This window comes from Halichoerus grypus, chromosome 7 (assembly GCF_964656455.1).
Source record: "Halichoerus grypus chromosome 7, mHalGry1.hap1.1, whole genome shotgun sequence".
In the NCBI taxonomy this organism is placed as follows: Eukaryota; Metazoa; Chordata; class Mammalia; order Carnivora; family Phocidae; genus Halichoerus; species Halichoerus grypus.
The window spans coordinates 129727363-129865814 of NC_135718.1; the positions used below are offsets into that span (position 1 = coordinate 129727363).

The following is a 138452-nucleotide window of genomic DNA, read 5'->3' on the forward strand; positions in this document are numbered from 1 at the left end:
TGCTTGGCACAGAGACTTTTCATCAGGTCCACAATCTCTTATCTGAACCCTTGGAACCAGATGTGTTTCAGAATTTTAGAAAGATGGTAAACAAAGATGTGGGGCCCAAACACTGTATTTACCCAACACCGTATGCTCGGTGTGCGGAAGTCCCCTGTAGTTAGATGCGTGAATGTTTCTGCAAGGAAATGCATGAATGCTCATCCTAGAAATAGCTTCACGTTGGCCAGGTTTTGCCACCAAATGAGTTCAGGCCAGATTGTGTTATGCCTCCAAATAAAAGGTGACATTTTTAGGGGCGTCTGGGTGGTTCAGATGGCTAAGCATCTGCCTTCAGCTCAGGTCATGATATCAGGGTCCTGGGATCGAGCCCCGCATCGGGCTCCTGGCTCAGTGGAGAGTCTGCTTCTCCCTCTCCTTCTGCCTCTCCCCCGCTCATGCTCTCTCTCTCTCTGTATCTCTGTGTCTCAAATGAATAAATAAAATAGTTAACAATAACAACAAAAAAAGATGACATTTTTGGTTTTCAGGGCTTTTGTTGTTTGAGAATTCAGAACTTGGCGTGGTGGACCTATCGTGTACTCGTTCCCAATAAAATTTGCTTCGGGAAACCCTGGCAGAAAGAGGGGTTCAATACCACGGAATGGGTATCAGCAAAAATAAAAAACAAAGGTCCAACAATGTTTAAGCAATGAGACACAGTCCAGAAGGGATGTTGGAGTCAGCTGAATGGGGCTCAAACCCTGAATGCATGAGACTGAGAGGACTCCTGACAGAGGCTGGCTACCTCGCTCCCTGTTTGCCCCGTCCCATGTGAGCATTGTAAACCTTCTTTGTTTTTATAACCTCAATTCCTAATCTTAAAATTGTTGATTATATTTTTTGTATCGTTTTAAAGCTCATTTCTTTCTTTTATCCTTTTAATCTGTTGGTCCTCTAGTTCTGTTTTACTTATCTTGATTATTCTTTATCTCTCTTTTGTCCTTTATAATTTGATATTACATTCTTTTAGCTCATCTTCCTGTTTTTATTGTTATCGTGCTATTTTGTAGTGACTGAGAAAAGGCCCTGTAGTTTGGAGGAGAAAGCGGTGAGCGTCTGCCCCCACCCCGCCCTCCGAGCCCGATTGCTCGGTCCTCGGGAGAGTTTCTTTCCCTGAGGAGATTCCTGGGTGGTGGGGGGAGTCCTCAAAATTTAAGCTCAAGCCCTCACCAAGAATTGGTCCTGGGGCTCTTGAAGCCTTGGAAAACACCCAGTCTCAAAGCAGGAGGCTGTTCTAAGTGATGGGGATTTATTTCTGGTTAAATATTTCTTTGTTCTGGGAGACCAGAGCCTCCGTGTCCTTAACCTGGCAGAGATGCCCTTCCCTGTCCCCACCTGCAGGTGGGTACTCCTTATCCTTCTACATCCTCAAGAATGCTCCATGCTGAGGATGCAGTGACGTGTGTTTAAGCTTTCCACCAGCAGCAGAGATTTCTAGAGGGACGGAGAAGGCCTTGTTCCCGTGAGTCAGCGATGAGTGAGGGTGTGGCCCTGTGCTAGTTGTTGCTACGTGGGGCATAGAGAGCTCTCTACCCCCCTTCCCTGGGCGGAGTGGCCTTCCACAGCCACACTGACATCGCCTTAGACCCAGCTGGGGGGAAGGTTGCGCTCTCCTCATGGGATTTCACCAGACGGAAGAACCCCAAGTTTGGGAAACGCACTGAAAGGGGAGAGTGGCTGGTTACACCCTCTACTCAGAGCCAGGCCGAGTCCTAGACTCGCCCTTTTGTCCTAAAGGGGTGCTCATTCGGTCAATTGCCCTAGGAAGGGGCAGACCCCCAGAGAGAAGGGAGACCTGGGAGAAGTAGGCGTGAGAGTGCTTTGGGGCCCTGAGGACCCCCTGGAAGAAGGCTTGGATACCCCCTTCTTTGAGGAAGAGGAAGGCAGGCCTGGGAAGCAGGTGAGAATGGGGCTTTGGGGGACTCAGAGTCTGGAGCTTGTTTAAAGTCCTGTTTTTCCACATCCCAGTGTCCCCCGCCGAGGGTCCCAAGCCTTCCCACAGGTTTTATCTGAACAGTACAAGCCTGCCTCCCGCTGCCGCAACCATAGCACAGAGCCGCAGATGGGGGGCCCGCCTGCCCGGCCAGGCTGGCCTCCCAGGTCGGTGCAGTTGGGACCCCCCCCCACCAGGGGACCAGGGGCTGTGCCCCCGCGACCTCAGCGCTGTGTGGCTGCGGGAGAGCCGTGGGCTGAGCCGGGGCTTATTTTAGTCCCTCTCATCAGTTAGCTGCACACTGCTTTTTATATCATTTTAATTATCTTTTTATTTCTTTTAATTTATCTTTTTTTATGGGCGGCTATATATATTTTTTTCTCTTCCTGTTGCCTATTTCTTCACCTTAATAAACTGGGTGCTGGGGGGCCTGAGCTCAGGGGAGAGTCCGGAGGCAGCCCAAGCAGAAAAGGAGGGACACTGCCCTCTGTGACTGGACCCCCAAGTCCCCTTGCCAGTCGCATCTTGTCCCCAGTGACCCTCAGGACTCTGAGAAACTCCTACGTGTGGAACTCGGGAGCCCCCAGGCCAGAATTCTCCCCCAGGGTCATGATGTATTTACCTATACCGATAACACATTTGAACTAGGGACATGGTGGTAACGCTATTTTCATAATTAGAAAGGTAATACATGCTCATCAGCCAGAAACGCAAATACAGAGGTGCATGACGTAAAACGCATACGTCCCTCACCTCCCCGAAATCCTGCTCCGGACTCAGAGTAGCCTTGTTAACATAACACGTGTGTGGAAATATTATCTGTAGCATACATATCACACAGGCACGTTTAACATTTGGTGGGTAAGGCCAAATTGTCCACCAAAAAATGCTAAGCCAATTTTTATCCCTACCCACAGCTCAGCAGAGGGCCCCTGTCCCCCTTCGCCTACGCCCTCGCCAGCACAGCAGAGGGTCGAAAGCGGACCTTTCCAAAATTCTTCCTGTAACAGCCTGCCCCTGTCCTGCACACCCGCCCCCCCCCCCCGCCCCCGTTCCCGGGCTCTCTGGATTCAGGAAATGGGGTCGATGTGAGTGACCTTTGTCCATTAATCACGAGGAGATGCAACGTCCTTGCTGGACAAAGCTCCGGCTCTGGCTCCACCCCCAGGCCGGCTGGGTACCGTCCCCGCGGAGGTCCAGCTTCGGAAGCCTGTGCCAAGGATCCTCCGCAGAAGCAGCGGGAGACCCGCAGGCACCCTTGACAATGGGCGGGGGCCTCTCTTCCTATTCATGTGCGCAGACACCCACTGAGCACCAAGTGTGAGTCACGCCTGAAGGTCCGTCTGGATTTTTCCCAAATCCTGATCCTCTCCCAGAGGGAGTGGGCAGAGCCTTCCCCTCCACACCCTCCCACCACATCTAATAGCTTCCATCGCTCGGGGGAATCTTCCCAGGATCGTGTGTGCGCCGGGCAAGGGGCTGCGGTTAGGAAGGTGGGTCTCCCTGGCAGCCCGCTGCGGTGGGGTGGGCAGTATGTGGGTGGGCAGGCAGGGGCTGGGTGTCAACACAGCTTCAGAGATAGTCCGTCTGCAGGTGAGAGAGATGAATGGGAGGGCGGCCCTAACTAAGGGTAAACAACTGAGACCAGGCGGAAACAAGGCCGGGGTGAAGGAAGTGGGAAAGGGGCAGAGCTGGCTGCCAGGGGTGTACCCCCCTCAGGTCCCCCTCTTCCCCCCCACCCTCCGGCCTGGGTGCCAGCTATCTGGCCAAGGCCTAGCAGCTGATTGGAAGGTGAGAACTAGTCACCGTCCCAGACAATCGGTCTGACTTCTTCCTCTCTGAGTTAACTGAACGGTTATCTTTGACCTCAAAAATAACAGCCCTAAGTTTTTTATGACTTGGAAGTTAAGACAGACACCATCTCCTCCTTCTCTTTCAGTGGTGGTTCTGTAATAGGAACCACCCCCCGCCGCCGCACCCCGAGAAGGAGGTATAAGTGGGCCGCAGCCTATGGTGCCAAGTGCCTGGCCACCTGGGGTCTGCCTGGTGGTAGTGGGTATGGGGTCCCATATACTCCAGCTCCCCTCAAATGGAACAAAACATCTCCTTCAAGGAGATGCAACTGGAGTCAACGAGCATCCCGTTATTATAGAACAGCTTACCCCACACCCACTCCAAACCCCCCTCCCTTAGCAGTCTCCACTCTAGAGCCCGGGAACACGAAAACCACTCTTTGTCTTCTGCAGCTGTAGGTGACTTTTGACAATGTCCTGGCCAGTTAGACATAAGCAAAAACCTGTTTGGCTTTTGGGAAACCCTCGTGTTGTTGTTGTTGTTGTTTTAATAACTGGGACAGATGTATCTGGCACCATCCCTTCCTCCTGTTGCCCACCTGGAATGGGGATGTGATACCTGGGGCTGTGGCATCCATAGTGTGACTCTGGGAGAAAGGCCAAGGAAAATATAAGATGTTATCACTACTAGTACAGTGCCCTAAACCAATGCCAGCTCCTGACAACCTCCAGACTTCTTGTTATGGAAGGAAAATAAATCCCAATTCATGTAAGCCCTTGTTAGTTGGCTTTTCTGTTTCTTGTCATTGAAAAACATTCCTAAGTGATAAACTTGTTTATGGATGTTTTCGGAGCAAGAAGGCTTAAAGGGGCCCCTCAGCCTTTCCAGTTGAACAGGGGAGATGTGTCACCAAGGCCCTCCATTTAGGAACGGAAGTGTCTGGGACGACCTCTCTCCCTCCCCAGCATGACCTGGACCTCCTAGCTCTGTGCACGTTGCCCCATGTTGGCCTCATCTGGCCTCCAAATGAAGCACCCTGTATTGTTCGCTCAGTTCAGGATAAATCTAGGCCCCTGGGCAGAGTGCCAAAGAAGTCAAAAAAGACAGCTTTGCTCTGACGGTCCCTAGGCCCCTCTATTCCCTGAGGATCCCAAAGCGTGCTCCTGAGACACAAGCCAGGTCCTGGGCCTCACTCCCAGGACGATGGTACGGCAGCTGCAGAGGCATGCTTTTGTCTGCTCTTCCCCCATCCTTCTTCCCTGGGATCCTGGGAGCTATGAGAGCCCATCTCATGAGGTTTTCCAGACGAACTCTGCTGATTCAGACAACACAAAAAATAAAGAGCAGACCCCAGGGAATAAGCAGAAGGAAACTAGAGTCTTCACTATGTTATCATTTTACTACCTTGTAAGGGGATGCTAATCCCCTTGCTAATCCTTGCTAAGTGCTCTTTCTCTCTCTCCTTCAAGGGCTCCCCTGCTTTTCCTCCTTGGCCTGCCCTCCAGGCATCCTCTATCCTCCACCTCTTCTCCCTCTCATCCTTCATTCACTTTTATGGCTGCCATATCTCCTGAAACCCTAGTTTCTTTCCCCAGCCCAAACTGGGCTCCAGCCTCAAATACTTGCCCATCTGCTCTTCCTTGCACATCTGCACCTGGGCTCTAAAGCTTAACATGGCCCTAACATAAATCTTTCCCCCCAGGCTGTTCCAACCCCTTTGTCCCTTCATGGCACCATTGCCCCCTCTGTTAGTTTCCCATTGCTGCTAAAACAAATTACCACCCAGTGGCTTGTAACATCACAAATTTATTATCTTATAATTCTGGAGACCAGAAATCCAAAATGGCTCTTACTAGGCTAAAATCAAGATGTTGGCAGGGCTGTAGTCCTTCTGGAATGCTCCATTTGCTTGTCTTTTCCCATCTCCCAAGGCCACCTGCATTCCTTGGCTTGTGGCCCCTTGTGACCAGCAGTCGCATCACTCAAGCTCTGCAGTGTCCTCACTATCTCCTTCTCTAAACATCCTGCCTCCTTCTTTCTTTCTCTCTCTCTCTCTTTTTTTAAATTATTTATTTACTTAAGTGATCTCTACGCCCAATGTGGGGCTTGAACTCATGACCCCGAGATCAAGAGTCACATGCTTTTCTGACTGAGCCAGCCAGGCGCCCCCTCCTTCTTTCACTTATAAGAATTCTTGTGATTACATTGGGCCCACCTGGATAATCTAAGATTATCTCCCCATCCCAAGATCCTTACTTCAGTCACATCTGCAAAGTCCCTTTTGCCATGTAGGAAACCTATTCATAGTTTCCAGGGATTAGGACACAACATCCTTAGGGGCCATTGTTCTACATACCACACCTCCCATTAGTAATAATTGCTACCATTACTGAACATGTTTTATAGTCTAGGCTCTGGGCTGATGTTTTTTTCCTAAGTGTTCTCATGCACTATTGAGACAATACAAAATGAAAAGAGCCCTCTGGACTCTCAAAATTCTATTGGCAGGAGGCAAGCTGAGAAAACACAGGCTAACTTTCATGAAAAGGGAGGGAGGACACAGAGGTCAGAAGCAAGAGTTCAGAGGAGAGAGCCAAGAAGAGCCATGGAAAATTATTCCATCTGCCTGGTTGGATTTCAGAATTGTTATGGACCACTTTCCCCCCTTTTGAACAGGAATGTATTTAGCAGCTACCTTATGCCTCTCCTACATTGCATGCAGGCAGTGGTGGGAGCAGATAACTCATCTCCGTTTAACTGGTCAAGGGGAACCTTTCCTGGGAGTCTATTTAAGAAACTACACCTGAGGAGGCTTATTTGCACCTGTACTTGATTTAGATGATGAGGTACAGCTGGTGCTGCTATGAGGCGAGACTTTTGGGTTTTGCGGGGTTGGGGAGGGAGCATATGTTGTATGCCAGAGGGATGTAAACCTTAGGGGCCAGAGGGCAGAGATAGCCGGCTTCCAAGATGGCCCCCGGGGCTCGCGACCTCCACGAATCACACCTCTGCAGGGTCCCTTGCACGCCGTTCCAGGAGCACCCGGCAACAGTGAGGCCACGCCACTTCTGGGGCAGCTCATCAAAGACTACGGCCACTGTTTGCGGTGCGTTCTCTCTCGGTCTCTCTCTGTGGGGGAAGCAAGCTGCTGTGTTGTGAGTAACCCTATGGAGAAGCCCACATGGTGAGGAAGAGAGACCCAGAGCCAGAAACAGCCCGAGAAGCCGCCTCCAGAATCCTGACCCTCAGAAACTTGGTGAGATATGTTCATTGTTTTATGTTACTAATGTTTGGGGTAATTTGTTATGCAGCAGTATCTATTTCAAGAGGCTGGAGAGGCATGACTGAGGGCATCTCTTAAAGCAATCTCACTGTTCAAATGTCCTTAAACAGCTCTGCTGACCGGAGCCTCTTTGGTAGCCGTTCCCTCTGCCCTGGATGCCTGATTTTCACATGGCCAACATCCTCATCCAGCTCCCTCCAGAAAGTTTCTTCTGGCCACCCAACCTAAACTGGTGCCTCTGTGACTCATTTCCATGCCTTCCTGCAGTAATTCTCTGCTTAGCATTTCTTGCTCTGATATGTTTGTTTGGTCTTTGTTATCTGTCCACCCCACTAGAATAGAAGCTCCATGAGAGAGGGAGCTTGTCTCTTGCTCGGCACCTAAAACCCATGCTTGGCATAAATACATGAGCCCAAAGAGCTCTCATTTCCTGCCAGCACTTCTCGACAACTGTCCCTCCTGTCTTACCAAACTACTTGAAGTTCTTTTCAGTCCCCCTGTTTCACACATTGTTCCTTCCCTAGAATGCTTTTTTCCCTTCTTCCTCTTTTGGTGAAGACCTTTACATCATTTTTTTTTTTTTTAAGATTTTATTTATTTATTTGACAGAGAGAGACACAGCGAGAGAGGGAACACAAGCAGGGGGAGTGGCAGAGGGAGAAGCAGGCTTCCCACCAAGCAGGGAGCCCGATGCAGGGCTCTATCCCAGGACCCTGGGATCATGACCCGAGCCAAAGGCAAACGCTTAACGACTGAGCCACCCAGGCACCCCCATTTTTTTTAAGATTTATTTATTTATTTGAGAGAGAGTGCGTGTGAGTGCGCAAGGGGGCACAGAGCAAGAGAGAGAATCTGAAGCAGACCCCCACTGAGCCTGGACCCTGACGCGGGGCTCCATCTCACGACCATAAGATCATGACCTGAGCTAAAATCAAGAGTCAGATGCTCAACAGACTGAGCCATCCAGGTTCCCCAAGACCTATACATCTTTTAAGAATCCAGAGCTTCTCCCACCATAACATTTGCCATCCATTGGTGTGATCGATCTTCTAAGTGTCTATTCCCTCCCAGATGCTGGACTCTGGAGGTCCTGGGCTATGTTTCTTTCACTGTTGCATCCCCAAAGACTTGTCAGAGCGCTGGCCCTGTGGCTGTCAGCAAGGTGAGTCATGAGACAGGGGAAGGCCCTGTGACAGGTGGCTGGGATTGGCCTGGAGCCACACTGTGTCCTCACCCCTAGGGCCTTGCTCCCTGCTCACCGAGGACGGGCTGGGATTTGTTCTGTACCCCCATATACATTAGTTTTTGCACCTAAGTCAAACCCAATGTGTGAATAGATCCTTGAGGGAGCCTGGTGAATTGTGGGTACCTGGAAATCGTCTTGGGGGTGGAAAGAAGGACCTCAGCTGTCAAGCACTTGAACCCCAGAACAACTCGATTCATCTCAAGGTGGGACAGTGGAACAGATGAGTTCTCTGGAGCTTCCAGTGGTAATGGGATCTCTGCTCCCCTTCTTTAGTCTGTAATGCAGACTGACAAACTACATTACTGTCTGCCTTGCTCTCCTACCATATAGTGGCTGGAAGGCCAAGATGTGGCGGGGGGGGGGCGGGGAGTGGCATTGGTGAGAGGAAGGAATATATGAATTAGGAGGCAGAAACAAAGTGGAGGAGAAGAGAAAGAAGAAGGGCTACTGTTGGCTTGTATGATTTAAGACTCTCCTACTTTGAAATTCCCAACACAGCCCCCCAGTGCACAACATCCCCCTACCCCTAACATAAAAAGCCCTTTCTCAGAACAAAAGCCCTGTCACCGCAAGCACTTATTTAACAACAATAACAGCAAAATACACTAGGTACAAAAACATTTTTCTCAAAAATTTTTCTACTTCAATTCAACAAATATTTATTTTCCTGAAAAAGCAGAGATATATAAAGAAATAGAAACATGTGGATTTTTTTGTTTGTTTTTGATTGAAAAGCCTATCGGCACAACCAGGAGAACAGCATTGCCCCAGTGAGCCAAAGCACAATGGGAAAGCATTTTTAAAATAGAAAAGAACACTAATATATAAATATACCGAAGTGATTTTAAAACACAGTAGCACCTCAATGCTAGAGTGGAGGATGGGCCTCATGCTCACAGGCAACTTGTGTTCTGTCTTCCCTGCCCAGTGGGATGCTTGGGAACACAGGTTAATGCAGGCTGAGCCTTCATCATCATGTTAATAAGCCACAGGACCACAGGGTGCACATGTAAAACTATCATTAATAAAGATATGCCCAACTAGCAAAAAACAACGTGAAAATTCACTTAGAAAGCAAATGGGAGTCCAGAGAGCCAGCTTTGGGGGATAGAGAAAGAAGACTCACTTTCCCCATCTGTAAAATGGATTTGATGGCTTCTACTGTTCTTTCAGGTGCTAATAGGCTGTGATTCCAAAGGGGTTAGTCAGGAATCCAGGGGCAAACATGGTGGAAGAGATATGCGGATCGCATGAGGGACCTTATGGGTACCTCTGTTAGAAACAAAGAACCAGGCCAAAGGAATCACAACCTCAAAACGCCTCTAGGGAGAACTGGTAGGCCTGTCCCAAGTCCTAGCGAGAGTGTGTAACCTGTGCGCCATGATTCCTTCGCCGGTTTCCATCATGTGCGAAACTGATCTTTGCCCCCACTGTGAGTATATGTATGTTTCAGTGATGTGTGTCCTGCAGAACGTGGAGCACGTGTGTGAGATGGTACCGAGCGGGGACAACCCTGTTGCCAGGTGGAACTTGGCCAGGCTGGTGTCAGAGAGAGACAGCCGTACCCCACCGGTGACAAGTCAGGGTGAGTGGGACACAAGGGCAGGTGCTTTCTGGTCTCTGCGTCTGTGTGCTGCAATGGCCAATGCGACCAATAATCACACTAGTTTGCTTTGTGTTAGTCTGAGTTCTTTCAGGCCCTTCAAGGATACTGCCAATAATTCTAGCGTTTGCAAAGGTGCCACGAATACTGAGGGGAACTCCCGGGTGAGAATGGTCCTCAGGGCGCAGCTTCCCCACGTGTCTGCTTTACCGGGCAGGGGATGGCTCTTGGGGCTCACTCCCGCATCCTTCCTGACCACAGAGCTCTTGTCAGCCTCAGCTGCTCCCTTCCTCTGCTCCGGTTCTGTCCCTGCCCAGCCCACACAGATGCACCCAGGGGGGACCTGCCGTATCCTCTGCCCCCTGCCCCACGCCCACAGACACTTCTTTAGTGAAGGCCATTCCCTGGCTTAATTATTTGCAGATCTTCTTTCCCTTTTGGGTCTCCCAAAGTCCAAAGACTCTTCAGATAATTAAACCTGGAGGGACGGGCAGAAAGAGACCCACCCCCTGGGCCTTTGGAATCGGGCTGGGCGATTAGGTCATAATTGATCTTTATTGTTGCAGCTGAAGATTATTTATCCCGCTCCCAGTAGGGCCTGTTTCACTGCCTGCCCCACCCCCAGCTTGCCCAAGCGGAAGCTGACCTGCCCTGGAGCCTGGAGCCCTGCCTTCAGCCTCATCCAAGCTGGACCTGGGGACAGTGGCTGGGCTGTTTACTCTCTTTCTCTCCTCAGGGGTCTCGACAGTTTTGTCCCCACCCCCCATGCAACCAACGACTTTTACTGCATTTCTCACCCTCCTTGTCACTGCCACACCTTTTGTCTCTCTGGGCCATCTCAGCCCCTGGGCTTCCCGACCGTGATCAGCCCTCCTGGGGACCAAAGCCCAGGGTCAGAGAGGAGTGCTCAGGCGTGTCCCTACAGTAGCCTTCACTCCCAAGTTCTGAGAGCTTTCCCAGGCATGCCCTGGAAAGGAAACCGGGGCGGGAGGAATGAGGTTCCCTAAAAATATATTTAGATTTCCCAGTGGAGGGATGAGTGGGAGGGTGGACGGCAGGACTGGGAGCTACACTGGACATAGACTGAGGCACGGAGATTCCTGCTGGGGGAAAAAAAAACCTCCCTGGAAAAGAATGGGAAAAAGAAAATTCTACCCACAAATAAATCTCTCAGGGCTGTCCTGGGCTGTGGAGATTAATTATATTATTATTTGTGATAATAATACATTTTAGGGCATACTCTAAAACATTTTTACTGATTTCATTTTGCTCATCAGCGTGACCTCATTTGTCCAGAGCAATGAGGGAGGGCAGAGATGAGCAACATGTCATAAACAAGGGAGCTGAGAACAAGTCAAAACCAGAACCCGAGTGCCCTGCCTCTCCACCTCCGATCAATCAAGCATTTCCTTGTGACAATACAGGGGTCTCCTCTGGGAGGTTGTGACTTTCACTTGCTGAGTTGAAATCCCCTAGTAAGATTGTGGGGTGCTGCAGAGCTACCCCGACAGGGGACTCAAGGTCTCCTACCTTTTTTAAGTGGCAGGTCCCTCCTGGGCTCACCAGGGTCCGGCTCGAGAGGGAGGTACCCCCTCTGAGTGAAGGGCCGACCGCAGCTACCATTCCTCCATGGCCAGCGTGTGCTGGGGTCTGTGCCGAGAGTTTACACCAATTACCCCATTTAATTCCCCCAGTAAGTTTGAGTAGAGGGCTCTCTGATCAGTTTTATATCTCGGACGAGGTGGTGGGATCAGAGAAGAACCTGCCCTAAGGTCACACAGTCAGTGAGAGGCGAGAGCCAAGATTTAAGCCCAGGACCTCCCGGACTCTGAAGCAAATGCCATCATTGTGAAAGACCCCCGATGACACACGTAGCTCCTCGCTGAAAGGGAGCACGTCTCGAGCTTACGTGCCACCCGCTTACAGACATCGGTAAGAGAAACCGAAGGGCAGCAGAGATGAATTCAGGTCAGAGGATGTGCGTGCCGCCAGGGCCCCTCCAGATGGCCTGCTGGTGACCGCAGAGTGCAGGCCAGGAAGGGAGGGCCCCCAGGGACCGAGTGATGTGCCCTGGCCCGAAAGGCAGAGCCAGAATTGGTACCCAGGTATCCTGGCTTGCAGGCCCCGAGCTGTGCCCTTGACCCACCCCAGGTCACTGGTAGCTTCCTTCTTCTGCTTCATAGCTTTACTCTCCACTGCCCGCCATGTCCAGGGCCGTCGGCAGAATCCATGGTCATTGCCCCTTTTCGGCCACTAAAGAAACTTCTTGGGTTAAAATTAGGCCCCAAAACACAAGCCAGCAAACAAACAACTCCTCAAATAATTAATGAGATCTCATTTATGCTCCCGTGAGTGTCCTCATAAATGCCTGAGATAAAAGGCTCATGTGATCTCCATCCCCATCCCCACCCCTGTTGTGTTTGAACGAGGGCAAAGAGACACCCAGAGCACCAGCAGGTCTCAGCACCCAACTGGAGCTTTGGTTTGGCTCCCAGCCCCTGAGATCTGGGTATGGGACAGGACAGATGATGGTCCTCCATCTCACTGGTCACCCTGCCCCACTGCTGCCTGCCCTGGGGCCATTTTCGTACCTGCTCAGGCCTCCAGTCCCCGGGGGGCGCTGGGGGGGCTCTGTGTCCCCAGAGCAAAGGAGCTGCACCTGCTTGGTGAGACTGGGGTGGGGAGTTTAGGAGGGTCAGGGCAGCACTGAGCAGGCCTTCTGCAGACTCTGGCTGGAAAACTAGCTCTTAAGAAAATAAAAAAAGGTCCTGTTTGCAGAGACCGCTAATTTTTATGGTGTAAAAACTCCTACAGTGGCCGATTGCAAGCTACCCATGGATTTAACATTCCTGAGCATTTAGCGCTTGGCTCTTGTGAGCCAGCCGAGCTGGCCCCAGCATAGCATCACCCCTTCCTCTGCTGCCTACCTGTGGCTCCCAGATGTCCTTGATGCAGGGGCAGTTTTTTAATTTTGTCTCAGTCCCTGGCAGGTGTCTGACAAACAGTCTAGGAAAACCAAGTCCCAGACGGTACATCTCCCCAAGCTCCCAGGTTCCAGCCACAGGGGAAAGAAGCAAACAGTGTAAAGCCTTGATGTCTAAAAGGGTTTTTATTCCAAGAAGTTCAAAGCAGTTGCTGTGTCTGATCTTACCTTATCCTCCCAACACCCTGGGAAAGTGGGGGGACGGCAGGAATGATCTGGGTATCCTTTCCTGAAAGATGGGGACCCTGAGGCCCAGAAAGGTTTGACAGTTTGGTCAAGGTCACCAGCAGTTTGGAACAGAGGCTAGAATGGGCAGCTCCATCATGCCTTCCATTCTCACCCTCGTGGCTCCTTCCCCCACTCTGCCTTCTCATGACCCCACAGAGGAGGCGGATGGGGATGGAGAAGCAGAAGATCTCGCTGTGGTTTTCCCAGACAGATCCCAGGCCTTACTTCACAGCTCTCCTAGTCTCAGACCACACACCCTTAGCGCCTCCAGGGGAGCTGGCCCGACAGGCTTCCCTTGGGGCTGTGCCAGCTCATTAGCAGGTCTGTTTCCAGGTGGATCCACCGTGGGGTCATTAAAGCAATAAACAAGTTCCCGATTGTCGGTGGGCTGGACCTGGCACCCACCGTCCCTTGCATTGTGCGGAGTTCCAGCGGGCCCACACAACCTCCGAAACAATGCCTCACTTCCTCCCAGGAAGCCGCAGACCCGAGCCAGTCTCCTGGGCTCGCCCACGTGCTCTGGCCAAACCATTGTGTCCAAGACGGCCGGGTCCAGCCATTCCCATGACCAGGGAAATTGCATCCTCTCCGCCGTCCAAGAGTAGGAGGGCAAGGGGCCAGGGGCCAAAGAGCCACAGTTCCCCATTGCTCCCAATCCCCACAGTCCCTGGCCAGGAGGCCTATGGCCCCCAGTGACCATTTGGATCCCATACCTCAGCCTCTCCCTGGATCAGGGGTACAAAGAGGATCCTAGAAATAAATGCAGGCTGGAGCCCTAACCAAGCTTCTCGGGCCTCCTGGCACCCTGAACATTTAGCGCTTGGCTCTTGTGAGCCAGCCCGAGCTGGCCCCAGTGCACCCTTTTCTCTCTCTGTTTGGCTAGGATTGCTCCCTATGTCCCCAAAGTGTTTTTCTATATAGCCCCAGGAGGGGCTGCGTGGGGGCACAGAATAGGGCCCATCAATAATGCGAGCAACAAGGTCATCCAGCCTTGCAGAGAGTCCCCAGCCTGGTGGAGAGGAGCCCCGCCAGCCCAGGGTGCCCTTTCTCAAGGCGGCCGAATGGGTCCTCAGTAGGGCCTATGCCACGATTACTGCCAGTTTCGGGTTTCTTTCTTCTAAACGGCTCTGCTTGGGAATGATATCTTAGGGACAGGAGAGGACCTGGGACGGAGGGAACTAGGATCTGAAGGGCAGATGAGACTCGGGGTGGGGACAACACCAAGAAGCCTAGGTCAGGACTGTGAAACCTCACCCGCAGACCAGAGAGCCTGGCCCTGGGGGTCCACGGGGTAAGAAGTGATGAGGTCTGACAGCAGAGGTGCCAGAGACTCTGTGTGCAGTCTCTCGCCCTTGCCAAGCCCCAGCAGGAGCCGGTGAGGCTGATGTGTTTAGTCCAGGGCCAACTCGGCATCCGCTGAATCCAGTCTGCTCAGGCTGCTCAGCTTTGGCCCAGAGCCCTTACCTGGGGGAGCGCTGACGCTCCTCGGGGGAGCTGGCTGTAGCAGGTCCAGAGGCTCTGGATGCTGGAGGCTGATGAAGAAAGCTCTTGGCTGGGGGAGGCCGGTGGGAAGGACATGCTGGGAAAGAGACCCGTCACAGAGAAAGGAGGGCCCGCTGGAGGATGGCTTTGGGGTAGAGATGTTGGAAACACGCCGAAGGGGGTAGGAGGATGGAGACCGAGCCCGGCTTCCAATGGAGCACACAGCAATGTAGTCTTTTTGGTTTCTTTTTAAATTAACTTTATAGAGATATAACTTACTTAAAACACCCCGTTTTTAAGGGTACAGTTAAATGAGGTTTGACAAATATTTAAACCCATGTAACCACCACCCACAATCAAGATATAGAACATTTTCACCACCCCCCAAAAGTTCCCCTGTGCCCCCTTGTAGCCAGTCTCCCTCCAGCCTTTGGCCCCAGGCAACCACCGCTCTGGTTTCTGTCACTATAGAAGAGTTTTGCTAATACAAGATTTTCCTATAAACAGAACCATAGAGTATGGACCCTTCCCCCAGTTGTTCCATGCATAAGTAATTTGTTTGTTTGTTTCCTTTTTTTTTTTTTTAAAGATTTTATTTCTTTATTTGACAGAGAGAGACAGCAAGAGAGGGGACACAAGCAAGGGGAGTGGGAGAGGGAGAAGCAGGCTTGATCCCAGGACCCTGGGACCATGACCTGAGCCGAAGGCAGATGCCCAACGACTGAGCCACCCAGGTGCCCCATAAGTAGTTTGTTTCTTGTCATTGCTGAGTAGTATTCCATTGGGGGATTTTACCACACTTTGTTGATCCATTCACTTATTAATGGACATGTGGATTATTTCCAGTTTGGGCTGTGATGAGTAAGACTTCTGTTAACGTTAATGTAAAAGTCTTTATGGATATATTTTTTCATTTCTCTTGGGTATTTTACTTAGTAGGGGAATTGTTGGGTTATATGTGGGTGTATGTTAGCTTTATAAGAAATTGCCAAACTATTTTCCAAAGTGGTTGTAGTGTTTTACACACCCACCAGAGATACAAGAGAGTTCTGAGTTCTGAGTTCTAGTTGCTCTGCATCCTTGCTCACACTTGTATTGTCCACCTTTGTTCCTTTTAGCCATCCCAAGAGGAGTGTGGTAACTGCTCGTTGTGGTTTTAATTTGCATTTCCTTGTTAACAAATGATGTTGAACGTGCCCATTGGCCATTTATACGTTTTCTTGGTGAAGTGATTTTTCAAATCTTTTGTCCATTTAAAAAAATATATTGGGTTGTTTGTCTTATTATTGAATTGTAAGAATATATATATTATACTTTAATTATATATTCTGGGGGCACCTGGCTGGTTCAGTCAGTGGAGCATGCGACTCTTGATCTTGGAGTTGTGGGTTCAAGCCCCATGTTGAGTGTGGAGATTACTTAGAAATAAAATCTTTAAAAAATTATATATTCTGAATATATCTTTGTATATTCTGAATACAAGTCCTTTGTCAGGTACTTCCTCCCAGGCTATCACCTATAACATCTTTTTTCGTTTTCCAAAAGTGTCCTTTGATGAGCAAAAGTTTCTAATTTCAATGGAGTGAAATTTATTGTTTCTTTTTTGGTGTCTTTAGAAATCTTTCTTATCCCAAGGGCACGAGGATTTTCTCCTATTTTTTTTTTTTAAGATTTTATTTTATTTATCTGAGAGAGAGAGAGGAAGAAAGTGAGAGAGAGAGAGCACAAGAGGGGGTAGTGTCAGAGGGAGAAGCAGACTCCCCGCTGAGCAGGGAGCCCGATGCAGGACTTGATCTTGATCCCCAGACCTTGGGATCACGACCCAAGCTGAAGGCAGCCGCTTAACCAACTGAGCCACCCAGGCTCCCTTCGCCTATGTTTTCTTTTAGAATTTTATCATTTTAACTGTTACGTTTAGGTCTATGATCCATTTCTAGTTTATTTTGGTATGTATTATGAGGTTGGGGTCAAGGTATATTTTTTTCCATAAGACTGTATAGTTTTTCTAACACCATTTGTTGAAAAGATATCCTTTCCTCTTTACATTACTGTGGCACCCTTGTCAACAATCAATTGACAAAACATGTGTAGGTCTATTTCTGGACTCCCTATTTTGTTTCACTGATATATCTATGTCCATCCTTACACTGAAGACTTGATTACTATAGCTTTAGAGTAGGTCTTGAAGTCAAATAATATAAATCCTACCTTGCTCTTCTTTTTCAAGATTGCTTTGGCTATTCTAGGTCCTTTGAATTTCCACATAAATTTTAGAACAGGTTTGTCAATTTCTGCAAAAATTACTGGATGATCGTCTTAATCTGTTTGGGCTGCTGTAACAGAATTCCATAGACTTACCATTGGCTTAAACAACAGAAATTTATTCCTCACAGTTCTGGAGGCTGGGAAATCTAAGAGTAAGGGACTGGCAGATTTGGTGTGTGGTAAGAGCCTATTCCTGGTTCATAGATGGCTGTCTTCTTGCTGTGTCCTCACATGGCAGAAGGTGGAAGGGATCTTTCTGGGGATTTTTTAATTTTAATTTTTAATTTTGTAAATAAATAATTAATTAATTAATTTGAGAGAGAGAGAGAGAGAGAGAGAGAAAGCACACAAGCAGGGGGGAGGGGCAGAGAGAGCCGGAGAAGTATACTCCCCGCCAAGCAGGGAGGCTGACACAGGGCTCGATCCCAGGACCCCGGGATCATACCTGAGCCAAAGGCAGATGCTTAACTGACAGAGCCACCCAGGCGCCCCTGGGGACTTTTTTTTACAAGGGTACTAATCCCATTTGTGAGGGCTCTGTCTCCATGACCTAATCACCCTCCAAAGGCCCCATTTCTTTTCTTTTCTTTTTTTATTCTTAAGAGAGAGACAGAGGGGCGCCTGGGTGGCTCAGTCATTAAGCATCTGCCTTCGGCTCAGGTCATGATCCCAGGGTCCTGGGATCGAGCCCCGCATCGGGCTCCCTGCTCAGTGACGAGTCTGCTTCTCCCTCTACCCCTCCCCGCTGCTTGTGTTCCTTCTCTCTCTGTGTCTCTCTCTGTGTCAGATAAATAAATAAAATCTTTTAAAAAAAAGAGAGAGAGAGAGAGAGATAGTAGGCAAGCAGGGGCGGGGGGCTGGGAGGGGAGGGGGAGAGAGAATCTCAAGCAGGCTCCCAGCACAGAGCCTGACTTGGGGCTCCATGCAGGGCTCGATCTCAAAACCCTGAGGTCATGACCTGAGCCGAAATCAAAAGTCTGGAGCTTAACTGACTGAGCCACCCAGGCGCTCCAAAGGCCCCATTTCCTAATATAATCACACCGGGATTAAGGTTTCAGCATATGAACTTGGAGGTGGGGGGTGGGACATAAACATTCAGTCTACAGCAGTGATTATGACTGGGATTACACTGAATCTGTAGATCAATTTGGGGAAAATTAACATTTTAACAATACTGAGTCTTCTCATCCATGAACATGGCATACCTCTTCATTCATTTAGATCTTTAATTTCTCTCAGCAATGTTTTAAAGTTTTCCATGTAAATGTCTTACATATCTTTCATTAAATTGATCTCTAAGTATTTCATGTTTGTTGCTGCTACTGTAAATGACACCTTTTCATTCCATTTTCCAATAGTTTTTTACAAGTATATACAAATATGAGTGATTTTTTTTTTGTATATTGACCTTGTATTCTACGACCTTGCTCAATTGACTTATTAGCTGTAGGAGTTTTTTTATAAGTTGCTTAGAGCTTTCTGCATACATATCATTTTAGCCGTGAATAAAGACAGTTTAATTTCTTCCTTTACTATCTGTATGCCCTGCATTCCTGGGAATTACCCCACTTTGTATATTATTGGGTTCTACTTGCAAAGATTTTGTTAAGGCTTTGTGTCTATTGTTCAGGAGAGATATTAATCTGTAGGTTTTTTTCCTTGGAGCATCTTTGGCTGTGGCATCTGGGCAATGCTGGACTCATAAAATGAGTTGGGAAATATTCCTTCTTCTTCTGTATTCTGAACAATAAATGTATGGTTAGTATTATTTCATCCTTAAACGATTGATAGAATTTTGCTAATTTTTAAACAAATTCTGAATTCTTGTCTTTAATAGATAGCTATTCAGATTTTCTATTTCTTCTTGGGCCAGTTTTTCTAATATGTGTCTTTCAAGTAATTTGTCCGTTTCGTGTAAGTTGCCAAATTTACTCTATAAAGTTGTTAATAATACTCCCTTCTTATCCTTTTAATGTCTGTAGGATCTGAAGTGATGCTCCCTCCCTTTCATTCTTGATATTGGTCATTTGTGTCTTTTCTCTTTGGTTGTTGATCAATCTAGCTAGAGGTTTATCAATTTTATTGATCTTTTCAAAGACCCAGTCTTTGCTTTCATTGATTTTCTTCATTGTTGGTCTGTTTCCTATTTCACTGATTTCCAGTCTTATCTTTATTATTCTCTTCCTAACATCGCTTTTTGAAGGTTGTAGAAGGGCATGGGTTCCCTATCCCACCTTCAATCATAAATCTTGGAAGGTTTAAATGGAAAGGGGTCTTAGAAGTAATCTTGTCCAACCCCTTCATTTTATAGGCAAACAGAAATCCAAGGGGGGGGGGGAATCTTTTCCTCAGGCCACTTAGTTTTCTTTCAAAGCCAACTCATGTATTTATTTATTCCTTCCTTCATTAATATAGTCTTATTCATTTATGTAAGGCATATTTGTTGAACTTATATTACGGGCCAGAGACTGTGTTCTGTTCTAAGAACAAAGATGAATAAGTCATAGCCTCTGCCTTCAAAAATCTCCCAGCCTAATGAGGGAGATAGCAAGTCATCAGTGCCAAGTGCCATCACAGAAGTGTTCTCAAGGTGCATGAGGGCATGGAGGAAAGAAGGACAAACTCTAATCACTGGTGTGAGGATGGGGATGGAGGTTGGTCATGGAAGACTTCAAAAAAAACTTTTAGAATGGATTTCGCAGGCAAAATAACTCGTCTTTTTTTTTTTTTTTTTTAAGATTTTATTTATTTATTTGACAGAGAGAAAGAGAGAGAGCACAAGCAGGGGGAGTGGAAGAGGGAGAAGCAGGCTCCCCACTAAGCGGGGAGCCCAATGTGGGACTTGATCCCAGGACCCCAAGATCATGAACTGAGCTGAAGGCAGTCGCCAAACCAACGGAGCTATCCAGGCACCCCAAAATAACTCTTCTTCACTCCAGAAAGAGCTTTGTGAATCTGCTAAATATTTGTTTAAATAAGGCAAATAGAAAGCAATGCAAGTTTCAATAAGAAGTCATCAATTAATCCATTAGCTAATTTTGTGTCTAGCATCATGCTAAGAGGTTTGGGAAAACACAGATTATGCAGATGATTCAATCATGCTTTCTAGATAATAAATATTCTCTCAGATTCCCACTTACTAATTTTCTTTTTTGCAGATGGCTGATCCCATCCATAGAAGACAAATATATTTAGAAGCTATAGGATTATCTTATTGATATTGACATCCTAATCTATTATCTTCTTACCTATTGCTGCATAACAAATTATCCCCAAACTTAGCAACTTAATACGCATTTCTCATCTCACAGTTTCTGAGGGTTGGGAGTCCAGGAGTAGCTTAGCTGAGTGCTTCTGGCTCAGGGTCTCTTAGAAGGTCTCTAAGGAAGTTAGCAGCTGGGCTACAGTCTCTGAAGACTTAACTGGGGCTGGGGGCTGTGCTTCCAAGCTCACTAACCAGGCTGCGGGCGGGAGGCCTCAGCACGTGGGCCCTTACCAGACACCTCTTGACATGCAGGTGTCTTCCCCCAGAGCAAATAATCCAAATGCCAATCTGCCTTTTATGAGCTGGTCTCCAAATCACACACTGTCACCTTTGCCTCCAGATCACACAGTGTTACTAGGGGCCCCTGGTTGGCTCAGTCAGTAGAGCATGCAACTGTTGATCTCAGGGTCTTAAGTTCGAGCCCCATGTTGGGTGTAGAGATTACTTAAAAAGAAAATCTTTAAAAAAAAGTGTCACTAAGTTTGGAGGTGCCTGACTCACTCAGCCAGAAGAACATATAACTCTTTTTTTTTTTTTAAAGATTTATTTATTTATTTGAGAGAGCGAGAATGAGAGAGAGTACATGAGAGGGGGGAGGGTCAGAGGGAGAAGCAGGCTCCTCGCTGAGCAGGGAGCCCGATGCGGGACTTGATCCCGGGACTCCAGGATCATGACCTGAGCCGAAGGCAGTTGCTTAACCAACTGAGCCACCCAGGCGCCCAGAACATATAACTCTTGATCTTAGGGTCATGAATTCAAGTTCCACGTTGGGTGTAGAGATTACTTTAAAAAATAATAAAAAAGGAAGTGTCACTAAGTCTAGCCCATACTCAATGGGAAGGGATTACATCAGGGCAAGGGCATGCACACCAAAAAGTGGGGATCACCGGATGCCATCTTAGAGGCTTACTGCTACAGACACCCTCATATACTGACTACGATATTAACAATCTGTAAGTTTAGTGGCACTGAGATTGAAACGGCCAATTCACCTTTGCCTCATTTTCCACATGGAACTTTAAAGATTTATTTATTTTTTGAGAGAGAGATAGAGCTTACATGCACATGCAGAGAGGGGTAGAGGGAGAGAATCTCAAGCAACTCAATCGCGGGGCTCGAGCCCACGACCCTGAGATCATGATCTGAACCAAAACCAAGAGTTGGGCACTCAACTGACTGAGCACCCAGGCGCCCTCCACATGGAACTTTAAAGAAAAGGGCCTAATTCTTAGAGATGAAATTATTTTGTAGAATCTAGTCCTCTTTGTGGTTATTATATTATTACATCCCAAGATAAAATGTTAGTTATAGTTTTACTGAGAGCTGTATTCAGCCCCATGCTGGGAGAAATACCTTAGATATCAGGAGGCAACTTCTAGGAATCTCCTAGGATATAGTCATTATCCTTTGGCAGTTTAGAATTATGCAGGATTGTGACTTTATTTATCCTAGGGACTGAGGATGCAACAGTTAAGACAGAGAGGAGAGGAGTGGGGATGATGTTACAGATCGAATGTTTGTGTACCCCCCAAATTCATATGTTGAAGCCCAAATACTCAGTGTGATGGTTTTTGAAGATGGGACCATTGGTAGTTGATTGGATGAAGTCATGAGAGTGGGGACCCCATGATTGGGATTAGTTTCTTACAAGAAGAGGAAGAGAGATGAGCGCGCTCTCTCTTTACCAAGTGAGGATACAGGGAGAAGGTGGCCCTCTATAAGCTAGGAAGAGAGTTGTCATCAGGAACCCAAAGGGCTGGCACCTTGATCTTGGACTCCCAGCTTCTAGAACTGTGGGAAATGAATTTCTGTTGTGTAAGACACCCAGTCTGTGGCATCTTGTTCTAGCAGCTTAAGCAGACTCACATAAGGTGCTACTGTCACCCGATTGAGTAGAAGCAATACTAAACTCACAGTGTTAGGGTTCTACAGGGTGTTCAGTGGTAGAGGAATCGGCAGGTTTCACGACAGTGTCTGTCTGTAGAGGGGCAGGGCTGATGGAAAGGAACTCCAATAGTTGAAGAAGTGACTGAAAATGTGACTGGGGAGCACGGAAGTAAACATTTAGAGGGCCGGAGCGCTAAGCCAATAGTACAATATTTGGAGAGGAATCAGACTGTTGACAGAGGGGTAGGGTCACTCTGGTCAGTGGTGGAGATTGCACTGATGAAATATTGTTTTTAACAGAATATTCTTCTGTTTACATATAGTTTGTCATGAAAAAGATATTTAAAGTGGGAATAAGTGCTAAGACCTAGTTTACTTTCCTGAGACTCAAGAGAGTCTTGTATAGAAGCTTGTATAGAATCCGAGTCCAGCCACAAACTGCAGCAGATTGCTCAGGCACCCTGGTGACAAGAAATTTCTCTCTCTTGCGTACAGGAGTAACCCGGCTGGGATATATCCAATTCTTCTCTTTTTTTTTTTTTTTTTAAAGATTTTATTTATTTATTTGAGAGAGAGAGAATGAGAGACAGAGAGCAGGAGAGGGAGGAGGGTCAGAGGGAGAAGCAGACTCCCTGCTGAGCAGGGAGCCTGATGCGGGACTCGATCCCGGGACTCCAGGATCATGACCTGAGCCGAAGGCAGTCGCTTAACCAACTGAGCCACCCAGGCGCCCCTATCCAATTCTTCTCCAAGAGTGCTTGGAAAGAGATGATTCTAGGCTTGAGTCAAAATCAGGGAAAGTTTTGGGGGAGACCTACATGCTAAAGAGAACTGATTCAGCTGCCATGACAAAGGCCAATGTCACCATGGCTTATACCAGACAGGAGTTTATTAGTCTCTCCTACAATTGTCCAAGAATAGGCAGCACAGATCTTTATGGGGGCTCCGTGGTATCAGAGACGCATACTCCTTTTTCAATGTTCTTTGTTCATCTCATGGCCTTCCAGACTATTCCATAACTATAAGAGCTCCTGCTACCATACCCACATTCCAGCCAGCAGAAGGGAGAAAGAGAGAATGGAAAGAATACTCACTCTTTATTGTTGAGGCTATGACCAGGAAGTTGCATATACCACTCTGTGTACATCCTGTGGGACAGACCAGGAGGTTGCATGTTTCACTTCTGCTTAGGTTCTATCGGGCAGAACCTAGGTGCATGGCTGGATTTCACTGCAAGGGAGCCTGGGAAAATGCAGTCTTTTGATTGGCAGTCATTTTCTCAGCTAAAACTTGTATTACTCTAGAAGGGAGAAACATACTGGGGGAACAACTAGCAGTCTCAGATGTTACAACCTCCTGTAATCTTGTCTACAAGGAAGGCAAATCAGATCAGTCATCGCCAGGTAAATATCATACCTTTTCATGAGACTATAAACTGTATGACAGCAAGGACCCTAGCGCTTTTTGCTCTTCAATTTATCCTCATTTCTTAGCATAATTCCTGGTACATAGTAGCTTCTCAATACAAATTTATGAAATAAATGGATGAATGAGAGGCAGCTAGATGTCAAAATTCCAGAAGATCCTTCATGTGCCTTTTCCCAAGAACTTTTTTTTTTTTTTTAAGTTTTTTTTTTTTTTTTTTTTTATTTGACAGAGAGAGACACAGCGATAGAGGGAACACAAGCAGGGGGAGTGGGAGAGGGAGAAGCAGGCTTCCCGCTGAGCAGGGAGCCCGATGCGGGGCTCGATCCCAGGATCCTGAGATCATGACCTGAGCCGAAGGCAGACGCTTAACGACTGAGCCACCCAGGCGCCCCAAGAACTTTTTTTTTTTTAAGATTGTATTTATTTATTTGACAGAGACAGAGTTAGCAAAAGCAGGAACACAAGCAGGGGGAGTGGAAGAGGGAGAAGAAGGCTCCCCACTGAGCAGGGAGCCCGATGGCGGGGCTTGATCCCAGGACCCTGGGATCATGACCTGAGCCACCCAGGTGCCCCTCCCAAGAACTTTTTTGCAAGGATCAAGACCACTTGGTTTCTTGTTAAAATTAAACCTGAGGAAGTCTGTTGAGAGTTTTTCACAAAGTGAAATTTCCTGCCCTCCATACCCACCCTGCCAAGTGGTGTGGTTTCTTTATACCCTTGGTCTGATGTCTGCTGCTGATGAACTTGAGATGATGTTGTGCTCCGAGAGCAGCTCGATGGCATATGATATGAGAAAGCTGGGCTCCTCCACAGCTCTGATGTGTTATTACTGTGAGCAAACCTGGTATCTTCCTGAGAGAATTTTATCCCAAGGTCTCCTGTATTACACAGATTGATTCTTACAGATAGGAGGGGCCGGGGCCCGCTTTGGAGCAAATGGGGCATCTGCTGGGAGTTGTTGGGCAGGCCGGCTCCCGGAGGCAGAGCATCCAGCCTCCTCAGCTTGGGGCCTGGGTTAGCCTTGCAGCTCTCCCCCGAGGGCTGTGTTTCCAGCCCCCGCATTTAATAAGCTGAGAGAATTGAAAACAGTAAAATATGGAAGATAATACACCAGTCAATAAAAAGATAAAGTAAACTAAGAAGAAATAAAAAGATGGTAAAAACAGTAAAAAAAAAGAAAAAAAAAAGGCAGCGGGCAAAGTAATAATACAAACTAAAAATAAACCAAATAAACTAAAAAGAAATGAAAAGATAGAACAAAGACACGATAAGGCAAAGGTTAGAAATAAAAGATGGAGAATAAAAAGATAATACAATAACAATAAATCGAGAAGATAAGATGAGATAAAAGCAAATAGTATGAAATAGCTAGAACAAAGACGAAACAGAGATTAAAAATGACAGAGATAAGTAAAATCATTAAAACCAGAAAAATAAAAGACTAAAGAGATTAAAACAATAAAATGTGTTAAACCAATACCAGAAGAAATAAAAAATTTAGAAGACTAGGCTATGGGGGAAGAGAGTAATAGATCAATTTTGTTTCAAATTACAATAATACAGCAGTGCTAGTACAAAAGCCTGCCCCCCTTATGCAGACACATTCTCGGAGTCCAGGCAGCTCCAAGCTTGTGCAGACCTCCCAACCTCTAAGCATCCCTATTCATTTGCTAGAGCTGCTCTTAAAAAGCTCCATGGATGGGGGGCTTAAACAGCAGAAACGTAGCTTCTCACAGGTCTGGAGGCTAGAAGTCCAAGAAGGGAGGCTTCTTCTGAGGGCTCTGAGGGAAGGATCTGTTCCAGGTCTCTCTCCTTGGCTTGCAGAAGGCCATCTTCTCTCCCTGTGTGTCTTCGCTTCCTCTTTCCCCCCTGTGTATAAAAATGTCTTCTTCTTATAAGTACACCAATCATGTTGGATTATGGCCCACCCTAAAGACTTCATTTTAACGAAATTACCTCTTAAAGGCCCTGTCTCCAAGTACACCTTCTGAGGTACTGGGGGTTAGGACATATGAATTTGGAGACACAGTTCAGCCCAAAACAGCATCCCTTCAAGGAGTCCTTGGCAGGATACCCTCCAGGCAGAGAGATGAAGGCAGAGAGCAGGACCTTTGACCTCTTGCCTGGTTTAGGGCCTCTGACAGAACTGATTTTTTTCTCGATTTTAGTTTCCTTTTCTTTCTTTCTTTCTCTCTTTCTTTCTTTCTTTCAAGATTTTATTTATTTATATTGAGAGAGAGAGAGAGATTGAGAGAACAAGTGGGGGGGGAGAGGCAGAGGGAGACTCAGACTCCCTGCAGAGCAGGGAGCCCCACATGGGACTCCATCCCAGGACGCTAGGATCATTACCTGAGCTGAAGGCAAAGGGTTAACCGACTGAGCCACCCAGGTGCCCTTGATTTTAGTTTCTGATTAATATTCTTCATTTCACTCGGGCCCACAGGGCAATAAGGCTGAGTCCGAGAAAGATAAGGTTCTGGAGTCCCTAACCCATATTCTCTCATGATGTTAGGGTCGCTGGGAGCAAGACATGTCCTGGCAGACAGACTCCTACGGCTAATGCAGAGGCCCATCTGGGAGGTGGGGCTGGGGCTCCTGGCCTCTTATGCCAAGAAACTTCTGCCTTCTGCTCTGGCTAGAAGCACTTGTGAGATGGCAGGTGCCTTCCAATTCCCCCCAAACCAACAGCACACACTCTAGCAGGGGTTTTGAGTTTGTATTTCATTGTCTTCTGCCTTTTCCAAACAGGGAAGCCTGGGAGAGTTGGACCAGAACACTTGGGAATGAGTTTTCTGTACTTGGTTTCTCCCTTGCTCAGAGGTGGAGTTCAGAACTGTGTAGAGAGAAGCCTGGAAAATCCTTCTCCCCTTATCCCGGAGAAGAGGAAACACAGACCCATAGAGGAGGCAAGGCAAAGATCACCTAGTTCAATATCCTCATTAATAGTTGAGGAAATAGGGGCGCCTGGGTGGCTCAGTCGGTTAAGCGGCTGCCTTCGGCTCAGGTCATGATCTCAGGGTCCTGGGATCGAGCCCCACGTCGGGCTCCCTGCTCAGTGGAGAGTCTGTTTCTCCCTCTCCCTCTGCCTGCCTCTCTGCCTACTTGTGTGCTCTCTCTCTGTCAAATAAATAAATAAAATCTTTAAAAAAAAAAATAGTTGAGGAAATAGAAATCCAGGAAGGAGAGATTTGCCCACAAGTGTTCTCTCTCTTGCACACGCACATGCACACGCCTGCTGGCGTGCACACTGAACAGGTAGACAGAGCCCAGCCCCCAGACTGCTTCTGTCCAGGTTGGCATCACGGGCTTTCAACCTGCACGGTTGCATAGGGCACTGTGCTCGGAAGAGCCCTCTGCTTGACTTAATGCTCTGCGGCCACCATCTTGAATTCTTAATAACTTTGCAACAAGGGGGTGCTGCCCACCATTTTGCAGTGGGCCCTGCAAGCTACAGAGGCCAGTCCTACTCCCTGACTCTGATCAGGAAGGAAACACCAGCCACTCAAGCTCCTTTTGACCACAAGCTGTCCAGAGCAGAGGCTTGCTTACAGTTCTTGGCACAAGATAAGCCCTTCAGAAAAGAAGAAGGAAGGGGAGGATGCCTTTGCTTCAGGCCCCAAGGCGCTCTCTCAAGCCTTAATTCCCCAGTGAGTTCTTAGCTAGGGTGTGAACCTCACAGTCACCCACCTAGAATCTCCAGCCTGGAGACTGGGCCTGTCCCAGTCCTGTGTTCTCCAAGATCCCCCGTCTCTCTGGCAGAAACCCAAGGGGGCGGGACAGGGGAGGGATGAAAGGAAAGTGAAAGTATCAGCCTCTCTGGATGGCCTCTTCTCCTCCTCCTCCTCCTCCTTACCCCCCCCCGTTGCCGTGGAGACCAGAACAAAGCCTCTCTTTCCCCTCTTTTCTGGATTGTTAATTGTCTTTACTCCATGGTGCCTTTGTTAATTGTTGCCAGTCCCTCCCAGGATGAGGATCTAGGTCTCCTCAAGACAGGAAAGAGGGTTAAAAAAAGTTAGGTGGTGGGGGTGGGGCACTAGAAACCAGGTGGAGGTCGGGGGAGGGGAATGAGGAGGCCACCTCAGGATTTCCTAAATTCCTGGGGCTGCTGGGAAGGGAACAACCCTCTTCACTTCTTTCCCTCCCTCCCTCCATCAGCTGCCGGTTCAGGTGGGGCCCAAGGCCCCCCTCTGTGGGAAGGACCCGGAGAGAAGGAAGGAGAGAAGAAAACCCCCGTTGTGCAGGGCCGTACTGTGTGGGTGCCCTCAGAGGGAGGTAACTCTGCCTTTGCACCCATTCCAAATTGATCAGTAAGACAAGGGGCCTGATTTTTGCCCCCAGGGTTTAGGACTACTAATGGTTAAATTTGCAGGGAGAGAATATTTGCTAGGTCTGGAGGTGAGACGTGATACTCCAGTCCTCTTCCCCAAGCTGAGTTCCCCATGGTAGCTAGACATGGGAAGAATGGACTGGAGAAGTTTTGGAAGAGAGAGAGAGAGAGTGTGTGTGTGTGTGTGTGTAGAAAGGACTCACGTCACTGGCATTAGGGAAGCCCACGTCCTCAGTGAGGTCCCTGTGTGTGTGCATGCAAGTATGTTGGGGGTAGGGGTATGGGTTGAGTCCTCTGTCCTTGGGAGACAGTCCTCCAGTTGGGGGACAGGTGACCAACTGTCACATAAGAAGCAGAGAGCTGTTTCTTTTTATTTATTTATTTTTTTAAAGTAGGTTCCACGTCCAGCATGGAGCCCAAGCTGGGGCTTGAACTCACCACCCTGAGATCAAGACCTGAGCTGAGATCAAGAGTCAGACACCCAACCGACTGAGCCACCAGGTGCCCCGAGCCGTTTCTAGTTCTAGGGCCTAGGCTAGAATCTGGGCTGTGCAATAATACTCCAGTGCTTGTTTATATGGTTTCGATTCTAAGGACCATAAAACCCCATAAGAAGCAAGACAGGATGGTATAGCAGAAAAAGCAGGGACTTGAGGGCCAGAAAACCTGGGTTCAAATATCAGCCCTCACCCCTTCACCATGCAGTCTTGGAAACTTTTCTTCCCACCTTGGAGTGTGATTTTCCTCCTCTATAAAATGGAACAGTCCCCATCTTCACAGAACTGTTAATAGATGAAAAGAGATCATGTGTGTTAAGAGTCAGCCATGGGCAAGATACCTCTCCTGTCTGTTCACAAAGAGAGGAGATGGAGGAGATGGTTCTGGAAGGCTGATTGCTTCCAGATCTTATAGGTTCAGATCCTGATAGGCAAATGAAACATTCTGTGAACCAACCTGTTATCTTCTTGATTCACTTCCATACCCAAGTGGGACTCTTGGGAGAAACTCAAGTAGAACTGAGTAGAGGCCCACCAAGCTCAGCCTGATGGGAGCGCCTGACTCTGAAAGGTGGTTCCTGTGGTATCTGCCACGGTGCAAGGCCATCTGAGCTCAGCATTTCTGACTGGCGAGTCTGGCTGTAGGTATCTAGAAAAGCACTTGCTCAGTCATAGGATGAAGAGTTGGTGCCCAGATAAACTCCACTAGGCTGGGCCTACCCTGACCTGATCCAACCAACAAGAACCTCCTCTAGGCTTCACAGAGAAAATGGCCCTTCGCTAGGTCCTGAGGCCTAGGGAAAAGCAGGAAAGACCCGAGGCAAAGCAGGACAAGGATTTCTCGATGCTCTTTCCTTCTCCCAGCTCCTCAGCTTACTTTCTGAAGCTTTCTCCCTCTCACCTGCTCCTGTAACACTGAAGAAAGTGATTCACACCGTTCTGTGAATTTAATCCTTTTACTGCTTCTTTTTTTTTTTTTTTTTTTTTTGACAGAGAGAGACACAGCGCGAGAGGGAACACAAGCAGGGGGAGTGGGAGAGGGAGAAGCAGGCTTCCCGCCAAGCAGGGAGCCCGATGTGGGGCTCGATCCCCGGACCTGGGATCATGACCTGAGCCGAAGGCAGATGCTTAACGACTGAGCCACCCAGGTGCCCCCCTTTTACTACTTCTCCCACTTGCCCCTTTGTCTCTAACCTTGGAGTTTAAAGGGAGAGTGGGGAACCCCAGCACCCCTGGGCACCGCAGCCCCCACGGGGTCTCAGGAAACGGCAGCCACATGAAGTGTGTTGGGGATCACCTCACTGAAGCCAAAGTCTTTCCTTCAGCAAAGCATATTTTTTGAGCCTCTACAAGGGGTTCTGGAAATTAAATGGAAAATAGAGCCCACAGTCTAAAGGGAAAACAGGAAAAAAAAAAACCAAAACAAGAAAACAGATAAAGTAAGTACCAGTTGTGGTGAGTGCTATGAAGCAGGAGAATAAGGTGTGGAGGATGATCTTGGAGGTGGGGTGGGGGAGTTGGGGAAGGGAAGATAGAGAAAGGAACATTTATGTCCAGACCAGAGGATGAAAGGGAGCCTGCGCTGGGAAGAACAGGGTTTGGGGAAGTGCTTTCCAGGTAAAGAGGTATTTATAGGGCTTGAAGGCAGATCTTTCAATATGGAGATCCGATTGGGATTGGGCAGTTTGTAAAATAACATTTCAGGATTGGAGGATACAGCGAGGGGAGGGTCTTGAAAAATAAACAATTGTTTGATAAGCTAGTGGTTTGCCAGGTTAAGCAAACTATTGTCCTGAGAAGGGGGCTGTTTGAGCAGTCTATTGTTCAGATAAATTGATTTTCAGGAAGTTCCTGGAGCAAATAATGAAATTATTTATACTAGTTTACGGGCTTATCTTCCTGGGCAAGAAATTTCTGGAACAAATATTAAAGTCATGGCGATGTAAGCAGCCTTAGTGAAATGATGTGACTGCAGGTGGTCTCGGTTCTCGGAAGCAGTGAGGCTGTCGTGGTCTAGCTGACAGTTGATGATGACCTGGGCCAGGGTGGCCACAGCGAGGACAGAGGAGAGGAGGACTGGGATGTATTTGTGGAGATAGATCAATAGCACTCGCTAATTTGGGTGGATGGAAAGGAAGAATCGAGGATGACTCCTAGGTTTTAGGCTCGAACCTCCCAGTGGTACCATTTCCTGAGATGGGAAAGGCACTCCAGGGTGTACACAGACTTGGGGGTGGTGGTTAAAGCTCCATCCTGGAACATGTGAAATTTAGGATGTCTGTGAGATCCTTGGGTAGAAACATCAAGTGTGTGGTCGGATACATGAGTCTGAGGTGCACCAAGCAGCCTTGGAGAGTTACAGAAAAAATTGGAAGAATCATCAGCACATAGTTGGTATTTATTTATTTATTTATTTATTATTTATTTATTTGAGAGAGCCGGGCGGGGAGGGGCAGAGGGAGAGAGAGTCTTAAGCAGACTTGCCTCAGAGCCAGACACGGGGCTCAGTCTCACGACCCTGAGATCATGACCTGAGCTGAAATCAAGAGTTGGATAATTAACCGACTGGGCCACCCAGGTGTCCCAATAGTTGGTATTTAAAGCTATGAAGACAGGGGTGGCTGGGTGGCTCAGTCTGTTAAGCGTCTGCCCTCGGCTCAGGTCATGATCTCTGGGTCCTGGGATGGAGCTTGGCATCAGGCTTCTGCTCAGCAGGGAGTCTGCTTCATTCTCTCTCTCTCCCCCTCTGCCCCTCCCCACTGCTCGTTCTCTCTCTCTCTCTTTCTCAGATAAATAAATAAAATCTTAAAAAAAAAATAAAGCTATGGAAGTATAACATTTCATTTACGGCGAGAAGTAAGAGAGAGAAGAAAATGGGGTGAAGGGAGCCCCTGGAAAACACCCACCTGGAGAAAAGGTGGAGGAAGAAATATAAATAAGGGAAGCTGAAAAAGGACAACCAGTGAGGTCAGAAGAAACTCAGGGCGGTGTGGAGTCATGAAGTGAGCATTTCGAGGAGGGCGTGGTCCACTAGGTTAAATAGTGCCATTTTGATGGGTGTTCCCAGGAAATGGCGTGGTAGTAGAGACAGACCTAGAATCTTCAAACAACTTCCTTCCATCACTTACTGGCCATGACCCTGAGCTTCATTCTTCTTGCCTCTAAAATGGGGATAATGATACCAACCTCACAGAACCGGGATAAGGTACAAATGGATACTGTATTTGAAAATAGACTCGTATATGTATATTGTCTTACTGTGTGTAAGACAGAGTAGGCAGATACTTAAAAATCTTTCAGGGGCACCTGGCTGGCTCAGTCAGAAGAGCATATGACTCTTGATCTCGGGGTCATCAGTTGGGTGTAGAGATTACTAAAAACAAAAACAGAACAAAAAAATGTTTCAGTGTAGTGGCAGTGATTGGGAAGGGTGGTCGCCAATGAAGTGCAATACAGTGGATGGGGGCCGTTGGAAAGAGGAGAGCCCATGTCCCATCTCTCTGTTCTTCCTCTCTCACTCTGCTGTGGCTGAAGACAGCTACAGGGAGGGACCCATAAAGAAGGTGCCCACTGAAGCTGATCCGGGGCCAGAGAAAAACAACCAGCTACACGGAAAACACAGGCATGCTGGCCAGGAGGAGGAAAGGCTTGGTGGCACGTGGGTAACTCTTTCATGGTTTCTGAAATGGCTTCGTTCAGTCATCCAAAAGCCATTTGCTTCAGAGTTAATATTGACTTGTCCCACCTCCAACCCCCTGCTCCCTTCTTTCCATCCTCCTTGTACCTAGCTTACCCCAGGCCTGTGTCATTTCTACCCCGGTGACTACCACTGTCTGGTCACGGGCCTCCCTGCCTCCAGCTAGACTGATCTCATCAGAGGCCCTCCTTAGAATCCCTCAGGGACTCCCCATTCCTCTTCAATCAACTCATGGATCAACAAGTATTTATCAAGGGCCTGCTCTTTGCCAAGCCCTCACTAGGCACGAGGGATGTAACAGTGAGCCAGAGAGACATCCCTGCTCTTGGGGAGCTTGCAGTCCAGTGGGGGAGCAGACAAATATCTACAACCCTGGGCAGGGAGGGGCGTGTGGGGGTGGGGGTGGGGGAGGGCTTCTGGAGCCCACCCAGTAGATGGGGCACCTGACCCAGATTGGACTGTCAAGACATGCTTCTGGGGCACCTGGGTGGCTCAGTCGTTAAGCGTCTGCCTTCGGCTCAGGTCATGATCCCAGGGTCCTGGGATCGAGCCCCACATCGGGCTCCCTGCTCAGCGGGGAGCCTGCTTCTCCCTCTCCGACTTCCCCTGCTTGTGTTCCCTCTCTTGCTGTGTCTCTCTCTGTCAAATAAATAAATAAAATCTTAAAAAAAAAAAAAAAAGACATGCTTCTGGAAGAATTGATATCTGGGCTGAGAACTAAAAGATGAATAAAAAGGGTTGGGTAAGGAAGGCCGTGGGGAGTGATGAAATCCAAGGCCCCCAGAAGGTCCTAGGAGCCTGGCTGGCCATCACCTGCTGAGAAGACAGGCCACCTACACTGTTGGCACCTTATTTGCGTTTCACCATTGCCCCTCCTTTCACCTGCTCTACTTCCTGAGACCCAGTTCAGATAACACCTCCCCCAAGAAGACTCTGATTCCTGTCCTCACACCAGAGTGCCCTTGGTGGTCCCCGAGGCCGCGCCCGCCCCCCCCCACCCCCCGCTGGTCTGACCTTGGTACTCTCCCACTTCCCCAGAATGACACGTTCACTCATCTGTCTCCGTCACAAAAGGGGACTCTAGAAAGGGCAGGGCACCCTCTCATTCATCCTGGTGTCCCCAGCACCCTGTTGGGCCAGGCATATTGTAGGCATTTAATAAATACCCCGAATTAAAGGAATCCGTCCCTTTCTCTAGAACCAGCTCAGGAAAACACCAAACACCAGACACCCGAGAGAGTGCCAAATGCCAGGCTTGGAGAGAGTGGTCTGAGGCATTGGGAAGCAGTCTGGCTGCAGGTGGGTTGAGGCTCCTCAGGGAGATTCTGAAATAGGGTCTGAAACACTAAATCCTGGCTGTCTGGAGGGTTAGGAGGCCGGGAGTTGGATGGACAACTTCTTGGGTCTTGCTCTAAGGAGCGAAGCCTCTCGGTAACGACCCTCATACCTGGGCAGTGGGAGTGGGCAGAATCCACCTCTTTCTTCTATCCTCACCCGCCCCCGCCGCTCTCCCCTTCCCAACCGAGGTTTCCAGCTGTGGATGCCTGGATGGACCTGGCTGCAGAGAGGAGGAGGGAACTCTCTGTCCCTCCCTCCTTCTCCATCTCCCCACCCTTCCTCCTTCCTCCTCCCCCTGCCCGCTCTCTGTCTCCCTCCCTCTTTCTCCTCTGAGGCGGTGGAGTCGCCTCGCAGCAGCGAGCTGCGAGCGCCCTGCTCCCAGTCCCGGCTTGAACTGAACTGTGCAAGTGGCGGGTCCTGGAACCCCGGCCCAGGAGCGGCGAGCCCAGGTCTGAGCCCGGGGCGCAGCGGCCAGCCGCCGAGGCCCCGGTTCGGGACCGAGCCGAGGCGCGGAGCGGGAGAGCCGGAGAGCCGGGCGGGCGGGCCGGCGCAGCGTCCGGGCGAGTCAGGGAGCAGGACCGCGGAAGGCAGGGAGACGGCCGCAAGCAGAGGGCAGAGGGCAGAGTGCAGAGAGCGGCCTGGCTCGGCGGAGGGCGCCGCCCGGCCGGAACCGAGCTCTCCGCCCGGGACGGCGGCCCGCGCTGGGGCGCGGACCCAGGGTGGCCACGAGTCCGGAGCGACTCCCCGGCCCCCGGCGGGGGGCGTGCCTCTTCCCAGCCCAGCCGCCCCAGCCCTGCGCGCCGGTCAGCCGCGTCGCCGGGGCATGTGAGCGGGAAGCCCGGGCTGCCAGCCGCGAGGACCCGTTCGGAGGAGGAGCCGGAGCCGGAGCAGGAGCGCCGAGCCCCGAGCCCCGAGCCCGGCGCCCGGCTGAGTAGTAAGTGCGCCCCCTCGGCTCCCGCAGCACGCCGCTGCGCCCCCTCCCCGGCCCTGCGAAGTTTGACACTCGCGCCCCCGCGTTTCTGGGCACACGCCGGCTCTCATCTCTGCGACTTTTCATCCTTTGCAAAGTTTTAGGAGAAGGAACGGACCCCCACCTACCCACCCCCCAACAAGGCCGGCCCGTGGCGGCTCCTCGCGGGCTGACCCAGGTCCTTGTGCAGAGGGGTGGCAGCCCGGTAAGGCCGTGGGGGTGGGGGGCGCTGTGTGTGTCTGTGTGCGCACCACGCTAGCCGGCCTTGGGGTGCTCCCACCTCCCCCCGCCCCCGCCCTCGCCGACCGGCCGGGGCACGAGGGCTTTCTCATCAGTCTGTCTAGGCGCCCAGTTCAAGGATTTCCCAAAGGGAAGCTGGGCGACCTGTGCGCGTCCCGCGTGGGGGCTCGGGTGCCGGCGCCCAGACGCAGATCGACCCCCTCCCGGGTTGGTGCGGTGCGGGGCGGGGCGGCCACGCAGTCCTTCCCACCCTGCCAGGTTCGCACCCCAGCGGACCCGCCGGGCGCTGCATCCTGTTTGTTTTCGGCTCCGGCTGCTCCTGTTTCACCCCCTCCCACCTCCCACCTCCCACCCTAGCCTCCTCCTTACCACCCCCCACCTCCCGCCTTTGCAGTCGGAGGTGAATCTCTGCATCCCGATTTCGCTGCTAAGCAAATCTTGCCTGGGGGTAGGGAGGCGGGGAGGTGGGGAGGGGGCCGGTCGCTCTGTTCCCAGCGGCTCGCCATTGTTTTCCCACCCCGCGCGTTCCGTACGTAAACACACACACACACACACACACACACACACGTGTGCGCGCCGGCTGCTGTGACACGCGCGCGCGCGCGCACACACACACACATACACACACACGTGTGTGTGTATGTGTGTGTGCGCGCGTCGGCTGCTGCGAGTCCCCAGACGCGCAGGGATCGCTCGCGGGATTTTCCCAGCTGCCCGCCCGGCCTTCCAGGCTGCAGGGGCTCCATTACTTATCTGGGGCTGGGGAAGGCGACAGCCGTGGGGGCTGCCGGAGAGTCCCGGGCGGGGCCCCGAGCCGGGCCTGGGCGGGAAGTGAATTTTGAACTTCAGCCCTGGACCTTTCCGGGAGGACCCCGAGCGCACGAGCGGCGGCTCCCGCCCTGGAGGGCCGACGGCAGCTGCGAGGACTCCAGCGGCGCTCTTGGCAGCCGCCTCCGTGACGGGGGCTCGGAGGAAGCCGAGGAGTTTTCCTGGGAAGTTCGCTGTGACTCTGTGGGAATTTCCGGGCAGGGCGCCTCGGCGCTGGCTCTGGCGAAGGGGTCTGGCCAAAGCCAGAGGAGATGCTGCTGCTTTGGGCGGAGTTTCGAGATCCGCGTTTCCATCGTGCTCCCTTAGGAAGTAGTGCTCCACAGCACATTTTGGTTCTAATTCCCCTCCTATGGGCAGCGTCAGCTCGGGCGAGTCCCTTAGCTTTTCCAGATTTTTCCCTTACGCAGAATGGGCAGAATTATGCGCACATCTTTGAAACTGGCATGGAATGATCAGTTAAGGGATAATGGTTTGGAAGGCGTGAACTCCAGAAGGATAGGGACCCCCCCCCCCCCGGTGGGACCATTGAAAGCCACGTACGTATAGCTTAGTGGTTAAGAGCCAGGGCTCCGAAGTTAGATCCTAGATCCTGCCACTGGCGACATGATCTTGAGCAATTCAGCCTTATTGCTCTGTGCCTCAGTTTGCTCATCTGCAGCTCACAGAACTGTGCCTGGCACATAGTAAGTGCTGGAGAAATGTTAGCTGTTACTGCCATTATTAACTGACCTTGAAGAGAGCCCAGAAGGGTACTTTGGGATTGTGCTCCTTTAATCAGTTATAACAATTGTCCACTTCTGGGAAGGAAGAAACCTCACACTTCTTCCCACCCTTTCCTGATTCTGGCTCCTCAGATTCTCCCTACTCCTTGTCTAGTTCCATCTTGTGAAGTCTTTCATTAACCGCCCCCCCCATGCTGCCCCCCATTATTTCACAGTTTTTTGAAAGGCACTTTATTCCCTCCTTTCCCTCATTCTTAAAAATCAATCTTGGCCCACCTGCCAGTCTTCTCTCAGTGGAAATCAGGCCCCAGGAAGGAAGCTGTCTCCACTAGGGTGTCCCCGGAGTATCCTGGTTTGGGCTGCTGGCTCGGGATTGGATGCGCATTTGTGTCTCTGGGGCTGGGTGAATTTCTGGAGAGAGGAGCCCAGGTGTCTGGGGCCCTTGTGGGGGAGGGGTGGATGGGGGAGGGGGCGTCAAGTGGGAAGGGCTGAGGCTGTTCCTGGGGGAGCTCTGCTCCCTGGGCAGCATCTGTGTTACCTGCTTCTGAGGCGCACTCAGGAACCCAGAATAGCCCAGCTGCCTGGGTAGACCGGAAGCAAAGTTTCACCTTCAACTTTCCACTTGCAGTTAAGAGTATTTTCTAGGAAATCGGGTTTGTCACAAGCTCCTTGTCTGATTCTGGACTCTGCAAATGCACAGCGCCAGTAAGGGGTGAGCTGGGAGACAGGAGGGAAGAGCAGGTGGATACTGCCTTGGACAATGGGCTCCCCTTTCCTTTCTCTGATTCTCTAGCCCCCACCCTGGGCATGGGGGAGGGCGGCCAGGAGGTTGGTGCTTGGTGCTTGGAAATCCTGCTGGGGGGCTGTTTTCAGTGATGAGAACCACCATCGCAGTCCCACTCCCCCCATTCATGCCTTAAACAAAAATATGTTGGAACGCTTATTATGTGTCAGGCCCTGTGCTAGGCAATGTGGCTTTAGGGGTGAACAAGACAGGTAGTCTGCCTGCCCTCGAAAGAAGTAACCAAGACAACATTAGACCCCATGTGATGTGGCAGAAATACAGCATGGTGATGTGACACAGAATGTGCACATGGAGGCAGGCAGGGGTGGTGGGAGACTGGAGGCCAGTTGAAGCCTCCCCCCCCCCGGGGGGGGGGAGGATGAGAAGGAGCCCGCTGCACAAAGACGAAGAAAGGATTCCAGGCGGAGGGAATGAAGAATCCCCGAGGCCAGATCGGGTTTGTGCAGAGCAGTGTGCTGGAGGAAATCAGAGGGGGGAGGACCAGAGCCTGGTCGCACAGGGCCTGCTAGGACTGGTTAGGAGCTTGGATTTTATGGCAAGTGTGATGGGAAGCCGTTGGAGAGTTTTAAGGAGGGGAGTGACATGATCTGATGGATGATTTTAAAAGATGATTTAGTATATAAGAAACAGGTAATCAGAGTCGCCCCAGGGGAGGGAAACGGTGGCTGAGGGATGGGTTGGGATGGAGGAAAGATGGTGTTTTCACTCTGGACCCTTTTGTCCTGCCCGAATGAAGTGCCTTGTGCATCTCTGAACTATGCCAAAGAAATCAAACCCCAAAAAGTGTAGGTAAAGAAAGAGTAGCTTCTAATTTGGAAAACATATATTAATAAAAAGGGTAAAACCCTATATGAAGCTCTATGGTATATACTAATTTTGTACAGATAATCGTACGTATGTGCATGCCCACCCTGCACGCATACATGAAGAGAAGACTAAGGCTGCCTGGAAGTGTTTACAGAGCTAATTCCAGATGCTGGACAACGGGTGATTTTTATTTCCTTCTTCTGTTGATTCTTCAGTCTTCTACAATGGTCATGAATGACTTTAACAAGTGGGAAAAAATGTGAAAAAGAGAGGTGACTTTGGTGGCTAATAGAGGGTAGTTTGAAGGGGGAGCAAGAACGGAAGAGGCTAGCCAGGAGGCCCATTGGATTCAGAATGGAGGTAGGGTGGGCCGACGGGAGATTGTTCTGGAAATGGAGCCAGCGGTTGTCACTAACCACTCTTTGCTCTTGTCTAGAGATGGCATTCTATCCCCGCCTCAGATTTTGTGATCAGCAGTGTTGGGGGTCAGTACTGGTGAAGGGCGATTTCCAATGCTGCCTTGGCTTTGAAATCTTGGGTCCAGGACCACATCTTGGGGTCCAGCTTCATCCATACCCCCTCTTTCCTTAGTGGGGAGGGCCCCAGCCTGAACATGTTGCTACTCTGATAATTAGCAGATTCGGGACAACATGATGTATCCGGTAAGAGCTGGGAGAGATGTTCACCACTTAACAGTTCTGAGCCTCTGTTTTTCCATCTGTGAAATGGGACAATAACAGCAACAATATTTAACCTCTTACAGCTCGGGAGGCTCACATCCGATTAAGTCCGAAGTGGTGCCCCATGAATGGTGTGGGTCTGGGTGTGCTGGTTGCCAGACAAGTGTTAGCTTGAGAGGCCCGCTCCTGCAGAGGATCTATGTTCCTGCCCTTGAGGAGCTGACACTTTTCACGGGTTTACTCCTCTTGGGCTGCTTTGAGATTGGCCTTATCGGATAGCTCCCAGTAGGTCACCAGGAAGCCTCTGGAAAAAGTGGAACTCAAATGCCGCTGGGCCTGCGTGCCCCTCCCCCAGCCACAGTCAGAGGTGAAGGGGAGCCTTTGAAAAGGACTGCTGGGAAGGCCCAGCCAGGCCCACAGCAAATCGTGCTTTGAATGGGAATTATTTTTGTGCTCAGTGTTTGCTTAAGAGGGCTCGCTCCTGTCCAAACTCGCTGCAGTCCTCACCCTTTGCTAGTCTCCTTTCTGGAACCTGGCTATGTTAGCCGGGAAGGCTGTCACAGTGTCCGTCACCAGGCAGGGACCCAGGACCCATGGAAGATGGCTTTCACCTCTCCTGTCATCTCCCTGTCTCCCTGCTCCCAAGCAGGAGGGCACACCCTGGATGGGGTCTTTGCTTGGCTCACCTCCATTTTGGTTGCCTCTTCCTTGGGGTCCTCCTTCCAGCTCCTTGGGAAGCTTTGCTTAGGAAGTCTGTTGCAGGCTGGCTCGGCAGGGCCGACTTCAACCTCTGCTTGCTTCTCTGGTCAGGTGGGACTCTGTTCCTTTACAAAATTCAAATACTCTCTGAGCAGCAGTGACATGCTGGCTTCCTCCTAAGAACGGGTGGAGCGGGATAGGGTGTCCAGTTGGGCCTGCCAGAGACCCCCGAGGCCATTCCTGCTCAAGCCTCATGGTGGTGAAGGCTCCTGGGACTCCCCTAGGAAAAGGTTTTCGTCTGCCCTGCGTGGCCCACAGCATAGAACCTGGCAGTTACCGCCTGCTACTCCAGGAGCCCCTGCTTTATTTAGGAAGATCCTCTGCTCCTGTGACCTGCCTCATTTGGGAGGAGCCAGGGGCCCTGTGGCCCTGGCCTTGCCCAGCCCTGTCCCCCCACTGGGTGCTGTCAGGAAGGAGCTGGATGGACCCAGACATGGGACAATGACAGTGGTCAGACCTCCAAGAGGCTGAGAGGTGAGGAGGAAGTGCCGGGGGTTTCCCCACCTCCTCCCAAGGTCATCGGCAGGCAAATCCAAGGCCTGGGTGTGGCCTAGGATGTGTGCTCTGTGTGTGTGCACGCGCGTGTGTGTGTGAGCATGCACGTGTGTGTGTGTGTGGGGGGGGGCCTGGCATCTCAGCACCCAGCGCACACAGGGATGAGCTGGGGGAGCAAGCAGCTGGGGCTGAGATGTGTGTCTGGAGGTTGAGGTGTCCTGGAGTGTGTTTTGAGGGGAGAGGTGTGTTTGGGGTGGTAGAGGAAGAAGTGGGAACAATAGCTCCAGCTTCCCCCTTTTTTCCTAAATAGCATCCTCTACCCAGGCCCTTTCAGTCACTCTGAGAAGCCTGATGCACGCCATCAAACCTCGATTCAGTTCCCTAGACACACACGTATCAGACTCGCCCCACCACAGTACCTTAGCATCTAAATGGCCTTGGCCTGAAGCCCCATAAGCATCCCTGGGCATTGTGGCCAGGTTGGGAGTGGGGAGAGGTTTAGTGTTATCCCCACATTGTCCCCTGTATCTTCTGGGAACATATCCAAGGGAGGGTTTCGGTATTTTGGTTTGAGGAGAGGAGAATGGGAAGGGGCCACAGACTGGACCGGAATCCTCAGGCTCCCTTCCCCCCCTGGTGGTTTAGGTCTGATCCCTGCCAGGCCTGGAGCTCCCTGGGGGATCCGCCCCAGAGGAGGCCAGACTGTTCTCCTCCCCTCGGCCTTACCTCCCCCAGTCCCCGCCCCCTGCTTGACTCAGAATGGAATGTGCAGCCTGTGGAACTGGATGGGGTGAGAACTAGTTCCCAGAGGGCCTTGGTCCAGGCCTTCTCCCTTCCCCCCACAAAGGGAGTGGGGCACCTCGGGGCCAGGTCCTGCTTCTTGGCACTCTAGACCTGCTCCGCTGCCCGTTCAGGGGGTCCAGGTCCTGCCATTTGAAGGAGCAGCTGGGGGGGGCGGGATTTCCTTGGAAGTCCAAGATGGGGGGGGCATTTAGAGGCCAGTGGGTAGCAGGCCAGACAGACCCACCCCCACCCTAGACCGACATCCTTTGTTGACTTCTTTTTTTTAAAAATTATGGCTCATATTTCTATTATTTCTGTGTTTCTGTAGTTCCCCCAAAGTAGTACCACAATGTGCATTACTTTTGTAAGCAGAACGGAAAGGATTTAAAATATATCTAGAACTGATATGCAGAGCAACAGAAAAGTCAGTGTTTCTCTGGCAGACAGAGAGGAGTGGGGACCCACGCTAGAATATTCTGCAGAAAGAGGGGTCCCTGGCAGGAGGGGTAGTAGTGGGAGTATGAGAAGAATCCTGTAAGGCTGGACTGGTGCCCTTTCAGGCTGACAGCGGAGTGGGCCCGTGCGCCCTGGCCCATGCCCTCCTGTTCGCCCTGGCACCTGGCAGGAGGCAGCAAAGGAAGTAAATCCTGCCTTGAGCTGCCCTCACCCTGACGCCAAAGAGTTAACTCTTGCCTGGCCACACAGGCTACACAAGGCAGGCCCTCCGAGGCAGGCCCTGTGCACTCCTCAGAATGGAGGGAGAGGAGTTTTCTGCCGGTGGGGTGTGAAGCTCTTGAAGCCGCCCCCAGCCTATTGAAGGAGCTGAAGTCATTCCTTTATCCCTGTGAGGCTTTGGTTCCAGGCCTGTCCCTGGAGGGGTGGGTCCGGTGGGAAAGGAAGGGCAAGGAGGGGCGAATCAAAGGTTAATGAGGAGGGGCTGGAAGGAGGCCTGGGTGCAGGTAGAGCGGGCTGTCAGAGGCAGGTGGGGTGAGGGGAGTGGAGAATGAATAGGGAGGTATTGAAAGTAGAGGGAGTGGCCCCTCCAGCCCCTGCCATTCTTCTGGATGGCCCGGCTCCCCTTTCCCTGGCTGGTTGGCAAGGGCCTGCTGTGCTTACGTGCGTGTATGTGTGTGTACATGCGTGCGTGTGTGTGCGTGCGTGTGTGTGGGCGTGCGCTTCTGCATGAGCAGCCAGGCGGGCGGTGCTGTGTTCTAGAGAACTTGGTCAGCCCCTCTGGCCTCTGGGAGACCAGGCAGTGCCTCTGAGAGCCCCAGGGATACTGGGGACATGAGACCAACGTCAAGAAGGAAAGGAGAGAGTGGACTGGAAGGCCCAGGGGAGCCAGAGGGAGGCCCTCCTCTCTCTCCTCCATGACCTCCAATTCTCCAGAGCCTCAGGTGCCGACAAGATTGGGGTTTCAGTTCCATTCTACCTGGGGAAGGGCAGGGCTGTGGGTAGTGACCCTCCTTCCCTCCTGTAGCTCTGTCATCGGGAGCATGGATCTGCAGCCATACCCTCTCACCAGGAGTGGATGATGTTGGGGAGTCTAGCCAGGGTGAGGGGCTGGAGAAAGCCAAGTGTGTAGGGAAAGAGTGGTGGAGTCATGGGGTCCCCTAGCTGAGGCTGGTGGGGCAGGGAGAGGGAGGCCTCTCCTCTTACTTGTGGTGATGGGCTCAGCCTTCACTCAACAGGTCCCCTAGCCAGGAAACAGGTCAAAGAACAGAGGAAGGGGATCTGTGTCACCTCGTGCCTGGAGTAGAGTTGGGTAGCAGGAGAACTTTCTCTTTGGTCTGTGAGGAAGTCAAGGGATGAACTTGATTGCCATCTAAGTTGTGATAAGTATACAAGTCTGGATGAATGGGGCTCTTAGTGTTGTGCAGTGCACAGTCTGCACAGCTGTACATGGTGACCCTGTTGGAACTGGCTCAGAACACAGGGACCTATGGTTTCTGTAATGTAAGTTCCCTTCTCTCTACCAGCTCTGCCTGGCCTGAGGTCCATTCTCCTCAACATGACATCCCAAATTTGGAAATGATTGGGCTATTTGTTACCCCTTTCTGGGCATCGATTGACTTGGAGTTTGGGGAAACAGAATTGAGGGGAGGGCCTGTCTGTGAGCATGGGTGTGTGGTTGGCAGTTTAGTGAGGGTCTGTGGAGCTGGACTGCTACCACCCGAGTCCTGTTGGGACAGTTGGCCACGGGCAGGAGTGAGGGACCTCCTGATGGATTTAGGAGCTCCGGAAGGGAAAGGGCAGAACAGACTGCCGGGTGTGGGGGATGCATATGGGGAGGAGGCAAGGGAGTTCCTGCCCGGCCTGACAGCAGCCTCTCCTTGCTGGCCTCTGACCCACAGGGTCTTCCTTGCACCCTTGCCCTCCTCTCTGCCCCTTTCATGCTCAAAACTCACCCATCCCTGTCCTTCAAGATCCTGTTCTTTGATCTCTGAGATCACTGGCAAAGCGGATCTACCAATCTAAGTTCATGTGCTGGTGGGTCATTCCCGAAGCCTTTTAACCAGCCACAGGGCCTTGTTCATCCAGGAGGTGACTGTCAGAGTGGGAGCTTGGGGTGGAGGTCGAGTGGGTGTTCGGGCCTGCGGGGGCCTGCTCCATTCCAGCGGCCACGCAGCCCCTCAGCGGATCCCCGTCCCTGCTACGCTGGGGCTGAGAACAGCACAGCCCCTGACACGGCAGTGAGGAAGGTGAAGGGAAGTAAGTCATCAGTTCGACACTGACGGAAGTGGAGGTGGGGAGGTGCAGGGTGTACTGCTTTGGGAGGACTGAGGAGGGCACCGCAACCAGAGTTGGGCAATCAGGGAGGGCTCCCTGTAAGAGGAGACCTAAAGACCTGGAGGGTGAGGAGGAGATCGCTCCGCAAGACCAAGTCAGAGAGAAGAGACGATTGTAAGGACAGATCCCTTCACGTCTCCCTGGGGCCCTCCCTGGGTCTCCAAGGGCATGTCAGATGGTCCTGCCCCTCACCGAGGACCGAGGAAGCCTCAGGACTTTGGAGGCAGGGGGAGCGGTAGGCGCTTGAAGACAGGGTGGCTAGGGGCTCCTGGCACCCAGAGGCCTTGCCCGGCTCTGAGTCGTGTTTGCCAGCCTGGAGGTGCACGGACACGCGGGGGGGGGTGCGGGGGCTGCCTGGGGTGTGGTGCTGCAGGGTCATGCGGGACTCGGCACACTGTGCTGTGTGGCCCAAGTGGCCCCGGGGTTGGAGGCCCAAGCCTCTCCCAGGCAGCTGGGGCCGGGACGGGCGCAGGGTTGCAAGGACCAACTGCAAATTAGCCGGGCTGGTGTCAAATGCCTTTGCTGCTTCTCCCCTCCTCTCCCGTTCCTCCCTGCCCTCCCGAAAATCAACAACTGTGTCAACAGCAGGGGTTGTGCTTGGCCCGCGGCCCGCGGGGCTGCCAGGCCCGGGCAGGTGCTAGCAGGGGCTGCTGGAGCCCCACGCTGGGAGCGGGCCGGGCCTGGCTGCCAGGCCTGTAGGATAAACAAGGCCGCACACAGACTGGCCAGGAGGGAGAACAGGTGTCTCAGGAGCTCTGCAGACACAAAGGGCCTCTTGTCTCCTCCTCTGTAGCCCGGGGAACAGCCCCCCACCCCCCCACTTGGCTCTCAGGCCCAGCCAGAGACCAGTGGCCAGGTCAGCCAGGGGGTGCTGGCATGGAGGGAAGGGCAGGTGCTGACCCCCAGACACCCGCCCCCCCCCCCACAACTTGGTGCTTGTTTTTCTGCTTGAGGCGGAGTAAAACCAGTCCATAGGAGGCTCTAGCCCCGTAGGCAGGAGACCTGCCTCTGAACAGATCCCCTGGCCAGGAGGCCTCTGTGGGTCTCAGTTTCCCACTGGAAAGACAGCAAGACACCGCACCCCTGCTGGGGCACTCAAGGAAGAAATGGATGGGAAATTGGAAAAGCACCTGGAGGTGTTTGGAAGAAAGAAGCGCTGAATGTCAGGAGTGATGGAAGGTGGGACCAGAAGTAGGGAGACCTGGACCAAAGAATTTGGTGGGTGGGTGCCTGGGCGGCTCAGTTGGTTGGGCGTCCGACTCTTGATTTCGGCTCAGCACATGATTTCAGGGTTGTAGGATCGAGCCCCACGCCCAGCGAGGAGCCTGGTTGGGATTCTGTCTCTTCCCTCTGCCCCTCCCTTCCCACTCTGCATGCTCCAGCTCTCTCTCTCTCTTAAAAAAAAGAATTCCAGGTGGGATTTGGGGCTGGAGGTGGGTGGGGTGAGACAACACCCTCCTCCCTCCATACCTTTCTAGGAAACAAACTTTACTGAGCACCCACCATGTGGCAGGCACTGCACTGGGGACGGGGAGGCAAGGAAGAGTAATACAGGACCAGCATGGGCAGGCAGGCCCTGGAGCCAGACTGCCTATGTGGTCTAGTGACTTAGCCTGTCTGAGGCTCAGTTTCCCGATCTGTAACGTGGGGGTGGTAAGAGTCACTGCCTCACGGGGCTGTGTGATTGTCAGGTGTGTGAAGAGCTGCCTGGTGTGCTATCTGTGGTCTTGCGAGGGCTGATTAGAGAAGGCTGTTAATTGTCCCTGTTCTGGGGCTCAAATCTAGCCAGAGCCTGAGGAATACACGGGTAAACAAAAAATTGGAGTCCAGTCAAGTACCAGGGACCAGGGATGTCCAAAGACTCTGGCATTCCCTGGAGGAGCAATCAACTCTTCTAGGATTACTAGGGAGCGATTTTTAGAGAAAGGGCAATATCGGGTAGGGCTTTGAGGGAAGTATAGGAGTTTTCTGGTCAAGAATGTAGGAAGGGCCTTCTAGCCAGAGAGCCCAGTGGTGTGAAAGTGCACGTTTGTGCCTGCATTACAGGTGTGTGAGGATGGCGGCTGGGGGGGTGGCCTGGGCCAGGCAGAGAAGGGCCTGCATGGCAGGCGAAGGAGTGCAGGCTCATCCCTAGCTTGCAGAAGGGTCAGGTGCCAATTCTGGCCATCACTTTGTTTCCTTCTTCCTCCTCCTCCCCACACCAATACATCATGAATAACTTCAGTCTCGCTCTAGAACATTCTTCAATTTAAAAGCAGGATAGTTCAGTGAAAATACCATGGAGTTGTACAGTCAGAAAGTTCTAGAATTGAAGCTTTTGGATTTTGAGTCTCGATATTGGGCTGTTTGTCTAATTTCTTGGAGCTGCATTTTTCTTATCTGTAAAATGGGGTAATGGTGTCTCCCCTGTGGCAACCTATTGAGAGGATTCTAGAAAAAGGTGTGTCACGTGCTGATGCCCAGCAATTGCACGGTGAAGGGAACTGTTAGGATTATTCTCTATCTTGTCCAGGTCATAAGCCTTGCTGGACTTCGGTTTCTGTATCTGTCATGTGGAAATAGCAGTCTGTCATCTTCCTTCCATGATTGTCAAGTTGGACACGGGCCAGGCTGCCCCTTTCCTGGGCGGATCAGTCAGGCCGGGAGGCCCAGGACCCATGGTAGCCTTCCTGGGGCCCCATCCAAGCCTGCCGGGCCGAAGGGGGGACCCGGCCGTACAGGGGCTGTGGCTCCCTGTGGATCAGGCAGTGGGGTCCCTGTCCTGCCTTTCCGACGGGGACAAGCCCTCCAGGGGCCTGCTCACCTCTTCCTCTGCTTTGCTGGTGTTTGAGGTTTGAGGGTCGTCGCGCAGCTGGGGCCAAGGCCCTCCCTGGTCCAGCCCTTGTGCCCTCAGGCCTGTCACTTCATCTCTTGGAAACTCAATTTCTCCCATCTGCAGCTTGGGAAGGACTGTGTTGACCCCTCCTGGGGGAAAGCGAGGAAGAGTCAGATGAGGACAGTGACGGCCACCCGGGTAATGTTTGTTGCAGTTTCAGAATCCAGATGTGGAGTCAGACGCTTGGTCACAGCCCAGCATCTGCGCTCTGCGTCTCTTTGCCGGTGGCTCACCTTCGGGTGCCTGAGAAGCCTTGTGAATTGGGGAGGGCAGAGAGTATCTGACCCCCCATTTTGTGGATGAGGAATTTGAGCTTTAGGGACAGGGACTCATCCAAGTGGTAGGGCGTCCCAGTCCCACGCTGGCTGTGGGTCTGCAGGGACGAGGCTGGCCCGTGTGGCGTGTCTGAGCCCGTGCAGACTCCAGTGGAAACCCACTCTGGGATCTTGCTGCGGAGCCCCCTGGCCTCCTGCCACTGGTTTTGAGGAATGGGTGATGGGAAGGGCTGGGGCATCGATGAATGTCTGGAGCCCGTGGGGTCTCCTGACAGTCACAGGGAGCCCGTCCCGAGACCAGATCTGGAAGGATGTCCAGCTTGGCAGAGGCTACCATTCTCCACCTCTCCTCCCTCACCTGCCACCTGGGGCTGTGCCCAGTGAGGGCATTGCCCACCCCCCCATCGTCTCTCCTCCTCATCCTCTGCACTCGTGTTACTCAGATGAGGAGAGGCTGGGAGAGAAGGTGGTGCAGAGGGAAGTGCTGGGAGACAGGATTGGGGACAAAGGTCTGGGATGCCCTGGCGAAGTGGCCCGGTAGCCTGGAGACTGCCTGAGTCAGAGCAGAGGGTGGGGGGCAGAAAGAGCGGCAGACGTGTGGGTCTATTCAAGGACCATGTACATATTTACGTGCAATTTGCATATAACCTCTACCCTGAACACAATTTTATAATCTCTCCCTGGGAACATTCAGATTTGTCTTTTATTATCGTTCTTTCCAAAGATGGCAGCTTCTGGCTTTTGCTCTTGTCTTTGCCTCCCCACTCCTGTCCCATTTACCCCCAGACGGCTCTCCACAGGGCAGGTGATTGGGAACAGAGTCAGCCTCCATAGTCTGGCTATGGGTCCTCCCTGGGAGCAGCCTCAACACCACTGCTCTTTAGCGCCACCCAGACCCCTACTGCTCCCCAGCGGCCACCCCTCAGTTGTGAGTGGGGTTTGGGGCACCTTCCTGCCTGGTGCACAGTGCTTGGCACTTAGCAGGTGCTCAGCTAATCTGAGGATAAAGTGAGGTTAGAGACAAGAGGGGACGTTGGGAAACGAAGACATTCGCAGAACAGGCTCCCTTAGGCCTGGCTTTTGTGCCCGTGAAGGGCGAGGCTGGTGGGGAGGCTGATCCCCTGGGGGTCCCGGGGAAGGGGGGAATTGGTTTCCCACTCGGTGGCCAAAGGAGGCATTTCTTTCCTCTTCTGGGCCTTGCAGGAAAGTGTTGAGGGTGAGGGGAGCAGAAAGGAAGGGCCAGGCCTTCTATTATTTTGTTTTTCAGATTGAGAATCTGTTATTAGCAATTTATGACACCCAGGTCTCCAGCCAAGCACATTCTGTTCTCCACGGTTGGGGGAAGACTCTTAAGGGCCACGTCGCGAGGCCAGACAGGAAAGAGGAGCAGGTCAACAATTTATGGTTGCTGTGTGGCGTCCTGGCCTGTGCTAGGGGATAGCTTTAGCGTGGGGCCAACTTGAGCCCAGGCCTGCGTGGGGAGAAGCCCTTCCAGACGGCATGGCGTCCCCGCGGGAGCCCAAATGGCTCTTGTAAGCTGGGCGAATGGGCCCCCCTCCCACTCGCATGCTCACTGGGCCTTGGGCTCCAGATTTCTTCTGTGAAGTGGGGTCATGGCTGGGACGCTCGGAACAGAGCCACCGCCGAGTTTCTCAAGAGAGGAGGTCTGAGAGGACCCCGGAAGGCGGGGAGCGGGCACGATGACCTGTGGAAAGTGGTGCACAAGCAAAACAACCCACCCTTTCTGCGAAAGTGCTGAGCTGATGGAATTGAGCCTGGTGGCCACGAGATCGAGCCGCAGATAGAGCTCTGTGGGTGCCTGGGCTTTGTGCCGCGGGGGGTCCCGGAAGCCAATGCGGAGGGCAGGGCAGCACCTGTGGCGCCTTCTCCCCCAGGCTGGCCTCCACGCCCCCCGGGGCTCATCACTGGTCCCCATTCCTGGAAGCAAGTCCCCTTGCTCCGCGCATGCACGTAAGCTGGTCCCATTCTTCCGCTGACTTCCCCTCATTCTCCCCCCAGCTGTTGGCCTCTGATGAGAACGGAGCAGCAGTATCCATGCTTCAGAGGGTCAGCGTCCTCCGGGGGGTCCCTGGTGCCGAAGGGCAGGGACGGACGGGGGTGCCCCCTCCTCTGGCCTCTGCCTCACGGCTGGGAGGGGCCCAGGCTGCTCTGGGGAGAGCGAACCACTCGAGCGAGTTCCTTGCCTCCCAGCCAGGTGCTCGCTTGGTGCCACTGGATGGTTGTTGAAGGGCAGATTTGCTGGAAGGAGAGAAGCTTCTGTGGGACTCTGGAAAGAGCCAGGGCCGAGACTGTGTGCGCTGGGCAGTGAGAGAATGGGCCTGGTTTCCAGCTGTGAGGTTTGGACGGTTATCTTATTATCTTCCTCACACAGCTGACGGCCAGGCCGCTCATTCCCGAGACGGGTGACTTGTCCTCTGTTCTCTGACTTGATAGCCTCCTCCCCAGCTAGCTCCAGGCTCTTTCCAGGGTTCCCGAAAGGATGAGCTGCAAGATTGGATTTTGCGCGGGGAAGTTCAGTAAGTGTGTCTGGAGCACATACTCTGGGCCCAGCACCCGACGTGGGGTTCATTGGCACCCCTGTGTCCTGCTAGGGCGACTCTTCACCGGGCACCTCTGTGCCAGGGGCTGTAAGGAGCGACGGTGGCCGAGCTACCCGCCCTGAGCCTTACGGCGTGGCAAAGGGGGCGCATCAGCTTAGATCGCAGTTAGGCAAGGACCGCCAAGGCCAGAGCCGGTCAGGGAGCTAGGACTTGGTTGACAATGAGGAACCAGAGAATGGGTTTCAGAGAACTTTCAGAATGGCTAGCTCATTCATTCAGACTGAAACTTCTCTCTCATTGTTCTGTGAAACATTCCAACACAACCCTGTTCTTTTGCTTTCCATTCAAAGACATTTTTGCTGCCTCAAATCATGCTGAACCATCTGGTGATCGAGACAACTTTGCATCTCCCTGCCAGGGCTAGTGGGCTCCCAGGGTGTGGGGCTGAGGCTGGCGGCCCTGGGAGAGCGAGGGGGGAGGGGTATTGCTTTTCTTTGTCTGCCCAGACCCATGCTGCCGCCCTCAGCTTTGGTCCTGCCAGGTCCCAAGTCAGTAAGTGTGGCCAGCGTTCCTGGGAAAGCCAGCATGTGCCATTTCTTGACAAACGGGCAAATTTACATTGTTCAGGATTGAAAATTATCTTTTTTAAAGATTGTATTTATTTGGGAGAGAGAGAGGAGTACAAGCAGGGGGAGGGGGAGAAGCAGGCCCCCTGCCGAGCAGGGAACCCAACTTGCGGCTGGGATCGGTCCCAGGACCCCAGGATCACGACCTGAGCCGAAGGAAGACGCTTAACCGACTGAGCCACCCAGGCGCCCCAGGATTAAGAATTATTAATCTCTAGAGGTCTTTTTAAAAGGCAACGGTCTGGTCTGATACATTTTTGAACAAATGTGCTCCTCAGGGGATGGATAAGCATTACCAAGCCCTCCCATGTGAAGGGATTGGGTGAGGTGTGGAGAGAGGAGGCCAGACCCTGCCCACAGGGAAGCTGAAATCTGTCCGGGGAGGTGAGGCAGGGAATCCTAGGAAACAGAGTGGCACTGTGGGAATAACACGTTTCAGCCGAGTTGGCCAGAGCGCCAGGACACGGAGCCATTTCTGCCTCCACAGCCTCGAGTCGGAAGGCTGTGAGGTGGAGTCAGATAGACCCAGGTTTGAGCGCTGGCCCTGCTTCTGAGCTGTGTGATTTCCGGCAAATACTAGAACTTTCTCAGAGCCGAGTTTTCTCACCTACAAAGCAGGAAGAGATTAAATACCTACTTCACAAGGTTAAAAGGATTCAATCAAGTGATGTACCTATTATAGGCCTTCGTACAGGGCCACGAGTGTAGAAGGCTCCAGTAAGTGGGAGCTGGTAGGTGGCCACTGTGGTGGTGCTTTGGGGGCTCATGCTAGGGTGGGAGAGGTGCGGCTGTCCTGGCCTGCCTGGATGTGCGGACGGCCCTCCCTTGGGTCTTGAGCATGGCCTGTGGGATCTGGGAAAGGGGGAGAAGCCCCTCTCCACAGTGTGGTGGGGATGGATTGTTGGCCCCGACACCTCCCTCAGCCTTCCACGGTTTTCCTTCTTCACAAGCGACACGCAGATGCACTTGCTGTGCAGCCCTGGCCAGGTTGCTTCGCCTCTCTGTGCTTCAGCTTCCGCCACTGTGACCGGCTGCTCACCACCATGCCCGCGTGTTGGAAGCCTTCAGTTGAAAGGACTGACGAGGTGCGAAGTGTTAGAGCCGCGGGCATCTTACCCCCGTGTTTGCTGCTCTTATTGTTGCTGTGGTTATTCTGTTACTCGCGGGACCCATTCACTCCGCTGGCCCAGGTGTTCCAGAAGTTTGGAGCAGGGGTGGGGCGTGGACCCCCCCTGCTGGTGCAGAGGAGCAGCCCAGGAAGGGGAATGAGCGGTGTGTCACGCACTAGCGGAGGTGGGGCCTTGCCCGGTGTAGCAGAAATGACCGCCCTGCTCAGAGCCAGCTGCTCTTCGTCCTCGGCCCGGTGTCGTCCCTTAAACTGGTCACTGAGGGGGGACACTTCTGCCCCAAGTAGGATGGATTTTTGTCGAACCTATGAAATTCACATGTAGTTGGGATGGCCCCGGGCTGTGAAACCAGCGCGGTCACAAACCCCAGCTGCTGGTGAGTTGTAATGAGTCATAGTAATAAATAACCGGCTACCAACCTTTGGGCTCTGGGCGGCTCAGGAGCTGCCTGCAAGGACCTGGCCGGAGGTGAAGGCTGTCCTCCCGCCACCCAGCCCTCCTGCTGGAGAGGGTTAATTGGGCTTGGCGGGCCTGTAGGCAGCGGCCTCTTTTCCAGGTTCCTTGGGCTATGGTTTTGGACGTGGAGTCAGGCGGATCTTAAATAGGATTCTGCCGCTTCCCCTTCGCTTCAGCTGCCTCATCTATAAAATGGGTCTTGTGGCCGCTGAAAATACCTGTGAAGTGCTGAGCTTGTTGCGATCACTCTGTGATTATCTTTCTGCTGATTTGGGCTGCAGCCGGCAAGTGGAAACCAGGGCCTTAGCGGCTCTTGTATTTCCAGGGCATCAAAGACCTTGGAGCCCTCCCCCACTTAAAATTTTATCTCTGGGAGAAGTAATAATTCACTCCATGTGCAAATGGAAGAATTGAGACCTTGGGAAGGTGGGTGGTGTGTCCGGGCCCCACAGTGAATCAAAAGCCTCCAGATCCCTTTCCCTTGTACGGGGTTTTATAAACCATCCAGGTATATGAAGCGTTTTGACAGTTTTAGAAAGTCACTGTGCTGAGGACCCTCGCAATCTGGTGTGTGTATTTTGATTCCCAATTTACAGATAGGAAAACTGAGGCTTAGAGAATTAGGACTTGCCCAGGATTGCATCCTGAATTTGCATCAGAGCTAGGGCTCCAGCTCAAGACCCTCGGCCTCCAAATCCAGTTCCATTTCCACTGTGCACTCAGAACTCTCACCTGGGCCTGTCTGGACCCCCTCTGCAATGATGCTTCCCTCCATAAAGTAGATCTGTTAGGGTGGATAGTCATGAGCCGGGAAGGAGAGGGTTAAATTCTTCCTAAGCACCAGAGCTGGTTTTGAGCTGGGCGCCTCCAGTGACCCCATCATTGACCCCCACCTCCTGGGTCAGGGCAGCAGGCTGTGGGGGAGGGGAAACAGTGGCTCTGATGGTCCAGTGGGGGCTGAGGGAGGGCCTGGGGGGGCAAGGGCAGGGAGGGGAAGCTCATCTCTCTTCCTCCTTGGACAAAGATGCCGGGTGGCCTTTTGGTTTCCATAGGAAGTCCCCAAGGGTCCCTTGGGGTGGGCTGTCAGTCAGCGTGGCCACAGAGCACAGGCAGCTTTTGGAGACACTGGGATCCTGGGATGTATTCTTGATTAAGTGGGAACTGGGATATTTTTACCAAGAAAGGCACCAGTAATAGAAAATGGAAATAGCAAATCAATCTTAGGGCTGGATGGGACTTTGGTCCCAGTCTGTCCCTCATCCAGGAGGAAAGGATGACACGGGTGGCCCTCAAGCCAGCATCTGGAATAAGGGGATGAGTCCTTGCTCATTTCCCTCCTCTCCCAGGTCTGTCTGTCCCGTCTGTCCTGTCCGTCTCCCAGTCCCCTGCCTTTGTTAGCTCAGACTTTCTGGCATATATAGAGCTTCTATTTGGACCCCTGTCGCCGCTGTGTCCTCTCCACATGGATGCTGAGAGAGGGCCTGAGCAGTAGGATGAGTCGCCCCGGTGCGGACCACAAGTCAGGGCAGATCTGTTCGGGAAACCACGTGTCCAGCCCAGTGCTGTCCTTGAAACTGCCACCCTAAGAAGGACACTGGAGGAAAGGATTTCCAGGAAGGCCAAGGACCCGACTTTAAGGGAACCTAATCTCTTCCCCTCTCCCCCTCTTCCTGCCCCCAGATCCCTTTCCCTCCCTGCTGAGGGGTCCTCCATACACCTGTCTCTGCCTGGCAGGTGGAAGCCTTTGATTGTTCCTGGAGGCGAGGGAGGCATGGAGGGGAAGGCCTTCTAGCTGGTGGGGCAGGTCTGGCACTGTCTGGCTCTGGCCTTTTCTAGACACTTCAATTAGTGATGTTAATTATGGCTTTGTGAGCATGGGGTTCTCCAAAGGCAGCCTGTCTCTAGCCCGCCGCTCCCCCGACGCCCGTTCTGACATTAGTCCCCAGTCTGTGAGGCTGTGCTTATTGCTCTTGCCTCTGCCCATCTGCAAGATTAAAGGTGCCGGGAAAGTGTAAATTATTAGCAGCTTCATCTCGTCTTTTTTTTGTGTGTGTGTGGTGAAAGATGCAATAACAAAATTTATCATTTTAACCATTTCTAATTGTATGGTTCAGGGGCAGGAAGTGCATTCACGGTATACATCCCACCGTCCCTCTCCGGAATTTTGCATCATCCCGAACTGCAATTCTGTCGCCATTAAACAACAGCTCGCCCTTCCCCCTCTCCCTGCCCCTGGTACCGTCTATTCTACTTTCTGTGTCTATGAATTTAACTTTCCAAGTGCCTCCTATAAGCAGAATCAGATATTAGTCCTTTTGTGTCCGGCTTATTTCCCTTAGCATCATGTTTTCCAGGTTCGTCCACATTGTACCATGTGTCAGAATTTGCTTCCTTTTAAGGCTGATAACAGTCTGACATATATATATACACATATATGTAAAATATATATTCTATCCACACACACACCACACTTGATCCATTCATCCTTCCATAGACATTTGGGTTATTTCCACCTTTGGGCTGTTGTGAATAATGCTTATGAGCGTGGGTGTCCAGTATTCCTTCAAGACCCTGCTTTCAAATCTTTTGGGTATATTCCAAAAGTGGAATAGCTGGGTGATACAGTTATTGTATGTTTAATTCTGGGCAGAACTGCCATATTGTTTTCCACGGCAGCCACACCGTGTTACATCCCGGCCAGCAACTGTCCACATCCTTGCATCCTCCATCTTAAAAAAAAAAAAAAAAAAAAATTGGGGCGCCTGGGTGGCTCAGTTGGTTAAGCATCTGCCTTCAGCTCAGGTCGTGATCCCGGGGTCCTGGGATCAAGTCCCGCATCGGCCTCCCTGCTCAGCGGGGAGCCTGCTTCTCCCTCTGCTGCTCCCTCTGCTCGTGCTTTCTCTCTCTCTCTGTCAAATAAATAAATAAAATCTTAAAAAAAAATAAATTAAAAAATTAAAAAATTCCATCATAGTGGGTGTGAAGTGGTATCTCATTGTAGTTCTCCCATCTTTTTAAGGGGAAGTCAAAGCCCTGAGAAATGCTGAGACAGGCCCTCTCTGTAGTAGAAGCAGTCAGACCCTGGGCCCAAGCTTCCGGGCCCCCCTCTTGGTCTCCACCCTCCATCTTGTACTTCCTTTGCTACTCTGTCCCCAGCCCATGAAGAGGAGGCAGGTGAGGTCCTTCTGCTGCCTTGCTCTGTCCACTGATTGTCAGGGTGCTTTCCTTCCCATCTGTCGCAGGAACGGAATGGCTGTGACCCACCGGAGGTGTCTGGAAGGTGCCTGACCTTGAGGGTGAAGAGAAGGTTTCAGTAATACGAAATTTCTTAAGAGTTGGACCATTTCAACCCTGTGCACTGGGTGCAGAGATCACGGTGCTGTCATTAGAAGGGAAGGTGTACAAACATTACAATTGATCTTATAAAGCGTTTCCAATAATTTCTGATTTTTAGGAACATGAAAACTCCCTCAGAGAGACTGTTAAGGGGGCGGGGAATAGTATAAAACTTGCTTATGAGCTCAATAGTGGAAGAGAAAACTATGCATAGAAAAAAGATTTGATAGAAATCTGCCAAATTCTGATCAGTGGCCACCTCCAGATTGACGGGAAATGGTGGCTTTCACATTTCTCTGTGTTATCCTAAATTTTGCAGATTTCCTACAATGAGCACACATTCCTTTTACATTCAGGGGAAAAAATGATAAGAAAATAAGAATGAGTGCAACCATTCATTAGGCCTATGTGTTGCAAGGGACTTCGGAGCACACGGTTCTGCTCGATGCCGTGAAGTCAGACTTGAATGGGAAGTGAAGGGAGCAGGTGTGGAGGCATGGGGGTAGGTGGCCTGGAGAGGTGGCCGGCAAACAAAGAAGTGGTGGCTACAAGGGAGCTCAGGGGCTGGAGCAGCCCCATGCCTTCCTGAGTGCTGCCCCTTGTTTCCTTGGAAGATACCTGGTAGGACACTGGCTTTGAATCATTTTATGTCTGTAAGTGGTGTGGGGAGGCTGCATTGAGCAGCGCCCCCCCCCCCCCCCCCCCCGCCCCGTGCTTTGACCTGGTCTCCTGATGCAACTGGCAGGAGGGAGAGAGGCCTGCAAACCCGTGAAACCAGGGCTTCATCAGCCCCAAGGTTGCCTTTGACTTATATCAGCTGAACTAGAACTTGCCTGGGTCCCTTGACCTCCATCATGGGAACAGCAGAAGTTGGGGGTGGAGGACAGGCAATTCTGGCTCTCATCAGGAGATGACTTTCCGTGGTTCTTGAATCCTCAGGCCCGCAGCAGAGAAAACAGTAATTGCTTGGGCAGTTGCTTAAACCTCCTTAAGCCTCTGTCCCCGCATCAGTAAAACAAGATTATAATAGTAACTATTTCACGGGATTGTTGAAAATTAAAAGGGCTCATCCCCAAAGATGACACTTGGCATGTTGTCTGCTCGCTTCCTATTGTCTGATTGAGAGCTGGGTTCTGACACTGGACTGCTGGGCTCAGATCACCTCCGTCCCTCAGCTTCTCCATCTGTAAAATGGGTGTGCCCCAGATGGTTACTGTGAAGACTAAATAAATTAATGTAAGTGAAGGTGTCTCCAGCATCCAGCAGTGCTTGGCACATAGCGGAGGCTCAGTAAATGTTAGCTGTGATCCGAGGGGGTCTTTAGCAGATCTGCACCAGCATGTCAGCCAGTTGGTGGTGGCTGGCATCTGCCAACTCATCTGATTGTCCCAGGAGTCCCATCTAATGGGTCAATGCCCATCACTTGTCAGGTATTTTGAATATCCCCCTTATTATTTTATTGTTAGCACTGTGAGCTCCAGACGTCAGGATCCTTACCAGAATCCTACCTCCTCCCATCCCTTTGCCAGATACGACTCTTCGGTTGAGGTGGTCCGGCTTCCATTTCCAAAGGGTGCTGGTGCTGCCAGGTGGGGTCCCGGGCAGACTGGGGTGCAGGCTACCGTGTGGGGATCGCTTGATGAGCATTTTGGATGAAATCAGAGACTCACTATCATACCCCTCTCCTCCCCTTGCTTCCCTGCCTTTTTGAAAAGGAGCCAAAGCCAAGAAAGAACAACCACCCATAAATAAAGGGGACCACGAAAATAACAAAAAGAAAGAAGAAATCTTGCTTTTGTGGCAGGCTTGGCTGCCGATGGGGTAGATAATGGGAGAGGAAACACGGCCTTTGCAGAGAAAAAGAACGGAACACTTTGTTCACTTGCAGAATGAATGCTGCTTGAGCAGGAGCTGCTGAATTGGGGTTTCCGATGAGTGAGCTTGTCTTGGGGGGGATGGTGGTGATTAGGTTTACCCCAGGTGCAGGTGGCCACCCACCCTAAGCCTGGGGTGGGGGAAGGGGAGGCAGTGGGGGAAGCAGCAGACCTGAGCCAGTGCAAAAAGGTGAGGCCGGTGTGTCCAGGTCCGGCCCGTGGGCCCCCCTCCCCCACTACCGCAGTGCTGCGGGCACCTTGTTTCTCCACTTTCTGCTCAAGCTGGGGAGCTAGATGCTTGAGCTGCTCTGGAAGCCCCCAGACCTTCTCTCAAGGTGTATCTACTGTGGAGCCTTGGTGGGGAGGCACATCCCAGGGAGGAGAGGATGAGGCCGAAGTGGATTTGCTGATTATTTGCAAGCCGGCCTTCTGGGTACAAGGCTATCTTCCTGTCAACACTGCCTGGTTGGTGGCCTTCTAGGTGACCGGCATTTGTGGAATCCTCTTTCTTGTGCGAACTACCCATCTTGATCACGGACCCATTTTTCTGCCCCTGCAGTGAGTGGCTGAGGCAGGAAGAGGGAAAAGAATCAGATATCTTTCCTGAGCCCCCCGGGATCTCAGGAGGCGATGTGCAGGTGCCCACTTGGAGAGGGGGCTGTGGGCTTATGGATGTGTGGAGGCTGATACTTGAAATGACTTTTAAGAAGGGTGCTTGAAATCTATATTGGTTTGGGCTGAGCACTCTGCCTGGCGGAGGTTCCCTGGAGGCTCATTCATTCATTCATTCAACTGCAACAAGATGAAGTACCCATCTGCTTGGTGCTAGGCATCCTGCTGAGTATTTCATATACACTACTTATTTTTGTTTAAGATTTTATTTTTTAAGGCATCTCTACACCCGACATGGGGCTCGAACTCATGACCCCAAGATCAAGAGTTGCATGCTGTTCCAACTGAGCTAGCCGGGGGCCGCTCCTATACATTACTTATTAATTCTCCAGCAACCATGAGAGTTGGGTCTTGTTGGCCCCCTTGACAGGTGAAGAATCTGAGCTGTAAAGAGGTTAAGTCTCAGGCATCCACTGGGCTCCTCCGTGGAGCAGTGGGAACCGGGTGCATCTGCTTCTCACCCTCCAGCTGCAGATTCTGATGAGTGGTTTGGCTCGGCTTCCTGTATCGCCTCCTTACTCCTTGCCAGCACTCTCTGGGCTGTATATTACTAGTCCATTTGTAGGTAAGCAAAGTAGACGACTTCGAGAGTGGAGTGATTGGCCTGATTTGGCCACTTGTGAGAGGGATGCTTGGGTTTGAACCGACTGTATGAGGCTCCTGAGCCTCCATGTCACCCTATACCATGAGAACTCTGTCCACGTGGCTTAGCCTTGACACCAAGCAAGAGCCGAGAGCTGCCCAGTCCACCCCGGCCCCAGTCGGGGGCATTCCTGGCCCAAATGAGACTTCATCTAGCCTGGTGGGAGAAGCTGGTTGTGTTCAGGCCGGTCCCACTTGCCCCTGTCCCCTCCTGGGGTTGGCTGGGGACTGCAGGGGTTCGTAGGAACAACACTTCACCCGCTTGGGCTCTGGAGGAAATGAGGGAGCTCCTCAGGGCTGCAGAGCTGCTGTGTCGTCGGCTGGGGAAGGGCAGGCACGGTGGCATGGACAGATAAACAGTGGCGCTGGGGACGTGGGGTTGCCTTGGCACATTCGGGACGCTTTCAGCCTGTCCACACTGCCTGGGGCCTTGGTGCCTGACGCAGGGTGGGCACCGGCCGGCGGAGATTCCAGGGTAGCCGGGGAAGGCCCAGGCAGGGTGCTGAGACAGGGCCAGAGGGAGGGAGACCTACAGGGAGCAGATGGAGAAGGAGGAGGGTGACACGCCTCACTGTCCTTTCGGGTTGTGGGTCTTCTGCGTGTTTGGCCACGCAGGGGTGGGGGAGGCTTCCCCAAGGGCGATGGGGAGCGTTCAGGGAGCAAACTCTTTTTTTTTTTAAGATTTTATTTACTTATTTATTTGACAGAGACAAGCGAGAGAGGGAACACAAGCAGGGGGAGTGGGAGAGGGAGAGGCAGGCTTCCCGCTGAGCAGGGAGCCCGATGCGGGGCTCGATCCCAGGACCCTGGGATCATGACCTGAGCCGAAGGCAGACAGCCGCTTAACGACTGAGCCACCCAGGCGCCCTTTTTTTCTTTTTTTTTTTTTTGCTTTTTACAAACATCACACTGGGTCCTCTGAATAATTCTACAAGACAGTTATTATTTGTTCCAGTTTGGAGATGGAGAAACGGAAACCTCCCTGTGGTCCCACAGCTAGCAGCTAGTAGTATGCGATGGAGCCAGGCTTCAAACACAGGTCTGGGGGGCCACAGAAACCATTTTCTTTTGGCTGTGCCAAGCAGCACACTTCCCAGCAACGCCGGAGAGGCACCCCCGCCCTCCTTTCTCCCAGAGAGCTGGGGGCCCGAGAGCCTGGGACCTGCCAGGCCGGCCGGGGAGGGAGGCAGCGTGGGGAGGGGGGCCCCTCCTTCCTGCTTTAGGCCTCTCCCTCCCGCCTTCGCTGAGCTTCTGTTCTGTGCCAGGTTCTCTGAGTATCTGCAAGCTTCTAATCAAAGCAGGTATTGGGATCTCCATTTACACACGAAGAAATGAAGTTATTGAGAGGTCAAGTCTTTTCTCCAAGTCCAAATCAGCCTTGATTTCTTTTGACTAATCTTCCTTGGCCATGACTCAAGGCAAAACCAACTAGAATCCTGTGAGCGGGGAAGACAGTGACAGATCTGTCTGTGCTGGACTGGGGCCTGGTGTCTGGGGTAGAGGGAGAGCGACGGCGGATCAGCCCGCGGGAAAAGACCTTGCTTTGGGCATCACGGAAGCCTGGCTTCAGCGGGGCCTTGGGGAAGACGGGGGAAATGCATGGCAAGCCCCTGACTTGGTGCCTACAAGCCAAGCGAGTGCTCTGCCCTTGAATGCTCTTTTGGCCTCTCCTTCCTTTGGTTCACGTTCGGGGCTATCCCCAAAAGAAGGCCTTTGACAAGCCAGTCAGCCTTGGCTGCAGCATTTCTGCTGTGCGCTGGCCCTGGGCTGGGCCTGGCTGGTGCAGAAGCCCAGACCCATTCCGCTGTCCAGGACATGGCCTTCGACGTGGTCACTGGGAGACAAGAACAGCACTGCAGGGGCCCCCTTGCACTGTGGGTGGGCTGGAGACCATATGCAGTCCTAAAGGCAGGAGGGCCCCCAGAGAAGGGACTCCAGGAAACACCTGGTAAACTCCGTTTTACCCAGGACGGTGGGGCAGGCGTGCATCCCACTGGGAGCCTCAACAGCACTTGCAGTCTATCCCTGCTGTCTTTTCCTGGCCTCTCCTCCTGGCCTGGGAGAAGACTCAGGTGCCTCAGAGACGTAGGGACAACCACGTGGGGCCATGGATGGGACCATCACAGCTCCAGTCTCTCCCTGGCTCCTTCAGTCTGCTGTGCCCTTGGACCGGGGCACAGCTCACACTGGCAGTCGGTGGAACTCAGGCCGGATCTGGGCTTCTGGGCCGGAGGTTCCGGGGAGGCTGCCGGCTCTCGCAGGCTGGAGGGCAGACGCTCGGTTGCTCACAGAGTTTACACTGGCTGGTATCGGCTGCTCTGCCAGGTGAATACCATTTTGGCCTACCCAGCACAGCCCAGGGGCGGGGGGTATTGGCCGGGGCCCTCTCCTGAGCTGGGCTAGACCAGACCAGCACACGCCCTGGATCGGGTACCCCTGGGGCCCGCAGAGGCTGGAGAGGGTGAGAGGGGCCTCTCAGGAAAGCTTTTCCCCAAGCCTGTAGCCAGCCCAGCTCCCAGCGCTGAGTAAACATCAGAGATAGGATCGGGCGTAGCCAGGAAGGGTGGCAGGGTGCGGCCTGGGAGAAGAATGGCAGGATGTGGCAGCGGGGCACCGTTCTGGGCACCCACGCCTCGGGCTATTGTTCGGGGCTGCCTGAGGCTCGTCACCCTCTGGGGCTTTGAGAGGAAGTGACATTCCCCAGGGACTCAGGCCCTGCCCCACCCCTGCCGTGGGGCTCTCTCACCCTGGCGGTGCCCTTTGGCACCACCCACTCAGCGAGCCTGGGAGTGGGAGCCTGCAGCAGAGTGTACGTTTGGTGTGGGCCCTGTGGGGAAGTGTGGTCATGGCCCTCCTCGGGGGGTCTGCCTGTCTGCTCAGGCTGTCTTCCTGTACCCCAGGGTCTGAGTCACCCGTCATGCTCCGATGACTGGAATTTATCTCTATCTTTATCTGCATCTAGATATTTGCGGGGGGAGGGGGCTGTCGTTATAGAGGGAGGAAGGGCTAAGGGTGAAAACTTCTTTGATTCCAGTCCAGCTGGGCCAGGTCGTTGGCTGATTGGGAGAGGAAGCGGCTGGTGATTTGTTTTGGGTAGAAGGGGGCCTGTGCGCGTGCTCCTGTGGGTGGGGGTCGGAGGGCCCAGGAGAGAGTTGGCTGCGGGGAGGAGAAAAGGGAGAGGACCGGCACCTGCAGTCAGCTTTGCCCTGAAGAGCCGTGTTCTGAGCTGCTGGTCCTCGGGAGCGCGGGTGCCTCTCTGTGCCTTGCGCTGGGCACAGGGTTTGGGGGGCCCAGGGCCTCCCTGCCACCAGCTCACAGACTCAAGGCTCTGCCCCATCAGGGGTGAGGATGGCTTGAACCGTCTCCCCCTATGAGGCCTTCACCTCTTACGGATGCTCAGGTGAGAGATAAGGCCAAGAGGGAAGGCGGCAGGGGGCCTGGGGAGTGGGCGCCCTAGAAGGGAAGGGTGGGCAGAGCAGGGGTGCTGATCCGTAGCCCAGCTGGTTTCGTGTCCCCATGCCTCTAGCTCCGAAGCAGGACTGTTGAAACTGGTCCTCCCTGAGCCTCAGTTTCTCCATTTATAAAATACGAGTAAGGCTAGGCAAGAGGGAGAAGACTGGGTTCCCAGGAGCACTTCCACCTGGCTGGGCGGCTGACCCCAGTGTCCTGTGGGCTTGTCCTCTGACCTGGACCTGGGGGGGAGCTGGGGGAGCCCAGTAACTCAGAGCTCCTGTGCGCCCAGGGTCCTTGGGCTTCTAGGCCTCTGGAGAGAGGGGTTAGGTGTGGTTGCTGACCTCAAACCTCCTGAAAAACCACGTGGGTAAGGGAAGCATGGAGCGTGCTTTTTTGAGGAAAGGGTAAAGGAATGGGAGGGGTTTTTTAGTCTCGGAAAAGAAGAGACTTCAGGGAAGACTCCAATAGGCTCCAAAAGGTGTGGGAAGTGTTTCTTACCTGTCCCAAGGTAAAGGCAAAGGGAAATGGACTGGCTTTGGTGCTGGGGGGTTTAAGTCGCTCCTAGGAAGAGCTTAGATGGAAGGAAGAGGCGGCTGAGTTCGGGTGGGGGTGGGCCGTGTGCCGCAGAGAGCAGCTTCTCGTGCGTAATAACGCAGACGGTCTGACCTATGACTGTTCAACTTACGGTTTTTTGACTGTATGATGGTCAGGAAGCCATAGGCATTCAGTAGAAACCATACTCGGAATTTTTATCTTTTCCCCGGGCTGGCGGTTACGCCGTACGGTGCTCCCTCGTGATGGTGGGCGGAGGTGGTTCCCAGGCAGCCACGAGACACACAATGACTGTGCCTGTCTTCCACATTCAGGACAGTGTTCGGTAAATTACGTGAGATACTGAACACTTTTATACGATAGGCTTGGTTTAGATGATCTTGCCCACCGTAGGCTAGTGTAAGTGTTCGCGTTCAAGGTGGGCTAGGCTAAGCCCGTGCCGTTGGGTGGGTTAGGTGGAGTACATGCATTTTCGGCTTAATGATATTTTCAACTCACGATGGGTTTTTTGGGACATAACCCCATCATAAGTCGAGGAAGATTTGTAATAGCTGTTGCTTTATTATGTGCCCAGATCTGCCTTGTGCTATTTTGCCAGACTGTATTATACTCGGATTATTGTATGACTATTTATTGAGCACCTGCTGTGCTCCAGGCTCTGTGCTAGACTCGGGGGCTACATTGATGAGCAAAAACAGGTATGTTTCCGCAGTGCCCTGGGGTGTGGGGTGTGGGTGGGTTCTCACGCTACTGGGCCAGTCAGAAATTAATGAAGCATGTAAAGGTATCTTTACCAACTGTGATAAGTACCCCAAAGGCCAAGTTTATGGTGCCCTAAGAAGGCAAAACAGGCACATATTATAAAGTCTGGAGTGTTAGTGGAAGACTCATCCCTTCATATTGGGTTTTCTTATTTTACTGAGGAGGAAATGAGTTCAGAGAGGTTAAGTCACTTGCTCCAGATAGCACAGCAATTGATTGGACAGAGTTGGCTTTTAGATGTGCCCAGGTCTGTCTCACCCCTGATAACTTTTTCTCTCAACCACCTGACTCTAGGAGCATCCTGGGCTATATGACAACTTCATGGATACCCTCTGTTAATTAATCTTCACGGGCACTGGTGAGATAGGGATTCTTATACCCATTATACAAATGAGACCGAAGAAGCTCAGAGTTAATTAACGTGCTTAAGGTCACACACATCAGCTGGTGGCAGAGCAGGAATTTGAACCCAGGTTGGGGAACCCAAAACTGGACCACCCACCATCGTCCCCCAAATACCCTTGTCCTCCCAGCAGAGCCTGCAGAGGTGAAGTCACCCGTGCAGGGACATGAGCTGCAAAGTGGCAGAGCGGGGACTGCATATCAACTTCGTACCTGCCACCTGGTTCTCCGTTCTCTCCTCATTTAGTTTATCACATGCAGCTTTTGCTGTCCACTCAGAGAAAAGAGAGCAGCATGGTTAGGGTCCAGAGCTTGGCGCTGACCCTCTCCGAGGGACTCCCATCTCTGTGGGCAGGGAAAGGGGCTGCTCTTTGAGCAGGCCTGTGCTCTAGGAACTCGGGAGGGAGGGAAGGAGCTGCCCAAGGACCCTCTCCCCGCCCCCCCGCCCTGAAACGTGAGACCCTGGGAGGAGCCCCTCAGGTCTAGGCTGTTGCTTCTCCATCAACAAATGGGTCCCAAGAGACCAACCGAGAGCCAGGGCCCAGTGCCCAAATTTGAGGCAGACGCCTGTGGAAATGGAAGGGGCCTTGTCTGGGCAGCGGGATCTGGCCGGGTTATTTGGTGGGCACCATGCCCTGGTGAACAGACGGACACCTCCAAGCCAGCTTGGCTGGTCACTAGGAGTCCTTTTCTTTGTTGGGGGCGGGGCGGGGGCTGTGCCATTGGGAGCCCCAGGAGGCAAGCTCCCCAGTATAAAGATAATCCCCAGTGCCCAGCTGGAGGTACTCTTGGGGGTTAAGTGTGGGTAAAAAGGCCATCAGAGCTCAAAGGGAGATGTCCTAATGCAGCACTTTCCAACAGAAATACAACTCGAGCCTCATGCGTAATTTTAAATTCTCCAGTAACCACATGAAGAAGCGTAAAAAGAAACAAGTGAAAACCGTATTTAACTCCATGTATCCAAAACATTGTAATTTCAACATATAATCAATAACCATTTATTAATGAGCTAGGTTACATTCTGGTTTTCATCCTAAGCCTTGGAAACTGGGGTGCAGTTGACACTTCCATTTGCACGGGAACTGGCCGATTACCGGCTCCGTGACCGCAGGTGGTGTGTGGCCATGGTGGTGGGCAGTGCAGTCCTAGAGTTAATTAGGGCTGTTAATCACCTCCTCTGCCTTCCCCTTCAGCCCGGGGGGGGGGGGGGTGGATGGTGGCTCAGCCTGTTGCCCTGGGGACGCAGCGGCCCGGACCACCGGGGCCTCGGGGCCCGCAGACCTCTCCCGTGCGCCCTACTGCGCCGCCGGGGTCTTGGGCTGCAATGGGAGAAAGGCTTTGAGGTAGGAGCTGGAAGGCCCTGAAGTTGGGGACAGGATGGAGGCGAAAACCCCTTAGGACCCGAGTGGGGAGTGAGGAGGTGCCCTGGTGGCCTGCCCACGCCCGGCGGAGCGGTGGGTGTGGGACGAGGTGGCGCGGAGCGGCCGGGGATCACAAGCGCACAGGCCCGCATTGTTCGCCTGTCACACTTCCTCTGGCTTTATTGCCTTTGTCCAACACCCTATTGTCTGGTTTCCTTTTGTCCCCCTTTCAGCCCCGCTGCCTTTTATTTTCCAGCCAGCCTGGTTGTTTTCATTTCTTTTGTCTGAAGTTCCTGAGAGGAAGGTTTTATTTTCAGCGGTTTGATTAATTCACAGCTTGAGCCCGGGGTTTGTTTGTTATGTAATTGCTGCCCTCAGCTTCGGGATAATACCCCCCTCCCCGCCCGCCCCGCCCCTACGCCCCCCACCCCCCACCCCTGCCCGGGGCCTGGCTGGGCGCCCCTCCCTGTGCCCGGATGGGCCGAGCCGCCCGCTTCCTGGACGCTGGCCAGGCCCCTGCGTGGTGAGAGGGGACCCCGGGGCCGGACCCCGGAGCCTCTTCTCCCGGGCCAGCGTTCTTCGGGTCCGGTCTGCCCCGCTCTCCTCACCCTGCAGTGCCCGTCCCGGGTCTCATGTCAGTCCCCAGGGCACCCTGCCCTTTGAAAGTGGCGGGAGAGGTCTGCTGTGGTTTAGATGGCATCAAATCAAATACACCTTATTCAACTATAATGTCCGTTCAGTTGTTTAATGTAAAATAGTGCACAGGGACTCACTCCTATGTTACAAGAAACATTTTGTTGTAGGGGGTTGACATGAAATACAATATGCTACACCCGCAATTCAGTTTTAAGGGCTGTTTTGCTATATCTGATTTTTGCCTTACACTCCCCCCCCAAAATGTGATGCCCATGCAAAAATGTTTAAATTTTTATTTAACAGTGCTTCTCAAACTAGTGGGTATCCGAATCACCTGAAGGGTTTGTTAAAATAGATTCCTGCTCTATCCACGGAGTTTCTGATTTGCAAGTGACCCTTGACTAACTCCCACGCAAGCCCCCAGGCCATGCTTGGACTGTGGGTCCCTTGTAGGGACTGCATTTCTACGGTGTTCTAACAAGGGGTGTTTTAACAAGGGGTGTTTACTAGTGCCTTGAAACATTCTAAACAGGTAAATTTTAGCAATTCCTAGTCCTCAGAACTGCCCATTTTACAGATGAGGAGACAGGTGTGGAGAGGTTCAGTAACTTACCTAAGGTCACGTAGTGGGTGTAGGACCTACGGATACCTAGAACTTGCTGCTGGGTGTCCCCGCTGGTCTTGTCACAGTGACTTTGGATAGGGAGCAGGTGAGCTGGGGGCCACTGCTGCTTTGGCTGTGAGCCTGGCTTGACCACCAGCACTCGCCCCCCAGGATCCTTAGCTCGCTCAGCTACTCCTGGTGTCCCAGGCAGTGGTGACAATGACACGGGGGGGGGTGTTGGGGGATGCCGTGATGGGAGCAGTGGGTGCAAAGGCTGCTTACAGCAGGGATTGCAAATGCCTACAGGGGCCAATGAGAGACTCTAAATGAGGGACTCTAGCTAGCTGAAGGAAAACATCTTTCTTCAAGCCCTACATCTCAGCCTGTTATTTTCCTACTTTTGGTAGATACATGAATATAAAAAACAGTTCACTTTTATCTTTTCTCTAAGAGGAAAAAAAGGATAAATATATATATATATATATATATAGGGTAGATGACACTTGGTTCCCCTTTTGGGGGGCAGTAGGGAGTGGTAGGGACTAAGGAAAACTGGCCTGTCCATAAGGAGCACCTGCTACTTAATTCCAGCCAGCTGTTGCCCCAGACCAACTTCAAGAGAAGTTCAAATCCAGATTATGTGATGTCTCGTGATTTTTAAATTTTGTTAGCTAGTTACAAACACACACACACACACAGATACACACACATATATATGATTTTGACTTTGCTGGGCTCAGAAACTGCCAGTTGAAAATCTCTGCCCTCCTTTGGTGGACCATTCAGCCAACCAGCTCCACCATGGCAGTAGGCAGGACCTGCTGAAGGCTGGGCCCAGTTGGCTTGTAGACCTTACCATTTAAGAAAAAAAAAAACAGCACAGGACTGAAGAATATTTTTTTATTTTTTTCACTGTGGGTTCCAAATAGAAGTTTGCATTTGGTGAGGGTGGAGTTGCCGTATCCACCATCAGTTTCCCTCTGCTCCTTCTCCCTCAGGATGTCCATGAGGAGCCCTGGCTCTGCCCAGCTGGCCCCGGATGGCGTGGGCACCATGGTGAACTGCACCGTCAAGTCCGAAGGGAAGAAGGAGCCCTGCCATGAGGCCCTCCAGGGCTCGGCCACCGCAGCTGAACCCCAGCCCGGAGACCCAGCCCGGGCTCCCCAGGACGGTGCTGACTCCCAAGCTCCAGCCCAGGTGCCCGGCACTTTCCCCGGGGCTCCTGGGTCCGTGTCCCCGCTTTGCCTCCGTAGCCCACACTGACGTGCCGTACCCGGCCTCTCCTTGAGGCTGGGCGGGCACCCACTTACCAAGCTGGGCAGACGGGAGGCAGCACCCTCTGTCTCTGGGGCAAGACTTTGGTGGGTGGGGAGGGGCTGCCAAGTTCAGTCAGGCCACCTGTCTGAGTGGTACGTGGCCTCGGTCCTGTGCTTGCTCACCCGTGTGTGACCAGTCCTTACCTCTGAGGACTAGTTGGAGAGACAGGATACATCTGCTCAAAGTTTATCTACCATATGATTTGAGAAAATCAGCCTTATTACCCGAGCCTGAGATCAACCACTGTTAAAGACAATACAATTCCTCATCCTTAAGATGAAGGCGTTCTGAACATGAGCAGGAAGGATTCTTGCAGTTCTTAAAAATCCCGATTCCATGCAAGAGCTGCAAAAAGGGTAATATGTAACTAAAACTAAATGAATGAAAATGAGAATTTTAGGGCCCTGAGGAAGGATCCAGGCTGGAGGGGCCTGTGGGAGGGGTTAGGGGGTCGGGGTAGTGATGAGGGAGACTTCCTGGAGGAGTAGCACCCGGAATTAGGCCTTAAAGAATGGAGAGGACTCTGGTGAGGAGAACTGGGGGGGTGGTGTCCTAAGGAGGGGTGGGGGGGGTCCCAGGAGTCACCCACCCAGCTGCAGATAAGGCTGTGTGCAAGGAAGTGGTGATTCATAGCTCGCTGGCCTCGACTGCAGCCGCGAACCTCATTCACGAGCGGTCACGTCCTTGATCCCAGCAACAGTCCTGACACGGGAGGTATTAGTATTTCCATTTTCAGAAGAGGGAAGTAAGTCAGGTTCAGAGAAGTTCAGAGTCTCATGTGGGATCAAGCGCCTCGTGAGTCACTGAGCCGGGACTGAGATCCAGGTCTCTGGTCTGCAAACCTTCTGTGCCTTCGCTATATCCGGCAAAGCCAAAGGTTGGGAAGGTGGGGGGGGGCCCCCCTACCCGGGGGGCTGGGTGTGCGTCCCCGGGCTACTCAATTCCCCCTGCAGTCTGCCCCCTTCTCTTGAGGGTGACAGTGACATTCAGTGTGTATTGTAGGATTGCAGCTCCCCTGAGAGCAATGGGTCCCCGGAACCCAAGAGACCGGGAGCTTCTGAGGCCGCCTCTGGAAGCCAGGAGAAGCTAGACTTCAACCAACATTTAAAAGAAGGTAAGATTAGTCTAGGGGCGCCTGGGTGGCTCAGTCATTAAGCGTCTGCCTTCGGCTCGGGTCATGATCCCAGGGTCCTGGGATCGAGCTCCGTATCGGGCTCCCTGCTCAGCGGGGAGTCTGCTGCTCCCTCTGCCCCTCCCCCCACTCATGCTCGCTCTCTCGCTCTTGCTCTCAAATAAAATCTTGGGGGGAAAAAATAAAAAAGCAGGGTAAGATGTCTGCCCAGGTTGGAGGCGGGCGTGGGGTGGGAGGTGCTAGGACTTTTGCTCTTCATCCCTTTGGTATCTTCTAGTCGTGCCAGCCATCGAGAAGCTGCTGTCCAGTGACTGGAAGGAGAGGTTTCTGGGAAGGAGCCCTCTGGAAACCAAAGATGTCAAAGGTGAAGGCCCATGTGGGTAGGCAGGGGAGGATGTCTGAACCCTTTCCCTTCTCCTAGCCGGGCCTTGCGGTCTGGGCCTATACGGCAGTTTGGGGGGCTCTTAGTCCCCTCCGACCTGGCCTATGCCCTCCTGGCTCCTACCTGGCCCTGGCGGTCAGCACCATCCCTCCCCTGGGGACTGACTGTTCAGTCTGGCCTCTTGGCAGGAGAGGCCTTGTGGGAATCCCGTTCCACGAGTATGGATTTGGACTCTTTTTTTTTTTTTTTAATAAGATTTTATTTATTTATTTGACAGAGCACAAGTAGGCAGAGAGGCAGGCAGAGGGAGAGGGAGAAGCAGGCTCTCTGCTGAGCAGGGAGCCCGATGTGGGGCTCGATCCCAGGACCTCAGGATCATGACCTGAGCCAAAGGCAGCCACCTAACCGACTGAGCCACCCAGGCGCCCCTGAATTTGGACTCGTACAGGGACCCTTGTGACCTCAGGCAGGTCACTGCCACTTCCCAGATCTAACTGTATCTAACTATATCAAACAAGCTGGACGTGCCCTTTCACTGCTGAAAATTAATTCTAGGCCACCGGGACCTCACTAACTGAATTCAAGGGCTGCTGCTTGGTTCGTGAGCGTCGCTGTTTTCCCAGTGTGGTCAGTCACACCCCCAGGGGGAGCTTTAAGACCGTGCCAATGCCCAGGCTCCACTCCACCTGCTGAATGTGAACCCCAGGGGCTGGGCACTGGGCCTGTGTATTTGTCGAAGGCTCCCTGAGTGATTCTGAGGCGAGTGGCCTGCAGCCTGGCCCGGCTGCGTCTGTCATGAGCTCAGCGGGAGGGCAGGAAGCAGTGGTCCTTTTGGGAGAGGGCCATGGGCCGGATTCTGGACTAAGCCTTACCTTCATTATCTTAGCCTCACGGCACCCCTGTGAAGGGACCGTTCTTGTGCTCATCGATAGACTAAAAAAGACGAAGTGCAGAGAAGTCGGTTACTTGTCCCACAGCCCTGGGACAGCCTCCTTTGGGATAGTTATCCACGCTGACCCTGCAGCTCGGGGCACTTGAGGACCTCTGAGAAGCGATGTGGGACTGAGATGTGTCCCACTGTCGGCATTTCCAGGGGCTGGAAGCCTCGGGTGGGGACCTTCTAGGGCAGGTGGTTGTCAGACGGCAAGCAAGCCCCCTCCGGGGCAAGGATCGTGTCTCCATCCTCTGTCACTCGGCCCCTAACAGGGGCCTGGGAAGTAGCAATTGCCCAATGAACGTCAGATGGGTGGGTGGAAGCGTGGGTGGACAGATGGACAGAAAAACAACAATTCTCACCGGTGGCCATTTCATCGAGCAGGAACCCAGGAGAGCCTGGCAGAGAAGGAGCTCCAGCTCCTGGTCATGATCCACCAACTGTCCACGCTGCGGGACCAGCTCCTGACGGCGCACTCGGAGCAGAAGAACATGGCTGCCATGCTGTTCGAGAAGCAGCAGCAGCAGATGGAGCTGGCCCGGCAGCAGCAGGAGCAGGTAGGTCCCGCTGGGTGTCCGGCTGCCTTGCTAGGGGAGAGGGGGTCTATCGGGGCCTGGAGGGGAGCACTGTGGGGGCAGACCTGGTAGTGCAGGCCGAGCGAGGCTGGGGGGGGGCAGGCCTGGGAGGGGCCGTGGGCAGGGGCCCCAGGCTGGCTGTGACTCGGCCCTGTGGGGGGCCAGGGGTTGGAAGGGGCCTGTGGGGCTCTGCGAGGGAGCACCCGCCTCACCTCCCGCTCACCTCCCGCCTCACCTCCCGCGGCGGCCTCAGAGGAGAGTGAGCTCCCTGCAAAGGGAGAACGCACTCTGAAGGTGGATTGTCCTGGTGCTTGCCCCGCCCAGGGCACGGAGGGCACGGCGCGGCAGGCCCCGGGCTGGGGCTAATGTCCGTGACCCCCCCCGCCCGCTCTTTCCTGCTGCCAGATCGCCAAACAGCAGCAGCAGCTGATTCAGCAGCAACATAAGATCAACCTCCTCCAGCAGCAGATCCAGGTAAAGAGGGGGGTGGCCAGAGGCGCAGCGGGTGACGCCAGGGACGGAGGGACGGGGTGCAGATTAAGCAGAATCACTCGGGCATGGCCCCGAGGAGGGGGCTCATTTCCACTCTGGCCCCGTGCCCCCGTCGTCTTCCTCTGTTTTAAGGGAGGGGCCAGAGTACCTTCATCCCCAACTGGGGCCGAGCTGAGGGCAGGTAGCGGGAGGTGATGTGGGGTCTGGTGGAGCCTTTCGAAGACTGGTCCTGTACTGGTCTGCATGCCTCCCGTGTCTGGGTCCCCATGCCGTGTCCTGGGCTGAGCTGTGTGGGCCCCCAGGGACTCACACAGGGTTTCTTTGCTCTCAGCAGGTCAACATGCCTTATGTCATGATCCCGGCCTTTCCCCCGAGCCACCAGCCTCTACCTGTCGCCCCCGATTCCCAGCTGGCCTTGCCCATTCAGCCCATCCCCTGCAAACCAGGTGAGTGGGGGTGGGGGTGCAGCCATTAGCAGAGGCTGTCCTAAGGTCCCGGAAGGAGCCCCGGAGCGTGCTCATGCATTCCTTTACCATGTGGCCTTCCTGGGCCTCGCTTTTGGATCTGTCCAGTGGAAGAAGAATCCCTTCTTTCTCAACTTCACTGGGAGAATGAACAGCAATAGCACTTGAACACCATGAAGTACTTGGCAGATGTAAGCGGATGTGGCCGATTTAGATGCAGTGTCCCCAGCTCTGGTCCCTTTACTGGACCGGAATAGTAACATCTTGGACATTCACTGAGGTGTCTACATTTCCCAGACTCTCACTCTCGTCTCTACCCCAACCGTGCCCCTTCTGCCCCGCCCCCGAAATTCAGCGAACACAGACTGAGCACCAACCACCTGTCAGACGCTGTGTTGTCAGGTGGCCACGGGGTGGGGGAAGGGTGATGATAAAAATGGACGTTGAGCTCCAGGAATTTACGGTCTCGGCAGGGCGAAAGGATGCCAGTAACTGGGGAATCTGGGAAGGCTTTCTAAGGAGGTCAGAAATTAGTTGGGGCCCAGGAGGTAGACTTGGGGGGGTGAAGCTGGGAGCTGAGGGTGGAAGGCAGTCTGAGGCAGAGGGCCTGGAGCCTGCGGCCAGAAGCTGCAGGGGGTTGGAGTTGAGGGGAGCGCATGACTGGGTGGTCGTGGGACAGGCCGGCGAGGGAATTTATTTTGTAGAATGCAGTCAGGCTTGAACGACTGAACGGAGGGTGTGTTGTCATACGGACTGGGTGATGGGGAACAGAGAGGGACGGGGTACCAGCTGGAGCGGGGACCAGTGGGGGGCTGCTGAGGGGCTTCTGGGGACAGCATGACAGCCTGCACTCGGGCAGAGGTGGTGGGACAGAGGCACAGATGGAATATGTAGGCCGTGATCATGGATTCCTGGTGAAGGGTCATGGGACAGGGCAGGGATGTTGCCCACAGCTGCCCCAGGAGTGGGGACAGCTTTTAGGTCGAGCCCCTCTGGTCCACCGTCCCTGTTCCGTGTGCGAGAGCAGGCAGGTGAGTTCCTGTGGGCCTGCCACCAAGGCCTGTGGGCTATGGGCACAGTTCGTGGGTCACGGACTCTGCTCCTGCCTCATTCTACACCAGGCACTCTGGGTGGGGGGACACAAAGGACTGAAAAAGTTAGGCCCTGCCTTCCAGGAATTTTCCACCTGGGGAGGTAGGGAGACTAGGAAGGGGGAGCAGGCCAGCAGCACAAACCCACTGCAGCTCTGGGTGAACAGAGCTGCTGGAGTGAGGAGGGCAGGGCCTGGTGGGGGCGTTGGGGTGCATCTGAGCCCGTGCCTTCTGGACAGAGGAGGTAGGAAACAAGCTGTGGAAGACCTCAGCTGGCCAGACTGCCACCCGCTTTGTTGGCTCCAGAATCCTAGTAACCAGGGGGCCCGGAGGCTTCCAGAGGGCCCTTCCCCAAGCTGAGTGCATCACGCCTCTCCTTAGCTCGCAAGCCCTAGATGGTGCCCTGTCGCCTACAGCATGGAGTCCACAAACTCCCAAGGTTGCCTGTCACGGCCAGTTTCCTTTCCCACGCCTTGGCTCTCACCTCAGTGCTCGCCCTCCGCCTGCCCGCCCATAGCCACTAGCCCACCTCTTGCCGCTCTCCCCAGGAAGCCTGCTCCGGGCACCCCAGCTGGAACCAGGTTCTCTGGCATGCCACCCATGCAGGCTGTATCCCTACCGGCCATGTGGTTAGTGACTTGTGTCCGCGCTTAGCTCTCCACCTCAACGGCTGGCTCCGTGATGCTGGGCTGGGTTGGGGGCGAGCGAGGTGGGCCCGGTAGGATGGAGAATGGTGAAGTTGGGTGCCACGTAAAGGGGAAAGCATGGGCTATGGAGTCTCGAGGACCTGGGTTCACAGGTCCTTGTTCCCATTTCTGAGCTATGTGGGCAACCCATTTTTCATCTGCTTAGTCTCCGCTACTCTGCAAAACGGGGTGACGTACCGAGCACCTGTTGTATGCCACTCACTAGGGATTACTGTGAGCTACTGCAGGAGACAGGCTAACACGCGGGGAGCGGCTTTCAGACCTGCACGTAGTAGGTACGGAACACAAGTATCCGTAGAGTGAGCAGAGGTGTACCTGGCCTTGGGTCACCATTGTGTTGGAACCCGAGGCTCCGGGGGTTGGAAAGGGCAGGAAAAAGGTGAAGATGCGGACCAGCGGGCAGGGCAGCGGGGGATGAGGGCATGGGAAGCCTTGGCACTCTGGGGCTGGGGAAAGCCGTGGCTGGAAGCCAACTGGGCCGGCTTCGAGCTTCTGTCCCCTTGGTGCTGCTGGGACCTCGTCAAGCAGGCCGTCTGCTGTTCTGTGCTCATCCAGGACTTTTCTCCTTGCCGCCTTTTCCGTAGTGGAGTACCCCCTGCCGCTGCTGCACAGTCCCCCTGCCCCCGTGGTGAAGAGGCCCGGGGCCGTGGCTGCCCACCACCCCCTGCAGGTACTGCCCCACCCCTCGCCTGGGATGGCTGGGGCTGCCTGCCTAGCGGGTGGTGGGGCCCTCCGTCCTTGTTCACCTGTTCCTGCGTCTCCTTGTCTGTTCCCGGTATGCCTGTCTTTCTCGCTGTTACCACGTGTCCCCTCTGTCCCCCCGTGGGGGGGGCTCTCCTTTGGTGTCTCTCAGCCTCTGATCTCTGGGTCTCCCTCAGGAGCCCTCCCAGCCTCTGAACCTCACGGCCAAGCCCAAGGCCCCCGAGCTGCCCAATGCCTCCAGTTCCCCCAGCCTGAAGATGAACAACTGTGGACCCCGCCCCCCCAGCCATGGGGCCCCCACGCGGGACCTGCAGGCCAGCCCGCCCAGCCTGCCACTGGGTAAGCTTCCTGCCAGGAGGGCATCTTATGACCCTGGGCATGTCCTTCCCTTCTGTGGGTTACAGGTTTCTGGAAAACAAGGATTAGACCTGCTGTCTTTGGCCTCTTTGTTTCCACACTTAGTGCCTCAGAAGCTCCCTTATCTCCTGGTCCCCCCCAGATCTGACTGGGCACCCCCACGTCAGGGATCCAGGCCACGGAGTCGCACAATTTCAGGGAGTGCAAGTCTGCGTTCTAGTCTGTTGGCACATGGGGAAACAGCCAGTGTAAACAGCGCCCCCTTGGGGATGTGCAGTGCAGAGGGGCAAGAGGGGATGCCAACCCCGGTGAACAGGGTTACCCCTCTCTACGAACCCTCAGCCTCCCCGCTTCTCCCATAGGCTTCCTTGGTGAAGGGGACGCTGTCACCAAAGCCATTCAGGATGCTCGACAGCTGCTGCATGGCCACAGTGGGGCGTTAGAGAGCTCCCCCAACGCTCCCTTCCGCAAGGTATGGGCCCCCCACTCCCCTGCACCGGGGCGCAGGGAACCGACAACAGATGGTGGCTGGGGTGGAAGACTCAAGTCTGAGGCCACCAGAGGGAGGGGTGGAGGGAGGGCAGTGGGGTGATGCAGAGAGGCCAATGTAGATTTCCTCTGTCAACCCCAGGACCTCATCAGCCTGGACACGTCCCCGGCCAAGGAGCGGCTGGAGGAGAGTTGCGTGCACCCCCTCGAAGAAGCCATGTTGGGCTGCGACATGGATGGTAGGACCCCGGGCTGGTGGGCAGGAGGGCCCGCCTCTGCTTCCCACGGGGGCCAGGGTGGGTCAGGTCGTGTCTCTCCCTGATGCCTTTTCTCCCATAGTCTGTCTCTGGAATCCCCTCGTGTGTCTGTCCCTTGTCAGTCCCCGGCTGGGCCTCTGCGGAGGTCTTGCTGCTGGTGTCCAATGGCGGCTGTGGGAGCCCCGCCATCGCCCCCTAGTGATCAAGTAGGAGATGACTGCCAGCCGCGGAGGCCTCGCCTTCCTTACCCCAGGGGAGCCGCTCCGCCTGGCTGACTCCACCCCTGTCCCCCAGGCTCCCGCCACTTTCCTGAGTCCCGCAGCAGCAGCCACATCAAGAGGCCCATGAATGCCTTCATGGTGTGGGCCAAGGACGAGCGACGGAAGATCCTCCAAGCCTTCCCGGACATGCACAACTCGAGCATCAGCAAGATCCTGGGTAAGGGCCAGTGGTGGGGTGTCTGGGAGCTCTCAGGGCTCCAGGAGACAGCTGTCAGGATGATGACCTTCAGAGGAGTCTGGGGTACAGGGGTCAGGCCGGACGTGCGGAGGCTGGGTCCTGGGGTTTTGTATCATCATAGGGCTCTTTGGTTAGCACCTGCACCTAAGAACTCAGGCGTGCGTGCGTGCGTTCTTTAGCCCCTGATCTCTGCCTAACCTATTTTGCTGTTGGTCCAGACCCTTGGAACTCTGGCTCTGGCAAGAAAGAGGAAGGACTGGTGTTCTCGGGCTATCCTTAGAAAGGTTTTATATATATATAAAATATATATATATATTTTATATATATATAAAAAATAATTTTTTATATATCATTTTTAAATAAGTGTTAATTTAATCTCTACACCCAACATGGGGCTCAGACTCATAAATAAGAGTCAGATGCTCTTCCGACTGAGCCAGCCATTGCCCCAGTAGAAAGGTTTTTTTAAAAAATTCTATGTCCTGACTGGAGGTCGAGGAGGGATGTAGGGCAGGTGGGGCTAGAAGCTGGCAGTGGTCTTCAAGATGGAGGCTCTCGTCTCTTGTCAACCGAGACAGTTGACAAGGTATTTTGTCTTAAGCAGGAGGCCGGCGGGGCTGTTCTTTTGTTTATGCAAATCATGCAGACCAGAGGCCTCCCAGAAGTTGCTGGGTAGTCTGGGACGTGGTAGCACGTGCCAGCTTCATTCATTCATTTGCTCAAGGGACCTCCAAGGAGCACCTGTGTTGGGCCAGGTCCTTGCTAAATGTTGGCACATAGATCACCTCATGGACTCACCTGGGGACCGAAGTCTTGGGGCCTGCGGGGGGGCTGGGGATGGTGGGCAAAACCCCACACTGACCGCCCACCCCGGGGCCTGGGCCAGGCTCCCGCTGGAAGTCCATGACCAACCAGGAGAAGCAGCCGTACTACGAGGAGCAGGCGAGGCTGAGCCGGCAGCACCTAGAAAAGTACCCCGACTACAAGTATAAGCCCCGGCCCAAGCGCACCTGCATCGTGGAGGGCAAGCGGCTCCGGGTGGGCGAGTACAAAGCCCTGATGAGGACCCGGCGCCAGGACGCCCGCCAGAGCTACGTGACCCCGTGAGTCGCGCCTCCCTGGGTGGTGGGGACCGTGCACGCGTCCCTGCGCTGCGCGTGCTGATGCTGTGTGGCGGCCTTCGTCGGGGTCTCCGGGGGTGCTGTCTGGCCTGGAGCGCACGTGTGCGTGGGCATCGTGTGTGTCTCCCGGGGCCCACCCGTGGGGCTGCAGGGGTGTAGGGTATGGGTTTGTACCTGACTGGGGGGCGCTGGCCACGTGTACCTGGAGGAAAACGTGCCTGTGAGTTACAAACTCCATGAAAAACTTCAGGGCTACTAAAAACAAAGGTGCTTCTCATACGGGGGGTGCTGACTTGTCAGAAGCAAGCACCTTCGTGGATTCGTGTAAACGGGAACCCCCCCCGGGCATTTAAGTCTGTCGCTTCCTAATGCTGAGTCCCACACGTTCCCCTGGGAGTATCTGCGGACCACGCTCCTGGCCCTGAGGCCGCTCATGTGTGCTGGGCTGTGGCTGACCGTGAATGTGGCCATCAGAAGGCAGCCGGGGGGTGGGGGGGTGGAGTGTGTGTGTGTGTGTGTCAGAGCCGAAAGCGTGGTGGTGGGGTGGGAGGGCACAACCCCAAAGCGGGTGGGGGGAGCTTTATGGGGGTGCAAAGTGAGGGTCCTTCTGCAACGCGCCTCTTCTCTGCCCTGCAGCCCCCAGGCCGGCCACCTGCAGATGAGCTCTCCCGACGTCCTGTACCCTCGGGTGGCAGGCATGCCCCTGGCTCAGCCCCTGGTGGAGCATTACGTGCCCCGGAGCCTGGACCCCAACATGCCTGTCATCGTCAACACTTGCAGCCTCAGGGAGGAGGGGGAGGCCACGGAAGACAGGCACTCGGTGGCGGAGGGTGAGCTGTACCGGTACAGCGAGGACGAGGACTCGGAGGGCGACGAGAAGAGCGACGGGGAGCTGGTGGTGCTCACAGACTGATCCGAGCGGGGTGGGCCCGGCCTCCTCCCGGGGAAGACCCGGCCCCCAGCCCATGGGCGCAGCCAGCCGGCCTGGACTCTGTTGGTACTTGGACTTGGGCCTGCCCGGGAGAGGGGCACAGCTGTGCACTTGTAGATAGCCTCCTGGGGGGAGATGCCCCCCCACCAGCCCTGCGGCCGCGCCCAGGGAGCTGCTGGCCTCACCGGGCAGGACCTGTAGAGTGGTCGGGGGCTGAGCGCCTTGGCCCGTGGGGCCCATGGCCAGCAGACACTGTATGACCTTCCCCTCCTGCAGGTCTCCTCACCCCAGGGGTATGGCAGCTCCAGACCTGTCCCCCTGGGGCCACATGCTTTGTTTCCATTCTTGTCCTGGCTGGACCAGCCCCCATAGGACCAACACCCCCCCATCCCCCCCCCCACTCCCACTCCCACATCGCTCCTCTATCACAGGATCACTTTGTGCAAAAAGGTCTGGCTGTCCCTCGCTGTCTTGATCTTCTGCCCAGCCTGTCGTGCCTCTGGCTAAGGAGTATAGATGTGTGCGTGCGCATGTGTGTGTGTGTGCGCGTGCACACGCGTGTTTCCATCTGTTCACTCATGGCGCAAGGTATTTATTGAGCGCCTGCTCCGTGCCAGGCACCGTTGCTGAGTTCCTGTGGGTGTCTCTTGATACCACTCTTGCTTCTCTGGGGGCCTCTCCGTGCTTCACTGTCCCCAAATTGCTACCTCTTTGTCAGTCTGGGTGTCTCAGGTTCTGTGTGTCCTTGTGTGTGTTTCTGTCCTCGTTTCTCTGCAGGGCTGTTCTTCTGTCTCCCTTTCTTGGGGTCTGCGCCTCTGCCCTTTTGACACCGCTGGCCGGTCTGGGTTTCTGTAAGGCCCCTGGTCAGCCCCGGGGCCCACCAGCCGCCCTGACCTCCCCTGCCTGTCCCTTCACTCCCTCCCTGACTCTCCCCTGCCCGGCCGTTCCCACAGAGCCATTTTTAGCTCCGAGCAACATGGGAATGTGCTCAGCCTCCAAGGGGCTCTGTCTTCGTGCCCCAGCCCCTGGTCCCAGCCTGAGTGCCGGGAGTTGGGGACAGGAGGATTGATGGTGCCCCCCCTTCCTGACAGTTGACAGAAGCCCTGGAAAGCCAGGGCTCCTCATGGCAGCTGGTAAGTAGGGAGTGGAAGGGGGGCTCCCCATTCTTGGGTTGGTGAGGATAAGACTCTGCCCCTCTGCCTGCTCCTTTCCCCTCCCCCACTCACACTGCGGAACTTGCCTCAGCTCCTGCTCACATGGACAAATTATTTCCCTAAGAAAAATCCCACTGGCACCTGACTCCACAAAGATCCTGAACAGCCCTTGGGTCAGGGTGGGAAGGGAACCCCAAACCCCACAGGGGCAGATGTGGCATCTGTGCCTAACCCCCCCAATCTTCTCCCCTTCCTCTCCATCCCCCCCCTTCCCTCAAGCCCAACTTCTCTCCAGGCTGTTTCTTTTTTTTATGACTGTAAACATAGATAGTGCTTTATTTTGTTAATAATAAGATAATGATGAGTAACTTAACCAGCACCTTTCTCCTGTTTACACTTGGGGAATTTTTTTGTTTTCTGTTGGCATAATAAAGACAGACCATTTCAGAATCTGGTTCTTCCGTCGGGGGTGGGGGGTGGGGGGGAGCGGGGAGGCTGGCCTGGAGCCTGAATTCCTAAATGTGCCGCCAGCCCGGGCACCACTGCCCCCTTGTGGCAACTCCGGGGAGCTTTGGGCATGGGATCTGGGAGTAAACCTCGGAGGCCAGTGAAGCCCAGGCCAAGCCTTTGGAGTGACAGATGCCACCCAGAGAGCCTGCACCCCAGAGAAGACCCTGCCCCTGCCTCCATGAGGTAAGCTAGACCTCACCACACATTGTCTACCCCCGTCCTAAGAAAGAAGGCAGTAGTGAGAGCACCAGAAGTAGTCAGGAGGCCAGAACTAGCCCCATGGCCTCTGCTGGGAGGCAGGTGTCAGGTCTCCCCTCTGGGCTTCGTCCTCTGAAAACACGGAGGTTAAGCCTTCACCTTAGTTCTTATCTCCTTTTGGAGATAGGAGCCCAGTGAATACCTAAGGAAAGTGGTGGACCCTCCTCCCAGGAAAGGACTCCCATGGGTGCCCTGAGCCCATTTAGGAGCCCTCCAGGCTACTGAGTAATGAAGCAAGGTCGCTAACGATGTGCTTCAGGGCTCGATGACCTTTGTTTTGAATGAGGATTTCAAAGGCGTACCACACTAAGAGAAATAGCCCCTTAGACTTAAGTTTTAGTTTGTCATCAGCCCTTTTAACAGTGATCAACAAAAGGACCAACTCTTATCAAATATTAATCCCATTGTATGGAATGGGGGCAGCAAAGCTGAAGGGTAATTCTAGTGGAAGAGTGAGACTTGGGTTGGATTAATAGAGGTCGTGTGTTCACAACCAAGGAGATAGGAGAGGGTGGGGGTGAGAGAAGTTAGGTGTGGTTCATTCCAGGGCCTCTAACTGGGGAGTGAAGACCCTCCTCCCCCCCCAGGAATTAGGTCCTGGCATTTTGGCTGCTGGCCTTTGCGGGTTCTTCCCAGAGCTTTAGGCCTCCTCATCTTATCTCAGGCAGGGTACAAATACAGCCCAGCCTCCCTGGTCCCCCAGGAAAAGACCCAGGTGGTCCTTGAGGAGCATGGCTGACTGCGGCGCCTGCCCTCTAGTGGTCGTGGGGAGAATTGCTCATTTTAACTTGGCACTGTCCTCCCACCCTTCAGACTCCACTACCTCCCGCACTGTGTTCTTAACCAAATCAGGGCAGTCTGTCAGGACCCTCCCAGCCAGGCTCACCCTCATTCCCTGCCAGTCCTGAGTTCTTCTCACTTCCCTATTCCCAGGTCCTCTGTGGCTTCAGGGGAGCCTGGGGCCAATACTGTCGTCCTCCCACTCTAGGAACCCTTGTCCTGCCCTCATTCCAGCTGCTGGGATGGAATCACATGCCCTGCATGCTTTTAAGATGGACAGTGCCCTCCACGAGGACCTCTGGTTGGTACCCTGGAGCCCGATCCCTCCTGTCCCAGGAGAGGCAGGATAGGGTCAGGTAGGCAGTGAGGCCAGGAACAGAAGGTCCTGGTCATTACCAGAAGGCTGGGGCCTTCTCTGCCCTCTCTTTGCAGGAGGCACAGGCCGAGGGTCAGAGCCCAGCCGAGATCAACCTCTGCCCTGGTGTGCTTTGCCCAGAGCTCCTGCTGTGTGTCCAGCAAAGGTCTGCGAGAGTAGAGCCCAGCGCCCCCGGGAGTTGCCAAGGCCTGGTGCTTGGAACCAGGGGGGCAGGGGTGCTGGTTAGTCTCGGGTGGCAGTGAAAGGAGAGACAGGACTCCAGGCTTTGAGGGGGAGGGGCCTCCTAAACTACCCCCCCCCACCCCTGCCCCCACCTGCCCCCTCTCCGGAAGCACTGGAGGAATGAGGATGTTTTCTCAAAGGCAGTGGGATGGTGCCTGCAGGTTCACTCCTTTGGTGTAGGTGGTGGCCGGGGCCGTAGGGGCACAGGATGGTACCTGGGGGGCCCTGTCCCAGCCATTCCCTGCTCACCACTGCAACACCGTCTCCAACGCTGTGACATCAAGGCCCCAGGAGGCTGGAAACGAAGCTGCCTTCCCAGTGGTTATTTCTCCCCTCAGCTCCAGAGGTGGATCTGAGAGGAACAAGCAGGGTGGGCACTGCCCTTTAGTCCACAAGAAGGCCCTGCCCACGAGCACCTGACCCCATGGTACCCCTGAGGGGCCCTGCCTGCCCAGCCCCAGCACTGTCCCTAGGCCGGGGCCCACCTTTTCCCCCACGTCCTCTCCCGTACCCTTCCTGGGCTTGGTACGGCTACCCCTGAGGGCCCTGGCCACACTGGATCACCATGACCTTGAAGGCCCCAGCTGCGGGGGCTAGCTCTGCTCCAGCAGTTTCCATGGCAGCCGGTACTTTTGCCGGCAAAAGCCAAACAGCCAGAGTCTACCTGGCAGGCAGCCACTGCTCTCCCCGCTCTTCAGGGCACCGGGCACCTTCCGGGGGGCCCTGGGCACCTTCCGGGGGGCCCTGGAGGCAGCGCTGCCTCAGCAGCCTGGGCTGCCGAGAGGGGTACCCCGGCTCTCCTCTGAGCTTCTGCTCTCCCTTCCCTCTGGCCATCTGAGAGAGTAACCGATTCATTCCAGAAATCACCGTTGCCTGCTCTCCAGCAGAGCAGCACCCCCGCCCCCTCAGCGGCTAGGAGCCAAAACCGGCCCAGGAAGAAGGTCCTGAGTGCGTCCCCGCAGGGTCTCACCGGTTTCCCGCCTGGTGAGGCCCCAGCCTAGCTCCCTTCCCCAGTAGCAGTGTCCTCCTGGGCTCCCCTTATTCTAGCAAGACGGTCAAAGGCAGGAGTGGTGAAGGCACTAGTCCAGTCCAGACCTATCCCAAACCAGGAGCCCAGGCCTTGCGAGCCAGGTGCACGGAGGGTGGGGTAGGAAGCGTGCAGCCTCAGGGACCCCTGGAGGCACGGGCTGCAGCAGCCCCCCACCCCCCACCCCACTGCGGGAGAACTAATCCATCATCCCCTCTATGTCAAAGGCAAATCCTCACTGTAGGCACTCAGACACAGAGTGGTCCAGAAATGGCCATTTTAATGCAGAAAACCATGATAATTTACAAATGAATCACTTTTTTTGGGCCAGAGCCAGGAGGCTGTGAGGGCGGAGAGGAGGTGGAGGCCATTGAGAGTCCGGGGCCATGAGCTCAGCACCTTCACGACCCATCCTACCCAGGCTCTTGGATGCCCGGTGAGCCCCGGAGTCCCTAGCCCCGGCCCCTTGACTCCCACTACTCATTTCCTAGTGGGAAGTGCTTGGGTCAACTTCAGGACAGAAGGTGGAGAGGGGGAGACAAATCCTTAGAACTGAGGCCCTGGAGGGCAGGGCAGGGAACGAGGCAGGAAGCTGCTGGCTGCTGTTGGCCACCCCCCCTGGGTTCCGTCCCCCTCCGGCCAAGCACGAAGCAGAGCTGGGCTCTGGAGGCCCAGGAGGGCACCACCCCCTTGCCTTCCCTCCCAGCAGGTGGCAGAGAGACAGAACACAAGCACAGAGCAAAAAGGGCACGGGAGTAGAAGGAGCACAGGTCCTGGAGCAGAGGTCTGGGAAGGGGTGGTTTGATTGGATCTGGCTTGGAGAAAGGGAGGGATCTCAGATGAGGCGGCTTTGGGGGGAGCCGTTAAACCCAGTTCTAGACCATCCCCCCCAAGATATGTACATCCATCTGTCAGAGTTGGCATGATGCTGGTTTGGGTTCATCAGCACCTCCCACGTGAGGCATGCAGGGGGAGATGGGCTGGAGGCTCAGGGCACTGGAGGTAGAAAGGAGCCCTCCCACCGCCCCCTTTCCCCAAGCCAGGAAGGTCAAAGACACATCTAAGGCAGCCCCGATTCCAGCCTGGCCTGAGGCCAGGAATACTGGGCTTCCCAGGGGTGGTTGTGGTCCAGGCCCTGGCTGACTACAGGCACTTCCCCAAGCCCCCCAGCCCCCTCCCCCCAAGTCTGGCAAGGTGAAGGGGACCCCCCAGAGCTGGGTCCTATCAGCCCCTCCAAACAAAGCATGTGGTCTCCAGCAGCATCCACTGGGGGCTGGCGGCAGGGGTGGAGCCTTCTTCCTGGACACCCACCTGTCCCCTCTCCCACCTTGTCCAAGTGTGTGGCCCCCAGAGCAGGACAGAGCCCTGGAGAACAGGTCTGGCCGGGCAGATGGGTAAGGGAGAGATGGGGAAGCTGGTCACTTTGGCATCTCCAAGGCTGACACTTGAGGCTTCACCTTGAAGTACTGGTGGAATCGGATCACTGCGTACCTGCCGGAGGACGAGAACAGGAGCCCGGCTGAGAAGGAAAGCCAGGTGGGCCCGACCCGGGGGACTCTCACCGTGAGCAAGTCTCACCAGCTCAACCCCAGGGCAGGCAGAGGTTTGTTTTTTTAACTTTATTTTTCTCCTTAGATTGGACTGGAGCATCCCTTCCCCAAATGCTTTTTTTGTTGTTGTGTTCTTTAAATCCCTTTAAAGCTCTCCAAGACTTTTTCAGTTAGCAAAACTGAAACTCTGTACCCATTAAACAGCAATTTCCAGTATCTCCCTCCCCACAGTGCAGGCTTGGCAAAAACCACTCTACTGTTGTCTTCTTTAAAAAAAAAATTTAAGTAAACACACCACATGTGGGGCTCAAATTCATGAGCCCAAGGTCAAGAGTCGTATGCTCTACTGACTGAGCCAGTCAGGTGCCCCCCTACTCTGTTTCTATGAACTTGACTAATTTAGTTATGTAAGTGGAATCCTACAGTATTGGTCTTTCTGTGACTGGCTTCTTTACTTAGCCCGTCCTCAGAGTTCGTATGTTGTAGCATGTGACATGGCTTCCTCTCTTTAAAAAGCTGAGTAATATTCCATCGTGTGTAGACCACACTTTGTTTCCCCATTCAGCCATCCATGGACATGGGGTTGCTCCGCCTCTTGGCTGGTGTGAATAATGCTATCAACATGGGTGTGCAAATAGCTCTCTGACCCCCTGCTTTCAACTCTGGCTACACACGCAGCGGCAAGAATACTGGATCGCCCAGGAATTCTATTTTTAACTATTTTTAACTATTTGAGGAAGCACGGTATTGTTTTCCCCAGCAGCTGCGCCATTTTACGTTCCCACCAGTGGCGTCCAAGGGTTCTGATTTTCTACATCCTTCCCAACCCTTGTTTTCTGTTTATCTGCTAATAGCCATCCTAGGTGTGAGTGAGATCTCACTGTGCCTTTGACTTGGATCTCTCCAGTCGCTGTGAACACTGTGAAGTCAGGGTAGTGACTCCTTTCCAGCTGAGGAAGGGGGACAGGGCAAGAAGACTAGACCAGTATGGAGAAACACTAGACAAAACGATTCCTGGTCCTTAAGGACACGTGTACTTGATGATGGAGCCAGGAGTCCGGAATCCGGTACGGTCTCGGGGCAGACCCTAGTACCTCACTGGAGGAGGAGCCGGGCCCAATATTGCACCTGGTAAGCGCTCAACCACCTGAGTGACCTCAGGGAGTCACTTTTGCTCTCTGGAAGAACTCTGTCCTCTCTGCTATAAAATGAACAGGTTTTTCACCACCAGGCTCTGTGGCTAAGAGCAATGGCCTAGGTCGTAAGATGGAGGAGGGAAAGCGAATCTCCTACGAGGCACAAGGGGAGGGTTCAAGAACTTTTGACTACTTTCAGAGTGGTGCTCTGGGCTCAAATGTTTCCCCTAGAGTGGTGACTCCCCTGGATACGAGGTGGCTGGAATGGGGACAAGTTAGCAGAGCAGAGGAAGGGACTTTGGATGTTCTCCCTGGGCTGTCCTTTGCCCCCACACCCTTGGCTCAAGCTACTCCTTTCCCCCCTCCCCACCACCCCAACTCGCCCCCTGTACTCACCTGAGGAAATCAAAGTCGATGGTGGAGAACTGGCTCTGGATGAGGGCCCAGAGTGCCCAGAAGAAGTGAGATGCCTGGACAGGGAACAAAATGAGTCAGCAAGGCAACCACTCATGCCTGTCATGAACCCCATGGAGCTAGAGGAAACGGTCACCCTGGAAGACACAGAACTAGGACACTGGCCGAGACATGATGGGGTCTCCCTGGCACAAGTCAGGGGAATTCTGGAGGTCAAGTCACTGGACTGCATTTGGGGGCTTCACTCCCTTGAGAAAAAGGCAGAGTTCTACCTGCCCCAGTAGGGGTCAGCGTAATGGTTCTAGAACTTTCAGCTTGTTCCCCAGCCTGAGCATAGCTCCATCCCTGGCTTCTCCCCTGCCCAGGGGAATCTCCGGGGATCTTCAAGGCCAAGGTACCAGGATGAGATGAACCCCTGCCCCAGAGCACAGGCCCAGTCCCACGGTCATCAGGAGGAGCCCCTTAACTGACCTCCTCCACCCCTTTTCCCTCTTCTGTCCAGAAATGGGTTGGGCTGAGAAAGGAGTATAGATGTGGGAGCAAGAAGCCCTGAGTCTGGGCTTTGACTAAGCCTTCAGCTGCTCTCCCTCTGGCCAGAGGCGCCCTCGGGGCCAGACCACCCCCCCCAGGCTCAAGAAACCAGAGCCTGCTCTCAGCTGTCCGTGGGCAAACAGCAGTGACATCGTGACTATCCCAGGCCAGGGCCCCCCCACCCACATCCCGCTCGCCCTGGGGTTGGCTGCATAGCACCTCCCCCCACTTTTCAGGATTTCAAGGGGCATAGATCAATTAGCCACATGTCAATGATTACATGGAAACCTTTAGCAAGAGGAAGGCATAAGTGGAACAGCTAAGGGGAAGAACCTGATGGAGAATCGGTTTTGTGCCAATGAGGAAACCAGGAGAGGTAATCCAAAATGACACGTAAGTAAAGATTCTACTTAAGCTCCATGATGTATTGTGAAATCCAGGGCAGTGGACTTGTCTTCTTGCTTCTACGTGCCTGACATTAGTAAGACTAGTTAGCAAGCCCCTGGACACACACTGGAGGAGACCGGGCATGAACCGGGTACCCTGGGTAAATGGCACTCAAAATCAAGAACTGACAGCTCAGTAACTTGAGCAGGAAGAGCCTGATGGGAGAGGCTTACATGGAGTTGAGTCAGTGAAGGTAGCTAACAAGGAGGATTAGAACTGACATTCTTTATCTCCTCCAAAGGCTTTAAAAAAAAAAAAAAAGCGTTTAACTGCAGCATGAAAGGCTAAAGTTAGATGCTAGAGAGAACTGCTTGTCCAAATGAGAGAACTGCTAAAACAGGAAGCTGGGCTCTTTCTTGGAAATCTTTTCCTAGAAAGGAGAAAGAGACTTGACAGGGTAGGGAAAAGCAGGCAACAGGGCATCTCAGTATTCTGGGGATGCCCAAGAGGGCTCTTCCCAGACCTCACCTCGGGTCCTGGGGTCCCAGGACCTCACCCCTCACCCCGGCCTCTGCTTCCTCCACCCTGGGCTGTGGGAGCAGAGGAGCTGGGGTGGGCCCCTCCTGGCCCCGACTTACCAGGGCAAACTTGTTGACTTGCACATAGAGCCTCTCCACCTCCCTGGGGGTCACGGCCATGCCCTTCTGTGCCTGCAGGTAATAGCGCAACCACCGAAGCTGGGTGTCCCGGCCCGGGTACCGGCAGTAATCCACCTCGTTCACACCTGATGGGAAGCAGTCACAGGGCAGTTGCTGGGAGGTGGGCCCACCTGGGGAGGGGGCTCCTCCTGCTCATCGGGGGTTCCCCGCTCCCCTCAAAACCTCCACGTACATCCTGCCGGGCTGTGCCTAGGAATACAGCCTCCTGCCCACCAAACTTACCCTATGTGTGGAGCTGGGGGCGCTGCTTTCCGTGGGCTGGAGGAAAGCACAGAGGCAGACTGGTTGTAGGGCGAGGCATGGTCTTGGGTGTGACAGGGACCCCTAAGACGGCATCACTGTACCCCCGTGCCCTTTATAGGAACTACGGCCCACAGGAGGTGCTCCATCACAGCACCATGTCAGGGGCCTCCCCTTTGGTGGGATGCTGACCAGTGAGCCCTGCATAAGGCCTTCCCTCCCACTGCCTGGAGTCTCTCATTTAGAAGCGTGGGGTCTCCGACTCTGCCTCCTGGACCAGTGTTGAGCTGGCTCCTTCAAAACCTCGCCTGCAGAGCTTGCTAAAAACAGGTTCCCAGGCACCTCTAGCCCCCTGTCCAATTCTCCAGATGATTCGGAAATGCAGCCAGGCTTGGAACCCCTGGACCGGGTGGCTTCGATTCCTTCTGGTCCTGCCCTTCCTTGAGTCCTTGAGCTGCCAGCCCAATGCGCACCAGCCACATCCCGGGCCCTGTGGCAGCGGCTTGCCTTTGAGCTGGGATGGAGAGTCGTAGTTCACTTAAGACAGGACCAGGACCTGGCCACCTTGCCCATGGTCTCTTCCTCCCTCTCCTTTCCTCCATGTCCTTCCCAAGCTTCCCTCATACTCCTGGAGAAACAGTCTCCTGGGGCCCCAAGAGGATGGCTGGGAAAGAATCCCCTGGTGCAGGTGTAGAAACTCAGGCCCAGAGAGCAGAAGCTCGCTCCCGGTCAGCCAGGTAGAGGTGAGGTCACGGTTAGAACTCTTACCCCTGCCTCTCAGAACGGGGTCTCCCTGCTCCCGAGAACCCAGGCGTTCTCCCTCCCCAGTTCCCAATCTCCTTCGCTGCCTTCCTCCTTCCTTCGCAACCTGGGAGCAGGATGCAATCTGCCTCTTTGGAGAAATTCCAGCTGGACCTTGCTCTATGTGGTGGGTGAGGAGGGCTTAAAATGCTTCAGAATGATCCCTTCTGGAAAGGCCAGCGGGTCTGGCAGCTGCGCGCTCAGAGGCCCAGGGCCTCTGCTCGGTGCCACACCCCACAGCATCATGGCTCTGCCTAGCTGAGGCCCCACCGTCCTATGGGTGCCTAGATGCAGCTGCTGGCCACCCTGGGAAGTCATACCTTCAGGTGCAATGAGCGCTTGCCAGACCTGATCACCTGGGGTTCTTGAAGGGACACAACTGGCCAGGCTTGGGCTGGGGAGTGGCCGAGGCTGGGCCAGGTGGCAGTTTTGGAGCTGGCCTGGGTGTGTCTCACCTGTCCTGCACCCCAGGGGCTGGCCCTGTCACGCTGAGCACCCCACACTGCCAGTCGGATGATGTCCCTCCAGCCCCAGGGTCCAGCTCCATCCATGGGTTGCCTCTCTGGTCCCATCAAATTGTTTAACAATGAAGCCCTCAAGCTGGAAAAACCTGCCCAGCTTCCTCACACAAATGATTCTATTGTAGATCCTGGGCCTTTGCTGAGCTGGCTAGCGCAACAAAACAGCCCTCATCCAACCCCATCCGCTCCAGCGCTGGTCTCCCTTAGCTACCGGCAGGCTTCCCTGCCTAGTACCAGCAAACACCAGCATGAGGCTTAGCATGTGCTACACGTGTGTGTGTGTGTGTGTGTGTGTGTGTGTGTGTGTGTGTGTGTGTCTCACGTTGATGGGAAGAAGTAGGTACTATTAATATCTCCACTTTCCAGAGGCCTAGAGAAGCTAAGTGACCAGCCCAAGGGTCACACAGCTAGTAAGTTACAAAGCCAGGATTTGAACTTGGACAGTCCAGTTGCAGAGTATATGCTTTTCACAAATTCCTCCTAGATGATTCTCATCAGGCCACCAGCTCGTTCTGCTCCTTCTCTGCATGCAAGACCCTTACTCACGATCGTGCAGCTGATGCTGGGAGAAGGCAGCCTGGGTGAAGGGGCAGGCAGAAGCTACCTCTGCCCAGGGGAAGGGGGCTTTTTCTTAAGATTTTTTAATTTTCTAAGGTAATCAGCCGATGTGGGGCTTGAACTCACAGCCCCAAGATCAAGAGCCGCACGCTCCACCAACTGAGCCAGCCAGGCACCCCGGGATCTTTTTCTAACTCACATGCCAAGCCCAGTGTCCTTAGGGGTCCTACGGAGGGCACATTCTCCTGATTTGTACCAAACTGCCAGATGGGCTAGCAGGGGTCGGCTCTGTGTGTGTGGGTCCGGCCTCCCCCATGAGACTTGGCGCTCCCTCAAGGCAGGCTGTGCCTTCCTCCATGAGTCGTGAGATTGTGGAGGCCAGGGGCTGTCAGGTCTCTACCCAGCGAGGCCAGAACCCCCTCTCATCCTCATCCTGGACCTGGCCATCCATCACAAGGAAAGTATCTTGAACAAAGACCAAATAGCAATACCCTTCTCACCTGCAAACTCATTGAAATGGTTGCCAATGTCAAAGGCCTGGTAGTTGTAGCCGGCGTACTCATAGTCAATGAACCTTACGTGACCTGCGAGGCAGGAGAGAGGGATGAGGGTCGGTCCCCGGAGATAGGGGAATGGCCTGGTCAAGTCCCCACAGACCTCCGGAATGCATGCACGGACTCTGGCTGGCCTCTGGTGGCAACCCAGCCCCCACCCTCCCCAGTGGCCGCCTTCGACACTGTTCTTTTGTCCATCTGCCCTCCGGCTGTCCCTCACACAGGTGGATGCTCAAGCTCCGCTCATCTACAGATGTCTGTCCTCAGCATGGCCGAGGACCAGAAATAAAGGCCAGGGCTCCCTGGGGCTGGAGCTCTCATTAGGCACACAGGAAGGTTCTGTCTCTAGGAGGGCCTGGGCCACCCCAGATGCCCTCAGAAGCCCAAAATGTTGTCGGCGGGGAATGGGTCAGGTGGCCTCACATCAAGGACCTCCACAAACCAGTTTTGAGTTCTTTCTGGGCATAGGTTTTTCTAAGTGGAATTTTATTTCCTTTTCCCTTTCTCTCTTTTTTTTTTAAAGATTTTATTTATTTATTTGACAGAGAGAGACACAGCGAGAGAGGGAACACAAGCGGGGGGAGTGGGAGAGGGAGAAGCAGGCTTCCCGCGGAGCAGAAAGCCCGATGTGGGGCTCGATCCCAGGACCCTGGGACCATGACCTGAGCCGAAGGCAGACGCTTAACGACTGAGTCACCCAGGTGCCCCTCTCTTTCTCTCTTAAATTAACTTGAGATCTAAACTGGAAGGTCGCGTTTTGCTTGTTCAAGGGCCAGTCTGAGGACCGGCACCCGGAAGGCAGCTGATCACTCAGGCCCGGCCCAGCTGCGGCCCAGCCAGAGCCCGGGAAGCCGTACCTTTGGTGCTGTCGTAGATAATGTTCTTGCAGAGCAGGTCATTGTGACAGAAGACCACAGGGGAGTCCAACTGGGACAGGTGCTCCTTCAGCCAGGCCAGCTCCTGTTCCAACACCTCCACCTGGGGGACATCTGCGGAAAGGCTGGGCAGCGGCCAGAATGGAGGCTAACAGTAAGACAGGCTGCCACTGGGCCTCTGGAGCCCTGAGCTCTGGCCCTGTCACCACCTGTTCCTGCAGAGGACCCCTGGACAAAGGGCCCACCCTTCAGACCCTCACTTTTGTCCTCTGGCGCTAAGGTGTCCTGATCTCCTGACTTCCTGCAGTCACTCTAAGCAGCTTATTAAAACACGGGCGTAAAAGCATTTTGCAAAGCTTGTATGTCCCCGATCCAATGGCATCCCTGCTACTTCACGAAAGGGGGAGGAAGGTAAGGAAGGAGGCACAGAGAGAGGACAGGAGGGGGGAACAAGGGCAGAGGGGAGGGCTGTGAACAGACCCGCTTTCAGGGTGCTGGGGAAGATGCCTGCAAGGAGGTGTGCTCCAAGACTGTCTGGGGGAGGCATCACAGTGCCCTGCAGAGGGCGCGGACACTCCTGGCTCGTCCCCCTCCCCTTCTAGCAGCTGGTGTCTCAGGTGGAAAGGACCAGGGAGCTCATAAAGCCTAACTTCTCATCTCACAGAGAGACCACTCAGGCCCACTTAAGAAAGCAAACAAACTGCTTTTTGGGCTCACTCCTACAAGACCAAGGAATATTAGGGCCTTTCAATCAAGCATTTGCTCTGAAGCTCCCTCGTGACTTGTCTCCTCCACCCTGAACGAGGAGCATGTGTGTCCTTGTCCCAGACCACGCGTGCGTGGGCAACTTGCAGGCAGGAACACAGATGACAAAGGCCAGCCCTCTTTCTGCCCTGCCCCATCCCGCAGCACCTAAGGCCTTGCTGCTGAAAGAAACCCATGTTGAGGAGTGAATGAATGGATGGGTCAATCGGTGCTGGTAGCAGAGGCCATGTGGAAGTTGGTGAGGGCACGCTGTGCTGGGATGCTCTGAACTTTGGTCCCCAGGAAGCACACAGGACTGTGTACACTGAAAAGCCAAATAGTTAGCACAGCCCTTAAAACCCCAGAACCACCAATGGGTGGAGGGGAGGAGGCTGGGGTTTTATCTCCTGTTCTGTCTCCATGTAGCTCCTGTTTGCTTTCTTATCCGGGGCAGCCAGAGTACATGCAGGAGGATGAGCGTGAGATCCGTCCTCCCAACCCTCCCAAAGGATGCCCCGTCAGCCCCTCACGCAGCCCAGAGGCCAAAACATGGCAAAGAGCGTTCGGCAACTAAGGCATCCCCCTCTCCCCCTGGGAAAGGATGAGCGGCAGGCTCCCTCCCAGGCTTTGAGAAGGTCAAAGCTAGAGAGGATCTTAGGCCTCTAGTGCAAGTCTTTGGGGAAATGGAGGCTCAAGGAAGAGGGCAGAGGCGTTCCAGCTACCAGATGTTTCTTGCACAGCTGGACCCTCTTCCCCCTCACCCAAGGGAAGCAGTCCTCAGCCTGTTCATGGATGCAAAATCAAGCGGAACCTCCTAACTGTGAGGGCCTCGGTGCCCCTCAGAGGCTCTGCACAGGCCACTCTGAACTGGGGAGAGTCTAACAAGGGGGGTGATCTGGGGGGAGGGGGGGCTTCCTTTAGCCTCACTGGAGTTTATCTCTGTCGACCGGTCTGCATAAACGCATTTCAGTCTTGGCTCTCCTTAAGAAGATACCTTTCAAGATTTTTTTTTTCTTTTCTTGGTCTAAGACCATCTAAAGATAAGAATTAGGAGGGCTCCTTTGGTTTGCTCTGGTCTCAGCCTGAAAAACATGCCTTTGACATCTAAGATACCTGCTGCCCAGGCCCTGACCCCCACCTTACCCACCCCAAGGCCACACAGATGGTTACTGTGGGAGCGGTCCAGGCCTTCTATCTCCCTGGGCAGCCTCCCTCCCCTGAGCACTTGAAACCCCGCCAGCTTCGCTACCTTCAGCCCTGAGCCCACTAGACTTTCTCAGGGCTGTGCGGTTGGCAGAAGAGTGGCCACCACCGCGTCATAGAAGCTGTCACACCCCAGGCGGCCTGCTCCTCCTACCCTCTGTCCCTTAGAGGCAGCGGGGGGGTTGCGGGGGCTGGCCACCCCCCCCCCGGGAAACCTGGGGGTTCCTCCTGATGAAGACACTTCTGCCTGCCTGCCAAATACCCACTCAGCTCGCTGGATCTGGGTGGAGGGAAGTACCTTCTCCCACAGTGGACTGAGTGTTGGAGCTTCCCGGCTCATCACCTCTGCCCTTATACCACTCAACCCATCCCCATCTCCTCCTGATGCCCCCAAAGCAGCGATCACCCCCCACCCTCTATGCCCAACCAAACACCAAGGCCACCAAAATCTATTTCCACAGGGTGCCTGATGCATCCCCCACTCTCCGTCCCCCCCACTCCATCCACCACCACCACCATGAAGCTGCCCGTGGATCCTGCCCATTCAGTTACAACACTCCCTGAGCTGGTCGCCCTACCTCCAATCCCTACCCCCACTTCCCCAAATGGCACCTGATTCTGTCCTTTACAATGCCAGAGAGCTTTCTCCCTAAACCACAGTCATGGTCCCTGGCTCAGAGGCCTCCACAATGACTGCTAAATGAAATGTTGGCTCCTTAACCTGACTTGGAAGGGTCCTTCCGGTCTAGCTCCAACCCACTTCCCACAGCCCTTCCCAATCGCTCCTGAAGGCCCGCTCCGGCCACCCTCATCCACTGGCCACCATGAGCCAAGTGTGTTCACACCGTCTCCGCCAGCCTGAGCGGCCTCCCTTCCCAGCTCTGCCCCTCTACCTCTGCCAGGAAGACTGGCCCTGGTTCTCTCACCGCCACATGCATTACACGCCCTGCCTTCTTTTGTCGCTTCGCACGGGCAGGTCCTATTTACCCAGATGGTTCCTAAGCTCCTTGAGGGCAGGGCCAATGTCACGTCCGTATTTTTCATTGTTTTAAATCACAGTTGATGTTTGTGAAATGCAGGATTGACTAAATCAGGGTTATTAGACTGCGACTAGAGCTCAAGAGTTTCATCTCATCCAGGTGACTGCTCATCACAGCCCCGCTTGGGGCAGGTTAGGCAGTTTAGGGCGGGCACCGTCCCCTAAAGAGGCTCCGAGAAGTTAAACAACTTGATTTGTCAAGGTCAAATGTATGACAAGAGCAAAGGTAGTCGGTCAGCTCTTCTCCAGGGACCACTCCGCTCCCAACAAGGTCACCCCTGAAGGTTACACAGTGACAGTACAAAGGAAGCTAAAGTAGCAAGGGTCATGCCTGAGCAGCAGGTCTGGACTCTAGCCCTCGAGCTGCCACTGACCTTGGGCAAGTCCCACCCCCTCTCCAGGCCTCAGTTTTTCCATCTACCAAATGAAAGTGGTGGGCTGCACGATCAGAGGGTCCTGTTGACTCAGACACCCCAGGGTCCTGCTCTCCATGTGTTGTTTTAGCCCTAAGCGATAGGCAGTCCTTGTCCCAGAGATAACATTTGGCATCGAAGGTCTGAATGTGGGGCATCCTGGACAAATAGTCCTAAAGCAGTGCTTGATAATCATTAAGTGGGAGGATCCAGATAAAGTCACGCGTGCGTGTGTGTGTGTGTGTGTGAGAGAGAGAGACAGACAGACAGACATACACGATTGAGATAGAGTTAATTATTGTCATCTTAGAGGAGGGAAGGAGATACCCTACTCCCATGAACCTTTGGAACAAGGGAGATGTTCAACCCAGCAGGGAACATGGAGGGATCAGAGACTCACTACTGCCTTCCCCTGGAGGGGGCAGGGGTGACCCACTCTTCTCTCCAACTCTCTATGCCTCCTCCAGCACTCAATGCTATGCTGGGGAGCCAGGCAGCTGAAGGCCAGAAGGACTCTCAGGTTGCTGGCCAGAGAGCCTAGCTGTCTGGGAGCCCCGGCTTCCCTGGGGAAAGGCACTGTCAGGATGGGTGGAGTGCCAGTGAGGAAACTGTAAGCTGTCAGTGTGAACAAGGTGAGGAGCAGGGTCCCCAGGGGCATGTGCGGACGAGAGGCGTCTAGGCAAGTAGCAGGAGTCTTGATGTCCCAAGGGCTTGTCAACTGACAAGCTGAGTTCTGACTGACTGAACTCGGCCTCACCCCATTCTCAGAGGCCAGGCTCTCCCTTCTGGTTGCTCAGAAAGCAGCTTAGGTAGAAAGGGCCCTGGGCTAGGAAACAGGACCCTGCCTCTGATGAGCCCCCAACACTGGGTAAAGCTTAGTCTCTGAGCCTCGGTCTCCTTTAAGTAAAGGGGGAGACGCAGTCCCCAACCCTCGTCTCTACCACAACCAGAAGACTCAAAGTGAAATAAGCACATAGGCTTAAAGCTGTGGATCTAAGTTCCTGAGATTCAGTCGATCGGCCCAACTCTGCTTGGAGACAGAGACTCAGCAGTCAGGACTGGAGCCCCTCAGCCTCTGGGTGGGGTGGGGGACAGAGCCCAAAGAATGGAGGCGGGATAACATGAAGGCGGCAGAGACCATGGCAGCTTTGAACCCTCCCAGATCTTTGTACCTGGGGTTGATCTCATTCTTCACAAGGGTGAAGTAATTGTGCATCTTGTGCCACAGGGTGGGCTTGGGTAGGCTGCCGTTGGCGTGGATGGTGTGAATCTTTGCCATTTCTAAGGCGATGAGCCTAAACAGAAAACAGAAGAGTAGAGCATCAGTGTGATGCAGGCCCGTCCCAGCTCAGCCCCTCCTGACCAGAAAGGGGTCCTACAGGGTGAGGACTGCGGGCCAGTCAGAGGGCTGAGTGTGGGACAGCTCTTTTAGGGATTCTCGCTCCTGCAGCAGGAAGGTCTTAGCAGAAGGCATGAAAATGACGTAAGGCCTTTAGCCCAGCAGTGACCTTTCCAGAACCAGAGCTGGGGCTGCTTCAGGGAGCAGGAAGGCAAAGCAGTGGGCCGCCGGCCACAGGTCAGTGACCCTGCCCCACCCCAAGGTCGTGTACCCACAGCAACCCGAGGACAGAGGGGTCACCTGGGGATGGGGGCAGTGGCCCTCCTCCCTCCTTGGACTCTGATCCATGCCCTCAGGGGGAGGTGAATGCAGGGCACCGAGGGATCAGGGGGGTGGTGATGCCAGGCTGGGAAGAAATGCCCGCCTCTTATCAGCCTGGCCAAGGTGGGGAGGGAAGCAGCCGGCCCAGGGCAGCCCCTTCCTCTGCGGCAGGGAGCTGATGCTGGCGGCTGGGCGCCAAGGACGCAAAACAAACCAGCGTTCTATTTTCAAGTCCTCCTGTGGACATTATCCAAGGTCCCGGGAGAGAAGGAGGGGGCGGTGGGGAAGGGGGCTGGGAGAGGGCGGGGGCGGATGCAGGACTGACCGGTCAGAGAGGGAGGGCCTTGATAAGGACCCCAGCGTCTGAGGCCCTGCGTCCCAGCTGGGCTCCCCCAGTCCTCTGGCAGCTCTCCCTGCTGGGGCCCCACCCCCAGCCCGGCTGCCAAGCCTCCAACATTCACGCTTCCTTCGCCTCTGCCTGTTGCTCGAATAATAATCACTGGGAAAGACAACAAAGGCACTGGCTGTTTGAAACCTTGTTACTGAGCTGTTCCAGGGACACCCCTCCCCTTGCCAGGTCCTGGGAAGGGGCAGGCCGTCACCCAACAGGATAGCAGGGCAGTCTAGGGTCTCCTCCGGAAGCCCCCCAGGCTCCCACCTCCTGAAGGGTGGAGGGGGCAGGGGGTGTGGCAGCCACCGAGAGGGTGAGCGGGTGAGCGATGAAGGCTGTGCTTTCAGAGGCTAGAGGCCCCAGGGCAGGAGGGAACCCGCCAGGGTTTTAGGCGAGGCAGGGAAATAGACCTGAGACCCAGGCCTTCCCTTCCCAAAGGAAGATTCTGACTAGAGCATGAACAGAGCGTTTCCTTGAATATCAATAGGGCTGTTGTCTGGAAAAGCAATGAAAGTAACCTCAACACTCAGCATTTTTATGCTGCAAAGCCTCAGCAGGCAGAGGTTGGGAGGTGGGGTTCAGGGGAACATGAGGACGTGGCTCCCCAAGGCCTCCTCCTTGCCTTTCCCTCAGAGATCCACCTTCACCCGAGAAAGATAATGGTCTATCCTTGGAAAATCATCAGGGAAGAGCCTACCTCCTACACCTATCCCAGTTTCTGGCTCTCCCCCAAATGTAAAGTTGTTATCGAACCTACATCCATCTTCAATCTTCCTGACAGTGCTGTTTCCACGAGAGAACAAGGAACAGCACCATATTCACAGAGGTGGCCGGAGACTGGGAGTGACCTGGGGAGGACCTGCCAATATTTGAGCTTATTTACAAAGACTTGAAGGAGAGCTAGGAGCGTAGCGTGGGAGAAGCCAGGCCACGGTTCCCCGGGCCCCCACCCTCCTCTGACCTCCCACCTCTAGGCTGGGCACTCAGCGGGAGCCTGAGAAGACCACTGAACAGGTTTGTATGTCCCCCTAACTCCAGACACACACACACACAACATACAGCTCAACATAAATATCCTAGGGCCTGACCAGCCCCAGAAGCAGTGCTCTGGAGTACTAGGGGGGAAGGCATCTCAGAGTCCCTTCTAAGTCCCTGGAGGGCCTGTTAGGGGTTCTCCGCAAATAGGGCCAGGTGCACTTACTTGGGGTTAACTGGGTAACAGGTGAGGAAGCAAAGAAACTTCTTGGTCTACTCCCTAGATGGGCTTTTGTTGTTTCTCCTCAGGTATTTGGGGGTATTTGGAAGGCTCCTTCTCCTTGGGTGGGACGGGATTGATCCCAAGGATCCCAGGCCAACCCCTGCGCTGCTGTCCAGGGTCAGGAGTCAACCTCAGCCTGCCTGGGACCTCGCTATAGTCGGAGGGCTCCGCACGCAGGTGCGGCACAGGGGTGGGGGTGGGGGATTCTGCCTGACATCCCTGCCCAGAACGGTTAGAAGAGAGAAAGGCACTCTGGGCTCCTCTTTAGTTCTCCCCCTTTCAGACCCCACAGAGCCATCCACGGTGCTTGAAGGTTAAGTCTACTTCCTGGGTGCTACACATCCAGGCATTCAATGGGAGGGGCTCCCAGGGGGTCATGGGTTCTTGTGGGCCTCTGGAAGGAAGGCCTGGCAGCTGCCCAAACCTGGGCTCCCAATTTGTCAGGGAACCTGGAAGGAGCTCAGGCTGGGGGAGGGCTGGTGTCTCTCTGGGCTGCTAAACCCAAGCTCACCCTGGATAGGGCCCATTCTCCTAGCATGCTTGAGCTCCTGGCAGGAGGGGAGGGGCAGGAAATCCTGGGCGCTCTGGGGATTTGGCTCAGATTTCATTTCCAAGGCTCTGAGAGGTTTCCAGGTCAGACATGGGGTGGGCAAAAGGGCTGAGGCATGAGGCCAGGAAGTGGAGCCCTGCTGCATTTAGGGAACCAGGTCCTTTGGTCTCAGGTTCACCAAATTCTCACTTGCCTCCCTAAGAGGCAGGTCCTCCTTCTAGCAGATGACACTGAAAATCCATTCAAAGCAACGGCCCCTCTCTGCAGAGCAATGCACGTGCGCGCGCACGCACGCACACACACACTTACTTTTCACGCAACAAAGTTCACAGACCCTATGACTCATTCATGGACTCCACTCTATGCCGAGGAAGCTGGCCAAGGCCTGAGGAATCGTAGGAATGAATGGTACCCCAGGCCACCTTCTCACCTGAAGAGCCGGGGCTCCCGGATGTGCTCGGGTCCCAGGGCCATGCCCCTCATGTACTCGTAGCACAGCCCATTCTGGAAGGTGCAGTAGAGTTTGGGGGCACAGCCATGTGCTCGCAGCAGCTGGAAGTTCCTGACCTCATTCTCCCGGTCCACCAGCAGCTCGGTACGCTCCCCGTACACCCGGACCAGCACGCAGTCCCGCATGTCCTCCTCCACGTAGCAGGCCACCAGCTTGTTGGTGATGCCATCAGTGAAGCGCTGGCATGGGGAGGGGGAGCACAAGAGCGTGTGGGGCAGGGTCTCTGCTCTTGCCCCATGGCTCCCCAGCTCCAGCATGGGGTGCTCATTTGCATGCCCAGCACAACCACGCAGAACCCCCCCATTCTTTGGCCCTCTAACTTAAGAGGAGCTCAGCACTGTTCCGAATGCCCTACCCTCCTCAGTGCTTGGGATAGCCTGAGTTCGAGAACAAAACCTCGGCTCAGGCACCCTCACCTCTCCTGGGTCTGGCAGATGGGATTTGGCAGTGGAAGAATTTCCACACTCCTTGGTGGGAGAAGCCCCCTCCCCCCTTCTTACTTCTCCATCCCTGAAAGAAACCTCCATGGACCAGAATGTGGCCAGGGAGGAGCAGGAGTTGCCCGGGACAAGTACATTCTGACCCAGCTGCCTCTCACCATCTGCCCAGCCGGGGACTCTCTGCTGCACCTCACGCCCCATCCAGCAGCGGAGGTGTGGGAGGTACGGAGGCTGGCACCCAGCCGAGGGCTTTGGTGGTCAGAGCTCCTTAGGGCCTCTGAGTTTCAAACCAGAAGAGACAGTAGGCCATGGGCTGGGGAAAACAGACTCTCTGGGTACGGTGACAAGGAGGAAGGAACCATGGAATTTATAGGGCACAGTGTGACAGAGCTGGTAGGGGCTTTAGAGGACATCTGAACCAATTCTAGGTGGGGAAACTGAGGCCCAGAGAGGGGAGAGACTGGCAGGTAGCACGTTCAATCAGTGCTGGAATTAACTTCAGACCTGCTGGATCCCTTGTGGGTCTTACAACCAAAGTGGGTCTTTTATTTTGAAAATGCTACCCACCCATCCTTCTCCCAAGAGGTGTCTGTCAGCCTCCGCACTGGGTCGGGGAACCCGGCCTTTCCCCACCCAGAAGGCCCTGGCAGCACCGAGCCCCGGCCACTCGAGCACTAGCTGCAGGTGCCGGGCTCAGGACTCCTTCCTCAGCACGCAGCTCCCAGAGGGGCTGGCGGGGGAGGGTGAGCAGGTGAAGCCTCTTCAGAGGAGGCAGAGCAGCTGGGGAGTCTGCCTGAGGCTCCTCAGTGGGAGGCTCTGCCCACACCTGTGTCCCCGAGAACGTGCCCAGCTGAGGGTGGGGAGGCCCCCTGTGTGGGGGTGCTGAGCCTGAGCCTGGGGCGACGGGGAGGGTTTCCACCCAGCGCGGGGGCCCTGGGCTAGCCGGAATTCCACGCGGTGGCTCCTGGGACCGGCAGGAACCGCTCAGAGCCTGGAGACTTTGCTCCCACCACCGGCTGGAGAAGGGGCAGGGATGTGTGTGTGTGTGGAGGTGGGGGGCTCCCTTAAAAGTTCCTGCCTCCTCAGGTTTCAGCGCCGGCCGCGCGCGCTCCTCCGGGCGGCGACAGGGGGTGGGGCCCGCGCGCGCAGCTTGCTGACGGTGGGCAGGTGGACCTCCGGCGGCCCGCGGGCCCCGGGAGGAGGGGGGTGTGGGGGCCGGGGGGGGGGCGTGTGGGGGCCGAGGGAGGTGGGAGCCTGGCTCTGCTTCGGGGCCAGAACAGACGAAGCAAAATACACACCCAAACCACCATTGCAACCCTGCCCTGCGCACCCGTGGGACCGCCACCCGGAAGGATGCACGGACAGACGTCCACGCATCCCCGCTCCAGCCCCGACAGGGCCCCAGCCCGGCCCCGCGCCCGCTCGGCTACCTTGGTCCGAACTTGCTCGGGCTTCCAATGCGGCCGCAGCTCCTGGATGAGGCGCAGGGCGCCCGGGAGGATGTCGTCCTGGTCCACGGATATGCCGAAGCAAGGGACGGCGGCGGCCCTCGGGGCGCCCGGCGGCTCCCGGCAGCCCGCGCTGGCCGCCGCCTTCTCCTCCATGCCCCATGAGCACTGCGGGCACGGCGCCTGCCGCCGCAGGTAAAAGGGCGAGCACGGCAGAGGAGCCGAAGGGGGCACAGCCATTCCCAGCAGCCCCACCCCCTCGGAGCCGCCGCGCGAGCGCTAGCCCCTGCGGGGGGGCCCGGCGCGGCGGTGGGAGTGGTAGAGGAGGGGCCAGGGGAAGTCCATGACTCAGGAGCCCGCTGCCCGCTCCGCTCGGCGCCCGAAGCCGACCCGGGAACGCCGGGGCCCGCCGCGATTGTGACATCATCACGGGCGGCGGGCCGCGGGGCGGGGGCCCGGGAACGCCCCCGCCCCGCCCCCGCCCCGGCCCCCGGGCCGCGGCGGGCTCGGCGGCCGCCGCTACCTGGAGCGCGGGGCGGGGGTGACGCCCTCGGGGAGGCCGTGACGCCGGGGGCGGGGCCCGGGCTCGCCCCGCCCCGCCCGCCCCGCCCCCACCCGGGCCCCAGGCCCCGCTGAGCTTCTCGGCCTCTCAGCCCGGCGAGGTGGCCGGCCTCCTTCCTCTTGCCTCGGCGGGGGCCGCTCTCCCCGGGCAGCCTGGGCAGGGCCGGGGGAGGCCTCTTCCTGCGCCTCTGCTCCAGCCTGGTGGATGGAGATCCGGCTGCCGCCAAGAGGTCGGCTTGGACTCGCCCACCTGTGCCCTAGGTCCCTCCTGGAAAAGGAGTCCCCTGCTGCATCTCAAAGGCCCTTCCCTGCAGGGCGCTCCCCAGGCAAATCCTGCCCCCCCCGCCCCCCACGCATAAACTAGGTGCAGAGGTGACATTGGGTGATGCATGTGGAGGGTGGGAACCGAGCTCGCTTGTCTTCCGCCCGGGTGGGAGAGCTCTCGAGGCCCCATCCAGAAAAGTGCCTACAGAGAAAGGGCCTTTTTGTTTCTCCAAGTTGTTCCTTTGGCCTCTTCAGGAACCTCTCAACCACAAGGCCCCTATCATTATTGCTGTCCAGAATCCAGCTCTGCCCAGCGGAACTTCTGTGATAGTGGAAACGTTCTATATCGTGCTGCCCAGCGCAGTGGCCACTAGCTACATGTGACTGTCCAGCACTTGAAATATGGCTAGTGTGACATTCGACTTAATTTTAATTTTAATGTAAACAGCTGTATGTGGCTATCATATTGGACAGCTCAGGAGATGATGGGGTAAGCCTGCCTATTTAAGGTCATGGAGCCCCAGGATATCCAGCTGGAAAGGACACCGACTCCAACTTTGCCTTTTTGCAGTGAGGAAATAAAGCCAGGCTGGCAAGAGAACTTAGAAAATGGGGCAGGGGGTCCGAGGCTGGGATCCAGGGTCCTGAACACAGGCTCATGCCCTTGGCTCTGCGCAGGGACCCTGCAGACAACTCCTGCCTTTGGGAATCTGCCCTAGAGGAGCCCCAGGGTCCCACACAATCCCAAGGGGTGGCAGTTCTAGAGGTATGAAGTTTGCCGGGGGCCTGGTTGGCCACTCCGTGCTTTGCCCCTTTTTGGTCAAAAGAGGGGTGAACAGCTACCATGAAGGGGGACAGCGTCCATGGCTTCAGGTCGGTGCTGCCTTTCATTCCCAACATATCCACCCCATGCCGCTAACCCGAGGAGTAAGAGTGGGAGAAGACTTCAGCCTGTCGAGTCCCATGTCTGTGCAAGGGGGGACAGCAGTGCGTGTGGCTGTGTGCTTGTGCATGTGGGCCCCTTGCCAGGGTGTGTGTGGCTCTGTACCCGAGAAAACATGCCTGCATGGGATCAGGTGCCCCCAGCACCTGAGTCATATGGGCTGGCTTCTAATCTTGACTTTACACATTTCGACAAGCCGTCTTGGTCAAATGCCTTCCATCCTCTGAGCCTCCATTTCCCCACATGTACAAAGGGAGTATCAGTCAGATCTCCGGTGTTCCACATTTTCAGGTGATGGGGTCTTAGATTGCACGTGTAAATGGTGACGTGGGCCAGGGGGCTAGGGGGTTGGCTGGGCATGAGAGGCAGGGTGGAGCCTGAGCTTGAGGCTGGCTTCTACCAGCTAGGAGCATCTTTCTGACCCACGGTCTACGGTCACAGCGTTAGCCCTGGTCCTGCAGGGGCTGGAGGGAGCACGGAGCTGGCTCTGTGTGTAAGCAACTCCACCAGAGCGGGGCTGAATGGCATCATCCCTGCACGCAGGAACCTGTGTGTGCAGGTGAGTAGTTTGTCATTCTGTGTCACATTCCTGTCTGCACATGATCCACGGCTGCCTCTTGTCTCAGACCCCAGTGAACTCAGGTGCAACAGCGTTGTGAACATGAGGTCTTTATTCTGTTTGTTCTCAAAGCAGGGAAGAGCTGGTGCTGGAGGCTGGGCGAGCGTCCGGGAGGAGCTCCACACCCCATGCCCCTGTGCGAGGGCACAGGCAGGGGAGCGTCCCAGAGGGTGCTCTAGCTCCGGGCTAGGGCCGAAGGGAGGGCCCACCTGGGCAGCAGAGGACCTCAGCGGGCCAGGGCAAAGCCAATGCGATTGTTATGCCGGTCAAACTCCGTGTAGAACTTGCGGATGAAGCTGGCCCCCAGGACCCAGACAGGCCCGGTGGGCGGTGGGACATCCAGACCATGGAGGGCCAGGGTGCACAGGTCATCATTGCCATAGGGATCCTGACAGGAAGCAAGCGGGTTTCCCCCACTGCCCGCCACATTACTTTTCCCCTTTCCCCTTGCCTGATCCCAGCAGCTATCCTCAGCAACATCCTCCCTTCCTCCCCCAACTACTCCGGCCTCTCTTGCCCTTTCAACCCATCATGCATCCTCCTGGATGCAGGTACTGAGCTAGACACTGGGCAAACAATGCATCAGGCACAGTGCTACCTTCAAGAGCTTGCAGTCTGGCAGAACTTCTGACCCTAGGCAAGTTATTTAGCTGCCCTAAGTCTATTGAGTATAAAAGGGGGATAAGAGTAGAGGAGCATAGCATTACTGGGGGCAGTTGCCAAGAAGATGGAGACAAGGGGATGAGCACAGTGATTCCCAAACCTGGCTGCATGTTGGACTCCCCTGGGGAGTTGTGAAAAAAACACTGATGCCCAGGTTCCACCCCCGGAGGTTCTGATTTAATAGGTATGGGATGTGGCTTGTTACTGGGATTTTTTTAAGGACTTACTTATTGATTTACTTATTTATGAGAGAGAGAGAGCGAGTGTGTGTGCGTGCACACACAAGACAGAGGGGCAGAGGGAGAGGGAAGGAGAATCTCAAGCAGACTCATGCTCAGTGTGGAGCCTGATGCAGGGCTTGATCTCACAACCCCAAGATCATGACCCTGAGATCATGACCCCAAGCCGAAACCAAGAGTCAGACACTTAACCAACAGCACCACCCAGGTGCCCCCTTGTTACTGGGATTTTTAAAGCTTCCAGGTGACTCTAACATGTAGCTAAGTTTGAGAACCACTGATGTGGCATAAGGCCTGGTCCCTTTTAGAGGGCCCCTGCCCACCTGTCCTCCCTATTGTTGAGGGGCAGCTTGGAGCCTCACCCGTAACACGTAGTCTGCGCTGGTAAGTGTGTAAGCTCGGCCTCCAAGGTGGAAGGAGATGTCGGGGAGTGTAGGCACCTGGTTACAGTTCACGACATACTGAGGGGAAGGCAGAGGGAGCCGTGTTGAGTGCAGGAAGTCCCCCAGCAGACACAGCCCCGTGCCTGTGGCTGGACCCCTCTGATGGAGGGGGCTGGGCACATGGCCTACCCCCTCTGGGGGATAAGCCACACATGGGAAGGGTGAGAGGAGAGGAGGGGAAGGCCCAGAATGGCCCCATTTGGGACCTACAGCTTCTGGGGTAATTCTGGGACCCAGACCAGGTGGTGCTCCCCCGCTTTTGGTGCCCCCACTCCCCCAGCTTCTTACTTCATTTGTGCTCAGCTCCTTGGCCCCCAGGGTGTCCATGAGCAGCCTCAGGGAGCTGGTGGGACCCGAGATGTACGATGCACCAGTATCGACCACTACCATGCAGCCCTCCTCACAGACCACAGTGGCTGACCTCACAGACACCCTGGGGGAGGCCAGTCGGAGCGTCAGACAGACAGCAGGCTGATGGGACACCACCAGGCTGCATAGCTTCCCTGAATGAGGCGGTGACAGGAGGCCATGCTGGTGGTCCCGGGATGCACTGGAGGATGGGAAGGCGTGCGCTGGAGGAGGAAAGGTGCTGTCCCCTCCCCCAGCACGGGGCCTGGTGACCCACTGCCTCCTGTCAGTGGACTCCCTCCCCTCTGCTCTTCGTATCTCCACGTTCCCCAGCCCTGGACAGAGAGCTCAGAGAGTAAATGTTGGCTGTGCCTCAGGAGAGAGTACAAGATGGTAAGGCTGCCCCTTCCCACCCCCACCCCCAGCAGCAGCATTTTTGGAGAGCGGGGAGAGTTGAGGGTTCCTGACCCTTTCATTTTGATCTGCCAGGAGCCAGTCTGGCTGACGCTCACGTAGTGGAAATTCCCTTGGTAATACTGGGGGTCGCTGCCTCCCAAGACAAGCTCTCCTCCGAGCAAGTGGGAATCCCTAGAGGAAAGATCAGAGCTCCTGAAGACCCATAACCTGGAGACCCAGCACCCCAGCAACAAGGGAAGTTGGGCAAGGGGACAGCGTGGGGCAGAGGAAGGCGGGAAGGGTGGCAAGGCTGGGAAGCTGCAGGAACACCACTTCTCCACCTTTCTCGCCCCTCCCCAAACCCAACCAGAGGGTTCAGCTGCACCCAATCGAGCATCCCCACAGAGAAGGATCTGGCACAAGGACAGTGAGTAGAAGGCAAGATGAGAGTTGGCCACACCCTCACTTGGGTTTGGGGAGCTGCAGGTTGAGCAAATGCATGGGTGGGGGGTGCTCTTGGGGACCTGTGGGGTGAGGGTGGGTAAGGGGCAGGAGGCAAACTGAAAGGAGGGGTGGACAACTTTGGCATCGGGCAGAGCCTGGGCCTGCAGAGGCGAGTTGGACTTGGTGGTGGTGTATGTGAATCTGGACCCGATGTTCAGGAGGGTCAGGGCCATGTGGGGGCGGGGGCTCAGCTCCTTACTTGGAATTTCTGCAGAGAAAGAGACACAGTAGAGAGGAGGCCTATGTTTCCACTGAGCCTTACCAGCCTCTTCTTGGGCAGGGTGGGTATTATGCCCTCTTTTTACCTTTTAGGTGAAGTCACTTGCCTGAAGTCACGCAAGGGGTGGGTGGGGTGAGCGGAGCCGGGCTCCTGGTGCCCCTTCCACAGCTGACCCCCTTGCCTTCCTCTCCTCCCTGCCGCACAACACCTCCCCCAGCTCAGGGCCTACCCTGGGGGGCTGGTTTCCCCTGTGCATGTGCGGGATGGGGCTCTCCAGCATCCGTGCGCGTGGGGGTTTGGCACATGCTCTGCGGGCACGCGCACGTCACCGCCCTCGTTCAGAGGCATGTGCGCACACCAGCCCCCTCAGCCCTGCTCCCAACACTGCAAGATCCCTCTGACGTGCCCTCCTCCTTGTCCCAGGGTCAAGGAAGAGGCAGGCCCTCTTCCCAACAAGGCCCTTCTTCTTCCCGCCTGTGGGATTCTCCTCCCTCCCGTGGCCTCCAGGCTCCTGTGCCCTCAAGGATCTTCTTTCTTCCACAGTTTCAATCTCTCGCTTTCCATTGGCTTCTTCCTCCACCTACAAGCAAGCTCGGGCCTCCCCTAGCATTTCCAAACACCCTCCCTTCTCCCTGCATCTCCACCTGCACGCCCTTCCTGACATCTCCTTCCCTGTCGAATCTCTCAGGGCATTCTACATCTGCCCTCACCTCCTGACACCCACATCTACCTCTCAACTGCTGGTCATCTGGCCATGCTCCACCTCTAAAAGCTCTGTCAGAGACTGCCCCGGATACAGGGCCCGTTGGTGGCCTTTGCTCAATGCCTTGCATTTTCTTTTCTCCCTTTTACCTGTATGATTTCTCTGCGCCCTGACCCTCCCCTCCACTAGCCTTATGTTCCTTCCCTTAGGATCCCTCGCGTCTAGCTCTTACTGTCTTTCCAAACCCAGCAGCCTGGGGCAGATTACAGCCTGCTCAGCAGCTGACAAGGGCTTCCCCCAGCTGACAAGGGCTTCCCCCAGGCTGGTTGAACTCCACATAAGCTCAGCCCAGACACCTATGGGGTTCAGCCCCCCCGCTCCCTGTTGCTGCTCATCATGTTGTGATGTTTCTCGTCTTCCTTCCAGACCATAGGCTCTGTGAGTGAAGGGACTCTGTCTTGTACACCGTGTTCATGGCTGCACCCCAGAACCTCCCACGGTGCTTGGCACGTAAGCACCCAATATTTGTTGAATCAATGAGGGAGCAAATAAATGAAGGCATTAATGAATGAATGAAGTCAGCTTTCTGTGTGAGCGGGTCATGGGCCCCTCACAGTAATGCTTTACTTTCCATTACCCCCACCCTGCATTTTCGTCTTGTTCTAGAGCAGTGCTAATAGAACTTTCTATAATGATGGAAATGTTCTATATTTCTACTACCCAGTATGTAGCCACTAGTCATGTGGCTGCTGAGCACTTGAAATGTGGCTAGTGTGACTCAGGAATTGAATTTTAAAAAATTTTTAATTAATTTAAATGTAAGTGATGGTTTCCATATTGGGTAGTGGAGCTCTGCATATGGACTGAATACCACTTAATCATGAACACATCAAAATTCCAGTCCCAACTCTCCTGCTCTCCCAGCTCTCCTGCCTCTCCCCCCCTGCCCCGCACCCCCCGCCTCGGCCCCTCGAGTCCCAGGCTCACCTGCTGTAGTAGACAGAGAAGACATCCTCCTTTAGCACCCCCTGGGAGAGGATATGATCAAAGACGGGGGTGACCCCGCCAACAGCCTGTGCGGGGAAGCCCATGCCCAGAACCCCATCAAACTTGGCCAGCATGAAGGGGATCAGGGGCAGCTCTGTGACCTCTCCAAACGTCTGTGTCACTGTGATGCCGCCCACCTGTGGGAGGAAGGACCGGAGGAGACCAAGCCTACTGCCCCATTCCTGCCCAGGGTCTAGTCTAGGGCCCACATGCCCTAGGGTGGAGCCATTTGGGATGAGACCATTTCATCAATCTCCGCCCCCCACCACCACATATCCTCTCTTCTAATACTCATGCAGGCGGTGGGGGTCCAGAGAGAACCGGGGCTGCCCTGGGACTGGGAGGGGCAGAGGCTGAGAGGGCAGGACTGCCAGGAAGTAACAGAAAAGGCTCCAGGAGCTCCCACACGCCTCCCCAGGGGCCCAGCTTCTACACGGGCAGGACTGGGCCTCCGTTCCCCAGCCCCACTGTGGGTAAGGATTTCTTCAGCCCAGCCAGGCTTTCTCCCCCGGTTTCACAGACAAGGGGAGGGTAAGGAGTCCTACTGATTTGCTCTTGCATTCCACGTGTACCCCTGCCATAACTCTGACAGAAGCTGGAGAAACCCCAGAATGAGAGGGTCAGGTGCAAACCAAATGAAAAAGAAAACCAAGCCCTGGCCTTAATCCCAAACTTTAACCTCAGCTGTGACCTTAAAACCTATGCCTGACCCTAAAACTAACTCTGACCCTAATGTCACCAGTACCGCTGACCCTGCCTTGGACCCTGATTTCAGTCTGGGGTCTGGTTAAGAAGAGCCCAGTCAGAGCTGGGTGACCTCAGGCAGGTTAGCCGACTGCAGGCTGCAGGGCTCAGGACGAGCTCTCCCGTGAGCTCAATGTAAAAGGCTCCATAAATCACCCAGCGTGGAGCCAGGAGCTCAGGTTTGCTGTGTCCCAGGCACTGCAGCTTTGCGTCACCAGCCCGTGGCAGGCGGCGGGGCAGGGTTCCTCCCCTCCCCAGGCTCCAAGGTGGGCTGAACTATACCCTCCTCAAGTATGGGCCCTCAAGTGGCAGAAGATGTTTGGGGACAGGAAGGGCAGGGGTCAGATGACCTGGGGCACTCCCACTTACAGTCACCATGTCCTGGCTCAGGAAGCCTTTGACCTTCCCAGTTCCATAGTGGATGGTGAATGCTGTCCCGTTCTCCATGTAGCTGGAGGATTCCGAGGAGTCATAGAGGCTGTGAATCTCTGGCAGAGGGACATAGGCTCAGGTCTGTCCAAGAGGGGCCTGGGCAGGGGGGCTCGGAGGAAGGTGCCTTGGGCGTATGGTCCTGGTGGTTGAGGGCTTAGGTGCAGGGGTGGGGTGGCCCTGAGGCTGGAGGCTTGAAAATGTGTTTCATCAATCAAGGACTGTGTTTCTTGGGTCCCTGTCAGGTGTCCATTATCTGTGAGAATTTTGTCTCAAATGAAGCATTTCAAAGTAATTTCTAATACAGGGATGAGGAAAAGATTCTGGTCCCAGTAAGCAGTCACTAAAAGGTTGTTGACTAAGGAAAGGGGTAGGAGACCCTAAGTGCCTGGGTGGGTCTGAGAATTCAGTCCTCTCCCAATCTCAGGAAAGGGGAGGAATGGCCTTGTGGGTGGGCTGGGGACTCTTCCTGCTTGCCATTTTCCCTTGGTGGTCATATCAGGAAAATGGGAGACATTTTCGTCTCTCCTCTTGGGGACAGTGGGAACAGGGGCAGAGAGGAGATAGCTCTGATGGTGGCACAGGGTGTGAGGCAGGACTGGCCAGGCGTGGAGGGGGCGGGGGGAGAGGGACCACGGGCTGTGCAGAGACGGGGGGCTTACCACAGGCCATGTAGAGAGGGCTGCACTTGGTGGAGGGCACCCAGAGGTTGGCTGAGCCCGTGTCAAAGATGACTTTGAAGGTCTGGGGTGGGGTGCCGATGCCGATCTCGCCATAGTACTGCGTCTGTGGGCGGGGGGAGGAAAGAGGCGGCCGAAGGGGCTGAGGAGCCTTGTGGTTTTGCCTGATACCCCTCTGGCACTTGGGGTGAGATGGGGTAGATCGCACAGCCTCTCTGGGTTTCCATGTTCCGGCAGGGCCTGGGTGGAAGGCTGAGCACCATCTTAGGACTTCCCAGGAAGTGAGACGAGAGGGCAAAATAAAAATACTGAAAATGAAACAGGGAGGTGCCCCACCTCTAGAGGGGCTACTGACGTGATCAGCAGTCAAGCTGTGCGTTGCCCGGTCACAGAAACCTGCCCCTGAGGTCACGTACCCGTGCTGCCCACCAGGGACACCTCAGCTCGAGGCCCAGAGCCTGGATTCCTGCGTTCCCAACCTAACTCTGCCTCTGGGCTCCTTTCTGCCCTCTGTGCTTCTGCCTTCCCTGCTCTGAAATGGGAATTTTACAGGTTGCCCAGTGTGTCTCAGGATCTCTGTCAGAGACAGTGTGGAAAGAGCACAGAAAGCCTTGGGCCCAAGAGAGAAAGGAGATGGAGGAGCAAAGCCCCAGCGGGGCACTCACATCCAGGTAGTTGGTGAGGACCACGGGCGAGGTGCTGTTGCCAAAGGAGAATCTCTTGGCGAACTGGCTCCACTCAGCACCAAGCCTGGCCACATCCACGCCTCGCTCCTTCAGGCTTTCCCGGATGGAGGGCATTTTCTGGAGGAAGATCCTGGTCCAGGGTGAAGGAGGGAAAAACCAGAAGAGCTCTGCACTCCCCCATATTAATGGTGGGGTCCCCGAAGCTTCTAGTACAACTCTCCCTAACCTCGCCCAGACACCGAAGCATCGCTCTTGTGCTCTAAGGCCTCTCAAGGAGAATTTGCAAGCCTCCTCAAGCCAACTGCACTGGAATGAAATAATCCTCAATGCACTTCCTTCTGCTGTCTGATTTTGATCCCTGTCACTACAAAGCCGTTCGTGCGTTCCTTCTCTCATGCCATAGTTACATGCCGAACACTTACTCTCTGCCCGCACTACCCTGGATGCTAGAGATGGAAAGCTAAAGATCATCACTGCCTTCAGGGAGCTCCAGCAGGCGGGGAGCCCGAGGAGGAAGAGGAGGACACCCAGCAATGACATCCCCTCTAAGAGGACGACTGGCGCGCTCCCCTCAAGGCTGGGCAGGGGGAGGCAGTGCCGCGGGAGGCCTGTAGGTGGCAGCAGGCACCCACAGCAGCCTGCAGGGGCTCCGGATGCCAGGCCTGGGCTGCGGGCGGGAGCAGGGGGTGGGGTGGGGAGAGCAGCCAGCATCCCCAGAGGGCCCGTGCCCCCTGCCCTTGGAAAGATGTGCCTTCTTGAGCCTGAGTCCCAGTCCTTCAGCTTCTTTCCCTAACACCTGCCCCTCACCTTCGGGAGACAGAATTAAAGACACTGGGAGTGGGGGGTAAAGCAGACCAAGCTGCCCCCTGGTGAGCGCCAAACACCACACTCGCCCCTACGTAGCCCTCAGGAGGCCATCGTTGTCCTCCCTCTATGATGAGGAAGCAGAGGTTCGCAGGGATCTGGTGACTCAGAAAGGACGGAGCTTGGATTCAAAACAGTGTGTCTAGTCATGTTCCCCAGAGAGCGTCCCCAGGGCTCCCATGTGAAGGCTCTTCAAGGAAGCCTTGGGGGGGGGGTGTCCCTAGCTGTTGGCCAGGGGGTCCCGGGATTGCAGCCCAATTTATGGGGAAACTATCTTCCTTTCTAGCTGCTCGCCTACTTATAGTGTCCTTTCCTGCTCACGCCCGGCACTCCCGGACCCCATCGTGCCCACGGACCCCAGTGCAGCTTTCCTGCTAGCCAGGGTCCTATCTTAATGGACATGACTTGTCATAGTCATGTCACCGTTTACTGTTCACAAAGTAGTTTCACAATTATGATCTTATTCTCAGCCATCCCATGGGGGGGTGGGTGATTATTCCCATTTTACAGACAGGAAAATGGAGGGGCAGAGAAGGCCTGATCCCAAAGAGGGTGCATTCTCTACCACTTACCCTGAACAGCCTCTGCTCTGGACCTTTACTTTTACCATTCTCCTCTCAGAAAGTCCCTTCCCCCCACACCCCACCTCTGCTTGGGTCCCCACTTCATCTTCCCTGGGGCGCTCCCAGCCGGCAGCGCACGCACAGCCTCACGCTCATGGAGGTGGTGCCGTCTGGTGGTGAGGACGCGGCACTTGTGGGCACATGCTTAAATCCCTTATTACTGTGTGATTCGGATCAACTTACCTAACCTCTCTGGGCCTTTTGTGAGCCCCCATGAGCTCCTCTATGAAATCAATGTGCAGATCAAACAAGCTGCCCACTGCTCAATAAATGGAAAGTGTGTGTGCGAGAGGCTAGGAAAGCACCCTGAGAATGGGGTCCTGTGTTCAGATCTCCCAAAGTACCTTGCATGGCGCTGCGCACATAGTAGGTGGTAACATTTTGTGTTTCAAAAGCCTCTTTCTCCACTCCTGGCCCAACCCCTTCTTCTTTTCTTTTTAAAGAGATCAAGGGAGAATGTTTTTACCTTGCTCTGCCTTTACCCTGGGGGTGGGGGGTGGGGGCTGCGCCCAGGCACACTCTCACCCCACACCCCTACCCGAGCAGTTACCCTCTGGGAGCCTCTCACACGTGACCTCCCTGAGCGTCGGGGGTCCTCACCTGTAAAATGGGACTGCTGGGTTGTTGGGAAGAGGTTCTGAGATACGTGGAAAGATCCTGTGAAATCCTAGGCATGTTACAGGCTTAGCAACTATAACCGTTGTTGAAACCTATCCTCTTCCGGGCACCTGGCTGGCTTAGTCTTTAGAACATGTGACTCTTGATCTCAGAGTTGTGAGTTCAAGCCCCACGTGGGGTGTAGAGATTCCTTAAAGGTGAGATCTTTAAAAAAACCAAACACCCCACCCTGCCTTTTTACCTTGAGGTCTTCTCGTTCCCCCTCCCTCCCCACCTGAAACCCTTTCTCCTCGAGGTCGTCATCGTCCTTCTTCTCCCCCCTCTGCAGCCTTAATGAACCTAGTGAACTTAATGAGTCCAGTTCCCACAGGGCCTGGCCCTGGATGGGGGTGCTAGTTCGGTCTTCCTCCTCCCTCCTCTGGGCTGCCTTAAGCCTTTCTTTTAACACGGGTGAGGGGACGCAGCCTGGAGAACTAACACCCGCTGGTTTTTACTGCATGTTGGTATCACGCTGAGAGCTTTACATACGTTATCTCATTAAATCTTCAAAGCAGATCTGTGAAGTAGGTGCTGTTATTATCTGTTTTAAGAACGATAAACGGAGCCCTCCAGAGGTTAAGTAACTTGGCCGAGCTTTCAGAGCTAGTCAGGTCTGCTGCTGGGGCAGGATTTAAACCAAGACAATGTAACTCTAGAAGGCTTGTATCCAACCACTATATATATTGTTCTTCCTTGGTAGGCTTCCCCATAGCACCCCCTCCTTAATAATTAGGCTGTGAGCTCCTTGAGAACAAGGGGTAGGTCTTAATCATCTCCTCAGTGCCTCGCCTGGTGAGCTGAGCAGGAGCAAAAGCTTTGGGCAGAGATCAGATGACATGGCTTTTCGGCCCGGGTCGTGTGCCGCTATTGACCGTAGGACACTGGCGAGTCACCTCTCTGAATAGGACGCACCTCCCTGCCCAGCTGGTCGTGGAGACTGGATGACGTCCCCTATCTGGAAGCCAGGGGTGTCAGGAAGGTGGGAACCCCCGTGCCCCCGCCACCCTCGCAGCCCAAGTTACCGTCCAAAGGCGCCAGTGTCCGCAGGGAGACCGCGGACGCAAGCACCCCAGAGCACCAGCAGGAGTCCCCAGCGAGGCGTTCTGCTCCTTCGGTCCATGGTCGGCCTGGGTGCTCGGCGCTCTCTGGGATCCCCTGAAGCCTTGCGGCTCCCAGAGCCCTTCTCCTTTTATGCGCTCCGCACTTGGGATGGTCGTGATTTTGCTCTGCCCGGATTTATGATCCTGGGGCAGATGGAGGGCAGCCAGTAATAAATCCCCCCAGGGGATGGGGCTAGGTGGGTGAAGGGTGACCAGGGTTCGACGCAGAGCCGAGGAGCCAGGGGAAGAAGGGCTGTGGGAAAGCAATACTGTGCCCCGTGACACCAGCGACCCCATCTCGGCCTGGCCCTGCGACCCCTGACTGGGCAGAGGCTGATGAGAAACGGCCGTGTTCAGGAACACGGTCAGGGCCCAGACAGGCACAAAACCTAGGTTTCCCACCTCCCAGCCAGACTCCCCCCTCCATAGCCTTCAAGCTCCATCCTCTGCATTAACCCTGGCTGTGTCCCTGACTGGCCTCTCCCATGCTGCGTCTCAGTTCCCTTCTGGAACCTGGGTGACTTTTTCGTGGGAGAGCCAGACCTGGGGCCCCTGGGTCTGGTCTCCCAACTCCTCCTTCCCTTCCAGCTTGGCCCTGAGTCCCTTCCAGGTCCTGTCTCTGCCGCCTTCCCTTTTCCTTGCAGTTTAGAGTCTGGGCCAGCTGTCCGTACACACACCTGGGCCCTAAATCCCAGGATTGGTGCTATTTATTCAGCCTCCGATGTCTTCTCCTGGCTGTTCCCTGCTCATTCTTCCGCGTGCATTTCAAATATCACCACCTGCTCCAGGCAGCAGGCCCTGATTCAGCCTGGAACTGACTGCCTTCTGCTGTGGGCTTCCACTGAGCGAAGCGAGCTCTTCCAGGAGAGCGCGGACCTCAGCTGTCCCCTATCAGAGTTACCTCTGTAGACGTGTGTCTGCCTCTTGCCCAAAGGGGTGCTTAGCACTTATCAAATGAGTGAACTGGGGAACTGGCTCTGGGCTCATTGTCGGGGACCTGGGTTCTGGTTTTGACTCTACCACGAACTTGCTATGTGACGTCGGGCCCCTCTCTTCCCCTCTCTGGGCCTCAGTCTTTAAATCTGTAGCACGAGACAGGGCTGGATGGCCCCGAGGGTGCGGACACTCTAGTGTTCTGTTCTTTGCTGCTCTCTGCACCAGCTGGGAGCAGTGAAGACTTAGAGGAGATGGGGTGCTGGTGCGGCTCAGTCGGTAGAGCATCTGACCCTTGATCTCAGGGTGGTGTGTTCAAGGCCCACTTTGGTCGTGGAGCCTACTTAAAAGAAAAAAACAAAAGACTTAGAGGAGCTAATCTCTGTTACTAATGTGTTGGCTAATGCATATGTTTGGTCCTCTGAGATTTTAACACTCTCACCAAACGATGGGAGGATCTGGTGTTTCCTGGTGTAGACTCTTATCGGAGAATTTTCAGGCACTGTGGCTGGCACTGAGGGAAGTATCTGGGGGCAGGGGCAAACTTTTTTAAACCCCTCAGAATTGGGGATCTGTCTTGGCAGATTGAAAGAATATTTATTAAGCATTCCTATAGGTCTTGGTGCTCTTCATTAGATAATATTCATCGAGCATTTATTATTTGTCAGATGCTTTTCTAGACGCTGGGATCGCAAAGGTGACAAAAATAAATAACATTTCCACTCTTGTGGATCCCACATGTGTAGGAGAGATAGATTATCATCACAACATGAATGTAAAATAATGATGATGACCAGTAAGTTAGGGGGCTCCAGGAAGGCATCTCCAAAGAAACGACACTTGAGTTGTGATCTGAAGGCCACGTAGGCAGGCAATGAATAGCTGGAGAGGGAAAGAAATGGAGTCCCGATATGGGCAGCATGTGCAAAGGCCCTGTGGTGAGAGGAAGCACGATGAGAATAAGGGCCAAAAGAATGCCAGCGTGGCTAGACAGAGAGCAGAGGAAGTGGAGCAAGAGATGAGATGGGAGGCAGAGGGTGGGAAGAGCGAATGCTTGCTGAATGCTTATTATGTGCCAGATGCCATCCTCAGTGCCTAATGCATTCAACTCTCATTAACAAACCGCAGGAGGTGGTTCCCTTATTATTCCATTTTATAGATGAGGAAACAGATACGGGAGGATTCAGAAAGGAACTTGCCAAGGGTCACACTGACAATAAGTGACGCAGTCAGCCTGTAAGCTTAGGTGGTATGTCCCAGAACTCATCACACATTTGACTCGAGTATCAAACCACGAAAGTTCTTGAGCTCCATACTCTGTTTACCTGAAGAGCACAAGGGGTAAACAGGTGAAGAAAGGAATGATGATGTAATCAGATGTGTTTTGCAAAGACATGGTAGCTACAGTGTGGCTTAGCAGGGACTTTAGAATGGTCCAGAATCATGTGGCATATGCCAATTAGCCACAGCCACAGAACTAGGTTGGACCAGGGGAGGTGGGCATGGTGGAGATAAAAAAAGATTCGATGGCTTTGAGAAAAATTCAGGAAATAAAATTGGGTGATGGACGGGATATGGGGAGTGAGGGAGTGGGAGGTGATACTGAGGGTGGAGGGGAAGAGAATCAGGATTCCAGAAGGGAAAGAGGTCTGGGAAGACTATGAGTTTGAGGACCTGTTGAGTGTGGGGTTCCTTTGAAATATCCCAGGTGGAAGGGGGGCGGGGAGAAAAAAAAAGAACTGTCCCAGGTATGACATGAAATGGCAGGTGCACATGTGGACATGGGTGAAAGATTTATGTGTTATTTGCAATTGCTCATTAATGTCACAGATGCGAATAAAATTAGCCAGGGGCAAAGCAAAGAGCCAGGAAGCCTCAGACTCCAGCTTTCATGGGTCAGCGATGGAAGAAGAGCCTGCACAGGAGACCACAAAGAGGAGGACAGAAAGGCAGAAGGAAACCATTAGGTGTCCTTGAAGCCGAACGAGAGCCCTTAAGGAGGGATAGTGAGGGGCACCTGGGTGGCTCAGTCGTTGGGCGTCTTCCTTCGGCTCAGGTCATGATCCCGGGGGTCCTGGGATCAAGCCCCGCATCGGGCTCCCTGCTCCGCGGGAAGCCTGCTTCTCCCTCTCCCACTCCCCCTGCTTGTGTTCCCTCTCTCGCTGTCTCTCTCCCTCTGTCAAATAAATAAATAAAATCTTTTTTTTTTTTTTTTAAAAAGGAGGGATAGTGAGCAATGGTTGGTGCCGCTCCAAGGTCAGGCAAGACTTGTGTTAAAATGTAGACAGGTGGCCATGGGGGCTGTTAACGGGAGTGGTTTTGGTGATGCAGAGGGATGGGAATCCAGACAGGGATGGCGGAAGAGTGACGGGAAATAGGGAGATGAAGGTGATATAGCACAGGCCGCTGTTTTGAGAAGATGGGGATAATGAAGGAGGAAGAAGTAAAGGCTGGAGGAGAATGAGGACCAGGTGAGGGGGTTTCTCTCTCCTTTCCCTGGCCTGCCCCTCTCCCTCCTTCCTTTCGAATGGTGGGAGGGAGTTGAATATATTTAAAGGCCTAGAAAGGACTCGGTGGAGAGGAGGGATAATCACCACCGTAAAGCTCCTGAGCGGGTGGGAGTAAGGAAGACGGGCAGGCAGGGCACGTGCCCGCAGTCACTAACCTGCCAGGTCCTGGAAGCTGAGGGCCTTTCTGTGCAGTGACTGCTACCTTCTCAGACAAGCAGGGAGAAAGGACCTCTGCCGAAACTTGGGGACGGATGGGGTTTGGAGGCATGAGGGACACGGAGGAGGTTTGAGATAGTTATAGAAAGTGAGAAGGAGCTGACTAGGGAAACTGAGAGGGTTTCTGGGAGGAAGGAGGACATTTAATGGCTGGAGATCATGCCTTCATAGGAAGCCAGTCTGCCCTGTTCTCTGCCTCCCTGCTCCCACCACAGTGCTTGGCTGCTCGGGCACGGACACGAGGACAATGTGTGGCTGGCTTCATCCAGGGCTGGAGTGGTGTCAGGTGTGGTGATCAAAGAGGAGGGACAAAGGGATTTAGGGTCCTGGCAAAAATGGTATTGGATGATAGAGTGTGGCCTAGAAGGGGGATGTGGGAAAGAAGGACAGCACAGGACAGGATGGACGAACGGGAAGGGAGCAGAGGACTGCGGGCGAAGAAAGGGCTGGGGGTGGGAACGGCCAAAGCCCAAAGCTGGCAGACAAAGAGCTGGTCAAGAGTGGGATATTTGAGAGAGTGTTTTTCAAGGTAGAGCAGTGGCAGGTGGTGGCAAAGCCAGAGCAGGATGCAGGGGTGAGGTCCTTGGCAGGAGGGCACTCAAGGAGCCGAGAGGCCAGGGTGCTGGCCGGGTCACCGTCTGCGTGGATGGTGATGTCATCCAGAAGGATCGCAGAGGGCATAGGGTAGAGGAAGGCTGTAAGTCAGAAGCCAAAGTCTCTGATAAACGAGGGGGCGGGACCTGCAGTCCGGAAATGACAGCAGTGAGTGAGTGGGGGAGGGGAAGGTCCGATGCAAAAAAGCAAGGGCCTGGAGGGAGAAGTGTCTCCTCCCAATGTCCACGTCAGCCCTGGGAGGCGAGTGGACCCATATTCCTCTAACACAGGAGGAAACCAAGACCTAGGGGTGTATGTAATGGGTCCTAATTCATAACTGGTGCAGAGTGGGGCCCCGCATCTCCCCTGCGCCATATCCTGTGTTACATGGGGGGCCAGCCGCCAAGGGGTCAGGGGTCCTGCCCCAGAATCTCACTTCTCCCCACCCCGAGGTGCTCTGCTGATGGAGGATCAGTCGGGAATCTCAAGAGGGGGACTGAAGAGTGAGATGGTCTCCCTTCCCGCCCGAGACGCTGACAAGCTTGTGACCTGTCCTGGCCAGAGCAGGCGACTGACCACTCCCTCCCTGGCCCCTCCCCAAGCCCCAGAGCAGAAGGAGCATGAGGGTGGGCGGGGGGAGAGCAAGTGGCGAGATGGAGTCAGCCCGGAGGCTACCCCTGAATGCGAGTGACCCCGGTCCTCTTTATGGAGCACCTGCCCTGCGCCGTGAAGTATTTTCTATTCTCTCGGCAGCCCGAGGAAGGGGGTGCTCTGGTACCCACTGTTCAGATGAGGAAGCTGGGGCTTCAGAGAGCTCAGGGAGGGGTGAGCTGAGCGCTCGGCCTGTGACTCCTGGCCCCTCTATGTGGCTGTGGGTGTCAGACATGCCTGGCAGAGCCATGAGATTCAAAAGAGGGGGTGCTGAGCTGTGGCCACGTGGTAGGGAGCGCTGCCACCCCACGGTGATTTCGGGGGGGGAGCTCTTTGAAGCCCAGCTGTAGCTTAGACATCTGGTGGCGGTGGCGGTGACAACTCGGGGCAGCAGGGTCCTCAAGTACATTCTAGGTGGACAGGGCTTTTCTGTGGCAAAGGCAGGGCTGGGGTTCCAGCCCGCAGGCCTGGGTGCCCTGTGGCCCTAGGCACTCTCCAACCAAATGCCACCAGCAGTGGGACACAGGTGTGGATAAGAAGTGGGGATAACCCACCGGAGGGCAGCTCTGAGATGGAGGAGAGGCCTCCCAGGAGGCGGGTGGACAGGCCAGGTGAGGCATCAGCTCCCAAGAGGGTGGCAGGGTCCAGAAGTAATGGTCTCTGGTTTCCCCGGGTCACTAAAGCTCAGAGGCTGGGACAGAGACGGCTGTTCCTTGCCCTTTTCCCGGCTCCCCTCGGTCCCCCTTCTGAACTCCTAGGCCGGGGAGCCTGACACCAGGGACCGGGTGCCAGATCCAAGCAGGACGGTTCATGGCCTGGAGTGGGAATGAGCAAGGATCCTGAGGTTTCCTGGAGGGCTCTCTACACGCGGCGGCTAAGCCAGGAGAGAAAGCCCTGGAAGGATCTTCTCACGGAAGCAGAGCCAGACCTGTTCAGCCCCACAGTGCAGAACTGAGGCCCTGGGAGGAGGAGTGGCAGGGAGAAAGAGCCCGGGTTTAGTTGGCTTCCAAGGAAGAACCATCTAGCAGTCAGCACTGCCCAATGAGAGCAAGTGCCCTGCAGGGAGGTACGCTCTGACCATGGGATCTAAGCTCTAGGACCCCTGATCTGGGATCTAGGATGCCGTGTGACACGACTCCCTGCCAGGTGGCCCGACCTGTGACTCTACCATTTCCATTGTCTTGGGGATAATCCAGAGGAAGATGGCTTTACCACAGGCGTCTCTCCTCTCTGCCCTGTGGCTCTGCAGGGCTGTGGACTGTGGGATGGGAGGGAGAGCGGGCAGGACCCTTATCGGGCTATCTCCCAAGCCCCCGTCAGCCCAGGGTCCACTTTTTCTCACAGAGGCTCCCCAGGATCCCACATCTAGGCCCCAGGCTGCGTCACCTCGAGGTCAGGGGTCGTGGAGCTGGTGGAAGCCGAGGGAAGGGTTGTTTTGCACCTGCCCTTTCCCAGTGGGGCAGAGCCCGGACGTGAGAACCCGTCAGGGGAAGCATAAATCCAGCCCGAGCCTGGCCCTCCGGTCAGATCCCATGGCCGTGTGTGCGCTGTGGGGTCGGGGCTTCCGGAGGCCAGGTCTCTCTCAGGAGACAAGGGGTGCCCAAGGTTTCTCTAAAAATGGCCCCAAATCCCACTTTGCTCCATGATATGGATCCCAAGGAGATTCGGGTGTTGTGACCAAGGCTGGCAGTGCCGAGCCAGAGATTGAGGATGGAGGGAGAGAAGACTGGCCACTCCAAGAGCCTGATTTATGCTGCTTGGAGCCGGGCATGGATTTATCCCTGGCCATCGTTAGTTTAGTGGGAAACTCTTGCCATGACCACTGCCCCCGGGAAGGAGGTAAAGAGGTGGAAATTGACCTTACTGAGCCTTCGAGCTAGGGAGATAAACATCTTCAGGCTGGTCCTGCTTCTGTCCATAAAGAGCAAACAGGGAAGCTGGAGAAAAGATAAAAAAACGGCCATGTCTTTCTTCCACCTGACCTCCTGTACACATTATGCTGGACTCCCCAACCCTGGAGGGCCCCAGCTGGCTGCTCAGAGGAATTTTTCAATCAGATGGGGGCACTGAGCTCAGCGGCGATGAGCAGCTGGGGCCTTGAAAGGGAAAGAAAGACCCAGAATGGAGTTTAATAACCAGCCCAGGCTGCCATGTGTGGGCGGGTCCTCCAGGAGTAATTACTCGGAGAGCCCTGGGGAAGGCACCGGGGCTCGGAGCAGAGCCTCGGATCTGCGGGGCAGGGGTGGAGAAAATCAAGTATCCTTCTCCGTTTGTTCTGGGGACCTTGGAGGAACAGGAATTCAGCCACGGGGTTGGGGTGATCCCAACCTGAGGCCTGCTCAGGTGATGACCCAGGAAAATGGAAGGCAGGTCACACAGGTCTTGGGAGCTGCAGGGGGCCTGAGGGGAAGAGAGGACTGGCAGGGGCTTGTGGGAGATCCTGAGATGAGATGCGCCCAGGGTCGTGGGACCAGACACCAAACCCTGAGGCACGAAAGCGAGACACATGATAAACTGCTTTCCCCCAAATGGCAACGGAAGTCTGTAAAAAAGCTTAAACTGGAAGATCCCTTTGCCAGAGGAGGGCGTGCCAGTGAAGCAGCTCAGTGGAGAGAGAGAGAGAGAGAGAGAGAGAGAGAGAGTGGTGGGACGGTGGTGGTGATGCGGTCCATGTGTCTGATGGACAGTGTTTGTGTGTTGACGTATCACCGGCAGGAGGATAGCTGGGGTGGGGCAGGGTTGTTAGGGAAAGGATGGCCCAAGAACACACTTCCTAGAAAATGGACCTCTTCCTTTCTCCCTCCTTCCCTCCTGTGTTTCCTTTCTTCCACCTATTTTTTTTTTTTAAGTAAGCTCTACACCCAACGTGGGGCTTGAATTCACAACCTCAAGATCAAGAGTCACATGCTCTACTAACTGAGCCAGCCATCTCTTACTTTTTATCAGAAAAATAAATACTCTAGTTTAAAAAAAAAAAACAATAGAACTAAAAGGCTGATAATGAAACCTAGCAGTCACCGGTCCTGCCCCAGCCCCCAGCCCCCCTACTGCCCCCTTGCTGTCCACCCCCCAGCTCCCAGCCCCCAGCCCCCAGTCCTGCTGCACAGAGGCAACACCTTTTTTAAAATTTTTTTAAAAGATTTTATTTATTTATTTGAGAGAGAGAGAGAGAGAGCAGGAGTGGGGTGTGGGGGAGAGAGGTAGAGGGAGAAGCAGACTCCCTGCTGAGCAGGGAGCCCAACGCAAGGCTCAATCCCAGGACCTCGATCATGACCCAAGCCAAGGGCAGACACTTAACCGGCTGAGGCACCCAGGCGCCCCAGGGCAACACCTTTGGACTCTCTGGACTATTTGCTATTGTTCGTCATTTATACTTCCCAAGGTTATGCTTATCCTTCCATTTCTTAATTTTTCAATCTCATACATTATTTATTGATCTCCTTTCATGGCAGATGAAGATTTCTCTCTCTCATACTCCACCCCTCCGATTCTGGCAAAATCAAAAGTCAGTATTTACATTATTATAATTCAATTATTGTTCACAGTGTATAATGTAATTCCTTCCATATGTAATTTTTTTTGCTTTTCATTAAGTTCATCACTGAAAACCCCTTCGTCTTCTTCCCATTCCTTGTTTTCCTATGAGCCTGTGAATTCTGCCCAGATCCTCCAAACCCCCTCTCTGCCTGGTGCCATGTTCACGTACCGTTCAGTGGGATTTTCTCCTGGAAGCCACCTGTTCCCAGGCTGGCTGCACACTGTCTTTTTTTTTTTTTTTTTGAGGGGCGGGGGAGAGGGAGGAGGGGCATGGGGAGAGAAAGAATCTCAAGCAGACTCCGCATTGAACGGAGAGCCCCACGTGGGGCTTAATGTCGGGACTCTCAGATCAGGATCTGAGCTGAAACCTAGAGTCGGACAATTTACCGCCTGAGCCAGCGAGGCGCCCCCTGGGGGCACACTGTGGCGGGGGGCCCTCTTTGTGGCTCCCCACTGTGTCCAGGCTCTGGGGGCTCCTCGTCCTCAGGCTGCACTGCTGTTGAAGCCGAGCATGTGCTCCCAGAGCTTTGCGAGAAAGCGTGCCTGACAAGCCAACGCTTCCAGGCCTGGCATGTCTACAAATGTTTCCGTTTCGCGCTTACTCTTTATAGTTTGGGTGTGAATAGAATTCTAGGTTGAAATTTATTTTCCCTCTGAAACTGGAAGTTGTTTTTCAGATTTTCACAAGTCTGGTGCCACCCTTGGGTCTCGTCGCTCCTGTGGTTTTATCTCTGGGGGCGTTGGTCACCTTTCCCTTGTTCCTGGTGTGGGTCTTTTCCATTCTGTGCTGAGCATTCAGTGGATGCCCTCAACCTGGAAATTCATGTCCTTCCACTCTGGAAAACTGTCCTGCATTTGATTCCTTGATCATTTCTTCCCTCCTATGTTCTCTTCTCTCTTCTGGAACTCACATTAGTAGCATATTGCAAGTTCTGTTTGTTTTCTAAGTATTGTATATTTTATCTCCTGAGTTCTCTCTTTAAAAAAATTTTTATTTTTAAGTCATCTCTACACCCAACGTGGGGCTCGAATTTACAAGAGTCGCACACTCTACTGACTGAGCCAGCCAGGCACCCCGATCCTGAATTCTTTTTGTTCTACCTTCTAGGAGATTTCCTTAACTTTAGGTTCCAACTCTTCAATTCCTCTACACATTTTTTCTCCTATATATTTTAGTTCCAAGGGCCTTTTCTAATTCTTGATTATTTCTTTGTTTATTGCATCCACTACTTGTTTTATGGATTCAGAATTATCTCTTATGCCCCCTGAGGATATTAATTACAGACTAGTTTTGTATTCTTTTTTTTTTTTTTAAATGGTGTCTCTGGGGGCGCCTGAGTGGCTCAGTTGGTGAAGCGACTGCCTTCGGCTCAGGTCACAATCCCAGGGTCCTGGGATCGAGCCCCACATCGGGCTCCCTGCTCAGTGGGGAGCTTGCTTCTCCCTCTCCCACTCCCCCCTCTGCTTGTGCTCTCCGTCTCTCACTCTCTCTCTATCTCGGATAAATAAATAAAATCTTAAAAAAAAAAAAAAGGATGTCTCTGTTTTCTTTGTGTTTGGTTTGGTCTCCATCCAGACTGGAGGTTTTCTTCAAATCCCCAGGACTCCTTGTCTCTAGGTGCATGATTAAGAGAGAGACAGGTGGAATAGCCTAGAAGTTCAGTGTGCACAGCGGGCTCATGCTGGTGCACCCCACTTTAGGTGGGGGTCCTGAGCTGGCTTTTCCCTGGAGCACTACCATAGACTGATATGTTGAAATCCTAACCCCCAAAGTGGTGGTATTTGGAGGTGGGGCGTTTGGGAGGTGATTAGGTCATGAGGGTAGAGCCCTCAGGAGTGGGATTAGTCCCCTAAGACAAGAGACTTCAGAGAGGTCCCTCCTCCTTCCTGCCATGTTCGGACACAGCGAAAGGACAGCCATCGTGAGCCAGCAAGTGGGCCCTCACCAAGCAGTGAATCTGGGGCCCCTTGATCTTGGACTTCCAGCCTCCAGAACTGTGAAAAATACATTTCTGTTGTTGTTGTTATTGTTTTTGAAGATTTTATTTATTTATTTGAGAGAGAGTGAGAGAGAGAGAGAGAGCGCAAGCCAGGAGGGGAGGGTCAGAGGGAGAAGCAAACTCCCCACTGAGCAGAGAGCCTGATACGGGGCCATCCCAGGACCCCGGGATCATGACCTGAGCTGAAGGCAGATGCTTAACCAACTGAGCCACCCAGGCGCCCCAAATTTCTGTTGTTTATAAGCCACCCAGTCTATGGTATTTTGTTATAGCAGCCCAGATGGATGAAGACAGGCACCTCCAATGTCCGTATCTGAGATCTTCTCTCTGGGGCCTTCTCCCTGAGTAGGTGACACCTTACTACCTACATCTGGGAACAGAGATTTGGGATGGGGCTGGACAGACAGACTTAGACAGACTTTCAGACCGTCCCTCTCTTTTTAGCCACTCTCTTCAGCTCCAACATCATGGTGCCTGTGTCCCCATGACTGAGGTCTCTACTTTGTCCTCAAGAGACGAAGCTCTAGCCTCTTCCCAGGGCGTAGCCTGGCTGTGTGGGCTGGGGAGAGGAAGTCTGAGTTTTCCGTGTACAGATTTCCAGCCAGCACCCTGCCCCCCCAATGCTGCCTCTGCTGTTTTCAGTCCAGGATTCACCCCAGTACCTCCCAGTCCTGAGACTGAGTCCTGGCGTGCCTCAGTAACCCCCTTTGCTGGCTTTGAGGTGGTAGCTTCCCTCATTCTGCCAAGCCCTTTGTCTACTTGCCATCTTCAAAATCTGCTCGTCATTTCTCAACTGCTGAGGCTTCCTCTCCCTTCTCTTTGTCCTTGAGAATTCATACCTTTCTGTTCCTTTGGTGTCTTTTGTAAGGGGCTTTGGGAGGGAGCAGGCAGCCATGTGTCCAAAGCGGTCCTTCTTTAACATTTTGTGAAGGTAATACACCGAAGGAACAGTTGTTAAGACTATTTTGCACAGCTTTCAAGAAAACAGAAGCAAACAAAATCTGAGAAGGTGATGACGGAGGGGCTGTGTGTCCCGCTCTGAGCCAAGCACGGAGACGCCCCGGGCTCTGACGGCTCTAACATGGAAGCCGGCACTGAAGGGAGGAAGGCCGGGTTAGCTCTCCCTGGACTTGCTGCCCGTCACTCCCTGTGACCAAGTCTGGACTGTGGAGGCCGCTTCCGGAGAGAGAAGGAGACAACAGGGGCAAAATTCAGATGCCTGGCCCTTGACAGGAGCTTGGAGGGGAGGAGGCCTGCTCCGGACATCGGTGATCTCACCGGTGTTGTTATTAAAGCTGGAGAGGGATTGGAGAGGGACTGGCTTGGGGTCACACTGGCTGCTAGCCCTGCTTCCCAAGACAAATCATGCAGGGAAAGGGGTGGCCTGACACACAGCGGGGCTGTTGAGAAAGGAACGACCGCGGTGTGTAGGGAGACTGTGGTGTTTGGAGTGAGAATGTGGGGGCCAGCCTCTCGGCCCTGGAACTTTTCTGCTATGTGACCTTGGGCATGCCACTTACCCTCCCCCAGCCTCAGTTTCTCTCTCTTTCTTTTTTTCTTTGAAAGAGTTTATCCACCTATTTGAGAGAGAGAGAGACCAGGGGGAGGGGCAAAGGGAGAGGGAGAAGCAGACTCCCCATTGAGCAGGGAGCCCGACGCAGGGCTCGGTCCCAGGACCCTGAAATCATGACCTGAGCCGAAGGCGGATGCCCAACCAACTGAGCCACCCAGGTGCCCCACGGTTTTTCTCTTTTGTCCAGTGGGAATAATATTGCCCACCTCATGCGGTTGTTGTGAGGGTGAAATGGGGCAGCTTAGCCCACTGCAGGTACTCGAACATTTCTTGTTCATATATGAAGAGTGATTAGAGGCAGAAACGTCCCTGCCTCCCCTTCTTTTCCACAGGGATGTGAAACCAGCTCCCTGCCATTCTAACAGACTTCCCAAAAGAGGTGGAACTTGGGAAGAGACCCTCCCACTTCCCCTTCCTCCAGTGAGGGATGTCCAGGCCTTCCTGATTATTCGTCCCTTGGGGACTGTCCGGACATCCCAGGAAGGAGTGGGTTTGAGTGCCCCTAGGTAGCCTTATCTCCATGTCTTTGGGCTCCCGTGCCCTAGCTAGCTGAGCTCACCCAGAAAGTCTGGAGAGGCAGATGGGAGCCCCTGGGGCTGGGAACGTGTATAGTCCCTCACAGCCTCCAACCGGCATTGAACCTTCCCTCCAATCTAGGGAGCAGAGTCAGGCTGAGAGCCCCATGAAACCAAAGATCCCTTTGTCCCAAGATACAGGGCCAAGAACTGGAAAGCCCAGAGTCTTCCAGGCAGCAGTCCTGGGCCAGGAAGCCGGGGACCAGCTCCCCTCCTGCTGCCTGCTGAAGCGGGGCCTCTAGATCAACCAAAACAGACATCCTGGCGGGCACTTGATAAAGCCTGAAATGTAGTTAGAGGGGCCCACACCACACACAGGGTCACACAGACATGTGTGTATGAATGTGCACGCAGTTCTCATATTTACTCCTTACATGCGCCCTCTCCCACACAGACAGGCTTGCTTCTTGTAAGAGAGAACCCTCTCCCTGAAGCAGCACGTGCACACATACACACACACACACACACACACACACACGTGCGTGCTCCTATCTCCTATCTGCCTAAACTTAAGGCTGTGAGGAAGGATTGGGGGGTTGTCGCAGGGAATTTTGTAAAACTGGGCTGCCTAAGAGCACATTTCAGAGACCCCTTCAGCCTCTTCCCACCCACAGGCTTCATCAGAGAAAGGGTTGGGTCAGAGAGTAGAATAATTCACTTCTCAGATAGGTGCTGAGTTTATGACTCCTCTCCCCGAGGCACAGAGACGTGCCCTAGGCTGTTTAGGGGAGGAAGTGCCTTCTAGATATCAACAGCATCCCCGTCATGCCACGCTAGGACATGAGCTCACAGCAGTAGCGATAATTTGAAAGATCCTAGAAGACGGTTTCAGGGTAGAGATGGGGGTGGGGCCGGTTGTCCTGTTCCCATGGCAGCCTATCTCATTGCCATAGCAACACGTCCGCCTTCATTCAGTGGAGTCCTGGTTTCTGTAATGGGTGGAACACTGTGGCGCTCCACAGGATGGCGGTGGCCCCATAATCCTTCTGGGAAAGAACATTTCCATCCTAGACCAAGCAGGGTAGGAGTAGCTGCAGCCTGCCAAATAGGGCCGGGTTTTCCTGTGGGCAGAGGGGTGGATTTCCTCTCAGCTTCCCTCCCAACAAGCCTCTACTTCTTACTCTAGCAACCAACGCCCCAGCTCTTGGGGGCCTCCAAGAATGTCCCCACAAGCAGACCGACCTTTCCTGATGTCCAGCACGGCTGACTCAGATGGAAACCCTTCCCTCTCAGGCGTGACGGTGAAGCCGGGGAGCCAGGTGCTGGTGTTGGGAGCCTGACGAGGCTCACCGTTCAGTGGCTGTGTGCCTTCAGGGAGTTCTGTATCTTTCTGACCCTCAGGGTTCTCACCTGTGAAAATGGGGCTACCACATGCCCAGCCCTCTGGGTGAGTCCGAAGATGCAGAAAAGAGATACACGTCAAGAACAGGACCCATCCAGGGCTTTCCCTGGGGGAGGGGGATGGACGGCCCCGAGGCCACTGGTGACATCCCCTTGCATGCAGAGTGGGGCATCAGGACCTTGGGTCTGAGCACCCCAGCAGCGGTCTGACTGTGGGGCTGCAGTGGCCTTTAAACTTCAGTGGACAGGGCAGTGGTTGGCATCGTCTTCCAGATCAAGCTGTCCAACTGGCTGTAAGCTTCCCTCGGAAAGGGAAACGTGCTGATGCTCTCTCCCCCCGGCCTAGATCAGTGCTACTCAGAGTGTGGGCTACGGCTCATGCCTCTCTGCAAAATGTTGTAACCTGTGGGCAATGGGAGAAGTCTAGGAGGGAAGAGGACTGCTTCAGAAATTTTAACAGAAATCTGTTATTGCTGAAACACCGAAGCAGCATCCAGTCTGGGTTTCTCTTTATTTTGAAATTTTTCAGTTTTTTAGTGATTCACTGTGTGTGTGCTTGTAAGTATCGATCTGCCCCAGATTGGGGAAAAACAGTCTGGTCCTTCACATCTCTAGTTTGAAAAGCACTGTTATCTGTGCTTGATAACACTAAAAGCTATCTTAAAATCAGCAAAAGCTCCAAGTGAAGAGAGAAGGAAAACAATCTCATCTGCGCTGCTTGCAAAAATTAGCCACAAATCACTCCAGGGTGTGTCGGCAGCATTCCCTTTATTACTTCAGGACAGAAACCCCAGTCCCCCTCCCACTGCCCTACCCCCCACCCCCGCACCAACCCCGCAAGCCCGGTTCCCTAGTCCGGGTTTGAAGTTCACGGCCCCCAGCACCTCGCGCTCAGCCACGCCCGGCGCCGCCTCTGAGCCCTGCGGGAGGCGCAGTCTGCCGCTTGCCGTAGCGCAGGCCGAAGGAGTTCCAGTTGTAGGCGGACAGGTCCCTTTCCCGCTGCACCAGCACCGCGCCCCGGGGGGCGGGCATCAGGCGGCTGCCGGGGGCGCACAGGCCTGGCCGCTGGGGCCCCGCGGGGCTCTCCGGAAGCGGGCACAGCGAGGCCCCCCGCGGGCTGGGCCGGGCCCGGGCGGGCTTCCACTCTGCCCACCGCGGGCTCTGCTCCCACGGGGCTAGGAGGGCCTGGGGTCCGAGCCGCTGGCCTAGGACAGAGCCACAGAGAGAGGCTGCGGTGAGGCCAGGGCCCAGGAGAGACGGCTTTGGAACACCGGCTCCCATCCCTATCCTGTGCTTCCCTTTCCTTCCTTGACCTCTAGGAAGCCCAGAGCCCAAAGCGGGGCACCACCCGCAGGAGCGTCTTAGCTCAGATGATGGTTAGGTCATTGGCTCCTCTCTCTTTGAACATAGCTTTGGTTGCAAAGGTTTTCCAGGATGATCTTAAACATCTCTTAGATTAAACTACTTCCTTTTGGAAGCAAACAGGGTAGACCTTGGAAATAAGCCTGCAGTACTCGCTGTCTCTGCATCAGGCTCCCCCACGGGACTGAGCTCCCGGGGGCAGGTGGGAGCCGTGTTCGTTCAGCTCTATCTCTGCGTGCTTGAAACGGTGGCCTGCATGCAGTAGGGCCTCAAATGCTTGTTAAATATATAAAAGCGAGTGAACAGCTTGTAGTTACAGAAAGGAGAGAACTAGGACCACTGTGCCCCACACCCCTCCCCAATTACTGTGACCACTAATAAGCTACAGGAGGACTCAGTGAAGAATGGAAAATTATCTGGGTCACCTTAACCTGCTCACCTCCCCCCACTGTAGGTATAATCTCTCCCCTGCACGCCGAGGGCTAACAAGGCTAATTTGAATGCGTTTCACATGCAAAAGGCTTGTTAAGCTCACTCTAATTTTTGGCAGTAAAATAGTGCAACTAGCTCTGAGTAGACAAGAACCCCAGCCAATTGTGGCATGAGATTAGTGGAAATGAGGCCTGGTGTGCGAGTGGGTGTGTGTTGAGGGGGGTAGTTGGCTTTGGGCCCTGCTCTTCAATGCCTTGGCATACTTTGGAGAAGGAGTGTGGGCATGGTTCAGAGTTAATGCTATTCTTCCTAGAATGCCCCTCCCACCTTGCTTAGGGCCCGGCTGAGGCAGGGAGGGATGATGGCTTCCTTCCGCTTAAGCCCATCATCCCTGAAGTAGGATAACCGCTCAGGCTATTGTTTGTGGCCTCACCTAAAGCCATTTGCTGACCAACAGGTCAATGTCCCTGGGGCTGCGGCGAGGTTATTCTCTGGGGGAGCCTCCCTCAGCCAGAAAGAATACCTGATCCCAGGAGAGAAGACACTGGTGGCCAAGGACACCCAGGGGCATATTCTCTTTGCTCTGGGATATTTTATGGGCTCGATGCTATCCTCTGCGTAGAGGGTACGCTCCGAGTTCCAGAGCCGGAACTGCAGGCCGGAGAGGCTAAGCCATGTGCTAGTTTGCCCAGGAAACTGACCACCAAGCAGTGTTAAACCCACAGCTCCTGTCTCGGGGACTTCGGGGACTGGCTTGTGCCCCTCAGAGACACACTCTTGGCAGCTGCATGCAGCACCAGCTGGGCTGCTGCAGCATTTGGCTGACTTGGCGGGGGCGTTCTTTACCTCCTTGGGCCTCAGTTTCTCCAGCTAATCAGTTGCACAACGAACTCATAAGGTTGACAGGTATTAAGGATCTGTCCTTTTGTTTAAGTCTTTTTTCTTTTTTTCCAAATTCCCCACAAAGGGTCTGAGATCACTGATGAAAGAAACTTGCATAGTAAATTTCTTCCCAACGGATCTCCTCAGACAGGTGGTTGGCGTAGAGCAGAGAACACAGTGTGAGAAGACCACGAAGGAGCTCAGTGGTTAACAAGCACCTGAACCTAGGTGAGCCTTCTGATGCCCATGAAGAGCAGTAAGCCATCCCTTACTTGCAAGATTCATGGGGCCCCCAAATAAGTTGCATGTGCTAGTCTTAGGTTCCCATTAAATGCCGTGTGAAACTCACATCGATAGACTAGCCTCACTCTGAAAAATAGGGTGACTCTCATTTTGCAACAACTCCCACCCTTCTTCCCAGACAAAGCATACCTGTCGGTCTAGGATTCTCCACAGGTGCCATCTTTTCAAGTGTCTCCCTGAAGGAGGAGGCACAGAGGAAAAGCATCAGCTGCCAAGAAACCAGTGAATTCATCGTGGTGAGAAGGCACAGGTCCTGACAGTGTCCTGAGGCTGAGATAGAGGGAGGGGGAGGAGGACTAAGCCAGGTGCACGGTGTGGGCTGGGTGCTGGGGCAGAGCCCAGTGTGAAGAGGAGAGCCCTGGAGTGAGGGGCAGTGTGGCAATGAGGGCCGCGGGGGTGGGGAGTGAAGTCAAGCAGGGCAAGGAGCTCCACTGAGTGGAGCGCCCTGAGGTCCAGACATTCTCTGGAGCCTAGGAGCTCTGTGCTGGGCTTGCTGTGCCCAACTCCCCCGTTAGACTGTGCCTTCCCGAAACTGGCCCAGCTCCCTCCTGTGGCAACAGGGACTTCATTCCCTTTGTTTTTCAAGAAAAAAGGAAGAAAGAGGCAATCATCTTGTTCTCATAACCCTTCACAGCCTTGAGGACTGTCACTAAATTGTCTCATTGTCTGTAATACAAAGAAGAGAAAAAACTTTCCCTGATTCATCGGGTCAATTTTCTCCTTATTCTATTCCTCGTGGGCTCCAAGAAGATATGAATTGAATTGACCTCGTGATTTTGGCCGCTGAGATGGGAGCTGCGTACCCTGACCCTCACTACACCCCCTTTGCCTTCCACCCCAGCCCTTCCAGCTCTCAAGTTGAATTTGTCTTTGAAAAAGCCATCAGGCACTTTGAGATTGTCCAACAAACATGAGTAAAGACAAACTGGTGGGGAGGCAGGTCCAAAGGCTGGACAAAAAGGGTGTTGGCCGGAGTCTCTGTGGTACAGGGGGGCAAGTGGGAGGGGCGGGGCTATCAGTGGTGCCCGTGGGCTGCTAATGGTTGCTCAGCCCTGTCCATACCTTTGTTCTTGCCCCACCCCCATTCCTCTGCAGGACCTAGGCAGGGGGCAGAGAGGAAGACTCCTGAAATGGGATCAAGAACACTCAAGTCTGGGGCCGCCTGGGTAGTTAAGCGTCTGCTTTCGGCTCGGAGTCCTGGGATCCAGCCCCGCATCGGGCTCCCTGCTCCGCGGGAAGCCTGCTTCTCCCTCTCCCCCTGCTTGTGTTCCCTCTCTCGCTGTGTCTCTCTCTGTCAAATAAAATCTTTAAAAAAAAACAACAACAGAACACTCAAGTCTGGCCCCAGCCCTGCCCCACTCCCTGTGGGGCATTAGCAAGTTACCCCCATCTCTGGACCATATTGCTCCTCTGTGAAATAAGAGCACTGTATCAGACTGGTCACTGACTATCCCCTCAGTCGCTTTTCCTTACAGACTGATTCTGTGACACTCTGAAATCCAGACAAGTCTTTCTGCACCTGCTCTAAAGAAGAGAGGCAGGATCAGTTCGTTAGAGAGAGCAGCGGAAAACCATTTCTTTTATGGCTTCAAACCCTGGATGCACAGGGTCCAGGTTAGTTCAGAGATCATACCTGATCACAGCACCAGCTAGGTGCTGTGCTAGATGCTGGGGGGGGCACAGGTGTGCTAAGACACAGGGCTGCTTGTTTCCAGCCCTTCCCCAAGATCAAGCTCAAGAAATTGAGCCGTCTTAGCCGGCCGTTTCAAAATAACACCGGAAATGATAGGCTGGGGGAGTGTGGGTACCCAGGGAGCTGTGGGAGCCCATGGGAGCTCACCCTGGAGCGGGGCAGGCGGGTTTGCCCCGGGGCGGGGGGTGGTTCCGGAGCTGAGTTTCTGAGCACGGATCAGCCCCATGAATACAGGATTAAGGAAGGCATTTCCAGCAGGGGGCGCTGGAGCTGGGCAGCAGGGGCCGGGCGGGGCGGGGGCCACAGGCCCTCCAGCCTGCCGGGAGCGCAGAGCTTGGCTGGAGAGAAAGACAGTGGTGAGGCTGGAGGAGGGGCACAGGGGGGCTTTATCCCCGAGTAGGCTGAGCCTGAGGGGGGGCATGTGTGTTGCATTTCAGATGGAGCATTCTGGCCGCTCTGCAGGAGCAGGGCGGTGAGTGGGGAAGGTGGGGGGTGGGCAGGCTGTGTGGTTAGGTAAGGGTGCCTTCTTCCAAGCTCCTCCCACCCGTAGCACCTCCTCCTCCTCATAGATAGCATTTAGCACCTGGCCAGGTGAGAACACACACACACACACCCATACACCCAACTCTCAGTTCACTTCCCAGCACAGAAGCATTTAACACATGTGGTAGAGTTGAATTGTTTGGAAAAGAACAGCTTTCACGGGGCCTGGAGAGGCTGACCTGCTGTGCGCAATTTTTGTGCCCTCGCCCCAGGCTTTATACCTAGTGGGTAATAGATTCCAGGCGTGGTGGGAAGGCTTTTGAAGTGAGGTGGCTTCCTTCCTGGAGTAACCCGCAGTTCTTAGTGCAGGGGGCCAGCAGGGCGCGTAGGGGCTCTTTGGTTAGGTTTGTACTTGCCATCCATACGTTGGGGGAAAGCCTTGGAGGAATCCTATGGAGCCCCTGAGCCCTGAGGGGTTCCCCAGCTCCCTCCAAAAGCTTCTGTGGCCTCTCATCCCAGCAAGAGCTCGCTCACTGCTTTTATTCCTTCCACAGTAAGGGATTCTCCAAGGTCCTGGTTTCATAAATTCGAGTCAGGGTATTCACCGAGACATCCCAGAATCATCTGGCCAACCTGATAATCAGGAAAGATCAGCACCCCCTTTGCCAGCCAGGGATATGTCTTGTCAGTTTTAGAAGGAAATCCCTGCTCCTCCCTGGGGATCCTCCCTGGGGCTAGGCAGACCCCTCTCCAAGTGGGGGTGCCCCCGTGTACCTACCTTGGCTCTGTCGGGCGGGGTCGGAGTTCCGTGGGGTCTCCAGGCGCTGCTTGGGTCGCTGAACACGCACAGAGAGGGGAGCTGGGCCCCGCAGTGGCCTGATCACGGCCGTTTTATAAAGCCCAAGGTGACGTCTCCAGGCACAGGCCCACCTCTGCCTCCTCCCCCTCCTCAGACCCCTCAGAGAGCCCAGCGTTTGCTGCCTCCCACCGCTTGGCTCTCAGGACAAATCAGCCTCTTTCTCCCCCTCCAGAAGCCCTCCAAGGCTGGCTTTCTGATTCCCACTGGTCCTTCCAACCTCCTCACCCCCTTCGCCCCAGACCCACTTAGCGGGAGACCCATTCTGCCCCAAATGACATGGAAATGGATGATCTGAGGGGGAGGGGAAGGGGGGGCTCGTGCCCTCAGACAAGAGCCACAAGAGCACCCCGTGTGAAGAGAGCATAATGAAGGGGGCGGAAGGGAGAGAAAGGCACAGTCTGACCTAGGGGACGAAGAAAGCAAAATAAAGGGGCAGCTCTAGAAGGTGGGTGTCCCTGGGAAGTGCCCAGGAAACCCTGAGAGTTAACCTCCAGGTACAGCACCTGACGCACCTGACCCTGCTGCTCCCGGGTCCCCCTGCACGTCTCATGATCACACTGCTTTGGGATTGCTGCGTACCTTGCTCTGATAGCAGCGACCGGCTTCCTTTTGCACCCTCAGCACACACCCCTGTGCTCGGTCTAGACGCCGAGGGCCCTCACAGGGAGTTACTAAATGCACGCATTGCAAGGCACTCTTGTCTCCTTCCTGGGCCTGCAAGAACACTCTTTACTCTGGGCTGAGGGGCTCGCCAGGACAGAGAATGTCTCCTCCATCAGACTTGGGCTCTCCGAAGGCAGGGGCGATGTCTCCACCCTCAGACAGGAAGCTCTCTCAGCACAGGGGCTATCTGTGGGTGCCCTGTGCACACATCCATCTAATTAATGGTTGAGTAGCATTTCCCACCAGTATGCAGGATTAATACCCATCACTTGTCTGACGCCTACTGTTAACAGGGGTTTACAAACATATTATCTCACTCATTAGGACTGTTAACCAGCAGGATAAAAATGATGGCCTCCGGGAGCAGGCCTGCCCCTCACTCCATGGAATGCCGTGCGTCGGCCTGCCCTGAGTCAGGGACTGGACTTGACAGGCTGGAGACAGTGACTTTGAGTCTCAGACACACAGCTTGGGGATTTAATCTTTGCTTTCCTCCCATAAATGCAGGGCAGGATGTGATACCAGCCCCAGTCCGGTCTCTCTGGGGGTCCCCCCGGGATCTCTGCTCCCAGCCATGCCAACAGCCTTTTGAGTTGACTTGGGGATTTGCAGTCAGTCATTCAACTCCGTCCTTCCTTCTGGACTTGGAGCGGTCTGGGTATGATGTGGGAGATGAGTCAGTGCAGGGTGGGGGCGGACCCCATTTCCTTTCCAGCCTCCTCAACCAATGATCCAAGTTCAAGGAGCTCATCTCTGCTGTTCAGACCATTGATCTGGTGCCCTGAAGCCTCCGGAACAGCTGTGGGAGCCAAGAATCATTACTCCAGACAAAGAGTGAGGAGCACACTCCGTCTCTATCTAGGTTATTGTGGAGTGGGTCTTTAGAGCTGGGAGCGGTGCCAAGTGCAAATAGGGAGAGGGGGCCACCGGGATGAGCCAGCTGGCTGCAGGGCCGCCCCGAGCTTCTCAGAGAGCTCCCATTCTGTCAGAAAATATGCTTTAGAGAAAGGGAGGGGCAGCGGCTGGGGACAACTGCCCCATGCCTGCCCCAAGGACAGAGCGGAATCTGCCACCCACTGCTGCTGTCATTGGCTGTCATACGTCCTCTCCATGCCTGGGGCTGACTCAGCCAGCTCTCCAGAAATCCCTGGCACTTTCTGGCTGGGTCACCTAGACTCTCTGAATCTGTTTCTTTGGCTCTAATAAGGAGCTATGAATAGCCACCTTGCTCTCTACCCAGGCCTCAGGCACAATGCTCCCGGGTCCCCTCTCCTCAGCTGCTCTGGGCAGATGGAGATGGTGTGGGGACGGGAAGGGGTGCTGAGGCTGACCAACCTGGGGAAAGGGGCTTGAGGGGAGATGGGGAAGGGTCCGCTGCGCGGGGGCCGCCGTCTCACCAGGGCCCCCCACCCCAAGGCACCACCACTAAGCCACATGCATCATCCACTTACCTCGCTCAGGAAGGGGATGTTGGAGGCATTGCCCAGGAAGCCAAAGACGACAGGGAAAAAGCCCCTAGGAGCAGAGGGTGGGGAGAGGGGTCAGTGACGGCCTTGGGGGAGAGGGAGAGGGTATCCAGGCTGAGGTCCACCCAAAGGCTCCAGCTTTGGTTCCCAAGAAAGCGGGCCCCTGGGCACTGGGACCCCACTTGGTTCTGCACCCCTGGTTTTGGGGAGACAACCATGTGGAGAGGGTAAGAATAAAGGGGCGGGGGTCAGGCTCCTTGGATTCAAATCTTGGCTCTACCACTTCCTGGTGCCGTATAAACTTGGGCAAATTCCTTAACTTCTCTGAATCTCAGTTTCCAGCTGTAAATGGCATTAATAATAATAGTACCTACACCCTAGGGCCTTATACAAAGAAATGGTGGGGAAGCTTTTGTTTACATGACTGTCACTGTCTGCACCTCCCTAGGTTGGGTGTACACCGCCTGCCGCAGGTGTCCTGGGCTCCAGGCACGGGCGGCGGGTGGAGGCTGTGCCCGTGCTGATTTTCCCGCTCGCCTCGGCATCCCGTGCATGGAGCCTTTGCTCTTGGCACCCCCACTCTTCTCAGACACACCCGGGCAAGGCCTGGTTGGGCGCATGTGTGGGATCCTTCAAAGGGTGGAGGCACTGAGGTTAGCATGGGGAGGGAGCCCTGCGTGTGCGGAGAGGCGAGGGGGTTAGAAATTTGAATTCTGGCTGAGCTACTTCCTTTCCTTGGGCTTCATTTCCCTGCGGTTCGGGGGCATCTCTGACATCCCTTATAGGTCCCATTTGGGATTTCTGCCCCCAGCAATGCTGTTGCCAGGGGACTCTGTCGAGGTTTACTGTTGGTTCAAACTACGGAATCTGCGGTGGCCCCACTCAGGGTTCTAGTCCCTCAGAAGATGGTCACTGTTGTCAGAATTTGTCTTCTCAACTAGGTTGCAAGTTCCTCAGGGAGTTTCTCCTGGTTTAGTACCACAGCCCCACACCTAGCTCTGGATTTGGCATGCAGTAGGTCCTTTTTTTACGTTTTTGACTATTTGAATAAATGACTAAATGATGACATATTTGAATATTAAGTAAGTGAATGGCAGAGCGTGCGTGAGAAAATTTAGTTTCTTGAAACCACGTTATATGATGTCTAGGTGGTCTGGGGCACTCGGGCTCATCAAGGTGTTTTCAAGGCTGCAGTGAGCAAACGGAAGGCCTTATGAGAACCCGAGGTCCTGACCCTGGCTCCTTCCCATGATTCCATAAGCCATGTTTCTTCCAGCCCCCGTCATCCTCATCCCCAGAGACACTGAGAGTCTTCCCTCCCTTGCCCCTCCTTCCTCAGCAGCCTTTTCCTTTCTTCTCCTTAAACACCCTGTAGTCTCCCCTTAAAGCCTGCCTGCCTGTCCCCAGGGCCTGTTCCAGGTCCTGCTTCCTCTAGGACCCCTCCCCTGGCCCTGGCAGTGGCCACACATCTTCGCTGACTTCCGACTCGCTTTTCAGCAGGCCAGGCTGAGGGATGTGGGGCCAGCAGCCAGGCACAGCTGGATCCAGTCCAGATCCTCGGCATACAATCTGTGAGACCTTGGGCAGGGGGCAGCCTCTCTGAGATGGTTTCCTTATCTGCACAAAGCAGTCCTGCAGCGCGTCGTAGGGACGACAAAGTGAGTGATGATTGTGAGCGTGCTTGGGGCATATGACGGGCCTGGAAGATGCTAGTTCACTGCCCTTCCTCCCTGCTGGGTTGTTCAACTTGAAGGCAGGCCCTGTGTCTCCTCCTTGGGGGCAGGCACAGTGCCAGGCACACAGCAGGTGCTCAATGTTTGCTGATGGATGGGCCGATCCCTCCAATTTGTCCTTCATCCTACTGTTGGAGTAGGATGTCTTGGAAAGTGTCTGCCTGATGCCCCTCCTGCCTTTTCAGTCCTTCCACGACCCCCATCTGCAGGATAAAGTCCCAGCTTCTGCACACCCTGCTCTGATCGTGCTGCCCAAACCCGGTGGGCTGATCTCAGCTACTCAGAGGCCCTAGTGGGGCTCGTCCAGGGGAAAGAGACCTGCACTCACTTGAAGAGCCTAAAGAATCCATAGATCTCCAGGAACATGCCCAGGAGGGGCCAGCGCAACAGTACAATGACCACACCCCCCAGAAAGAAGCTGGTCCCTTTGAGCTTGTGCCTCTGGAAGAAGAAGGAAAATGTCCTCCTCAGGCCGATGATGAACAAGAGGCCGGTCAGGAACAGCAGCTGCGGGGGAGGGAGGGAGAGAAGCATGAGAGCAAACACAGCAACGCCCCTGGGAGTCAGGGGTCAGGCCTGGCGCCCCACGTCAGGCATGGGGCAGGACTTGCTAATGCTTCAAAGAGGGACACATCAGAGAGAGTGACCCCACAGTGTGGCAAACTCCCAGAGCCTTGAGTCATTTCTGCTGGTTAGGAACCGAGCTGCCCAGAGATAGGCGGATGGACAAGGAGAACTTTGGTCTCCCAACTGCTCACCCAATTCAACCCGACTTCTTGGATCCCAGACACTTTTTCATATATGACTTCATCTCTCCACACACCTCGCAAGGAAGGAGGGATAGATAGAGTCTGTCCATTTTACAGACGTGAACGCTGAGGTGTAGGCAGCCATACCCGGAGTCACATGGAACCCTCGGGACTCCGCCGTCTGGCCCAGTCACTACCTTCAGCTTGGCTCCTAATGGTCCCTTAGGAGTGCCTAGGTGTCCATCAAATTGAACTCTCTGGCTTTCTTCCAGCATGTTCCATGCCTTCTCTCCCCTTCTCCATACCTTTTCTCTCATTGTTCATCTGCCTGCAAGTGCTTCATCCCCCTTCACACCCACTTCCTTTCCAAATTCCTCATCCTTCTGCAGTTGGGCATGCTTTCTTTCCTTCAATGTTTTATATTCAATGTGCTTATCTTACTGTGACTTTATGGCTGCCCCTGCCTTCCTACGCAGTTATGGATGTTCGGGTTGTGTCCCTATCCCTTGACTGGGTGGGGGGGATTACAATGGCAGGGATGGTGGCTGATTCGTCTTGGTAGCTGCAGGGCCTCACCCAGAGATTGCCATGAGAATTCACGTCCTCAGATTCTCTATGCCCCGCACGCCTCACTGTGCATCCCCAGCCCCCCTCACCTTCTGGGGCTTGATGGTACTGACCCTTGGATGGGCACGATCTGAATGAACTTGGGGCTGACCTTCCAGGCAATAGAGACCTCAGGTAGGTTGGTGGGGAAAGTACACAGGCTGGGGGACTCACGTTTCCGAAGGCCAGGAGCACGGAATCAAAGTACAGGAGTATTCCAAGGAGGATGAAGAAGATGCCGAAGCCGGTGGTACCCACACCAATCTCTGCAATGGGCAAGGAGGTTGGGGTGGGATGGGCTTTGGGGAGCAGGATGGGATGCTGGAAGTTTCCCCCATTGCCACTGGACAGTTGCCCTCTGGGGAGTGGGGGATGGGGTGGCTCCATTTCTACCCAGGAATCTCAGCTTCTGCGCTCGAGGGGAATGATGGGACGGGAAAGGAAAGGGAAGGTGGGCACAGATTTATGTTTAGCACCTGCACACTGCTGGTCAGTTCTGTACTCTGTGGCATTCTGTCCTCACCACGGCTCTGCGAGGTAGTTAACACTTCCCTCACTGCTTTCTCTTTTCAGCTTCCTCTTGTTTGCAAATGCTACAGTAGCCAGATAATGGTCAGGGTTGGGTCCCTCCGATCCTGTCTTCCTGCAGCTGGGAGCCGCTGATGCCCAACTCAATACCCAGGCAGAAGGGTGCCACTGACAGTTCACGACCACCAGCCCAGAAAAGGCTTAGAACCAGCTGTCCCACTCGATTTCTCAACAGGTTTGCCCTCCTAGATAACTCTTCACACGGTGTGCTTCCTCCTCTAAATGCCGCTGTCCCCAGCTTTCAGGTGATGACCTCTCACACTTGATTGGAAAAATAGAAGGAATGTGCTCACCTGAGAGTCTGCACCCTAGCCGGCACCTGCTGCCCCATTCTGCACCTTCCCTCCCGCCGCTGTACCTCGGGTGCCCAGCCCCCCACACCCCTGGGCTTCCTCTAACGTCAGTCCCATGGCTGGGCAGTTCTGCGCCAGGTTGGACCCACACTGACAGCACCCCACCCCACTTAGTATTGTGTTTTTGCTTTAAGTCTCAGGGTAATCTTTGAAGTTGTAGGAGTTGGCTGAGAGCCAGTGAGTCCACGCAGAAGTACAGGATATTAGGGACCCCCTGTTTGGTCAAGGGCTACATCTTTGACGTTTTGATACATTTTTTTCAAATTACTTCCCTCAGGAATGGTTGTAACAATAACAGGATATGAAGTTGCTTTTTTCTGAAACCCTCTCCATCACACAAAATTGTTAATTTTTACTTATCTTTGCTATTCTGATAGTCAACAAATGACAATTCATTGTGTTGTTTCATTTTGAAATTGAAGTAAACTCCCACTTTAAATTGTGATAAAATACACATCAAATTTAGCATCTTAACCATTTTTAAGTATATGCCCAGTGGTGTGAAGCTCATTCACATTGTTGTGCAACCATCACCACCATCCATCT

At 54.3% G+C, this 138452-nt stretch overlaps 5 protein-coding genes across 11 annotated transcripts in view; 1 reads left to right on the forward strand and 4 right to left on the reverse strand.

Annotated features, from left to right (window-relative positions):
- Nucleotides 1–33628: 33628 nt before the first annotated feature.
- SOX13 (SRY-box transcription factor 13) lies at nucleotides 33629–78405 on the forward strand. 5 transcript variants are annotated; one of them, XM_078078286.1, is made up of 14 exons: nucleotides 33629–33747; nucleotides 66390–66588; nucleotides 67711–67822; nucleotides 68118–68204; nucleotides 69541–69713; nucleotides 70137–70205; nucleotides 70555–70669; nucleotides 73070–73155; nucleotides 73364–73526; nucleotides 73907–74016; nucleotides 74176–74272; nucleotides 74585–74728; nucleotides 75636–75852; nucleotides 76507–78405. In XM_078078286.1, exons 2-14 carry the CDS (start codon nucleotides 66391–66393, stop codon nucleotides 76781–76783), a joined length of 1848 nt encoding a protein of 615 aa, XP_077934412.1. In that variant the 5' UTR covers nucleotides 33629–33747; nucleotide 66390; the 3' UTR covers nucleotides 76784–78405. The 5 variants fall into 5 exon arrangements, with proteins under 5 accessions (XP_077934412.1, XP_077934411.1, XP_077934413.1 ...); XM_078078285.1 differs by lacking the exon at nucleotides 33629–33747 and adding an exon at nucleotides 33755–34232; XM_078078287.1 differs by lacking the exon at nucleotides 33629–33747 and adding an exon at nucleotides 44225–44356.
- A 2986-nt stretch (nucleotides 78406–81391) lies between these two features.
- On the reverse strand, nucleotides 81392–99503 carry ETNK2 (ethanolamine kinase 2). Of its 2 annotated transcripts, XM_036079528.2 has the most exons (8): nucleotides 99054–99503; nucleotides 97103–97362; nucleotides 93986–94108; nucleotides 89397–89539; nucleotides 88486–88569; nucleotides 85785–85930; nucleotides 84211–84284; nucleotides 81392–82619 (listed from the first exon to the last, which is right to left on the reverse strand). In XM_036079528.2, exons 1-8 carry the CDS (start codon nucleotides 99309–99311, stop codon nucleotides 82547–82549), a joined length of 1161 nt encoding a protein of 386 aa, XP_035935421.1. In that variant the 5' UTR covers nucleotides 99312–99503; the 3' UTR covers nucleotides 81392–82546. The 2 variants fall into 2 exon arrangements, with proteins under 2 accessions (XP_035935421.1, XP_077934414.1); XM_078078288.1 differs by lacking the exons at nucleotides 97103–97362; nucleotides 99054–99503 and adding an exon at nucleotides 94799–94943.
- A 2181-nt stretch (nucleotides 99504–101684) lies between these two features.
- On the reverse strand, nucleotides 101685–111824 carry REN (renin). Its single transcript, XM_036079519.2, has 9 exons — nucleotides 111727–111824; nucleotides 108540–108690; nucleotides 107857–107980; nucleotides 107135–107253; nucleotides 105962–106158; nucleotides 103620–103760; nucleotides 103092–103236; nucleotides 102723–102821; nucleotides 101685–101846 (listed from the first exon to the last, which is right to left on the reverse strand). Exons 1-9 carry the CDS (start codon nucleotides 111822–111824, stop codon nucleotides 101685–101687), a joined length of 1236 nt encoding a protein of 411 aa, XP_035935412.1.
- A 14778-nt stretch (nucleotides 111825–126602) lies between these two features.
- On the reverse strand, nucleotides 126603–131950 carry KISS1 (KiSS-1 metastasis suppressor). The gene is given in 4 exon segments (XM_078078671.1): nucleotides 126603–126637; nucleotides 126640–126939; nucleotides 128843–128983; nucleotides 131668–131950. Coding segments are annotated over 3 exon segments (438 nt in total). The 5' UTR covers nucleotides 128946–128983; nucleotides 131668–131950.
- An 897-nt stretch (nucleotides 131951–132847) lies between these two features.
- GOLT1A (golgi transport 1A) overlaps nucleotides 132848–138452 on the reverse strand; it is a 13481-nt gene continuing 7876 nt past the window's right edge. The window contains exons 2-5 of one of the 2 annotated variants that reach the window (XM_078076882.1): nucleotides 137140–137231; nucleotides 135939–136051; nucleotides 133863–133926; nucleotides 132848–133210 (exon numbers count right to left, since the gene is read on the reverse strand). In XM_078076882.1, the coding sequence (XP_077933008.1) occupies nucleotides 133172–133210; nucleotides 133863–133926; nucleotides 135939–136051; nucleotides 137140–137231 (308 nt within the window). In that variant the 3' untranslated portion in view covers nucleotides 132848–133171. Of the gene's footprint in view, nucleotides 133211–133862; nucleotides 133927–135938; nucleotides 136118–137139; nucleotides 137232–138452 lie in introns of both variants that reach the window. The other variant, XM_036075867.2, reaches the window with a different exon arrangement.

Coding starts and splice junctions, on each gene's coding strand:
- SOX13 (XM_036079525.2), top strand. Junction 73,156..73,363: donor CTGCCCACCACCCCCTGCAG/GTACTGCCCCAC, acceptor GGTCTCCCTCAG/GAGCCCTCCCAGCCTCTGAA. Junction 74,729..75,635: donor GAGCATCAGCAAGATCCTGG/GTAAGGGCCAGT, acceptor GGCCTGGGCCAG/GCTCCCGCTGGAAGTCCATG.
- ETNK2 (XM_036079528.2), bottom strand. CDS start 99,311: ATGGCTGTGCCCCCTTCGGCTCCTCTGCCGTGCTCGCCCTTTTACCTG. Junction 94,109..97,102: donor CGGGAGCCCCGGCTCTTCAG/GTGAGAAGGTGG, acceptor TTTTCTGTTTAG/GCTCATCGCCTTAGAAATGG. Junction 89,540..93,985: donor AAGAATGAGATCAACCCCAG/GTACAAAGATCT, acceptor GCCGCTGCCCAG/CCTTTCCGCAGATGTCCCCC.
- REN (XM_036079519.2), bottom strand. CDS start 111,824: ATGGACCGAAGGAGCAGAACGCCTCGCTGGGGACTCCTGCTGGTGCTC. Junction 108,691..111,726: donor GACACTGGCGCCTTTGGACG/GTAACTTGGGCT, acceptor ACCCTGGACCAG/GATCTTCCTCCAGAAAATGC. Junction 106,159..107,134: donor TGAGCCAGGACATGGTGACT/GTAAGTGGGAGT, acceptor TTCCTCCCACAG/GTGGGCGGCATCACAGTGAC.